This window comes from Hirundo rustica, chromosome 11, assembly GCF_015227805.2.
Source record: "Hirundo rustica isolate bHirRus1 chromosome 11, bHirRus1.pri.v3, whole genome shotgun sequence".
NCBI lineage: Eukaryota > Metazoa > Chordata > Aves > Passeriformes > Hirundinidae > Hirundo > Hirundo rustica.
In genome coordinates, this window is record NC_053460.1 from 127,047 (window position 1) to 251,542 (window position 124,496).

Genomic DNA, 124,496 nt, shown 5'->3' on the forward strand with positions numbered 1-124,496 from the left:
TAATAAATAGCCACAAATGCAGTGAAAACAATTAAGCTAAATGCTCAGCACCAGAAATGGACCCTGATTCAGCCATTTCCTGAAAAACTGCCTGTTTTGCAATTCTTCTAGCTAAGCACAGGATATATCTCACCGCTGATAGGCAAGGCATGACCCTACCACAACCCAAAGGTAATTTTGAAGAAATCATACGTTGTTTTCCTAAATTTTATAACGCTACACTGATGCCAGTTCCAGGAGAAAAAAAGCTCTTTGCTAATCCAAAGGCCCAAACCAGTTCAACCGGTAAGGCAGCAAAAATACCCTTCAAGAGAAGATAAATTTACTCCACTACAAATGGACCAGCACTTAAATCAGTGACAGTCCTACATTATATTGTTTAATGCAGTTAAGACCAGACCGGACCGAACAACCCTAGTGGCCTCCTGCTCCCAGTTCAAGGGCAGAACAGGCCTTCAGTTTTCCCTAAGTACACTGTGGATCACTCTTGCAATATTTTTGGCAAGTTCTGGAGTCTAGTGTTAGCACTTCTGTGGACACAAGCTATGTCTAAGCTTGCCCTCAGAGCACTCAATGATCTAGAAAGTCCTAGAACAAAACTGAAGCAGAAATGTCCACCCTTCAGCTTAACAGCACACTCACAAATGAAGATCTAAGACATACCCTAAAGACCACTGAACATCTGAAGTTTGTCACACTGTGCTTTTATCTGTCTTACACATCACCTCCAAGACACCACCCGGAACTGCACCACCTCCCAGGAGTTTCTGCAGGGACATCCCCGAACACAGCTTTCTGTGAGCTCAGAGGGGTACCAACCAGACCTTGCATCTTTGGATCCAAATACTCAAATGACTGGCTTCTGTTCAGAACAGTTTAGTTATGTTCAGTCTGAACCTGAACTGGCACGTAATTCTGAAAGGGGAGCAAGGATCAACTAAGTAAAAAAATGGGAAAAGGTCTCTTTAAACTGCATGGTCTTTATTTCAGTGCCAATATTACAGATACAACACAAATATCCCAGTCAGAAGTAACTCAAATGGAACCCAGGGGGTCTACAATAGGCTCTGGAAATAAAACTGGGGGGAAGTTCTGGAACAATCAGGAAGAGCAACTTTGCAGCATAGTCTCCAACGAGTCTCCCACCAGGAGCAAAGCCCTTGCCCAAGAACTGATCTACAAAATTGAATGTGTCTTTTCTACCCATAAACCACAACTAACAAGTTGAAAGACTTTGAAACCGTATGTGGTAGAAAACCAGCTGCTCCTTTTATCTCTACATCTCTCATAACTCACTTCACTTTCTGGGGAAGCTACAGAAGACTGAATCTGCATGGCTGTGGCTACTGATGGAAGGAAAGAAAATTCAGAGGGAAGGGCTTCATTTCCAAGTACAGCACCAAAGCAATTTTACCAGCTCTTACCAGCACCACTTCTCCTGCACTGTTTCCCAGGTTTGCAGATGAACTCCAAAGGCCTCACTTACTCTTAGTATGCAGCACATAACTAAGAAGTGGGTGTATACAATAATGCACTGAGTAGGTCATAAGAAGCCTCCAGCCCCTTAAGATCCAGGGGATACAAGAAGAAAGAGGCAGGGCAGCCTGACATTCCCCAAGACCCCATCTGAGTCCCAGATGAAAATGCCTGAAAGAATCCAGCTAGAAATGAATGACGCCTTACCCACCCCAGGGAAAAAAAAGACAGCAGAAAGAAGGAGCAACTGCTCACTTGCTGCAGAGAGAAGAAAGTTTCCCTGCTAGAAATTCCAGACTTCTCTTCCAACCAGGATGTGTTCCTTTTTGAGGGGGAAGGAGGGTGGGGAAGGGGAGGAAGGGAATGTTGCTTCTGGCTGTGAATGCATGTGTGAGGGAGTGCACAGTAGCCTCCACAAGCCGCCAGCCTCATCAGCAGAGGAGAGGAGATTAGTCTTAACAGATATGCTTCAAAGTCAGCAATCACTTCAGGAAAATTCCTCCTCATCAGCAGGTCTCATTTGTTCCCCAAGCCCATGGTGCAGTTTCGGGGATTGCCAAGGATCACAACCATCTTCCCAGAGTTCTTTTGATTGGGTGGGATGAGAGTAAGAATGGTGCCAGAGCCTCATTGCCAAGACTGAGGGGGGAAGTTGTTGACTTCTGCTAGATCCTGCATTGCTGAGCCCTTGTGATTATATGTCAACTTGATCCGCATACGCAGTTGTTGCTACAAGAGAAAAGGGGGAATAAAACAAACACAAACAAAACAAATTCAGGTCTTCATTAAAGGTCAGAGACTCGCATCTCATCCAGTTCCCCTTCCCACCCCATAAACACTCAACACAGACTTTTCCCAACCACAAGAGCCTGCTGGGAGTATGTCCAGGGTGAGCTATGACACATCAGATAAATGCTCACTCTGGTAGGACATCGATTGGTCACTGTAGTTCTCAGATCAGGTACAAGCTCCTAGAAAAGTTACAGCACAGCTTCTACCCACATCTGTGTCTGCACTGGCCCTGCTCTTGCAAGCACTGAAGTCCTTAAATACAAAATTAACCACTTTCAAATTCCAGTTAACAACAGAAGAAAGCAGGTGGCAGATTTGTACTCTGCTGCACTGCACCTGGGCTTGCAGGGAGAGATGGGGAGTCCATTCAATGCAGCAGTCTAGAAATTTCAAGTACTGCACAGCTCAGCAGCACTGTGAAGAAAATAGCCTATGAAAGGCTGGAAACAGAATCTCCAAGAACATTCCCTTCTGCTGTAATGAAATTATGGAATAGCTCAGAAGTTGCTTCACACTGTCATTTGGCTGTCACCCAGATACTAAATAGCCCTTAAAAACAGCCAGAGTACAGCATGCTCCAGTCACGTTCCCTATTCTCCTCTCAAAAAATCCAAAAATGAAAAGCCAAAAGCTGACCATTTCTGTTTCTTTTCTCCATACCTACAGGCAAATACACAAAAGGGATAGCAGAGGGAAGAAAGGAAGACAATGACTGCTTCAACCAGGCTCAGAATGAAGAAGTTATGCTGTATCACTAATAGATAACATCCTCACTGTCACTTTTTGGTTTATTTGGTGTTTTGGAAAACTAGCCATTAGTTTCAATCCAGCATAATGGCTCTATTTTGCATCTCTGTAATATGAAGTGTTCGTAGGAGTTGTGGCATTCCTGCAAGAAAGCATACCACTACACTAGGTGTGTTTCACCCTGTGGGTCCTGAATTTCCTCAATTTATGAAAACATCTATATCCTCCAAAGTTCAGAAAACAACTTTCAAGGTCATCTCTGAAAGGTGCTCTACAGCACCACAGAGGAACTGGTGTCAGATGTATATAAGACACAGAATAATTAGTCTTGTGGCTTAATATAGGCAGAGGTGAGCAGACTACATGGAAGTAAAGGGAGATGCATGGAAACCACAAAAACTATGCACTAGAAGACTGCCATTCAGTGATACTTGGGCTGAAATTTGTGAATTTTTTTTCTCCCTTGCACATCAATCTGGCAGAAAAACTTTATATCTAGAGCAGTACATAAGTTTTAACCCATGAAAAGCTTCAGATATTTTAAGTTCCTAGAGTCATTTAAGATTGTAAGGCTGTCTCAAAGAAAGAAATGTGATCTCAATTTTATTTTTCTTTCTAATGCCGTCTGAGCACTTGCAAACCCTCTTAAGGAGGAAACGTGGGCCACATCCCTCCCTCCCTCCCCTCAAGTCTGCTGTATCCCAGTCTTGAAGCCTGTCTGAAGGCTGCAAAACAAATGGAATTACAATAACATAACATCTAAATATTCCTTCCATCAACTCATCACATTAAAAACAAATGAGACCACTTGACAGACAATTTTAAGAATATGGATCAAGCTACTTTTTTGTGTAAAAATATTCTAACAATGCTGCAGATAGCAAGAACAAATATTGAGTATCTTTATGTGTCAAGATGCTTGCCTTCCAAACATCACTTTTACAACCCACAGAAATACTAGGTGAAGCTCCTCTGGCGATTTGAAAATTTAATAACCACTGCAATGCAAGACGTGAATGTATTCAAGGTAGCAAAGCTGTTACCCTGTTTAAACAGTGTAACCAAATAGAAGACCAAACCCATGTCCAGAACCTCCTGTGTTTTTTCATAACTTTTTTCCTAACTCTAACCAAAGTGACTGCCATGAAAAAACATATAATTCACTACCATCACTCCCTACCTCTCATCAGAGATGCATCCCTGACTGCCACTAAATGAATGATTACAAGACAATATCTTCAACAATTCTTCTTGGAATCACTCACCTTCTGTGGATTCAGGACTTTAATGACCTGTGTGATGGTCCCAGAGTTAAATGCAGGGATGACACTGCTGCTGGGAGACAGAAGCTGCAGCTGAAATGTCTGAAAATAGGACAAAAAGAAAACAATTTGATGCATAGTCGAGTAAGAAGCGACTTGTTTGCACTGAAAGAAAGCAAGGAAAATGAAAAGTTTGGTTTCTGGTCCTGAATAATCAGTTCTTGAATTCCCTATCTTGTTGCTCCCTAAGAACAACACATGCACTGGCCCACCCTGCTTTCTATGCAAGTAGGATCCAGGTAACACAAATAATAGGAGATGAGGGCTTACTGCAGTGTAGCAAGATGAGCGGCAATGCTTTCTTCCATGTCTTGCACTCAGAGGAACGGTCAGCATACCTGTACGTTCAGGAGGCCTGTTCTTTCCCTGATTCCTTCCTATGGTAGGTGTAAAACCTACCTGAATCCAAGTTAGAGGAATAAAGTTCCTAGAAGTGAATGTACTTTCCCAGATTTGGAGAGCATTCCAGTTACATGCTGCTTCAATAGTCTGCTCTGCTATAAACTGGGCAATATCTGTTTCTCACATTTTGTGCTGCAGCTGAGTGCAAGGGGAAACAATTCACTTCTTTAAATGAGGACTGCCATTAATCACCATATTGTGACTCATTTAAATTTTTATAAGCAACTAATAGCTTCAAAAGATTTTTTCTTTCATGTACTCATAGCTCCAAAGAACATAGTATATTCCTTAGAAATTAAAAATAAAGGGTATGATTAATGTCTCCAAAATACGCGTTTTGACACAATTTTCTTTTTTTTTTTGCCCGAGGTTTAGCCATTGTTCTAGAAAGTGGTGATTTCAAAACACTATTTTATCCAAGCAGAAGTGGTCCAATTTCATTGGAATCTGTGTTCTATTGCATTTACAACACATACCTTCAGACTGGAAAGAGATTACTTAACTGGGCACTAAGAGAAACTTGGAACAGTTCTCAGCCTTGTTTACTTTGCAAGTTTCTATCTACATGAAAGCACCAATCAGAAAGTGTTTGCAACTGGCCCTCAACTTCTCACTGTAGCTGCACTAAGTGGCTCTACCTTTGGTACTGCAGCTTGGAAAACAAAATCTGTCATATCCAGTTCTGTGCTGTTGGAAGCCTGTATTGTGATTACGGTGACACTAGGGTTGGTGTTCGACCTCTCAAAGGTGAAGTCTATCTTCAGCCCATTCTTGTTGTATGCAGTAATGGGGGGGATTCCTGTAGGAAACAAAAAAGCAGCAGACCTACATAATCTGGAGATCATTCTCAACATCACAGTATGCATTTACTTTACCCCACACTCTTCTGAAAATTAAACACACTCCCCACCTTGTGCTCCAGTATCTACACCACATTTTCAAATTGGCTTCCCCCTTCCCCCCACCCAGTATTCTTTGTTTTCTTTTCTAGTTGCGTGTTGGGGCACTTTAGGCAAAAGATTTACATGTCCCTAACCTGCAGCAATATCATTGAAGAGAGGCTGAGTTGTAAGTCCATCGAGGAGGAATGGAGGCTGTGCTATCTGGGGTGCAGGGGCAGATACTGGAGAATCTACAAGAAATGTCGAAGGATTAATACTTTATTGTCAGGAAATGAAGAGTAATTACTCCTTTGCCGAAGACTGACTGCTGCATATTGTATTTCTTTACATGAAGCTCTATAAATCACCTGTGTTATCATTGTCCCCTTCTTTCCTTTGAAGAACTGGCTCCTCTGGCACTAGCAAGCATTCAAATGAAATTAATTCCTCACATCTCAGTCCTCTCTGGAAAGGCTCACAGAATTCCCCGACTCAGGTGTGAAAACGCTCAAGTTTCATCAGCTAATCATGCAAAATCAACCTGTGACTTCATTCCCTGACTCCCATCGGTACGCTAATATGGATCTTGGTAATAGTAAGTGTAAACATTAGGACTCAAAAGACAATGAAGAAGTAGCCCACCCTCATCCCATCCCAGGGATGAGAATGTAGACTTCTAAGAAATGCAGCTTGCTCACCTGTTAGGTTGAGGTCTCCCAGGAGGTCAAGCAGCTCCCCACCAGCATAGGCTGGCTTGCTTGTAGGTGCAGTGGGAATTACAGGTATTATATCACTTTCCCCCAACAAGTCCAATAAATCATTTGCCTAATGAGAAAGTGGATGTAATACTTACATATATTCATCATTCTGCTACTTTCCCTTGCAAATGCAGTGTATTCTATTTGTTCTCAAACTGACGACCACCAGAGCTAATGGCCAGTTAGAGGGGTTCTTAGTTTCACTGTGATCCCATGCCCCACCAAAAATCTCGTTTCCATGCTTGAGGGACCGAAGAACAGGGAAGGACTGGGTGCATGCACACTAAGACAGGTTGGGGAATCACAAAATATTCTGAGTTGGAAGGGATCCACAAGAATCACTGAGTCCAACTCTAAAGTGAATAGCCCATAAGGGGATCGAACGCACAACCTTGGCATTATTAGCACTATAACAAACTGAGATAATCCCACCCTGCTCCTGAGCAGCCTACAATGACCTGCCCCACACACTTGTTCTGGACACTAGAGCCATCAGAGCAGAGCAATGGTACAACTATCACCAGTCAGAAACAACAATGAAGCAGAGAGGGTGAAGGAGATGGTCTTAGCCTGATGTTGGCACTAGCTAGAACATGGTCTTACATGCAGTGGTAGTTTATCAGGTCAGTTTCTGTTACCTGGTTAGCAGGCTGCAATCCAGAGGGTGGAGGTTTGGTTTCCAGTACTGGCTGTCTCTGTCTCTCCATTGGTCTGTACAATCTCAGCAGGGCCATTTGTGGTGACTTTCTCCATTACTGGCATTCTCTCAAGCAGTGCTGCCTGAAAAAAGCTGACATAGTTACAACTGTGCCATCTTTCTGGATTCCCAATCCAAATACCTATCAAGAACTAATATATATGAGACAACCTGCCTTTTCACTTGAGCTCCAATGCAGGGGAACTGCAAGACTGAATGACAGTTTGAGGCGGTCAGAAGCAATCCCTGGCATTCTGTGCCAGTGTAAATACACTAGCTGATAGCTAAAAGACAAACAAGGCCTTCTGTCTCCTGGTTCTCCTCAGTACATGACAAGCTCAGGCTCAAGCAGACAAATGCTTTGGCAGAGAGATTACCTGATCACAGAACAATAAAACAGTCCTTAAAACACTCCCTAACTCTCTAGAAGGGGAGGGATTCTAGTTCCTCTGTAACCCTAACAAAAATCACCAAAGTTCTCACAGCACACTGTCATCTACAGGAGATCAGAGCAGATATGATCAAAACCCAAATCTCTATGAACACTTACCTCATGTGATCATATTTCTTGAAAAGTGCATTATATTCCACAGCTCTCTGCTGTAGCTCCACATCAATGCTGCTGCCGTAGATGGAAACTACCTTCTTAATGCGACTGTTGGGGGCAAGGGAAAACAAACACACCATGGATTTAGCAGCAATAAGCAAGGGGTTAGCATGTGTCATCCTGAAGATGCTACCTAGTCTGTTCAACAGGAGTCCATGTAACTCATGTAAAACAGCAGTATCCAAGTAAACATTCATATATGAACTGTCCCTTCACAAAAGCATCAGCAGGTGATTAATACACCACCTTAGGGTATAGCATAAAAAAGCTCAACTACCCACACTGAAAAGTGTCCAACAGGAAACAGGCTATTTTTCTTTCCATCATCCAAAAAAGGAAAGCAGGAAGTACTGAAAGTACAGACTTCTCTTCCCCATAAGGTTTTCAAGAAACAGCGACATGGATTAAATCCCCACACAGCAGAGGGCATCCCTAGAGAAGAGAGTACCCACAGCAGACATCTTCCACCCTGTGAGCAAAGGACGACCGTAAATGCCAACAAATAACATCATGACTCTTGTAAATCATGGAAGCAGAATGTGTTCGAGGAATACTCCTACTGAAGACAACTGATGCTGGTATATTTGCAACAAAGCCCTGTGCAGTAAAACCACCAATGGGAACTCACTTGACAGTGCAGGTGAACCTTGTGGAAAGCTTCATGATGGCAGTGAGAGCATAGCCTCGTGTCACAGATGCAGACATATTAGATATCAGGACGCTTTCTAAAATATCAAGAACTTCATCCTCTGTTACCTGAAAAGATACAGCAAGGTCAGGCTAAGACAGAGAGGAGCTTACAGCAAGCCTTCCAGACCATACTGTAAAAACCTGTCTCTTGCCTAATGGCCATGCCACACCTCTTCTGCAACTCTGAGCCTGTATCATTACATTCAGAGTGTGAGAGATACACACCCAGGTGGAGATCTTACGGTATGAGTTTTAAGACACAGTTCCTGTTTCACACATTGAAGAGCAGGTTTATCACTGAAATACAGTGCTGAGACCCTAGCAGATTTTTTCCCAATCAGTTAACACTGAAACCACACCACTCTACCAGTTGTAGCAGCACTCCACACACTCAGTGTTTACACAGTGGAAGGAGATTGCTGTCCAGGGTCCATTAACATCACCAACATCAGTGCTAGGGAACTGCTGAAAGCACTCCCTTCACCTAGCCAGCACCAAGTGGGTCCAGCCTCAGCCATGTGTCCAGTTGCAGTTCTTTCCCAAGCTATACCTGTATTGGTTCCTCCTCTTCACACTGACCGGACACCAGAAGATCTCCATACTCTCCTATGCACCAGGAGGCAACTTGTACCAGGGGTTGCTGTTGGAAGAAAAACCAGAGAAGGCTCAGAGATAAATGGCTGCCTGCATGATAAACTAAACCATCTGCATTTCCAGAAGCAAGCTTAGCCTTCCACAGCAGAAGAAAGAGGAATATCTGGTTCAATCAAGAACTCCATGAGAGAACCGGAGAAACTAAAAAGAACATGAACTTATAGAAGACATGCCTGCTCAGCAGTCTCTCCCTTGGAGCCAGACAATGTCATGTTGGCTTTCCCAGAGATGCTTAGTGAACATACATAGTTACTGCAGTACAACAAAGAAACTGAAGCTGGCTGCATTTGGTTTTACCTGGGAGTAATCTCCAAGGATGGCTTTGTAGAGTCTCTGCACAGTGTAGGCATGCATCTCCACACTATTAGTTATTAACTGGATCAGATTGGGAACAGCATCATCACGAACATAACTTCCTGCCTGCAAGAACAATTGTTAGGTTTCACTATGGACCTTCTTAAGTAACACTCAGCAGCTGTGACACCCTTTGCAAAACTACCTGATGCATCTGGAAATAAAAATCAACCCTCTCATCCATGAGCACTTTATGGTTGACTTTGAGCAATCTCAGGGAGGCAGAAGTACAGGACAACACATTTACCAACAAATAAAACTATACTCAGAAAAATCCACACTAAAAATACCCTGAAGCTGCAAGAGGATAGAGTGCAAAAATGAATACAACTCTGTGAATGGTTTATCTAGCCAACAAGAAAAGGAAATTACTTTACTGAATAAAGTCATCTGAGAACAATTCTCACAGCCAATCTTCCAATGGAAATTAATTTTCACTTCAGACAAATCTACTTCTCTCTGTTTCAGGGTGACAAAAGAGCACCCCGGCCAGACTTCCTTCTTGATGAACTTCTCAAACTTGAACACTCATACTGACAAATCTCTTCCTACTCTTTTGCCTGACAGAACACACTACCTACCCAAGTTACCAAGATCTCTTCCCTTGGCTGCCAAAGCACTACCCCAGTTCCACCTCAGCTGTGATGCTTAGAGATAAATTCAAGTAGATAAAGAGTAATAATTAAACCCAAAGTGAAATAGAAGGCTGTTGATAGTTTCAATAAAAAGTTTTGATAAATTCAACTTGGAGTAATTCCAAGAAACTCCTTCACCCCTTTTCTCTTTCTAAGTCACTTAAGGCTGCATTCACTCTCCTCTGAAAGGACTATACATTGGAATCAGACAGAACAAGAGTTGTCCTTAGAAACTAATGTAACTATTGCAGTAGAAACACTGTTACACACTGTTACTCTTGTGTGTTTCTGAAATAGTACTGTTCTAAGAAAATCACTCAGTGATCCAAGGCAGCCAGTCAGAAATATGTAAACTCAGTAAATGTGACTATCATAAGTACAATTCCTCTATGTATTTCAGCATTTGTTATCTGTCTGCCTTTAGAACCATCTCCAACTTGATGGTGAGCAATTTCCTCCAGAATTAAAATTTATGTAGTCACACACAAGAGAGGCAATTTCACTTACCGTTGTTAAGACTCTCATAATTGTGTCTATGTGCCAGCGCTTGGAAGGAGCATATCTGACAAAATTAAGAAAACGAGTTAGAGCGATAACTGTCACCAGCAAGAAACCCACCATCATCAGAACCTCCCCTTTCAATGACTTCCTGGCCCACTGCTTCATGAGGAAGGACACCCATACTGAGGGATGGCTAAAACTGACAAGCCACACAGAAATCAGCAAACAGAGAAGAAATGAATCAACAACAATTGCGAGGATGCACCAAAAATTATTAGCAAGTAAAACAACTCCATACTTTTCAGCTGCAAGAAATATTCCAGATGCACAGTCTGCCTTGAACTCTGGTTCACAAGAATCTAGGAAATACAATAACTCCTTCATCATTCCACGGACATTGTTCCCATTAACAAGAGCGAAACTCAGTTCCATTGCACGCCTAGGACAAAAGACAGAAAACTAGTCAAGTAACTTCACTTAGTGAGGGAAGTAAAAAGCGCCCAAATCTAGCTACAAAAGTGCAGTTACCTTTTAACTTAGAAGAGCTCAATACTTACTAATCCTATGAGAACAGCCCTCCACATTTAATGTGCAGTATTTTTTTTGTTCATAGGCAGACAAACATCCATCCTCCAAAAACTTAAGGAGGAGTGGGGCAATGGGGTGTTCTGGAAACATCTATCCATATGTTAAACATAGCTTAAGGCTAGCAATATCTTTTAGCAGCCAGAGTTCATCAGGATTCAAGTCTGACTGTCCAAGCGTAACTGAATGCTGGTCATTTCTGACGCACAATTTTAACAATTAAGGCATGCCACAATCAGGTTCAGGGACCCAGAACAGACCTGTTTCCAATTCCATATATTAGAGATTCGAACACAGTAGAGATTTAAAATATTACCTGAGAAGCTTTACTGTATCCAGTTGGATAAACTACGTAAGATTTCTAGAACCCAAAGTTACCCTGGTGCTGTTCATTCCTCCTCACCAACAAACATGCTGACACCACAACTTGCTAGCATACCAGATCCTTGCTATTCCTTTCTGTGCACGTTAAGAAGCTCAGAGGCTACTCTCAGGCCCTTCTACTTGAAGCTTCTTGTAGTTGAGTCTAGAACAAGTCTCTCGTTCCTCTGTAATTTTTTGGATAAAGACTACTAACTTCAAGTGTGATTGACTTCTGCACAACTTTGCAGCAGCTGTATTAAAAAAAAAAAAACAGGGTCACTAAATAACCCTGAGTTTTAAAATGGTATTGGGGCACATGCTACTTGCTCTCAAGAATCTGAGAACGTCTAGACAGCACTACTTCTCTACATTTTCCCAGTTATTATTGTAATAAGGTTTTTTACAGAATGGTGAATTGTAAATGTGTTACTTTGCTTTTTACCCAGCTAGTATCCAGGGATTGAAAAAAAACAGAGCCATTCACAATTAGGTTGGTAAACACCAAACTAAATTGCACCTTTAATAATATAAATATGTGTTTAACTGATGAGCTACACCATTATTAGAACTGTTTCCATCTCTCCAATCTAGTTCCCCAACTCCTTACACCTGACCCTACCTGGGTTACAAGTTTTCCGTGTTATCGTTTAAAATTTCAGTCACTTTATAGCAGATATATCAATAATGGCAGCCTGTGCAGGAGTACAGTGTGGTCTTCATACCAGGCATTTATCTTGGTGCATATTGCTTACCTTCAGTCATATTACATGTTTCATTTCTGTCCAATGCTCTTTATTCATGTAGTTTAATCAAATCAAGCAGACAAAAAGTCATTAAGTAAATGGCAAACCCATTCTGAATTACACTACATGGACCAAAGATGAACTGCGCCAGTTACACAGATGATGAGCAGAGGCCATGCTTCAGATAACCAAAACAAGGTATCATTCTTTCCCTCAAGCTTGCAGCCTGGGGACTCTGACATATATCCGGTCAATATATGCTTCAATGAAGACAGTGCATTGTCAGCAGCACGAGTGTCAGCATGGCAACATTGTGCTCTGCTGGATGGATCACTCAAAGGCTTCATCCTCCAACAGCACTCAGACATGAAGCTCAGTTGTTTGTAGCATACCTGTGTTTCCCTAGCAGGTGCCAATAAAATGTTTTCATTGCCTTCTACACAAACCCAGGTAAGGCTTTGCTGTTCCACAACCGAGCCCCATGCTGGCTCTAACAGCAAACAGCAATAGCAACCTGACTCATTCAGTATTTAAGATAGAAATTTGTGGTTTGGGATAAATTACAACTGTAAAAAATGATTACATGATACCCATTACATAGCAGTTAAAAGTAAGTTTCAGAAGCAAGACAAATTTCTTCCTGTTTTAACACATATTAGTCTGACCAGTACTGTTAAAAAACATCTGGAGCTGATTAAAAGATGGCCATAAGTTTGAAGAATGACTATCAGAACGAGGATCTATAGTGTATCTAATCAGTTTGAGTAGATGGAAAAGAAGAGGTTGAACAATTATAAAGGTATATTCATGTGATGAGTGCTCAAATGAAATTCTGGCCTGTAGCAGAGAGATTCTAAGAATGCAACCGGAAAAATGCTACTGTCCCCAACACTGCATGCTGTATAGTGCACTGAGCCCAGGCTTTTCTCTGTAACTCAGTTACAGAAAGAAAAATGAGGAGGAGGAGAATTCTAAAATAAAGAAGAAGGAATCAACAGGGTGAAAGAGTCAATTAGAAGAGGAGCAGCCTTCCATACAGGCTGGGCAAAAGTGAGACCGAACAGTTCAAGATTTCCATGAGTGACAGAAACAGGAGAAAAGTTACTATCATGAGAAAAAGGAACATAACTGATAACTGAAGTAATGAGAATAAACTGGAAGAAATTAAGACACAGTACAACACAAAAAGTGCTTCCCTAGTGACAAGTAAGGTTGCAACCTTTCCCATTGCCCAGAGAAGCAGCAACACACCACTATTTAAATGAAAAATGAACACCAAGAATGATAAAAGGATGTGGTTTGTACACAATTGAGCAATCAAGTTAAGTCTGAATTCTACCATTCCCTAAACATATCTAAGAAAACATTATTTGGATGACTTAACACTGCTTCAAGACAATATGGCACTACCTGTTCATCTGGGAAAGGAAACCAATGTGGAGCACACCAGAGCAGGTTTGATCATAATCACAGGGCACAGAGGCTTTCCATCTTGCTGAGAGCTCACAAATCTAATCTCCCACTGATACAGCATTTTGGGAAAAATTCAGGCAAACAGAATTTATTTTTCCCCCATGAAATGTAACAGCAGATTTCCAGAGAAGGTGGGTGTACATCTTCATTTCTTGTTTGAATTATGGAAACATATTATACCTTCACAGTAGTCTCACTTACAGTTCCCCAGGATTATTGTCATTTTCCCCTATGCTCTGCTCACTTTCCACAGATTGTCAATCTCTGGAGTCTGTTTCACTGATAATATGATTACCTTTTAATGGAGACGTCCAGATCCTTCAGGCAGTCCACAATGGTGCTTCGGTGCCGCTGTACTGCATTATGGTCTGTCTGCACAGTTTTCAACAATGACGTCAAAGCTACATATCTGCAATAAGGACATATGGTTATCAGTAGCTGACAGTAGCCATTTAATTTCTATGCACAGACATTGTCCCCTTGCCCCAGACCTAGTCTTATTTTGCAACAGAATAGGATTCTCTTGTACTCAGTAGTGAACAGAAATCCTGTAGAGGACTTCCTGGTCTATCTTCACTGGTGAGTTACCACACTAAATTGTAACATGCCTAACAACACTGCTGCCCAGACAAGCAACCACCCGTCCCAAGCATCTCTGCAGATCTTACACTCAAACTAGCATCAGCAAAAACTCCCAGGGCTAGAGTCTGAAACGCATATAATGATTTGTTATCCAACTGCTTAGAGATGGTATTCAGTGCTAGCATTTTCAGCAATTCCACATCCTGATTAATAGTGACCAGAGCAGAACTAAACTCCTTTGTTGCCACCAGCACACAATCAGAAAAATCCGCCTTTGCCTAAATTGTCAGATCCCCAATGCCAACTCTGATTTGAATACCACCACAGACCACTTGGGGCAAGATAGGAAAAAATGTGGTCCTGACTAAGAAATCACATGTTGAGAAACAGATCATACATTCCAACTTATCAACTAAGAAGGACAGGGCCACAGTTAAGATTTCCACCGAGAAAAGAATGCACCAAGAAAGAAGCAAGCTCAATAGCCACATTAACCCCAAGAGCACTGATCCCAACATGGTCTCCTGGAAAGCTTTACTTCAGCATCATCTCTGTGCAATTGCTTCTCATACATTTTAAATTGGGTGCTGTTAAAACACACTTTGTACAACTTACCTAATATTTTTGTCGTTGTTTAGTAAGAAACGGCCTAGGATGTTAATGGCTAAGACCTGCAGAAAAAGTTAGGGAAGATCAATGATCTAAAAGGGCTGCTGGTCATCTTCATCATTTCATGATGACTTCAAAAGCAACATGTCAAAACTAGCATTGCGGTTCTTAGCCAAAAAGAACCCTAGAAGCTGCCTAAGCAGAGGATATGCTAAAAGATGCATCACAGGCTCTCATTTGTACTCAGGACATGCACTCTGCAGGAGATTTTGCTTTTTACTTTTTGTTATTTTAAAAAAACCCGAACACCCTCCCTCCCCCAAAATGAGCACCCTTTCTGCAAAGGCTACAGAGTTATCTAGAGTCAGATGAAGAGATGTGTTATGGTGAAAAAACCTTGCTTCATGTCCTCTACACAAATTACTCTAAAACAATCCTAGGAAAAAAAACAAAGGCCATAGCAAAAGCAACTTACTCTCAGGCCACTCTCAGATTTTATATCCATAATAGTCAGCACAGTTTCATAGAGAATGGCATTTCCCACATTTTTACTTGTTTCTGTATTAGTGGCAACCTGGAGAAAGTAAACAAAATAACTTCAACGAATTTAAAGCAGATCCCCTTTGAGCTGTTCTGCAGAACAGGCAGTGAAAGTAACCAACCCTCACAAAACAACATCACACTTGTGAACCTGCATCTCTTTCAACAAAATTTCACTCAGCATGGCAAACAGCTGTATCCTCACCAGTGCTGCTGAACCCAAATTACTATGAAACCAAGAGAAAGTTTAAACCAATCATTAACTTTGCAGGCCTTACCTGTGCAAGTATATCATTCATTGCTTCACTAGAATCATCATCATTTCTCCCTAAAATTCTTAGTAACCGCAGGATTCGTACCTATTTGATAAAACAAAGCAAAGCAAAGCTTGGACAGCAGTGTTTGACATGGGGTCATAGTGGGAAAATAGCAAAACAAGCTGCTGATTGCCACTCTTAAGCAAAATGCTTATCCCAGGTAAGAGCTTTACCAACAAAAACAGGTTTCTGCTTTGCTTCTTTTCTTCCCCCTAGCCAGAACTTGTTACTTTGGTTTTTCTGAGTTTTTTAAAGCCTTTTGAATTTTCATAAAATGGAGTCAGATCTTTAGTTACTGTACAATATTATGAGCAGTTACTACCTTTTTCTCACAGATGTAACATAAACAAATCCTTTGTTTTTCATTCTCTGTCCTTTGTTTGCGTATTTCTAACCTGAAAACAATTGTAACTGACAGTTGGTCTAGCCACTGAGGCTGAGGGGTGTTTAACCCCAGAAGCCAATCTTTAGCCAGACCCACAAATGTATAAGAAGTAAGAAATAAACAAGGAGGCTCTCTCTCCGCCCTGACTCAGCCTTGAGCTGGCACGGAGGAACCTCTCTGCCCTGCGAAATTTCTCGTCTACGTGTGATTGCTTTGCGTGTCCAGGTAACAAGAACTGTTCAGAGTCCCCTTGCTACCAGGCACAGCCTTCCAAAACCAGTATGTGCTGCTGCTCTCTTTTGTCACATAACATGATAAAGCACTACAACTGCTAGTTAAACTAAGGCAGGTGTCTTTCACTAGGGCAGATGAACAGCATTTGCACAGTCAGCTCAAAGGAAGACCAAAAAAGCATTAAAATCAACACAGGTGTGGCAGGAACCACCTCATCACACCTAAGGCTCAAAATACGGTCCTAGAATTAAAGCTATCAGTCACTGTTTGCATCAGTTCTTACCTGCAAAAAGGGGTCACTGATCCCAGACACATCATGCTCTGGTGAATACCCAGACATGATAAGGTTCTTCAGAATACGAACTAATTGGGGAACAAGCTGTGAAGAAGAAAGTTGTCCTGTTAGGGTATTGTTGTTTCCCTGACCCCAGCTTTGAAGCTCAGGTCCAAGAACAAATCCTGTATTTGAAGCAAGTCAGTCCCTGGATTCTTCCACAAAGTTCAAACCTGCCACACCTATAGCTGATGCTGTATGAATACCTACAGCTTAGCCAAGACACAACTAGAAACAGTTAAGCTGGGACCAGAGCACCATATTGTATCTCTAAAGTAGTAAAGCTACATTTCGGGTATAGTGCAAGAAGAGAGCTAGCCTAGTTTCCTGGTCATCTCCTTTTGTTCCTATCTTTGCTCTTCAGAACTACAAACTCCTCTGAAAACATGCATTTCATAAAACACACAAACAAAATGAACCCTGAACTTTCTAATCTGCCTTAAAGAGGAAACCAAAGGGTGCTGCAGTATCTTCCTTACAGACACAGTAACAGACAAGCAGAGCATTCCTGGAACCCTTATTCATGTTTGCTTGCCTTCCACATGCATGTATTATCAGGACTGAGGGCAGAACAAAGGGAAACATTACAGCCATGGAGACCGGTTGAGAGCCACCGCCTCATCCTCTGGAGTACAAATTACACCCATGAAGACTATCAGCATTGCAGTTGGACTGGGTAGCTCTCTGCAACACAGAAAGCCTTTACAGCCTCTTACAGGCAGTTAACTAACTGTCCTGCTACCTTCTGGGAATCACCCAAAGTTGCCCCATGATTCAGACAAAACACAAAGCCCAGTTTGCAGTAAGAAGGCGGGCCCAGGTCCTACAACTTGCACAGGCACAAGAACAAAATAATCTGTAAAGTATTCCTCAAATGAGGGAAAGCTTGAGGAAAGCAGGCTGAAAGAAGGCCACACCCTGAGATTCAGGGTTGCCATGGATGTAGAGGTTTAGTGACAAGACCAGCACACAAAAAGCATTAGACAAGTACAGATGATCTAAGCATGTGGCATCAATCACAACTGTGTCATTCAGAGGCTCTGCCTCACATGGGACCAACATCTACAGATTCAAGGCAAACATGCATCATCTAGAAAAATTAACTCTTACCTTTTCATTCTAACTCAGCAGGATTCCAAACAGACAAAAGGGACAAAACAGACGAAGCAAGCATTAGGGACAGTTCAATGTTATACCATCCACAGCATAACAACAAGAAATAGCTAGAAAGAATGCACCAAGTAACAAAATTTTGTGGACTCAACGCTTCTCTCTTTTCCCACAGCTATCACGTTAACTGAGCAATTATTAGCAGTACCTGCAAAATGAACTTAATTTTTCCTGCTTTAACATTTACAATCAAGGCAAGGGAAGATGCACACCAAAATGCCAAGATGCACCAAAGGATGTACAGTTTTAAATCCCTAATGATACAGAAAAAAAATCAAGGAAGAAAGTAAACTGGGCATGCAAATAAACAAACACTTTTAAGACTTTTCAGAGCAGTAAATGGCCTGCTCTGTTCTGCCAGCTTTATTCAATTTCTCCTTCTTTGACCAAGAATTTAAAACGAAAATCAAGGCAAATTTCAGATGCCCTTCTAGCAGTAATCTTTCACATGGCAATAATACAGCAAATTATAGCAAACAACAAAGAAAGTCAGGAGGGTGATGGGAAGCAAACATTCCTAACCAGAGGAGGAAGAGTGACATTGACTCTCAAACCCTTAAGTTAAAATGGAAAATTGTGTAGCACAGCATGCACCAGGCATGAGGCATCTATACAAATAGAATTTAGATTGGTGTTTTTTAACTGAGTGTATGTAACCGTGTGGCTGTGGTTAAGGCATTCAGGTGTTGGTATAAGCTTCAGTTTTCCATCTTTGTCTCTATGTTAACTTCATTTGTGATTCCAGTGTGATTCTATGCAATTAGATACAAGGAGTGGGGGAAAACCTAAGGGACCATTAAAGACAACTTTAAATCTAACTCTAGGATGAGTTTTATAATGCATAATCTTAAGACCAATGTTTTGTAACTTAACCACTTGCTGAAGGGAATTAGGCCTAGATACACACAAAATTCCCACATTTAATGATTTAGAAAAAAAAATTAGCGAACAGACAGCATCGTTACATTCTTCACCCAAACAAATGTAATGACTTTACTAGAAGGCCATGAATATTAACTTTGCAATATTAGCAGTTCACACTTACCTTTCTAAAGTGTGCAAGCATGTCTGGGCTTCTCTCACACATCTCTGTGAGGAGGACAACTGATGTATGAAGAACACCTAAAGGAGAGGAAGGGGGGAAAGAAAAACATATCTTCATTTAACACCATTCCAGTGGCTCCAGACATTTGATAAAGGTCACAAGAAAACCACAGGTAATCATTAAAAAAATATTCTTGAATTCAACATATCATATCTACCACTACAGATATTTGTGCTTGCAGCTGTGTCCAAGGGAAAGCAGACAGCGATGTGCTCATGCCTTAAAGCTGCAATTTAGGGCCAAAGCAGGACATAAATTTGATTTGGTCTGCAGAAACTTGCATATTAAAGATAAAGTAATGGTCGTAGTTGGGCTACTGACCTCTAAGGTCTCTTCTAAATCCCATCATTCTATGATTCTATACAAACATAAGACTCCGGAAGGACAGTACGTGTTGACTGCACCTGTCAATGTCAAGTTCCTCACATTTCCTGATTTTCTCCTCTGATTTGGACTGCCTAGCTAACCTTATGTCACCTTCCTCAGGAGGCCTCAGAAATCCATTTAGAGACAGACTACACGACAAAATAAATCCAAAACTAAGAAGTCACTGCCTTAGAGCCACTTTTAGCAGTGTACAGGATAAAAACCAAACTTTCCCCATTTCACCCCTCTAAAGTGTATCAAAACACAGTGAAAGAGTTCCTTTTATCACATGTTCTCTTGACATGTCAAAGTCCTGTTGATTAGCAGTCATACACATCTCTCCTTCTAAATGACATTTGCATTCACTGTGTAGAAGTGGAAAAAAACAAATCATACAAATACACCTCTGAAGTTCCCTCCAAATGAAAGGCTTAGGTAGCAAATGCATTATCCTCTAGAAAAAGGCCTAGCCCTGCTATGTACAGTCTCAGCTATTACCGTGGTTCTTCTCATTCAGCAAGTTTTTGGTGGCTGGCAGGAACATCTCCATAAGTTCAGGCACCTTTCTGATGACATGAACAGCACACAGTGCTGCCTGGATAGGAAAAATGCTTCTGTTAGTACACACTGCAATGACAACAATACCTGTTTTGGGAATATCTAGTGTAGTGGGAGCTATAGCAATCTTCATGATAAACAAAAGTCTGCAAAGTTTATGGCACATTTTTCCACCTCTTTATTACAAGTGTTACTAAACAGCATTCCAGAAGAGAGTTCAATAAAGGGGAAGCACAAACTAATACTCCCCCTAGCAACAGTTCATTTTTACATTATTCACATTAATAAGTGCTATTATCTGCAAAGCAACTCTGTAACAGGGCTACTTCAGCCTGTCTTCCTCTTACTGGGAAGGAGATAACACATTGGAAACAAATAATTAAACTTACTGTCAAATTATGGCTTATTTACTTTCCCTCCTTTCCAAAAAATCAACTTCCTCCTCTAGGTGATGGGTGCTATGAGAAACAAAACTACACTTCCAGGGTTTTTTGAAAAAACACATGCCTATTTCTTCTAGGATGGAGAAGCAACAGGAGACACTTTTCCTTGCACCTGACTGAAAATCTAGCGCCTTTCCAGAACACAAGACCTCTTAGCCTTGTTTGCTCTCCAAACTCTCTCCAGATCCAGCACTAGACAAAGAAGTAACAATGCATCTCTACCTAAATCTTATTGCTTCACACTCTGACTAACACTTATCAATAAATAAATCTAAAAGAATGGGGGTGATCACCCTTTGGTGATGCTATGGCACACAATTATAAGTGTTTGTCCATTTCAGGACCTTAACCCCTTCTAGCTCTCATACTACTGTCACCATCATCAACAGAAGATATCAAATTGGTTCAAATTCTTCTGATACCACTTGCACCGTTCATAACCAGAGATTCTCTGGACTTATCTGAGAAGGTAAGTAAAACTGGTGACCAGAATTTTGAGGCTAAACATCCATGAGGGGGCAAGTGGTTTACACTACCACCAATAACATGAAGGGGGAAAGTACCAAAATAAAAGCAACTGCCTCGCCAATTGGAGCTTATCTTTTAGGAGGCTTATATACATTACTGCTATCAGACAGGGAGTTTTGAGCTATGTCTTGCACACTGGGAAATATGCCCTCAGTGTGACCTTAGCCATGTAGTATTCCAGATATCAGCAAGGTATTCAGTCTTGCCTTTTAATCCATAACAAAGTATTCAAAAGTTTCCTGAAGTACCTTCTTCCTAAGATAGGAATTGGAAGTTTTGAGGAGCTTTTCCACCTCTCCTGCAAGGTCTCTGCACATTTCTGAGGAGCCCATGCAGCCAAGAGTACAAAGTGCCAGCCCCTGCACATACTGCGTGCTGTGATTAAGGTCACTGTAAAGGAGAACAAAAAAAAAGTCAATCAGCATGCACACAGAGAAACTGAGCACACAAAAAAGGGCATCTATAGCTAGAGTCATATAACCAGCAACACATGGCCCAAAAGACCTTTCTGGATTCACAACTGTGTGGGAGCACGACTTGGGAGCACTAGAATCTTTGAGTGCATGCAACACAGAGTTTGCTACTAATCTACTTAGAATCCTCAATTAAACAGATAAAATACTTAGTTCAGCTATCAGGCTGACCTGTCAGGGTATCCAGGGATTGAGCTGAGAAGAGGGAAGACTATACAGAATTCCATTTAAATGGTTTATAGCTTTGGAACTTGCATGCAAAGTACAGACCTGCAGTGAACAACTATAGGCTGTCCCAGTTTAAAAGATGTCCTATAACAGGCTTAGCTTCTGCATTTACAAACCAAACAGTATAGAAAAATCTGTGTAAAAGTATCCTCTAGCCTGACCAAAAATTACAAATCCCACCACTCACACACCTTGAAAATAATCCACACAAGAATTCTGTTTAGCAATTTTTCCTATTCATATGTCTAAGGAAGCTGTGAAAAGTAGTCACTAAACTACCTCCCAATAGGAGATGCTATTCATGAGGCTAGCTACCAATATCACACTAAGCACAGGACGACATAGCTTCTACATGGCAATCCCAACAGCCTTCAAAATTGACTTCTACACCAGTTTTCCATCTGTGTTTGGTACTACGGTTGCCACAGCACCCAGGAATCAATGCTGAAAAAAGTAAAAATATAGCTCTAGTTTGGGAGGCAAGGGGAGCTAGGGAATGCAAAATGGAAGAGCCAGGGAAAGAAGTGGTTCCTAACCAAACACGCAAGAGGTGCAGAATGGAAAGACAGTATTCTGGTTGTAATATGAAGCAGTTATGGCAACGTGCAGATGAATGAGCAGGTAGCACATGCTACTAAATAGGTTGTTTTTTTGTTTTCTTCCTTCAACATTTTTAGGCAAGTATATAAAGCTGTGTGTATCACAAGGACATGCTTCAAGAGGTTGCTTTCCTTTTTGTCGCAAAAATCTGGATCTTGCTACGAAACAGTGAAAAAAAAAAAGCCATAAATAAATCCCTTAACGTCTAGATAAAAGCAAGATACAATGGCAGATATAGAAGCCAAAGAAGAAAGCAATATATAACCCAGGAGATGGTGGGAAGCTCTCCACCATTTCTGCTCAGTTTCCATCTGACCCATTTCCAGTTCAAACTCACTACACCCTTACCAAATTCATTATAACATAAAAAAATCAAAATATGTGTTAACCTGCAGCCAGGTTCTAATGGAAGCACCTCACAGCTACGGCATTTCAATGAAAGATCTTTAAACAAAAATCTCATCTCTTAGATCCAAATCTCATCTCTAGGTCCAAAGTTAGCAGATTCTCAGGCCCACAGTTTTTTTCAAGTTTCTTTCAAAGCACTTTGAGGCCACAGTCTAATTCAAGATCAATACTTTACTTGCTAATATCTGAAAAGCTTATGTGCTAACAGTACATAATAATAAAAACAGGTACACCACACACAACCTTTGGGTAGGTCAATCAGAACCCAGCTGTTCCATACCTGCTCCAATCTATCTTGAAAAGAAAGCACACACATTGTCACCCACTAAACAATGATGTAAAAAAGTCCCACTTTAACATCGCTTTGCTGAGAGAAGTATTAAAAAATTAGTAATTCCCATCTCTTCTTGTCTGATTTCAGCAAAATGACAGCACATCCCAAGCTGCTGCTTTACTTCCAATAAAAAACATTCACCAGGACCATTAGATCTTAAAAAGAAAGCAAGATACACAGCCTTGTTCCTTGGCAACTCCAGAGCTTGTCAGCAAAAGCCAACAAACACATACAGGACATGTGCTGCTTGCTACGTATGCTTCTTCAAAACCAATGCAATTTTATATTCTCTTCCCACTAAAGAAGCTAGACAGGATGGCTCAGTACAGAGCACTACTACAACAGTCTTATTATGGTCAACAGCATACGACAATTTCAAGATACCAGTGTTCTAACACAAGGGAAAACCCTAAAGTACTTTAAGTATCACTGTCAGAAGGATACTTTCTGATACTGAAACCTCAAAGCATGGTTTGATGGAGAGGTGGTACCCTTACTTCTTGATGCAATTGGTCATAAGAAGATGAACATCCTGTCTCTCATCCAGCAGCAACATGGCACCTAAATACCCAATGCGCTTGTCTGTGAATTTCTGAGATGCAATAAGCTTGAGGCACTCCAACTGGAAAAAAAAAAAAAAAAAAAAGGAAAAAAAGGAAAAAAAAGAAGAAAAAAAGGACATAATTAGCTTGAAACTACTTCTTAGCTAGAGAAGAAACAGTTTGAATTTTGATGCGTAGTAATGTATGTATCTCAGAATGCACTTTCAAAGGTGTATTTGGTTCCCATTTTGGTGATGTGGAAAACCAAGAACGGTTAAATGACCTGCCCAAAGTTCCAACAAAGCTAGCAGGAAGGTCATTAGCAGCTCTGGCGCCTTGAATTGGCCAGACACTGTTGTTGGTCTTCCATGACCTCAGATATACCAGATATGTGGGGTAATGTCAGATCACAAAAGTAAATGATAACACATTGATAGAGATGAAAGATACATCACTATACACAAAATAGTAAAGATCTGGAAATCTAGATGATGTGTCATGTTTGATACTCACATGAAATTTTTAACTAGATGTAAAAGGTTCCATTTATCTACTAGGAAGAGGATCAGTGCTCTGTAAGCTGATGAAACAAGGACATGTAGTGATAGGACAAGGGGTAATGATTCCAAATGGTAAAAGGGGCAGGTTTAGGTCAGATATTAGGAGGAAATTCTTGCCTGTGAGCATGGTGAGGCTCTGGCAGAGGTTGCCCAGTGAAGTTCTGGCTGCCCCATCCCCAAAAGTATTGAAGGCCAGGCTGGACTGGGCTTGGAGCAACCTGGACTAGCAGGTGTCCTTGCCCATGGCAGCTGGAACTAGATGACCTTTCAACTCAAATCATTCTAGGATTCTATAACTCTAGCCCCAGGTTTTGTTTATTATTATGATCATCTTTAACTAACTTGCTAGCTAGGTAAAATGTAGATTGTCAGAGGTAGTTACGTTTCTGCACTTCTCTGTAATCTCTGGAACACCTGAAGTTTACTAAAATAATTTGCATTCCAGCCACTATAAGTTTCCCTTTTCCCCTGTAGAAATGCCAACTGTGATCAACATCACAGAAGAGATTTCCAAGACAACATACATAGCTTCCACCGGCACTATGCTAATTTAAAATTTAATTGCTATCTCATATTTACATCCGACACTTTTAAAATGAAAAACAAAAACCACAGAGATATTCTGACATTCCTATACACCAAAATAGTTTTCTGTAACAGACAACTAAACAACTATAATCTATGTCTATTTTCCTGACAGGAAAGTAGAGATCTATCCCTCACAATTTCTGTAAGTCTGCTTTACAAACTAGCTGGGGCAGCAAGTAACCATACACAATAGGTTTGAGGAGGGGTCAGACAGAGTTGGCAAAAGATCCATGGCAAAGGGGGCGTGCACATGCAAAGACACGAGGTGTCAGGAAAAGGGATTCATGGCCCCAGCTAGACAGAAGCCTGAACAGGGCAACAGACACATGTGAGATGCAAGAAACACACACATCATGAGACTGAAGTTGCACAGTGCATCGGTAAGAAAATTAAAGTTGAAGTGCCAGAGACAGAAAGTGCTAGGACCTAGTCCCAGTCCTGCAAGCTCTCATGACTACATGGCATTAGAACACACACTCAACTGTTCGCGTTGATGTCACATGTGAAAGCCCAGCTAGGGCAAGGATTACAAATTGGGAAGAAAAGGCTTGAAAGAAATTGATTTCAGTCTGCAAGGTTAGAAAGGGATGAAAACTTTGAATAAACACCTCTGAACAATAAGACCAGTCCTCTGCAAAGAGGAATTTGCACAAATGCCCAAGATCAGCCAAAGATGATGTACAGAGCACTAGATATCAAGCTCTCATGTTTCCAGTGCTTTTCCAGGAAGAGGAAAACACCTCTGAAACAACCTTCTTTCCTGGGCTTACAAGATACTTACACAATCCTCTGCAAAAATGCAACTTAAAATTGACGACATCTAAGCTACAGGGTAAGAGCCAACGAAGACAGAAGATGAATGACTGAGGAAGAGCATAAGGAAACTGATGACTGCAACAGACACTTTAAGATACATTTCTAGTACTTTTGAATTTAAAAGGAATTAGTGAAATTTACCCCATGAAAGGCTGATGAGTTCTTGTTTCACTTGCCTATAAATACACGCAAAACTAGATTCATGCATAGCAGTACTAAGAAACATGATCAGCTGAAGCTGTTACTAGGTGTAATTAGTGGGAAAAAATCTTGATCCTGTTAAATCCATTTCATTCAAAGGAACAATTAAAATCTGCTACATCACTACTGTAACAGATACTACTGGCATGTAGCCAGACTACAACTGACCCAACTTTTATTGACATTGCCACTCTTCCAACTGGAATTTTTTTCAAATAGAAACAATGACAGTAATAAAGTTATTTTAACATTTGTCCAGGCTGTCTGACGACTTCTGAACTTGCACAAACGGCCTTTTGCACGTGCTCAGCAGACAGCATGCCATCCAGTGCATATCAGCTAAATATGGCGCTCATTCTTATACTTGTGTACAAGATATCCCAGGTCAAAGCTGAGGAGCCCTGGTTTGGACAGAAGTAGATCAACCACTCACTCCTGATTACCCACACTGTTAGCTGCAGTCTGCTTACAGCTTTAAGAGAGACTGTAACAGCACTCGTGGCTCTTCTGTTTTTCAGCAAAACATCTTCTCTGCATATCTATCCTGCCACTCCCAGAAGCTTACTGTCTACAATGCAGGACTACCTCTGCAAGACTGCACTGCTGGAACAGCCTGTGTCCTCAACAGGTCCCGCTTACACAAACTATAGTCCTATAGAACAGCAGCATCTTGAAAGGTTCCTTCCAGAGGTAACTGTGAAGGACATGCAAAGGTCTCCACTCACTTGGAGAATACTTTTCAGCATTGGGCCCTACGCCCTCCTGACAATGCCCTGATAAATTACAAGAGAATCAAGGACATTGAATGAAGTACACCCTGCTCCCCAAGTAGTCAGAATAGATTCTGCTTTTTGAGATGTAGCAAGCCTGGCAAATAATGGATACTGAACAATCTGCTTTAGCCTTCTTTCACTAACAGTGAATTTACAATTAGTAACCAAACCAGAAACTGGAAACTTCGGCTTTAGTTAGTAATGGTAAAATAGTAAATTTAGTTAGTAATGGAAAATTAAAATATTAAATTAAATTGTAAATTACAATCTTCCTTATATGGTATTAAATACTTGAGTAACAAGGTATAATGAAATTTAAATAAAGATCTTAACACAGGCCAAACACTGAATCTCTAGATGACACCTATCTGTAACGCTTTTCATTATTCTTAAGGCTCCAAGATCCTTAGCCTTAATTTTTGTGACAGGAAGTTTCTTTCCTGGACCAGGAAGCCAGGCTATGAAAAGTGTTAAGAACAGAGTAATACACAAATTCACCTGCTCTTCTTCAAAAACTCCTTACCCTGAGAGAAGAATTCAGTAATATGGAAGTACGATGAGGCACTCCATGTGCTATAGCAGAGCCTGAACTCAGTAATCCTAACCCTATCTGCAACTTGATTTCATTGGTTTGAGCTCTTCGTTTCAGTGAAGACACACTAAGATTGGTAAATCCAACCACAAATAGATAGACACACAAGACATGAAGCTACTTGAAGGGATACAACAAATTGACTAATTTAAGCTTTACTGAAGACCTAGATTAGATTACTATTAACAGGGCACTTACTGACTTCTAAGGAAAACTGACTATGGCCCAAAGACTAAGCAAGGTTCACTTGAGGGACACCTTGTAGATCAAGAGCTTCCATCTTCCTGTCTCCCTTTCCTAAAATTTCTGTCAAAAACAGCACATCAAAAATAAGCCAAGAGATGGCAAACTCACACCTCTATTCTGCATGTCACCTCACTAAGATGGGGATAAAGAATACCACTTCTGATTGCCAGGAACAGACCAGATCTTTTCTGTCTCAAATACATTGTTTTATAAGAAAAAGGGTATAGAACCGCCTTTGAAGTATGTGGTATTTTTCAGAGACAGAACTCCAAAGTGCTATTTTGATCCAACCTAAAAATATCCCTATGTCTTGGACTGTGGTTTAAGCACTACTGCTCTACAGAAACATGGATGGTGAGGAGGAGACAGTATGGGAAAAGCAGACTAACACTGAGTTTCAAAATAAAATACGTAAGCCCCCAAACAGCGAATCTCACTAAGTCTAAACTAACTAACATAGGTTCAGAACATATGTGAAAAGAGACCTCAAAACATCCTGAAGGACAGCAGAACTGCACCTAGGAATGCTCTGAACAAGTCAAAGTGCCCAAAACACAGAAGACACTAAATTTTAACCTACCTGTCCAAAATGTGCAGGATATCCCAGCATGTGCATATACAGCAGTTTTGCCACATTTCTGCATCGGTATGTGTTATCTTCCTCTCGGAAGGATGACCGGATAGCAGCACATTCTTTTTGGATCATCTCACGCTCCTCTGCCTGGGTTCTTGCTGTCCGGATGGTCCGGATCAACTCCCGCAGTCTGATGGGGGCTGGCATCCTCTGAGAGAAGAAAGAAGTCTGTAAAACGTCTACTGTCTCTAAAGGTTTCATAATGGTCTCACACTTCTGCGTATTTTTTTCTTTCTTACCGTACAATTATGCAAGTAAAAGAATGAAGAAAAGGTAGGCTACTTCAGTAGAATGGTTAAGAGTTAAACTGAGAACCCGAGGACTTCACTGTACCTCATACCTGCTCTTCTAAAACATTAGAAATGGGATTACTCCAATTTGAGCCAGCTGTCAAATGAACGTAACATGACTCCCCACCTGAAACAGGCAGAAAGAGCACTTTGCAAGGTACTCTCATATCATCTGCCTCTCTCCAGAAAAGCCAGGCTCCAAAGAGAACTGACGCCAGAATCATGACGACTTGGGACAGAAATCCTCTACAAAACTCAACTCTGTTTAATAACTTGCAAAAGATTTCATCTGAGTGCTTCGGATGGCCATGCTTCAAAAATCCTGCTAACTTGTGCTCTACACACTTCCTTCTTTCCTCTACAGTCTATAGGCAATAATTTCATAACCACTAAGATCATTCATGTGCAGGCTCACACTGAAAAAGGCGAGTCCAGTCCTTCCACTGCATTCACACTAGCATTCCAGGGACAGTGCACCACCCACCTGCACATGCAAAAAACAGCTTGCCCCCTTCTTCCCAAAAGCAGTCCCCAGACACATCAGTCTGGTTTGTGCAAAGACAGGCAGCAGTGAGAACCTGCAGCTTTGAGAGACCTCAGATGGAGTGGAAAAGAGGTGAAAGGTTCACTACAGCAGGAATCCACACTTACGCTATGGCTCTGCACCCTAGTTAAGCTCATTACAATGCTGCAGTTCCTGAGAAGACAGTAGCTATTACAATCATGACAAACTCATTTATTTTAAAGGAAGTGCTCTTTACAAAGTTTTTGAAACACTAATACATAACCTACAAACAGAGGTTTGCCAAAAAATTGTTTTGATACCACATGTTGTTTTGTTCCCATGCTATATCTGAAGGTTTATAAATTGCTGAACATGGTATCTGCAGCCTGTGACTTGTACAAGCTCATTCCTTTCCTTGCCAGTGGACCAAAAACTTTCTGTAGGTATGCCCATGGAAGGCTTCAGCATCTTAAGCTTGGTCTTGGACAACAGAAAATAAAAGGAAAGACTGCCTAAACAGATCTATTCAATGGAAAAACAGAATTCAACGACATTATTATATATGTGAAGTACAGCTTTTTATGAATACTTTTTTCTCATCCTTCTCTGGTGTTTAGGCAGGACTTCCCATCTCACCGAGAAGGCAGGTACAATGACAACAAACTGAAGATCTAGCTGGAATTCACCTGAACATCATTCAGATACTGAATAAAGTTAATAGTCAGTATTTACAAATGCCCTTGCATAAAAAAAGAATTAGCAAGGCACACTGTAAAAGATACTTTTTCCTTCTCACTTCACAACCACAGGAAAGCAAGCAGAGCCAATATTTTGGAAAGCAAAGAATTGATGAAAAAGACTCAAGAACCAATTTTTGAGGCTTCCTGCTGTTCTCGCTTGTGTAACAACTAACACAGTTACACAGGGTCTAACCTGAAGGACTGACTAAAAGCAACTGTACTTCACACACGCTTCCTACCTGATGAGAACAGAACAATTCAGAACTGCTCTGACGGTGGACAACATCACGGACAAAAGACAGAGCTGTGATTTATTTTCCAATATTTAGAACTTCTATCCTTCTGCTGCAAATACATACTTTTTTTTAGTCAGTATCAAATAATTCACCTTTTCTTTTAATATACCTTTGAATCCATCCCATAAAAAAGGTTTTGCACCCATCCATGTAAAATAATGTTTTCCCCTCACAAATCACTTCACACGTTTATCCTTGAACCTTGAGCTCTTCTTGTGTACACTCTTTCAGTATTTCAATACGATTCCTATGCAATGTAGCACATTGTGTTTTCTTCCCCTCCTTCAGAAAGTGTTCTCTTAATATGAAAAATTCTTGCATCGAGTACCTGTTCCTTGCCTTCAGGGACTTTAGAATTCTTCTGCATGCTAATACATTGGAAATCCCATCACAGTTTTGAGTTTTAGACATGTAAGCATAAGCAGGAGTTACTGAAGATGAGAAGAAACTCTGGACATGAGAACACTTAAATTCAGAAACATTACAGAAGAGTTAACATTTACCTAGTCTCAGCAATTCCAAAGCCTATGATAATGACAACAGACCTTTAATGCAGCAATGGGGGGGACAACTATATCATCCAGCAACAGGAGACAGTGGAGCGTCACTTTATCTGGTGCCCAAGTGCTACTTAGAACTTCCTCCAAAGTAGCAAATCTTGTTCAGGATTAGTTAACATTTTTCACCAGTACAGACACATCCTTTTATTCTTTGCACATCAACATAAACGACAAAGCAGTCCGTAGAAGTTGCTACTGATTTGCACCTTGTGTTTAAAACAGGAGTTTCCTTCAGCCATTCCTTCAGCTAACTACAAGCTCCAGAAATCGAGAATGATCTCTGAAGACTTGAAGAGCCTACTAGTTAAGAGTTACAACACCTGGTAGGGTTGCACACAGAATTCTTCAACCTTATCAGATCTGTTTCCCTCCTCATTTCAAAAGCCTTGCTCCTTAGAAGAACTTACTATCAAGATCAAAACTTCTCAGAGAGTCAGAGACCTAATTCAGATTAGCTCAAGTTGTATAGGTGGCTAGTGCTCAAGTTCCTTAGAAAACAATTCCAGCTTCTCTACTGCAATACAGAGACTAGGAAAGGTGTCGCCTCAGTGATTCTCCTCCCTCTGCTATTCAGGAATCCTACTCCTGAACTAATAAAAAGGCATTATCTCTCTTTGTGTAACTCATTCCTACTACCCAAAAGTGAAAAAAAAAAAAAAACAACAAAACAACACACACACACACAAAAAAAAAAAAAAAAAAAAAACCAACAACAACAACAAAAAAAAACACCAACCCCCCCCCCCCCCCGCAAAAAAAAAACCCACCAAAAATCTTCATGTATTAGAACAATTAGTTTTCATTTAAATTGTACTGATAAATCACTATTTTCTCCTCTTTTATGGTCTGTTACTAGTCAAGCTTGTCACTTTGAAAGTTAAAGATTTTGTTCAACAGGCCATTGCACCAAAACAATATGTGAGTATAGAACTTTACCAGAAGTCTCTCTTAGAATACAGTCACATTCAAATATGATGGGTCACCTTTTATATTTAAACACACACCTAATATTACCAAAACCCACCTTGAAAATGCTCAAGTGCTTCAGTCAAGCTCTATTCCTCTATCAGGAATTGCAGAGTAAAGAAAAAGGATAGTTCTTAAATGCTGAGTTGAGAACATATCCTCTGGAAACTATTCAGAAATGTTAGCATATGCCCAAAATATCTAATGTGTCTCTAAGACAATAAAACTTTAAAAATTAACCGTTGTTTTACAACTTTTTTAGGACAAGTTATCAGACATTTAACATTTTAACATTCCATTATTATTTAGCCTTGAATTCTGGAAACATTAAGACATAAAGACCATCAAAATTAAGGAAATTAATCACAGAAGAGGTCTACTGTTTGGGGAAATGATCTGAATTTTCAGTTGTGGTGATATACACACCAAGTTACAGATTTCCGGTAAATAGCATTTCTGAACTTAGTTCTGTCTAGAAAACACCCAAGCCTGAAGCAGCATACATTTCAAACACATCTAAAATACGTAACTCCAGTTGCTCCACCCTAACATGTGTAAGCAATCACACTCCTCAATTTTTGGGAAGTTACACAACTAAAGCCAGATCCAGCTCCCAGCTGAAATCAATAGTAGAACTTCCCTCCTTGCCTAGGCAAAACTGAATCCAACCTAGTACACACAAGAGCTGAGGATCTATCCAGACTCCATTAAAGGAATAATTGCAGTGTTGAGACCCAACACTCATGGTCTCACTAGACTATCAGTAGGCTTCCCACTTCCATCAGGCACTTAAAAAGAAAAATATATCAGCAGTAAAACCAGAAACATACTCTCCAAGTAGAGATGAGGGTATCAACAAATGCAGAGATGTTGCCATATGGTCTAGTATTATCAATATTTATACAGATAACAGTAAATATTAAATTACTGTAACTATTCATACAATAAACACCAAAGCAAGGAGCACCATCATCATCAAGAAGGGGTAAGGCAACACAAGGTGAGAGAAAGAGCAACCTACCATGTAACACGCTAAGTAGGACAATCTCCCATGAGGAAAAAGCTATTGAATGCAATAGAGAAACTAGAAAGTAATATTGGAAAATCAGAAAGCAATTTAAGTCAGCAGGGGGCTTCAAAATGCATTCTCATAAAAAAAGGCATCAGAGTAACACTTTGCTTTATGCAGAGACAGCTGGAGGAGAGCGGGGAAGGTCAAATAAGGAAAAGAGCACCCCAAAACAAGAGCTAAAAAATAGTCTTGGAAGAAGAGATGGTCCCACTTCCAGTTACATTGAAAAAAACCCCTACCAACAAGAAATGCAGCACAACAGTATTCAAGAAGCAGGCTCAGTGCTGCTAAGAGCTGAGAGGAAGAGAAGAGGCAGGACAGAGACTGAGGACATTGCACAGATCCCACCCAATCCCACTGCCAAACAACTGCAGATCCCTTCCCACTCCCTGCTGACTGAGGCACGGTCCCACAGCACAAGTCAGCACATCAGATGATGTATCCCATTCCTGCACAACTATGCACATACACCAAACCCAGCAACTCCTGAACTGCCTTCAAAAGACACACCGAGCTCCCAATTAGTGAAAACATTAACCTCAACAACTGCTGAAAAAGAAAGTAAATATTTCCTTTTTTTTTTAAGCTAAAAAATGTAGGAAGAAGAATTAGCATAGTTATATAGCTGATCACCAAGACGGATACAAGCAGAATTCCAGATTTTCTCGCCTCTGTTTCAATACTTCAATCACAACTGACCTACATTATCTTTGTACTTATTACCTGCTTCTAATTTCCTCACTAATCTATGAGGTAATCTGGCTATTTTACTTCCTGTTCAACTTTCCTGCAGAGTTAAACTTTAAATTAAAAAAAAAAAAGCCACTACTTTGTCACAAAAAACCCCCACACCCTTCTTTGTACTACCTAATGCCAGATGAAACATTTTTACATCCACATTTTTACATCCATTAATATGAACTTTAGAATAGGCCATGTAACTTCAGCTATGGCCTAGGAAGCTCTAATCTTTGATTTTACCTGTAGCATTTCTGCCAAACAGTAGATACAGGTTGCACTAATACCTGTGGTAGGTATCAGCAGATTCACTTATACTCACATTACTATAGCTCTGTTTTGTTGAGTTACAGCCTCATCATATATTTACTTATTAACTCCAAAACTCTCCTCCAGTAAGGTAATGCTCCTACCAAGGCAGAACAGACCCTTTTCCCCAGAGAACAGATGAGTATCATTTAGAACAAATTAGCATCACCTGCATTCAGAAGAAGCTAAAAATGCAGTAAGATCAAACAACCCATCCCCTGAAGTTATACAGGGCCAGCTCACAAAAATATTTACACTGGAGAGGCACAAGCAGCTTTACTGAGTGCCATCACATTTAGCAGCAGTAAAGATTTGCGCGAGCCCTCACACTTGGAAAGATGACATTCCAAACCTGAACTGCAATAACGAGGGTGGGCTGTGTGTGCGTGAGAACAGCCAGCTTGGACTCCTGTGCCACTGTCCACAAACTTCTCACACCATGGCCTGACACTCACTAATCTCATTGTACAGTGATGTCACTGCAAAATGCTGTACACAAAAGAGCTACCAAGAATCAGAACATTTCTGTTATCCCTTAACCTTTCACAGGACACTACAAAGGTAGTACAGGATCTTTCCATCTCAACCATGCCACCTTCAGGAGAGAAGAGGAGTGAATCTTACACACCGGAAACACAAAAGCTGGATCCCTTCACAAAACAATTACCCAAGACTTACTTTTCTCTTCTCAAGAAACAGGAATTTAAATACCTTTCCTCTCCTTCTCCCAGCATAGAAGAATGGAAGGGTTCCACACCAAACTCCTCAGAAAAAAACCCACAAAATCTCCTACCTTCATTCAGCTCTCAAGTGCCCAAAAAGTTTTCAAATCCTGTTCCAAACACCAGAAAGCACACAAGCAAACAAAAGAAAGAATTTGGCAACAGAATGTGATATGCAAACAAAGGAAAAAATACAAAGTGTAGTTTGAAAGAGTGGTAGCAGGGAAACAGGTACGAACAGCTGTTATGCTCTATCACACAGAAATGAATCACAAAACAAAAAAACCAAAACAAAACAAAAAAAAAACCCCAAAACAAACAAACAAACAAAAGGAAAATTAAAAAGCACAAATTTCTCTGCTATTTTAAATGTAGGATACTAGGAGCATCCCTAAAGGATTTACAGGGGAAAACACACATATATTTTACTCTTTAAACCACTATGGACCAAACACCTTTTGGCCACACATGTGACATTGTTATCCTTTCAAAGATGTTCCACTAGGTTTCTATGCTGTCCCGTTAATATTTCAAGCATCAGAAACTGAAATCTGTTACTCAGCATTTTTACACATCACTTTCAATTTAATAAAACACACACCTGTTCCATTTGTTACCTATGAAATCAAGGTCTACTACAAAATTAATTACAATTTCTCTTATAGCTCGTGCGAGAACTCAACCAGCCTTGATGAAGGGACTCGAAGCGCCCTTACAGACCAGCCGTCAGACAGCAGCTAACTGCAAATACTTTAGCTAGACCGCACATCTGTTTCCATTAAAACTCATGAACAGTAAGTACTGCAGACGCTGTAATACTCGAGCGCTTGTGCCGCCTAGGCAATAATACACCGAAGAAAGAATGGGCACAAGTCTCGGCTGCTCCCAAGACACAGCACGAACCAGCTCCTGAGGTACGCGCTCCCGCTTCAGCCGCGTGCTGCCCCCGAGCTCCGGGTACGAGGGCCAAGGCAGAACCCGCACCGCCGTCTTCCCAGCAGAGAACAGTCAGGGCAGGTACGGTCCGCTCCGGGCGCCCAAGCAGGAGGCCCCAGGGCGCAAGGCAGAGTTCGAAGCGGGCCGGAACGCCGGGCACAGAGAGAGGCGCTAGCAGAAAGCGGCAAGAGGGGCACGGGGCAGCCTTGCGGACAGAGCGGGCCGAAGCTCAGCCCCGAGTTCGGGACGGACACAGGCCTCAGGGCTCGCGGGGGGTCCCAGGTGACGGGGGCCTGGAGGTTAGGGGAGGCTCGGCCCGGGCACCGGAGGCCCGAATCGATCCCACTCACCAGGCCGGTCCCTGCAGCAGCAGCGGCGGACAGAGCCGGCATTCAAAATGGCGCGGGCCCGACCGCAGCACCGATACCGCAGGCGGAGGGATCCGCGCGACGGCTAGCTCCCCGCGACCCCCCGCAGGCTCTCCCGATGGCGCGTGGGGAGCGCGACCGCGCCGAGTTCGGTTGGGAACGGGGCGGGGATGGCGAGAGGACGGTGCAGCACCGCGGGTGGCGGGAGGGAAAATGCCACTCGCACTACTTTTCTTGGCGGAAGCACCCGTGAAGTTAGTCTTAGAAGTAGGTGCGTCTGCACCGTGGCAGTCCCTGATGACGTCACGGGCGGGGCGGGTCCCGGCGGCGAGAGCTGCCACGGCGGGGCCGGGCGGGACCCGCCGCCCGTATCTGCGGTTCCGGGATCGAGGGGTTCCGAAGCCGGAGGGGCCAAGCCGCTCCCAGCCCGGCGAATCTCGCACTGTTTTAAAATGTCCACCGGCGATGGGGGGAGCGCAGTGCGCGGCAGTAAACGAGGCGTCTCTGGAAGGGTACCCCCTCCCCACGCAGCTCTTCTGTCCCGACTTCCAGGAACTTATGTCACATTAGCGATCACCGAATGACGAGGAACTGTCCCCCGCGGAGCCCGGTTAGCAGCACGGGGCAGGCCGGACTGCGGGGGTGCGAGAGAAGGCACGGGCACGTTCAGACCGAAGGCTTCCGCAAGGGAGCCGAGCCACGCTGCCGCGGCGCCCGCGCTGCCGGCCCGGAGAGAGCCGAGAGAGCCCGTCTGGGGCGCGAGACAGCACGGCGCTGCCGCCAGGTGCCTGGCGCTGTGCGGCCGGGCCCCGGGCACGTCCCGCAGGCCGCGCCGGACTGAGCCCCGAGCGGACGCAGCTGGTTGCCACAGCAACGGCGCTGGGGCGCCCCGTGACGCCATCCGGGCGCGGCGGAGTCACGACCCCCGCCGACGGGCAGGCAGTTCCGGCGGTCTGTGCACGCGTCATTGATACGCGACGCGTCATCGCCGTGCGCCACGGGTGGGGAGGAGCCGGTCCGGGCGCCGGGCGGGCCCGTGGGGCCGGTCCGGGCCATGGCGGGTGAGCCGCGGGCACCGGGCGGGCCCGCGGGACGGGAAGGGGCGGGGTGCGCGGCAGCGCGGACGGGGTTCTGGGGCCGGGTTGGTGGCGGCGACCGGGCTCGGGCATCTTCCGTCCCCGGCGTTCCGACCCTATGCCAGGGGCCGTCGCCGTGCCCGTTCCCGGAGCCGGGGTTTGGGCTGCGTCCCGTTCCCGAGACTAGGACTCATGGCTTCCTCTGTTCCTGGCACAGGTGAGGCGGCGGCCGGCGGCGCGGATCCAGTAGCCCGCGCGTGGCAGCCCCAGTGGGTGCCCCCAATGAACGAGCGTCGCGGCCGGGGCTGCCGGGACACCGCGGGGCGCCATGAGAGCGGGCCACGAGCGGAGCCAGGAGTGTCTCCCGCCAAAGAAGCGGGAACTTGCCGCCGCCAACACTGGCACCGAGGCGGGACGGGCGGGGGGAGCCCAGGTCTCGGGCGAGGGACCCGAGTTGGCGCGCACGGGTCGGCCGGCTCCCGCCGCACCGCGCTACGGTCCTGGTGAGGCCCCCGAGGCAGCGGCGCAGCGGGGCTGTCGGTGGACCAGTACGGGATGCTCTACAAAGTGGCAGTGCCACCTGCCACCTTCTCCCCTACGGGCCTGCACCCCGTGGTGAACGTGAGCCCCTGCCCCTGCCTTCAACGTGACCTCGCCCATCATCCAGCACCCGGCGGTGCCCTTCCCCTCCATCCACTATGCACAGATCCTTCGGCTTCCTTGCAGCTCATCGGTTTCCCACTACACAGTGCCCTATGCCGTCCCTCCTGCCTTCCTGCCCTAGTCCTCCTCTTGTCTCCTTCCACCAACCTCACTGCTCCCCATGTCCCCCACTTTGTGCCATATGCCTCCCTCTTCACAGAAGAAGCTGCTCCTTCCCCCCCAGGACTACCTCTCCCACCCACAGCTTCAACAAATCTGCCTCTGCAGCCTCTCCTGGGCAAGATGCAGCACCACACTGCACCCCAACAACTGGACATGGCACCGGGGAGAGAGAATTCCTGTTTATTATCAGATGTCCCGCCTCCCACCAGGGTATTCAGCCTATGAGGCACCTGTGGCAGGTGGAAGCCCAGAATCTCCTCAGCAAGACAGTCATCTGAGCTCAGAAGTGGCTGCAGCCAACGGTGGGCAGAGGCCCCTGGAGCAAAGTGTGGATGGAAGGCCCAGCGAGGCTGTGGACTCTGCCAGCAGTGCAGCTGAGGACTGTCTGCCCCCAGGGGCTGCAGCAGGATGCATGGGTGATGGACAGTTCCTTCCAAGTTGTCAGATGCTGGGAAGAGAGATCTCTGTGCCTACTCACAGGAGCACCCCAGATTGCTGATCTGGAGGTTCAGAGGGTGGTAGGGGTGTTGGCATCTCAGGATTATCATGTTCTGGCAGCCCAGAGGAAAGATGACCCAAGCCCTTTGAAACTTTGCCATAAAACCCCTGATGGGCAGGGAGACATGCTGAGGAACACCACTGACAGGGCTGCAGCTGGGAACAGCCAGTCCCGGAGCCCATGCGGAATGTCCCCCCGAAGAGACTGTTAGACAGAGACAGTTAGCCAAAGGAATGGTGATAGCCAATGGCAAGCCAGTACTTGTTCCCGTTGGATCTGAGCCTGTCAGGTCTTCCACTTCAGAAGCCCTGGTGAGGGAGAGCCCAGATGCTCAGGCTCGAGGAAATGTGCTTGAAAAGGAGCTGACCCAGTTACAGCCACCCAGCTCCTCACAACTGCCCTCTCACTTCATGAAAGGAGCCATCATCCAGCTGGCGACGGGAGAGCTGAAGCGGGTGGAGGACCTGCAGACTCAAGACTTTGTTCGCAGTGCGGAGGTGAGTGGAGGCCTGAAGATTGACTCCAGCACTGTGGTGGATATTCAGGAAAGCCAGTGGCCTGGGCTTGTCACACTGCATTTTTGTGGTTGGGGGAGCAACAAAGTAAAGTTAGCATTGATGTGCCCCCGGAGCATCCCTTCTTTGTGTATGGCCAGGGCTGGTCCTCCTGCAGCCCTGGGAGGGACTGCTCAGCTCTTTGCTTTGCCCTGTCACAGGCTACAAGTGGGGGGATGTCTGCATATCAATCAGTTTACAGAGCCATGAATGGCAACTCTGCTTCTCAGGCCAACTCCCCTCTCATGGATCAGCTGGTATCTGCTGGGGAGGAGAGATTGGAACGAACAGCTCAGGGGCCCAGAGAGCCACCTGACAGAGCTGCTGAAAGGAAGAGCCACACAGATAGAATCAGCACGGCCCAGAGCTCTTGTGCAGAATCTTCTCAGCCTGAGGCTAGCAGTCTGTACACTTTGGCCCCAGGCTTCCAAAGATACAGCATGCAGGCAGAGGAGCCTCGGCCCTCTCTGCTCCGTCCCTCTTTCATTCCCCAGGAGGTCAAACTGTCTATTGAAGGGCGTTCGAATGCAGGGGAAATGATCCCTTGGAAGTATGAGCTAGGGCGGCCCACAGCAGGGGAGCCTCACCATCAGGTGGAGAATTGCATAGACTCTGTCATAGGCTCACCAGCAAAGGCTGCTCTCTGCCTTGCAGGAATGGCTCCATTCCAGTTCCATGGCTGACCAGTTCCTCCTGGGAAGTCAGGAGGGCTCCAGTGCCTCAGGGAGCAGCGACAGGCTAGCTGGGGTGAGGAGCAGGGATGTGCTCATGAGTGTGATGAGAGCATTCCAGAGGCTGGAGGCTGGGGCTTTCTCCCACCTCCTGGGATAACTGACTCCCTGCGGGGCAGGGCCAAGCATTGGGGGCAGGTAGGGAGATGAGGGGGGCAGACTTGGCTTAAGGTAGCAGATAAAATTGCTGAAGATTTTATTCCTCCTTTCTCATGATGGAGAGAGATGGGTCCCCACTGGAGTTTGGGGGCTTTACTCCCAGCATCCCCTTTCTTCACAAATGCACTTTAAAAGGACCGTTCACCGATGGAGCTCTCAAGGGCAGGATGGAGGTGCTTCTCTGGTGGTTCTGATTAATGTCTCTTCCACTGAATCCAACTGCTCTTTCTTCTTGCAAAGAATGTACAGATTTGAATGAATCACAGAAATTCAAGAGGAAGGACCAAAAGGATGGGCTTAGGTGCAGGTGAATAGGGAACTTGAGCACTTGAGATGGGACACAAGTTTGGATGGGAGATGTTTGTTTCCTGCTATGAAGTCTACTTAATTGTTTTGCCACCAATTCAAATCTTTCTTCCTATGTTAATAACTTTCAAAAAAACCCTCCTGGGTTTATAGCTTTTGCAGAGGCTTAACCTAGGGATGAATGGGGTTGGATTTTGTTCGGTTGAATTTTGATTTGGGGTATTTTATTGGTTTTAGTGTTTCGTTTTGTTTTGTTTTAATCTGGAGCAAAATACATTCAGCATTCTCTAGGGAAGGGTGAAAACATCCTTCTTCTATGAGAAGACCGATGCTATTTTTTAATTAAGTCAGAAAAATGTTCCAGGTGGCTAATCCTTCCCTGCAGGCAGTTTCCTGAATAAGCTCTAGACAAGAGACAAATGTTTGTGCATGTGCAGGCAAGGTACAAAGTTTGTGCTAAGTACAATTCTGTGATTAATGTATGGACTCTAAAAATATCATAGTGTCACAGAGCATTTTGGGATGTGTTAGTTTTTCTGATGCTTCACTTTGGAGCTCCTCTGTAGAACAATGTGGTAAAATCAAGAGTAGTCTTTTTCATGGTGAGATTTAATACAATTGTGTATGAATATCTGATTGTGTCATAACACTCTACTGAGTGAAGGCTCTGGTAGTTACACTAATCTGCCCTCTGATGGTGTGTTATGACACCATTGCTTATCTAGGATAAGGCATAGTCACTGTTCTGGTGAGAAAGCAGTTTTCACTGACTTAACCTTGGTTGTGTATTCCTTGTGTTCAGATGCCCATCTCTGTTCTAGGACCAGGCTTTGGAGGGGGCCTTTCTTAGTGTGCAGAGTCCTGATGTTCAGCATGCTGTTCCTGTCTCCCTGTTCTCATCTGCTTGAAATTTGTCATGTGTGCCCTGACTCTTCAGGCACCACTCCTCCCTATCACAGAATGGTGTGTGTCAGCACCTCTTCTTGCGGTGGTGTTGTCTCAGGGCTGTTCTGCACTCCCCAGGAGTGTGTCCTGTAACTGGTTGGCTTCTGTTGATTGTGCAATGGATGCATGCTCTGCCTGTATATTAGGCAAGTTAATCTCCAGAATGTCCCTTCCATCCTGGCCTCAGTCCTGTTTTCCTAGCACATTGCTAGCCATTTCTGTTGCCTTTAAAATGCCCACACCAGGACAGGCCTTAGGTGAGATGTTGTGCTAATCATGCCTAGGTTTTTTGTGCCCCATGGGGTTCTCCAGAATGAGGATGCTGTCTGTATCACGGTAGCTGCTCCCAAATGACACACTACTTCTGGTTTCATCAGCTGCATTTGGGATGTGTGAAGTCAGTGATGCTGTCGTGTGAAGATTCTGCCTCCTCAGGTGCAGCAGCTGTGGGAATAGATGCTGTTTTCACAGCCCCATTTGTCACTGGTTGTCCACCTGGGCCCCTTGGTCACTGGGGATGTCACAGCTCCTGCTGACTGGACTCTTCTACATAAAACTCCCATTAATATTGGTAATTAGTACTTAATGCTCAGGATATCTGAGGTGTCTGTGGCCAAAGGCAGGAGGCAGGGGAGCCCAGGTTCTCATGCCTGTTTCTATGCACACTGCATGCAAAAGAATTCAGGGCTGCAACAGGCACTTGAGAAAGGGATCTTGTGTACATAGGGCATGTTGTAGAGGGGCTGGTTACACCACAGAGGCAATGTCTGAGCAACTGAAGGTACAGAGCCCTCTTGAGTGTCTCTGAACACCAGAATCTCTTAGAGTGAGGGTTTTGGAGAGCTTACCTTACACCGTGTGTGTTACTGTCACTCCTCGGTATCAGCTGCACTGTGCAGTGGTCTGAATGGGCAGTACTGACAAATGAGGCAAGATGCTGTGTGGCTTAAATAGCTTTGTACTGTAGGCAGGTGAAAGGGTGTGGTGATGTGTTTACCCTGTTGTTTACCTGTCTGCTTGACCTGGACTTTGGCTTGCTGCACCTCTGGGTGCAGTCCTGAGCTCTGAGGTGGAACAGACCAGGGTGAACTAGACCTTGGTGCTTTTACCCAGACTCCTATCAGTCCACTGTTGTATATATCAGCAGCCAGCTCTTCCCTGGAAGCGGTGGTTTGAAGCACAGCTCATGATGGGGGACTGACATGAGGAATCTGTGTGTCTGGCTGTTTGCCCAAAGGGTGGGCAGGAGGAGCCACTGGCAACTCTCCATCCCAGCTCAGCAGTACTGTATCACGGGAACCTGTCCTTACTGGGCAGGGCTGTATGGCCTTAGCACCATAGTGGTGGTTGTGCTGAGCACTGAGGCTCTTCTGGACAGGTATTGCCTGAGACAGGCTCTGCTGCAGGGAGGAAAAGCTATGAATGAGCCCATGGAGGAGGCTTTATTTCTTGGGTTTACAGGGAAGGGAGGAGATAAAGCCAGAAGAGACATTGCAGAGTGGGATGGTACCTGGGCTTTTCTGCTGGCAGAGATGTGACAGGCTTCTCAGAGAAAAAATACCATGTTCCTGCTGCTGTTGTGAAGGGCAGGAGAGCTGTGGTCTGTCCTGCCTGGAGGAGGAGGCCCTAATCTTATCCAGCTCACACTCTGTGGCAGGAGTCCGTGGGATGCAATAATGGGTGTCTGCAGCCGTCTGTCCCATCCCATGGAACATGCCTCGGGTTAAGCTGCACAGCGGAGCCCAGCCTGTCTCTGGGCTGTGCATTCACAGCAATGAACGCTCATCACTACCAGACTATGCAGAGGAAGCTCCGTCTGGAAGGGAAGGAAGCTGCAGAGGCCCCTCTGCCTTCCCCTTCCAGCTGCTGACAGCTTTTTATATTGCACTTTTCACATTAAGTGTCCCTGTCCCCACCTCACATTTCAAGTCACTTTGTCGTGTAGAAAACTAACAATTCTTGTTACTCAAAAAATATTGTAAAAGAAACTACAGCAGCTGGAGTAGCCCAAATGATAGTTCCTGCCCACAGCAGCACATGTGCCTTTCCCCATCACTCACAACTGCTCCTTGTCTTTCAAGGTGTGCTAGAGCCTGACACTTGTCACAAGCTGTTAAGACAGCTATAAATACACATTCTGTACAGTTTGGCCCAGGGTGTTCCACATACAATTTAAAATGCTGATGGTCCAGGCCCTTCCACAGCCTTCACACGTGTCCATCAAGGACAGAATTGCCCCTGAAGTCCTAGGCTGCTGCTGCCCACCCTGCCAACACGCCCCTGGCACACTCAAGTTGTTTTTGGCTTTCATGGCACCTTAGCACCAGGGAGGGTCTGCTCAGAGAGAGAGACATGGGGGAGCTGGCTGGGCTGCCCTGAGGCAGAGATATTTGTAGATAAGTGCTGACCCCACACTATAACCCCCAGTATATGGCTGTATTAACATGTAACCGATGCAGTGTATCTAAAGCCTTAGAAATAGTCAGGTGCTCCCCTCCAACTTTGTCCCTGCCCCTTTCCTCCTACCTGATCTTTAACAAAGCATTAATAATTCTAAGGATAATCTCTATTTTGTTGTGCTTTTTTTGTAACTGTTTTAAATAAATCAATTTGTACTGTATATTTGTACTTTGGTGAGATCCTTTTTCCTGTTTTACCATTTTAAGTCTGTACTTGCCTACAAACAGATTGTATTTTTATTGTTAATGCTTTTATGAATATTGCATTTAACTTGTTGACTCTGTAAACACAGTATATATCTATATACATATATATATATATATCTATATAAACCAATAGCTTTTCCTTTGGTGTTTGAGACTTTTTGCTTGTCTGCAGTATCAGTGGTCATTAGCTTGTGGTTTCTCTGGATTTACACAGTGATCTGGAGACTCATGTCAAGGGCAAGATACAGGGTGACAGATGGATTATGAGCCATAATTCTGTGTTTTCAGATACTTATGTGGTCTCTTCTGAACCCCTTGGAATAAAGATAAGGTGTCAGTAACGCTACAGGTAAAGTTCCACCTGCAGGTTGCAGAGCAAAGATACCTCTCTGCTGGGCAAGCAAAACACAAGGCAGAGCAAAAGCAGATACTGCCAGAAGCAAAGTGGGGGTTTAAGTATGAAAACGAACAGAAGTAAGGATAAAAGTGAGAGATCAGAGAGCAAAGGAGGATATGAACAAAGGAACTTGGAACTTAACAGCTCCTTTACAGTACCTTTTCCTAAAGAGAGAGAAGCAGGGGTGGCTCCTGGGTGTCAGTTCTACATGATGAATGTCTTGTTAACACAGCTTCTGTACAGGAAGGAAACTAGATGTTGCAGGGGGAGAAAACTCGCACTGAAAAGTTTCAATGCTGTTTCCTAGCAGCATCCCCAGAGCTGGCTGTGAGAGTGGTTTGTTATTGCCAGAAAAATGTATAATGCATTTTGAAGGTAACTATTTTAAGTAGGGCTTTAAGGGACTGCAATCAAACGTTTTTCAAACTGAAAAAATAGGAGGAAATTAGGATTTTAAGTAGTTTGATCAAAAGGTTTTGCTTCTTGTTTTAACTTTACTCTTCTGATCCAAGTAGCATTCTTGTGGTCACCATTTCTGACCTGAAGGAGAGAAACACCCATCAGGAAGAAGACTACTTCCCAAGGTGTGTGAACCACTGTATTACTCTAGACTTTAAATGGAGATGCTATGGCGATAATAGGGGGTTTTAGGCTACAAAACACAGAAGTGTGACACACTGGCTTTTGGTGGGCTGATATCTAAAAACCACGAAGCTACACCATGCATTTTAAGGTGCTCATTCTTAAAGAAGCCAAATAATGAAGAGTGCACTTCGCCCTGCCATGAGTCCTTCTGTGCCACTGCTTTGCCTTCTGTAGTTTAAAGATGCCTAGATATAATTTCCATAGTTGCACAGTTTTAATAGTGATTTCTATTAGCAATAGAGTATTAGCTACTCTATTATTTATCATTCAATTGACTCTTTCACTTGCATACCTTAAATGCCGTTTAAGTGAAAATTAACTTTTGAGTAAACAGCAAACTTGTTTGCTATTTGTTTACCTTGGCCAGTCTGCCTTTCACTGTTTTTATGGGGTATCTTAAAACAGGACCTCAGGTTCCTTAATTTTTCTATGGATGCTACTGCAACTAAATAGCTAATAATGATGTTTAAAAAAACGGTGTGCACAGGCATTTCCAGAAGGACATCCTCCTTTGTTTCCTTTTTACGGGCACAAACTTCAAAGAATTTACTCCTGGAGGACTTGTGGACTGTCTGTCTTCAGCTCTGTAATTCAAGCTGCAGTAAACAAGATCCTTTTTTATTGAGGTGGGTTTCACCTACAGAACTGCAGCAGCCTAAACCCATTTATGGGGCAAGGGCTCAAAAACAGGACGAAGCACAAAAGGAAAGGAAGGGGATTAATACATGGGAGCATTAATTAATGTTAATTAATACATTAATTTATTTTCATTCTGTCACAGGCTGTGACTTGGCCCCCCAGAGCAGACTGTATCCTCAGAATCTGCTCACACCAGAGCTGCTTTGGCAAGCATCTCCAGCTCTGTTCTCCTGGGTTCAGAGGAAAACCAGAACCACCTGTCAGGGAGAGTTGGGCAGGGACCCAGAGCAGCATCCTGAGTGCAGAAGCCTGCTAGTGCACATGTGGCAGGTGCAGCAAAGGCAGCACAGTTCTTGGCTGTGGTTTAGTGCAACGCACTGTTGCTCTGTTCATCAAAGGTCATTTTGCCCAGTAGCTGGCTCTCCAGCTCCACATTGCTCACTGGCAATTGAAAAAAGTTCATCTCAGCTGCCAAAGCGGCCATGGCAGAGGGGTCCTGGCCAAACTGTGCCCGGAGCATCATATCCATTTTCTCCAGGCGCCGCTTGAGCCTCTTGGCCTCACGCTCCCGGATGAGGCGGGCTTGTCGCTTCTCAGGGGTCTCGTTGGCGCGTTTCAGGCGCATGGCTTCCCGGTCCCTCTGCAGCCGCCGTGCCCGCTGCTCATCTGTCTCCTGCATGCGCTGCAGCCGCTTGGCTTCCCGATCCCGCATGCGCCTCACTTCCCGTTCCTCAGGTGTCTCGTTGTCCCGCCGGCTCTTCTTGGCTGTGCGCTCGCGCTCCAGGCGCTGCAACCGCACTTCCAGGGGCTCATTCTGGCGCCGCAGGGCCCACTTGCGTATGCCGGGGGTCTGTGCCTCAAGCAGCTTACGGTATGCTGCGCAGTTGTTGCACACCAGGAGGATGCCAGCAGGATACACAGGGGTGCAAAAGGCAACATCCTTGCCCTCAGCGCTGGAGGGGCCCTGGCTCTGTGGTGCTGGCAGCCGATCCACACTGAGCACCTCTGGCAGCTTCTCACTGCAAAGCAGGAGGAACAGAGTCAGAGGCTTGGCGCTGTGGGCAGAGTCCCCATTTCTGAGTGCCCATGGATTGCCATGAACAATGCTCCCACTACAGCCCACGGCAGAGGCCACTGCTAAATCATTTGCCCACAGATATGTCTGAGTGTCTAAAATAAAGCATTATCCTATCCAGGGTAAGGAAGTGGATTAGCCCAGAGCAGTATCTGGGTTGGAAGAGTGCAAGAGTGGGAATAAATCAGCAAGATGCTCCTCCCCATCATCTCTGAATTTCTCCTTTTAGCCCTGTTCCACTGGTCAGTGGATAATCTCTCACTAGGCAGGACACAAAGAAAGAACATTTTGGTCTCTGCCTGTAGTCCTGCTCTGGACATAATGAACACGTCTGTATAGTGCAGCCTTACACCAGTGGATTGCTGGCAAGGGAAGGGGTGGACTGTTCTCCACTGACTACAGCCCACACTGCTTTCTGCACTTCTCTAGCTCTGCTAAGTGCTAAGAAAGATTATTTTACCAGCACAGCCCGCAGATGTCTTGGCAGAGCTGCAGACAGGAAGCGATCAAGAGAATCTCACTCACTGGGGGTGTTATGCACTGTCCTACAGGCCTCAGTGGGTCCAGAGCCACAACTTCTGAGTCATCCAATGCAACCCACCTAATTTTTAATGTGCTGCCCTAGCCCACTCACTGGCCAGGGTGACCCTGACCTGTTGAAGGTGGCATGGCTGGTGAAGCGTGCTCCACAAACTGCACAGTTGGACAGCTGGTCCTCTGAGTGGATCAGGAGATGTCTCCCAAGGGATCCTGGGGAGCTGAGGGCTCTGCCACACACAGGACACAGGTAGCTCTTGGCACTCACCACCGCTCCAGTGTGCTGCAAAACAACCACTCCAGTGGTAGTTACACATTGCTCAGCTCCCTGCCCAGTCTAAGGCATGCTCAAACCATTCTGTTTGGCCTCTTGGGATAGGAAGCCTTTACCAGGCAAATCTCTGTCTGCCAGCTTTTAGACCAAGCTCAAGACAAGTAATTTGGTGTGACAGGTCAAACAAGGAGGAAACCACTTTACGGCTCAACTTCAGTGCAGGAGAAAAAATTAAGGCCAAAACACCTGGATTGTAAGACCTGACCCTTATTTTCAGGAATGCATTTGAGGAGCTGCTGGTGCAGGACAAAGCATGACTCAACAGCAAGGCAGGATGCTGGTGAGGAAACACTAAGATGGAGACAACTAGTACAGGTAAGTGGCCAATTCAGTTCTGCTTCATACCTTCTGCGATAGACTTTGATGTGCTGTGAAGAAAGCGCTGACAACAAAACCTATGATTTCTCCACAGATTTCTTGCAAAACTGAAATAATTTTGAAAAAGAACAGCTATTGTCATGGGTAATTACAGGAACTGCAATGAATATAAAATAAATGATCAGGAGGAAGGTTTCTTTTCTCACTGAATGATGTAAAAATTGCTTCCATGTTTAGTTTGAAGAAACTGCCTGGTTTCAGCGTGAATTACCTACAGAGACTGCATTGGCATGGAGTTATACTTTCCAGATCTGTAGACCAGGGCCTTGATAATTCTTTCTCCTGGACACCCTCTGGATACAGTTTACAGCTGTAAACTTCAGTCACATCCTAGCTAGAAACTCAGTTCTGTGGTTGCAAAGACCAGAACAAAGTTACCCTGTGCTTTGAGTTGTTTCTGGATTTGAGGCTTCAAGCCAGAGACACTCCACAGTTTGGAACTATCCCTACCTGGTACACGTGTGCAATGAGTTGATCTCTGCTTCCACACTCCAGCTGGCAGAGGGGGCATTGTGACAGTCCCAGCATGGGCTCAGGGTTCAAACTCTCAGGCACCTAGGGGTAGGAACAGCCACGCTGTGTAAGGTGTAAGGCACACAGATGCCCCGCAGGCACACCACCCTTCCTTAGCTCCTCCCAATGCTGCCAGATCCAGTGCTGTGTGCCCAGTCCTGCCAGGGCTGGTTTGAGTGCTTGACATCTGAAAGAAACCTCCTTCATGTAGCCTCTGAGCAAAACTCCTGCATCTCACTAAGAGGAGGCAGAGGCCTCACAGCCTCACTTGCACCCAGGTTCTTGCCAGCACAGTGACGCTAGAAGGCAGGGCCTGTTCTGTGGCAAGGGAAAACCAATCGGAGAATGGCACCAGAACCAAGGGAAGGGGATGCACTCTGCAAACATCTTGCCCAGTTTGTGCCTGTTGTCTCCGGTTCCAGGCAGCCAAAAGGCTCTTCATACCTTTCCTCCTGCCAGGAGACATGGTTTGGAGGAAGTGGGAGGGAGAGAAATATAAAGAAACATGATGGGGGGAGGAAGTGTTTAGACAGTACCCTCATCTCTCCCTGGAGGCTATGGTGAGTGCAGAGCCAGTACACACTTGCCTCATTTTCTCTCATCAATGGGGTTCCAGCCACAGGTCGTTCTGCATTTTCCAATTCCTTCTTCACTTTCACCATTGAGCCATCTTCCTCAGACGTATGGGAAGAAACTTCATCCTGAGTGGTTTCCTCATCATCGCTGCCACCTGAAATGGTCAGAACAGTTATACCAAGTGTCAGGACCCTGAGGGCACTCATAGGCCTTAACTGTCCTGACCAGCATTACAAGGGGGCCTCTACCCACCCACCTCCAACTAGGGGTTCCATTTAAATTCAGTCTAGGGCACTTGAGTCCCTGAGCATGGCCTCTTATACTGCCTTGCTTTACGACTGCCAGACCTTCAGCCAGAGCTACCACTGTTCCCACCCTGCTCTGGTGAAATAGGACAGGGTCCCATGGCATTGCTCAGTCTGAGCTGTGTTGGTCCGGTCCTTGGGACAAAGTCCTGCACTGGAGCAAAGGGCTAACCCAGAGGAGGAGCGGGGTAAGATGGTCCTCAGAGGAGCCACATACGCTGTGCAACCCTCAGCCTCACCCCTTTCCAGAGTCTCCCCAGTCTACTACCTTTGTGCTACTGGAAGGGGCAGAACTCACTGCTGCTGGAGTCAGGCTCTTGCAGTGGACGGATCGTTGGTCTTTGGTCCCCAAGAGTTCCAGGAAAGTTGTTTTTCATCATGGCTTGGCGGGCTTGCTCTTCCAGTCCTGCAAAGACTTGCTCCCCTAGCAGCCACAAAGACAGAGTCAGGCTGGTGCTGTTCCACTGTTTCCACCACCAAGGCTTGCCAAAAATACAACAGGTGTGGGGCTGCTCACCTGCACTGTGCAGAACCTCTGGAGTCACCTCTCGGAAAGCATTTAGTTCACTTCTCTGCTTGCCTACCCTGCCACACCAGCCTCTGGCACCGGCTGATCTGAGTCCAGTGCCTGGATGTAGAAGCGTCTCACTAGTGGCAATGTGCAGCACTGGGCTGCCCTCCACACACTATGTATATGCCATTCCAGCCACAAAACACCTGTGACACCATATATCTGCTGTAAATAGTCAGGTGAGACTTGTTGCTGCCAAGGTATCCACCAATATCCTACAGCACAGTTCAGGGTGAGGGGAAGCCACTGGGGACTATGACAGTATCCCAGATCAGGGATAGTGCTGTATAGTTCTTCTAAATTATTAAGTCATATTCCCAGCTATAACAGGCATTTTGCACAAAAATAGCACCACCCTAAGTGCCTGGTACCTCACCTACCCTCCACAATGATATGAAAACTAGGGGTTGTCCTTGGCATGCTCTGTCACCTTCTTCTATCCCAGGAGGGATGAGGACAAGCTGCCTTTACAGAAGGTGTCTATGCTCAGAGCTGGTGTTCTCCTGTGTATATGATGGACAGAAAACTACCTTGCCTTGCCCAGGAATGGCTCTTGCTAAAATAAACCTCATTGGCACTTCATGTACTCAAAACAGAAACCAAAGGGAATGAATCCAGAGAACTGAGATGCATATATAGGACAATACAGTTTGTTTTGTTGAAAGCAGTGACCACTAGTACCTCAGTCCAATAGGAGATGTCAAACTCCTTGAAAGAGTTATTTGTGCTCTGAATGATAACTCCTTACAGCAATCCCTGCTCAAAGAAGTATTGGTTCCAGAGAATAACAAAAGGGAACCATTAATTTTCATATTAAACCAAACCAATTATATTATTCCAGGTGTAGTCATGATTTACTTTTTCCAGTAATGAAAAAATCCTTTTCCAGGATGAGCTGGGAGGCTTGGGAAATGTGCTGAACTTCCCAGCAGGCTGGCTTTTGGGTTGTATTTATCAACTGGTTTGTAAGGGCTCAAGAACCATTCAAAGCACAAAGGTGAAAACAGTGCATTTTTCACATAAAATCAAAACCTAGCTTTCAGAAGACAATGTTACCTTTTAGGAAAGGGCCACAGCTGGCACCAGTTTAACCAGGAAATTGAAATCCTGAGAGAGCACCAGTCCTGTTACAAGGACAGGTACATTCCCATGTGCTGAACATTTTCAGCCAGTGTTGCTCCATGTTCCCACTCACATTGCCTTCCTTGGGGCTCACCTGGCAATTTTAGCAGGGCTTTAAAAAACATAACTTATGGAAGATTTCAAAGACGTTCAGAAGTTTCACTGAGACTGTGGGAGAAGAGTTTTAGTTCCCAATGTGCCCATGTTAACACACTGTAACACATGTAGGTTTCCAAAAGCATTTGAAGGCTTTTATCATTCTCAAAGAAATGTGAGAAGGGTGCTGTAGAGAAGATTTGAGCAGCAGGGACCATCATGATTGCTGTGACCCACCCCTTCAGAAGCCATTCCAGCCACCGAATATTTTTCATGACCTGCCTGGAGTGCTGTTTTCATGTCTGGACCACAGCCTCACATTGATGGGACTGCACAAACAGCAGACATCACAGAATTCCAGTGCCTCTCCAAGAAGCAGAAACCCACAAACCACCAGGATAAAAGTCCATAGACCAAAAAAGCATTGCAAGAAAAACCATGCGGACAGGCTGAAGGATTTAAGAGCTGGGATCTTTAGCTGAGGTGACAGAAGGAGGAACTCCTCACATAAGGAACACTGGCATCAATCACAGTAACAGAGCAATTGTGTGTGCCTTTAGCCTCTGTACAACTGCCCCAGAGCCCAGTGATCATTGACTCAGCACAGTGCAGAGAACAACCAGCTTACCACCAGCAATGCAAGCTGTTAACCACACCCGTGCTGTGCGATGTCCTGTGCATCCTTCCCAGCCTGTATCTAAAAACATCATGGGACTGGGAAAGGCAAACACGGAAAAACACTGTCTTCCACTTGTACAAAATTTCTTATGTATTATAATAGTGTACAAAGAACTTAGGAAGAGTGTCCTGTTCATCTACTGACAAAGTCCTACTTTGATGAAGCTTTACAGCTGGAATGTTTGATAGGTCCAGGGTTATGCTTTTGATGTTTCTGCACACACATGCTCACAAACAGACACACCCACACCTCCACCCGACTTTAGGTATGCTTCCATTCATTTGGAAGAGGAAGAGGAGTCAGACAGGCAACAGCTTTAGGATCACTGCCGTAAGTAAAAGATGTTATGCTCAATAGTGAATTCACAGACTCTTCTCCAGAAGTTTCTTTATTAAATACAAGAAGGGCTGCAGGCTGACCATAACACCAAAACAAATCACTGTAGTTGTTTACAAACAGCTATTGACGTAGGACAAGAGAGATCATACAAATGCCTCTGCTTTGTATTCCATTCTCCTCTCCATACTGCTGTGAATGAGTGGGATGCCAAGTGAGCAGTGGTGGGGGTAGGGGACAGCCCTGTGGTACTGTGTAACATGGACATGGCATGACTGCTAGGGTCTGCTGGGGTATCAGCCCTGAGTACTTCCCTTCTTGAACTGTATGAATGCAGGGTAACTCTCAGGTGTTCTGGAAAATAAACACAGAAACAAACAACTCCCACCCCCAAATCCACAAAATAAAATCCAAAGGGATCATTCTCCTGCCTTCCTTCCTAAACAGAAAGTTATCTCAGAGATAAGTCAGTTTATTCCCTCCTTGTACATCAATTAAAAGTCCCTGTTCATGTAGGTCTTCTCTGTATTCCTGGACCTGAAATTTGCAAGTCTTTCCACCACTGTGGATCTATTCCACCTGCCCAATGGCTATTCTGGGTTGTCCACACTGCTGTAGTGGTTACTGAAATGAAAAACAACACAATTGAAAGGGTTAACAATGGCAGTCCACAGAGCCCTTTAGAACCAAGGGATTTGATGCAAGTAACATTTCTGCTCGGTTGTGAATGCTGGATGCTATTTTTTGCAAGATAGTTTCCCTTCAAAATGGGAATATTATAGACAGGAGAATCCAAGGAACACTGAAGAGAACAGAACATGTGTGTGTTAGAGAGAGGGGGAAGGAAATAGAGGATTAATGCGATGTTGGAACCATGATAAATAGAGCTCAGAAGCAGGAATTAATCTGACTAACAAAAGCTCTTCTCCAGAGTCCTAAAAGAAGCATCAGCTGCAGAGGGCACAAGCAATAGAAAGGAAAGCAGCTTGTGGACAGGAGGGAGAGAGAAGTGCATGCTCATACCTGCAACAAATTTTGGCAAGCACAAAGACAGCAAGTGGTCCATGACTGATGGGGTGACAGCGCAGTAACAGATGAATGCAAGAACAGATGAACTGCTTAGAGTTTTTATACTTTTCTACTGCATACTCTGGGAGGAAATAAAGACCAAATTGAATCAATTAAGTTATCATCACACCTAACTGCATTTTATTTTTCAACCAGTATATTCCACTATTACTGCTCTGTTTGTTAGCACTTTGTCAGGTGTGTTTTTCATGCACCATGTGGCAAATATAAAATTTTATTCTTAAGAGCTATTTATGTTCTGCAGGGGAAAGGTCTACAATTAAAACTGTGGGACTGGCCATCATGCACAGAAAGACTTTTGTGATAAATTTTACCACAATTTTTATCATCGTTTCAGTATTATTTTGAATTTCCTTACATATCAACTTCTGTTTAAAACTGTTTTGATTTGTAACCATACAATCTCCTAGCTGGTTGCTCTGCTTGCCAAGCAAAGTGATTCTGTCCTAAGGGAGGATAGCAAACCATGTTGCCGTGAGAGCAAGGTGAAATGAGGGCCATGCCAAGCCTGGAAAGTAATCCTGGAAAGAAGAGACACCAAGCAAGCCAAGGAAAGGAGATCAGCAGCTGTCACTCGCCCTAGTCAGTCCAAGAAGAAAGAAAAGACGGAGTGGCCATGCAAGGAAGAAGGCACCATCCTCCCATCAAATCTGTCCAGTCATATATGCACAGTCGTATTTATGCAAATCCAAAAGACAGTTCCCCAGCCCCATAGCCTGCCAAATCAGACCCCAGCTGCAGGCAACTGCGTAAAAAGCTGCATACCTGCTGTCCCTTTCATTCCTCTCCTCCCAACCACTGCAGTCCCTGTGAAGAAGTCCCAGTAACGTGTCTGCTATGTCTCAGCCTGACTCCTCATTCTGCTGGCTCACCCCGTTCTTGGAGCCGGTGTTTTCTCCGATTATCCTCGTCAGGGCACTGCACGGCATTTCTGGGCCCTCCAGACACACAGCAGGCTAGGTAGACAGAGAAGTCCCAACGATTTCGTGGTGTTCATCATAAGATAGACAAGATTTTCCATCCCAAGGTGAAGACATCACCACTGACAAGTTTCTGGTATCTCTCGGTCCCCTTATTTTCTTGTGGTCCTACTTGCTGCTCTCGATGGCTCCTGCTGAAAAGTTGCTCTGTAGCAACATACTGCATGTAAAGGAGATGAACAGGTCCCAGAATTCCACTCCATGGCATACCTGATGCTATAACCTCCTGCCCCCTGGTAGCGTGTTTGTCAGACAGCTTCCTCCGAAACCAAGACTGGAGATACAATCATTTGTATTGCAGAGAAGAAAGCAATGTTCACTGTGAAAACAGTGCACAGCTTAATTTTATGATATGCAGAGTTTTGTGTACGACAGTACAAGCTTCTGGAGAATGTAACCCTTATGCAGTGAAGTGGGGAAAAGCACCCATCTAAACACCACGGAAACTCTATCTGCACCATCAGATCTGCTGTAGTGCTTGGTTTCCATTCTCAAGAGATCCTGATTCTGGCCCAGGGGAGACAGCTTAAGTGCATACATGACATAAACCCGAGCTCAGTGGCAGCAGTTATACCTGGCCACTTTCAGAAAAAAAAGTGTGTGGACACGAGGCCCATTACTGGCATGACAGGACAAAATACCAGACATACCAAATTTCTCTATGAATGACAACTCCAAAGTCATTAATGTACTATTAGACAAATTACACCTATACTCTGCGCACTATAGAACCCAGCAACCAGAAGCAGGAATCGGAGAGCACAAGTCAATGCAGGTGCCACAAGCCACACTCCTTGAGAACCTTACTCTGGCCAATATGGACAGCTCAATTGGCTTTGCCAAGCTGCCCAGCCAGTGAGGCTGCAAGTCACAAAAAGAGGCAGCTCCTCCCAGTGCACTCACCACATGTACAAGGTGTCAGCTCCAGCCCAGTGTTCCCCTTTGCACAGAGAGCAGCATGCACAAATGCCTGTTGCATACCTGTGCACAGAGGCAGCACACAAACACACAGACATGCAAGCCAGCAGCACTAGCAATGAGGCAGTGTTAGGGCCGCAGCACTCAGCTCTGTCTCATACTCCAGACAGCTACTGCAGCCAAAAAAACCACAGGGCCCTCTCGGCAGCCTTGCTCTCACAGATCTACAGAAATAGAAACTTCTTTTCCTAACTGCAGCCCAAATTCCAAGCATGTTTCCAGCCACAAACCTGGGTATGAACAAGAGCATAGTTTTAGGCCCCTCAAATTCCCTCTGCTACTAAACAAAAGCTATGTATGTGCAGTTTCCCCTCTGCAGCCAAACCTCCATCTGTGTCTCTCAGTTCCACTGGTGTCTGCCGAGAAGTGCTGATACACAGTCAGCCCTTCCACTGTCAAACAAATGCTAAGGTCTTGGCAACGATGGAGAAACAGAGATCCGTCTTACTACGTCAGTTCAAGAATGATCTGGCAGACAGCATTTATTTGTCTGTAAATTACTTGGCCCTCAACCATTCCTTGACAGGAAAGAGCAAATGGCTTTATTTCATTATTTGGTAGGAAACTGAGGTACAGTGAGCTTAAGTAACATGCCCATGGCCAGTCAGCTGAGTCTGTGGTAGGTTGAAAATTAAAACCCAGGACTTGCTGGCTTTTAGCCAGCATGCTCCAACCACCTTGCCTAGAACTTCCTTTGCTACCCAAGAGAGGCCAGAGCCGCAAGCCACATTCTCTAGTATTCTAACTTGTACTTTTGACAGTGTGAATGCAAAGCCCAGCTACAGGCCCAGCACATACACACCTACCTTTACAGCATTAGCTGTTTGTTCAAGCCTAACCCTGTCATGCTATGCCAGGACACAGACAGCTTCCCTGACACACGGAGCTCAGTTCTTCTCCTTATACATCCTAAGACAAAACATGAAAAACCACCATCCCCCACAAGCTGTCCCTGCCCATCACTCCCATCATTCTATTGTTCCACAACCCAGCCAGAACAAGGGTCCCACAATGCTGCATAACATCATACTCACAGTGAACTTTGTTAGGAGTGGTCTGTTTCCGACGGGACATGTTTCCCTGACCTGGGAGCACAGAGTGTTCCTCCCCTCTGCACAGGGCTCATCTGAGAAGAGAAAAGTCTGTCATACACTTCACTGAAACCCTCCAAGTCCCTGGCCAAGCTCCACTGGCTGTCCCAGGGTCATTCCCCACCATTCTGCCTATGGGGCTTGCTTAGCATCACCACAGTTATATTCCAGGCCAGCATTCAACACAATCCACAAAGCACTGTGCATGGGCAGTCTTACCCAGTTCTCAGGTAAAGGTTTAAGCAATTGTGCCCTCCCCCCCAAAAGATGAGTGTCCCCTTCAAAAATTACTTCAAACTCAGTCCCAACACCCTTCTCCTTCCTGCCCATTCCTGCAGCCTAATAATCATTCTTGTTGTTGAACTGACATAGGAAGGTGGCATTTCCAGCAGTCCTCTCAGAGACAGACAAAAAGAGGAACCAAACCCATTTCCCACAAGACACATGGACACCCATGAGATCCCATCAGCCTCCTCAGAGGGACAAACACACGGATTTCATCAGCCTTTCGCTGACAGACACAGACATCCCATCAGCTTTCTCAGACAGACAGACAAAAGGATCCTGTCAGCCTCGCACTGCCAGGCGGACACAGCGATCCCATCAGTCTTCTCATATGGATGAACATGAAGATCTCGGCAACCTCCCAAGACAGCGGGATCCAGCCAGCAGTCCCAGCACACGGGAGACGGCAGGAAGGACCGGACCCGCAAGCCGCCAGACATACAAAGAGATGCGGCTCCTCTGGCAACAGGCCGGACGCGGGAACCCAGCCCGGGCCCCCGAGGTCCCGACCGAGCAGCCCTGACAAACCGGCCCCGGTTGCGGAGGTCCCGCCGCGGGGCCCGTTTCGCCCCTTTCGGGCGGCAACCCTAGCCCGGTCAGGCTTACCCGGTCCTGCCGCAGGCGCCGGGAGCCGCGGACAGACAAAGGGCAGCGGACAGACAGACGGGCAAGATGGCGGAGGGCGCCGCCGGGGTGCGCGACGCGAGCACGGGCACGGGGGGCACGGCTCGGCACCGGCTCGTCCGCAGACCTCAGGTGCCGGCTTCTCACTACCTGAAGTGTCTCACCTGTTTGCCATGGATCCAGCCCAGCGCGTGACTCCCGACCGCCCGAGGGAGCTCATCCGTGCCTGCCACGAGGCTCGCTTGTCCCCGGCCCCTCTGCCGGCAGCTCACCGGGAGCCCTCGTGCCGCCCCGGCTCACCAGAATCTCGCGTACCCTGCAAGGCCAAAATGCACGGGTTTAGTTTTAACTTAAACCCACCGCGTTATGAACTCGCGCACCTGCTAAGAGGAGAACCGCCCCGCCCCGGGGGCTCGGGGCCGCCTCCCCTCGCGGGCCACCGAGCGCCGCCGCGAGATCAGCGGGCCCGCTAGGAAGGGCCGCTGGGCCTGCTTACCCGGGGGCTGCGGTAACCAGGCCCAGGCCCGGGCTGGACCTTGGTCTGACTCTCCTTCGCGGTGGCACCAGCGCCGTGCAGCCCTTAGAGAGCCGAAGACCCCGCGGTCAGGTCACAGCACCCGACGGAACGCCGCGTTAACGGAACCACCGCGCCGAGGGCGGGTACCGGCGGGCGCCTATCAGACGTGGCACCAGTTGCGAGCGCATAGGATCCATCCGCCGGGCCATGTAGTCCCTCTGCGACGCTCTCCCAGACCGTACCCGTCTCTCCCCGGCCGCCCTTGCGACAGGGTCGCATTTGCGGAAGCGGGCTGGGACAGCGCCCGCCGCGCCTGCTCGACTGTGCCCCGGACTGGGTGCGGGGAGTGCCAGAGACTGGGTGCGGGGAGTGCCGGCTGTGAGGATCACTCCGCGCGTGATGAAGTCTTGCGGTTGTCGCGCGCCATTTTGGGTGGCTGAGACCTGCGGAGCGGCGGGTGGTGAGCCGGGCCGTGGGACTGGTGAGCGGGGCCGTGGGGAGTGCTCGGCGTCTGAGGAGGTGACCGGGAGCCCTGCCCCAGCGTCTCTCGCAGCCCAGGGGCCCGCCCCTGGGACCTGCTCCGCTTGTGCTGTGTGGGATGTTCCCTCGGTGCGACCTAGCTGGGGAGGGAGAGGGAGAGGGATTTCTCCCCTCAGCCCTCGGGTGCAGCTGCGCCGGTGGAGCTCATGTAGGGCCTCCTGCATACTGTCCGAACTGTCCCTGGGCAACTGGGCCAGGCGCGGCGAGTCTCGCTGAGCGGCTGGTGCGGCTGGCGGCCGTCCTGGCAGCCTGATCAGGTGATGGCTCGCTCCGCGCTGGGCAGTGCAGTCGCCGACAAGCAGGGATGGGGAGGTGAGATGCAAACCGGGGTCTTTCTATGTGATATCTTTTAAAGAAGCTTTTGTTTGATGAATGGTTCTTGGTGAACAGAGTGCTATAATTAAATGTTGTTAGAGTTTACTTTCTGTAGGTTAATAAGTTGACTGTGGGCAGGAAGAGTCTGGCGAATGTGGAACGACTTTTTCTTTCTGGTGGCAAGATTGTTACAACCTTAGTTTCCACAGTTCTCGAGCTAATTACGTAGTTGGTTTATAACTTGTGTTTTGTTAGTACAGAGGTGGGCTTGACTCTTCAGTTGACTTACCAGTTTTTGAAAAAAAATGTCCAGGAAGTTTCCTCAAAAGTTCTAAGGCTAGTCCTGTTGGTCTTGGTTAGGTGCAGGGTTGTGAAATGGGAAAGGTAATAATGAGTGCTTGACGTTCAGTCACTTGTAAATAACTAGATTCAGGATTGGCCGAGCAGGGCTTGTCTGTTTGGGGAATTTCTTTGCTTCACCCCCAGTAAAACAGCATCTGGTGTGCTGACTGACATTTCTTGGTTCCAGTGACTGTCTCTCTTCTCCACAGAAAGTGTTTATCATGTTGGGCTCTGGGTTCAAGGCAGAGCGCTTGCGAGTTAACCTGCGCCTTGTCATCAATCGCCTCAAACTACTGGAGAAAAAAAAGAGTGAGTATTGAAGGGGGAGGTGGGACCCAGGATGCTTTTGGGACTCAGGAGACTTGAGAAGGTATTTCTCAAGTTGGGATACTTTCAGGGGCCAAATATGGAGTAGCTTTTTGCTCTTCCTTGCTGGACCCAGGCCTTACGACCTGCCTCAATGCACAAGGAACTGGAAGAGAAGGCTTGGCCACAGCCAGTCTGGCCTCTGTCCACCTTCCTGGCAGCTGTTGGAGTGCAGTTTGTGGGGTGGTAACTGTGGGCTTTGTGTTCTAACAGCACAGAGGAGAACTCCCCGGGTGCTGTGGGAGATTCTCCCCATCTACCCTGACACAGGTAAGGTTTGTGGTCCAGTGAACTCTGCAGGGAAGTTGTAGGTATGGGAGTGTTTCCAGCAGCCTAGGGTTCACTTTCCTTTCTCCCAAGAGTTAAATGTGCTCGAACCTGGACATGAGGGCTCTGCCAAACCATGGCTGAGTGTCTCATGCTGCAGAGATTTGAAAGGGAAGAGAAGCTGGTGGTAGCTTTATGTGTGATGGGGACTGTGGGCGGTCTGGAGGCAGCAGCCTAGGCCAGCACAGTGACTGGGCTTGGGATGTGTGCTACAGCTGAGTTGGCCCAGAAGGCAAGGAAGGAGATTGCAGATTACCTGGCAGCTGGAAAAGATGAGCGTGCCAGGATTCGTGTGGAGCACATCATCCGTGAAGATTACCTTGTGGAGGCCATGGAGATCCTGGAGCTGTACTGTGATCTGCTGCTCGCCCGCTTTGGCTTGATCCAGTCCATGAAGTAAGCTCTGGGGGATAGGGTCCTGGATTTAGGAAGGGCCACTGTTGGGGGCAGGTCTGCAGTACAGGAGGGCACCTGTGTTTATCTCTCCACAGACCTTTGCTTCCCCATATAGGGACTGTGGAGCCCAGTGTACAGGATGGAAGCTAAAAGGCTAAGCAGATGGAGGGCAGCAGTGGCTGGCTGCATGGAGTGGAGAGAGAATTGTTTTCTTTGGTTGTAGGGAGCTGGACTCTGGCCTGGCAGAGGCGGTATCGACTCTGATTTGGGCTGCGCCACGCCTTCAGTCAGAAGTGGCCGAGTTGAAGATTGTGAGTAGGCTTTCTTGAGGGATGTTGCACATGCAGGGTGGGGGTGATGCTGCCAGATGCTGATGGAAGCCCTTGTCTGGGACTTCATATCATTAAAACAAAGGACTTTATTGGCTCTGCAGATGGAAACCAGATGTTGTTGGAGCATGTGGGGTGGCTGCAGCTGCTGAACTGGGGTGCTCAGTGGGAGAATTGAGGGAGTGGGAGGTGGGTGAGTGGATGTGTGGTTTGAGGCGGGGGAAAGCAGAGGTATGCATGTTCTAGAGTTTCTCTCCTGCTGCAGGTTGCTGATCAACTGTGTGCTAAGTACAGCAAAGAGTATGGGAAGCTGTGCCGGACAAACCAGATTGGGACAGTCAACGACAGGGTAATGAACTGGTAGAACAGGTAGAGCTGGCAGGGCAGCCACGCCTGCTGAGGCTTACTGCCCCTTGGGCCTGTGGCTAGTGGCTGATGCTTGCGGTCAGTCTGGAGCACGGCAGGTGCTGTGCAGCCAGGTCCCACCTGCATTGGAGCATGGTGCTAAGGCCCCAGGCAGGGATGCCCTGCTCTGCTGGCTGTGGATGGGGAAGGGTAGAGCAAATAGAGCCCTGGCTGCCTGCAGCATGCTGTACTGGGTGGAGAGGCCTCCCCAGGGCTGTGTGCTGCTCCTAGCAGCTGGTCACCCTGGCTGGGATGGCACTGGTACAGAGCTGTTGGATGCTGCATTGCCCTGGCCCTACTAAGTCTCTCCAGCCATGTGTTCCAGCTGATGCACAAGCTGAGTGTGGAAGCACCACCCAAGATCTTGGTGGAGAGATACCTCATCGAGATTGCGAAAAACTACAATGTGCCCTATGAGCCTGACTCAGTGGTGATGGTGAGTGAGCCCCAGGATGTGGCATTGCAGTGAACTGGGTGGTCCTTGTGCTTTGGTGTCTTCTACACAGCCCCAGCATAGCATGATCCTTTTTCCTTCATTCACCACTACTGCATGTGGCAGTAGTTACACATGTTACAGCCTGGTTCCCATTCTGTTTCCCGTTAATACCACTGTATAGTTGCTCTCTGTTCTGTTCCTGTTGCGTATTCCCATCTTGGCCATTGATAAATGCTGTATCTAATGCTGTAACAGAGAGCTGTGATCATAACAGAGATGTGTTGGTGAGCATAATTCTTCCACTCTTTCCAGGCTGAAGCCCCAGCAGGTGGAGAGGCAGATCTAATTGATGTGGGGTTCACGGATGATGTGAAGAAGGGTGGCCATGGAGGGGGCGGAGGTGGTGGATTTACAGCCCCAATGATAGCTCAGGATGGGTTAGTACCCATGCCGGTGATGATGCCTATGCCCATGCCAGCAACAAATCCAGCCTTCTCCTATCCACCTCCAAAGGGACCGGTGAGTTCCTGAGCTTGGTGTGTTTCCTTTTCGTGTAAAGGATTCCTATTGTGGTGCTTAGCCCTGTTCCTGCTGACTGTACCTGATAGCTCAGTGTGTCAGAAGGCCATCTTCTTGGTGTGAGACTGCATGGGATGGAGGCTGTTGGCAGTGCAGCTGAAGCTTAATGTTGCTTCTTGACTGTGGAGGTTCCTACCCCTGTTCTCCAGCCAGCCCTCTTTGCCTTCAGGGAACTGAGGAGTCCAGACTTGACTCCTGAGGCAGTTTTCTGACTGCCAGACTTTTGTCCAGGAGTTGGAGCTGCACTTTCAAGTTGGTAGGCTGGTAGTGTGCCAGGATTCAGTCAAGGAAATCAGGTGAGTGTTGTGGTGTGGGAATAGCACAGAGAAATGCAGAAGAGCCCTGCCTTCAGACCTGCAAGGGGAGAAGACAGAGCCAATGGCTCTTGCAGGTGGTTTGTTGTAAGGGTGGAAGGTGGGAGCTAAAAAGAACTCCTTCATTCTCTGAATTAAGTAATTTACAGGATATCTGTGTAGACTGAAGAGCAGAATAGTGGGATGGCTTGGAGTCTTAATATGGTCCCAGAAGTGCTTTTTTGTGGAAAATCTGGGCCAAGTATCATCAGCTGGCTGTTGGCCCAGGCATAAACATGCTGAGGGCTTGTGCAAGGTCTGGGTCCTTGAGGCACTATTGTGTGACAAATCAGGCCAATTCAAAGCCTTGTGTGAGCCAGACACCTCTTTCCTATTCTGCAGTACTGCACACAGGGCCAGAAATGGCAGAGTAATTCCTTTCTTGGCTTGGTACTTCTTGTGCTTTGAAAGATGAAATGTTTACTTATGCTGGTTCTTTAGAATAACCCACAGTCCAGTTAGCTGGGTCTGCCTGCTCCAGGTGACTGCATCTGACTTAGTACTTGTGAATCTTCCTTGTAAGCATAAACTCTTTCCCACTTGGGTATTTGCCTGCATTTATCTAACACTCTGCTTCCTGTGACTCCCATGGCAGCTGTAGGCATGTGGTGTCTCAGATGAGTAGTCTGGTGCATGACTGATCTCTCTGTACAGGAGAACTTCAGTGGCCTGCCAGTGGGGACCTACCAGCCTTTCACTAACATCCACCCACCACCAATTCCGGCAAACCCACCCACATACGAGTCCGTAAGTGCCTGAGATGAATGGCAGTTGTAGGCACCTGAAGGATCCTCAGGGTGCAGTAGTAGCCACAGAGAAAGAAGATGTTTGTAAAGGATACTGCTGCCAGCTTTTGGGGTGGTGCTGGTGTTGGCTTGCTGGTGTAGTGAATCACCCAAGTGCACATGATGGAAGGATGACTTGTGAGGAGAAGTTCATCATTCACTTCTGTGCTATGGCTGCAAAGGAAAGCTGAGATTTCTCTTGCTGCATTTTTAAAGTTTTGATAAACAGTTAACCAAGCAGAATCCACAAGTTCTGGGTTTTGCAGTGTGGATGTCTTGAGTCTGTTTTATTACAGCTTTTGAACTAGTTAACAGCCTGGATGACAATTTTGGCTGACCCAGATGCTGTATGTTTAAAGACTTCCTTTCACAGACTTTCCTCAGTCCTTAGGGACTACAAAGCAGAGGCTGGAGACATCCCTTTCTATGTTTGTCTGTGGTGTTGTTGCTGCAGTTTGTCATCATGCCTCCCACTCTGCTCTTGGTGAAATGCTGTTTGTTTTTGCATTATTCTGAGTAGGGAGGAGCCCAGTTCATCATCGTGGGTGCCAACACTTTGAGTTCTCACAGGTGCAGCAGTGCAGGTGAACTGGATAGGAATGGGTGTTGAGGGCTGCAGTATAGAGGGAATAAGAAATTTTACTAGCACAGCTGAGTATGCCATGAGCCTTTTTCCCAGACAGATCAAGACTTGACGTGGCCCATTTCATACTCTGCTGCTAGTCACAAGGGCCTGTCAGTGGTTTATGAAGAAAGACAGCAAGGAGCTGTGATGACATGGATGAAGGGGGCAATGTTTTCTCACAGTGGCCTTGATAAATATTTCAGACCTGATACTGGATATGCTCGATTGATCCAGTTCCAGAATATGGTCAGTGAAGCAGCTTTCATTGACCAGGAGGGAGAGAAGAGCAGAAGAAACCTCTGTTTCTTGGGAAGAGAGTCAGGTTGTTGCAAAGCGGTGGCTGCCTGCTATGGTTGGGGAGGAGTGTGCACTGCTCTGCTGGAGCTGTGCCTCTGAGCTCTGCCTGTGTGCTGGTGTGACCATGCCTGGTGGGACAGAGCTGTAGTAACTAAGAGTCTTTTTCAGATTGATGAGCCTAACACAGACAAGGACACTGCTGCACTCATCCCTGGTGAGTATGTTCAGTTTTGGAAAAACTTGGGTATTAAGGGCTGTTCAGAAAAAAACAGTGGTATTGCCTGTTGCTGGAATGACCATACCTCTGTGGGGCTCCACTTGGCCTGGTGAGTGTGTGCAGGTGGTGAAATACAGTGATACTTCTCTTAAAAACAGGGCCTGAGCCCAAGCCAGAAGCTTCTCCTAAACCAAGAGCTGGCGCTCCTAATACCTTTGATAACTTTGTGCTGCCTGAATTGCCATCTGTGCCAGACACACTGCCGACAGCATCCGCTGGTGCCAACTCTTCTGCCTCAGAAGACATTGACTTCGATGATCTTTCACGGAGATTTGAGGAGCTGAAGAAGAAAACGTAAAACTTCCTGGGCTGCAGAAGGAGGAGAAGGAGCTGTGACATCTTTTCTCTGAAACAGACTCCCTTTGAAATTGGTTTCCTGTATTTAACCTCCAATGAACATACTCTTCTTTTTGAACTCTCTTCATGCTGTACTTAACACTAAGTGCTGCCGCTTTCCTGATCTTTGCTGCTCCAGGAGGTGAACTGTGGAGAATGTTGTGAGAGTGAGGCAGGGAAGCACCCCTCTCAGTCTGGGTAGCTGTATGGGGAGGGCTGTGCATGATGTTCTGGGCACTGTTCCTGGCTGCTTCTGTGATGGCTCCATGCCTGCCAGTGGAGGCTCTTTTGGGGAGCCCTTGCTTGCCTTCATGGTATTCTTGATGGGGTCTGTTTGCAGAAGGGTGGCACTGTCTGCCTGGGCCTATTGGGTGTGCCACTCTCCCCACAGAGGGCAGAGCTAGGCAGGCTCTGCTGCTGCCTCGGGGTTTTGGTGTATTAGCTTTCCTCCCGGGTGCTGAGCAGCTCTGGACCGCCGAGGTCTTGTGGGCGAGGTATGGAGCGCAGTCTGACGGGATATGCAGCAGCAGCTTGTTCACCCTACCCGAGCCCGAGGCATCCCGAGACTGTAACGTACCTGTTTGTGACACTGTCTGCAGCTCTACCGTACGTGTCCGTGACGCTGCCCACGGCTGTAGACCACCTGTCCGCTTCCCTGGGCGCTCGGGCCGTTTGTACCTCGTTCAATAAAGCGCGGCCAGGGGTTCACCGTGTGCGCGCGTCGCCCGGGGTTGCGCGGCGCGCACCCGGGGCTTCTTGTCGCGACGTCTGCTGTGTGGCTATTGGCTGGAAGGGTACGGCCTCCGCCAATCACAGAGGAGGCCCCCGGAAGTCCTCTGAGGTAGTGGGCTGAGCATGATGGCGGCGCCGCTGCGTGTGAGCAGCCGGGGGGCCCCGGGGACGTCGGGGGGGACACGGAGCCGTCCTGGCGGGGCCGTTCATGGGACCCTGGGGACAGCCGGGCTTGGCCGGTTGCGTCTGGAGCGGGACGGGATGGGTGGTGTGGGATCGGGGCCGGGGTGCTGTGAGGGGAAGGGATGGGATGGGTGTGGTTGGTGGGGGGGTCGCTGCTGGTCCGCTGCTGACGACCTGGCGCAGGGCCGGCTGCTGGCGCTGGGAGGCTGCGGGCTGCTCGTAGGATCGGTGCTGGCGGCAGGCGATGAGCGGCTTTACGCGGCGGTGATGCCCGCGCTCCGGGTGCTTCCCCCTGAGGCCGCCCACGGCCTGGCTTTGCGCGCCGCCGCCCTCGGATTGCTGCCCTCCACCCGTCCCGACGGCCCCGCGCTGGTGCGTTTCTCGAGGGCGGAGGAGGAGGGGGAACCGCGGCGGAGCGCGGGGACCAAGGCGGGGAGTGGGGAGGTCGGATGGGCGGCCAGAATAGACGGGGAGGGGGAGGGTCGCCTGGCCCGGCGGGGTGCGTATGCGGCCGGATCCCGTCGCAGTCCGTGGCGGGTGACGAGGGGCCCTCGGGCAGGCACCCCATAAGGACACTTCACAGGGCAGGGGAGGCGGCCGGGTCTGTCAGGAGGGTTGTTGGAGCGAGGCATTGGCAATAGTTCCTGGAGTCTCTGGGCTCTGACCCAGCCCCAGCCCCTCAGGAGGTGCGAGTCCTCGGGCATCGATTCTGCAACCCATTGGGCCTGGCTGCTGGCTTCGACAAGCAGGGTGAGGCTGTGGACGGGCTGTACAAGATGGGCTTTGGTTTTGTGGAAGTGGGGACTGTCACGCCCAAATCCCAGGAAGGGAACCCCAAGCCCAGGGTCTTCCGTCTGGCAGAGGACGAGGCAGTCATCAACAGGTGAGATCTGAGAGCAGCTGCTCTGCCATGTCCCACAGTCTGCCCACTGTGAAGGAGGGTGCATATTTGGGTGGTCCCAGGTCTTTGGTTGGCACTGTGGTGGCTTTTGTTTGGATGTCCTGAGCAAAGCTACAGAGACCTCATACTGGCCTTGGGTTGCTCATGTGTCCTATTGGAGACTTGCAGACATAACCCAGCCTTGAACCCCCTCTGTCCTGGTGCAGGTATGGATTCAACAGCCATGGCCACGTTGCGGTGGAGCGCAGGCTGCGAGCCCGCCAGGAGACACAGATCAGGCTCACTAGGGGTGAGACAAGCTTGTAAGCCTTTGCTCTTGGGGTCTGCAGGGTAGGTTTGGGCATCTCCTGGGTACCTGTAGGCCAGGATTGGTGCGTAATGCCCGTATCCAGGCACAGGAGCACCCCAGCTGGAGCGGAGAACAGTTGGACAGCAAGACTCTCTTGGGGCTGTAGTCTCACCCTTGGCATTGTGACTAGGCATATTTCTCCTGCTATTTTCTCTGGGATCAAGCTACATTTGCTGCTTTGGGTAGGATGTGTCCGCTAACATAGACAAAGCCAAGAGGACCTTAGCTGGACGCATCCTGAGGGCAGCCCTTGCTCGCCTGTGGTGCTGGGAGGTGCTGATGGGTGGTTGTGACAATACTCCTGTGGTTGCAGGACAGTCCCAGGCCTATCCTCATGAAATACATAGGCTGCATGTCATCATCTTAAATTTAGCTGGTCCTGGGGCCTCCTTTTTCAGGTGCTCTGGCCATTGGGTGGTGGTTGGTCGTGCTGCCCTGGTTCAGCTGTGTCTGTGTTCCAGCTGGGATGCCTCTTGGAGTCAACCTGGGCAAGAACAAGAGTTCTACCGATGCTGTAGCTGACTATGTGGCTGGGGTCCGGACACTGGGCCCCTTGGCTGACTACCTTGTTGTGAACGTGTCCAGCCCGAACACCCCAGGGCTGCGGGACCTGCAGGGCAAGGCTGAGCTGCGGGACCTGCTGAGCAAGGTGGGTGCCTCCCCCAGCTAGTCCAAACCACAGCTACAGCACTGAGTGCATCCCATCTCCTGGCAGCATCTGCAATGCTGCAGCCAGTGGATTTGCCCTAGCACAGGGAGGAATGGGGGTGGCTTTCCCACGGGGCAGGCAGGACCACTGAGATGTCCCTGTTAGCTGCTGCCAGGGGGTGTGCTAGGGCACTGTATCCCAGCAAAGGGCTCAGGACCAGTGAGGCATTGCCCTCCGCTTACTCCTACATGAGGCAGTGAGCCGTCCACCCCATAACTTCAGGCATCACTGGGGTCCTGTGCCTGCCGTGTGCTCCAGGCTGCGTGCCAAGGGTGCCTTTCCTGTTCTTGGTGCCATGTAGAAGAGCAGGGCGTGTCTCTGTACTGCCTGTGGTGGTGGGTGCCTGTAGCTCCTAGCTGGCACAGGAGGCATCTCCCTGCCATGCACTGCCATGTGCACCAACAGGTGCTGGCGGAGAGGGACCTGCTGCCCTGCGAGCGTAAGCCAGCCGTGCTGGTGAAGATTGCCCCTGACCTCACTGCACAGGACAAGCAGGACATCGCCAGCGTTGTCTGTGAGGTGAGGAGTCAGGAAGGTGAGGCCACTGGAGGCAGGACCATGGTGGTTCTGGCAAGTCACCTGTCTGAAAGATACGTACACTTGCAACTCTCTGGATGCTGTAGGGATGGTGTCCCGGGTAGGTCAGACTCTGCGAGGGCCCATGTGTGTCACCCAGGCAGTCCAGACAGTGAGGGGCAGCTTTAACCTGAGGCACACTTCTGGGTTTTGTGCTGGATGGTCCTGACCTGGCAGGGGAGGAGGGGAAGGGCTGGGCTGTTTGTGGAAGCTGTGTCCTCACACTACTGCTTCTGCAGGTAGGTGTGGATGGGCTGATAGTCAGCAACACCACTGTGAGCCGCCCCAGCAGCCTCCGGAGCAGGCAGCGCCTGGAGCATGGGGGCCTCAGTGGGAAGCCTCTGCGGGAGCTCTCCACACAGACCATCAGGGAGATGTATGCTCTCACTCAAGGTAATGGCAGAACAGGGCTTGGGAGCGCATGCCAGCATTGCCTGTGCCCTCCTGACCCTGCGCCCCACCCACAGGCCGGGTTCCCATTATTGGCGTGGGTGGGGTGAGCAGTGGGCAGGATGCTCTAGAGAAGATCCGTGCCGGAGCCTCGCTTGTGCAGCTGTACACAGCACTTGTGTACCACGGGCCACCAGTGGTGGGGGCAGTGAAGCGGGAACTGGAGGAGCTGCTGAGGTGAGTGGAGGCCAAGCACAACCGCAGACAGCCCCTGGTCCTAGGACAGCTCTGGACAGCTGTCTGCTGGTGCCCAAGCAGTGGCACTGCAGGGCTGAGCCATAGTGCCAGCCCAGTCCCACCACACGTAGTCACTGATTAGGGAGCAGGGCTTCAAGAACGTCATGGAGGCAGTTGGAGCAGATCACCGCTGCTGACGCACTGCAGAATGAAGGTCTAGCTGGGAAGAGCCATGGTGGAGCAGGGATGGATGTGACAGTTCCAGTGCTGGGCAGACTGGGACTAAGACGAGGTCCTGGTTCTAGCTGCTGGGAAGGGTCTGATGGATGGAGCAGAGGCTGCACTGGTGGAGAGCAGGGGACAGGGCTTTCACAACAGTGCTGCTTTTCAGGGCTGTGTTTTGGCTTCCCTGTGGACAGCAGAACTGATTGTCAATAAACATTTGGCTCACCTGGTCCTCTGTGGTGCTCTGCGGATACCCCATGGGCTGAAGGGATGCAGCTTAGCTCTTCTTGGCTGAGCAGGATCAGCTCTCCATGTTGCTCCCACTTTTCCTGGTGGGAGAAGCCACCACGGTAGCCAAGCTCTGGGATGGACTGATAAGTGCACCAAGCCCCCCCTGGCAGAGACTTCTGCTTGAGACCAGGCCCTTGGGGTGGGAAGGCAGTGATGGTGCTGGGCACCAGTACACAGCTGTTTGGAGATGGCTGCAGTCATGCCTTGTTAGTTATGGAAAGGGCCTGATCAAAGGTGCTTCTGTCTGTTGTTTCTGTCCTTGGGACCTCTGGTGCTGACTTTTCCTTCACTCCAAACTCACTGCAGTCATCTTGGGCTTTTCCTGAGCAGCAGCTCACCCTGCACAAAGCATTCCCTCAGCAGCCTCTCACAAGTCACCTTGCAGAGCAGGATTGCCCAATAGCACTTTACCAAAATTGTTCACAACTGCTGCCCTCACTCTGGGGTTGCCCATGGATCATGTCAGGGTCATTGCCTGCTGGCTCCCTGCTTTTGCAGCCCCCTGCACTATCCTCTTCATTTCCTGGACTCTCCTGGATGGATGGATTCTCTCTGTTCTAACAGGGATGTGACCTGGTCCATTGGCCAAGGTGTTGATGTGCCTTGGAGTGGGCCTGGGAAACTCTTGCTTTCCCAGTCTGAGGGTGGCACAGCACCTTCCTAATGTGCTGGCAAGGCTCACAGATGAGAGCTGCGGAGCCCTGATGCATCCTGTGCTGGACTCCAACCTTCTGTGTGCTGGCACAAGTATGGCTGCTGCTGGGCCGGGAATCTCAAGCCCAGCATTGTTCAGGGATGCAGATGCCCCATGAGATAAAAAGAAGTTCACAGAGGATGGAAAAGCCACATTCTGGGTGTCTGTGACTGGGCAGAGATGTCCCTCTTAAGGCTAGAGGACTGGAATATCTGAGTGGAAGGGGGGCACTGTCAAGATCCCCAGCAGGCCAAGCTTCGATGGCTCAGAGCTGGGGCTGGATCCACATGCTCTGAATGGTTTTGGGGCGGCTTCCCTGCAGCACTACTCTCTCCTGCTGCTCCTCAGCTGTGCTCCTGTGGGAGGCAGACTCTGCAAACAGGCTGATGCGCTTTGCACTGCACCCCTGCAACTGGCCGGACAGATCCAGCCAGCTGCTAGCTGACAGTTAACTGCTGTGAGTTGCTGCATGGACTGCACCAGGGTGAAGGAGGTGGTAATAAAAGGGGTGAGGAGGAAGGCCCAAGCAGTAATGACCTGCAGGAGGAGGCTGGAGGCTGCTATGAGCATGGGGTGTGACACCAATGTGCTCAGTGCTAGATGTGCTCAGTGCCGTGTCTCTCCTTGCTTGGCTGAAGATCTGGCCCTAGAGAGGACCAGTGTTGGGGCCTGGAAGCTCCCAGGTCCCAACACTGCAGCCTTGACCTCTGTAGCAGCAGAGTTCAGGTCTGACTCATGGTTCGTTGATGGGCTGCCCTGGGGCATGAAGTTGCCCCTTTTTCATACCCAGACAGGGATGAGCCTGGCCAGGCCCCGGGTCCTGGTGGAGCCCACACCTGAGAGCAAAGAGTAGGAGTTTTCTCCTGATGCTGCCCTCTCTGCCCTGCAGTCCTGTTGATTGCTGGCCTGGCATGTGCTGGGGACTGCAGCTACCACCAGTACCTTCCAGGGCAAGGGGGGAGCACTGGGGTTTGGACAGAGCTGGGAGGGGGCTTGGTAGGGAGCAGGCATGGGGCAGGAAGACAAAACTAGGAAGGGACCTGGTGGAGGTGGGAGCATATCCTGGACTGGGTACTGTGGGTCAGCTGAGCATTCTCTGCCTGCAGAGTGGAGCTGTGCAAAGCACATGGAGCACCTGGTTGCTCCTGCTGCCACCTGTACTACTGGCTGCGCAGCTCTGATGATGGTGAGGTACACTGCATGGGCACAGCACCCGGGGATGGGGCTTTTGCCCAGTTCCAGGGAATGTGTGGGGCTGCCCCAATACTAGGTAATTCAGCCTGACACTCCATCCCACTTCACTGGGGTATGAATAGCTACTTCTGTTCATCCAAGCCCCATGGATGTACAAGCACCTCTGTGCCTCCCTGGCTGCAGGGCAGTGGTGCTGACTCTGGTTTTCCTCGAAAGGGACTTAAAAATGTGATGAGAATCAGGTATGGGTGAGCTGATGCTGCTAAGGATGTGCCTGTCTTTGAGCCACGTGAGAGCAGACTGCAGTGGCTGGGGGCTGTGAGCAATCTGGGAAGCTGAAGAGCTGCGGGGACTGCTCAGAGTCTCCATCTTTAGTGCTGCTCCCTGGAGCTGCTGAGCACCAGGACGTATCTGGCACCCACTGCATTCAGAGGTCTCACCTGTGCCTTGCTCTGCCCTATGTAGTGTGTGGGAAGCCAAAGAACCCCACCCCTGGCAGATACAGTGCTGGCGGGGATGTGTTGGCTCAGAAGGGCAGCTTCCCTTGGCAGGGCCGGATGGTGACCCGCTACAACCTCACTGTGGGGGCCACACTCATGAGTGACCAGTGGCTGCTGGCCACAGGCAGGAACGTTTACCTGAACATCCACACTGAGAAAACCATGCAGGAGGAGATTGCCCCTGCACTGCAGCTGTTCCTGGGCAGCTGGGAGCAGCCCGCCTTGAGCATCGAGCGCATTGTTGCTGCACCCTGGCTACCCACAGCCTGTGGACCTGGCCTTGCTGAAGCAGCAGGTGCTGCATGGAGAGGTGATGCCCATCTACCTGGCCAAGAAGGACTATGTGCACCCAGGGTAGGTGGGCTCCATCTCAGTCTGGGGCTGCAGTGCCACCTTTGGCTTTCCTGACATGCATGATGCGGCCAGTGCGCTGCTAGGAATACTACAGTGCACAGAATGTGTCCTACTGGGTCCAGCCTGCCCTTGGCAATGGCACCTTCTGCGTGGGCATGAGTGAGCCGCGGCAGGACAACTGCTGTGGGGATGCAGGCAGAGCCTTTGCCATACAGCATTCTGACGACGACACCTGGTACACAGCTGGCATCTTCAGCTAAGACCTGCACAGCTGCAAAGTATGGCATGGACGTGGGCGTGAAGCATGTCCTGGCCTCGGTGAAGGAGACAGTGGCAGATGGCTGAGGCAAGACCATGAGGGAATAAAACTATTGCGCGCCAGGCCGCAAGCTCTATGTGCGTCTGTCTGTCCGTCCGGGGTCTCTGTGCCCGGCGCTGCACGGACCTATCCGCCGCGGGTTAGCGTGTGCCTGCCGTCGCTGCCGGTGGGGTCCTGCAGGGCTTCCGCGGGCGTTGGCTGAAAGGTCCGGAGCTGCAGGGGCTCCGAGGGATTTTCGCCCCTGCACGGTGTGAGGTGAGCGTGGCGCTATCCCCTCGGCTGTCCCCCCGTGTGGCGCTATCCCCTCGGCTGCCCTCTCGTGTGGCGCTATCCCCTCGGCTGTCCCCCCGTGTGGCGCTGTCCCCCCGAGTGGCGCTGTCCCCTCGGCTGTCCCCCCCCTGCGGCGCTGTCCCCTCGGCTCCCGTCCCCCCGGGCCTCCGCCCCGCGCCCGCGTGACCCTGCGGAGGTTGCGTACACCGGAAGTCCGCCGCGGCGGGGAGCGTGGCTTGTTTAGCGACGTTGGGAACTCTATGGTGGCAGCTCTCCCATAGGCTCTGGCCACCGTGTCTATGGTGCACTTGGCTAGAGGGGCTCCTCCCGCCGAGCACTGTGGGTCGGGTATGGCGGCGCTCCGGGAGCCGGGTTACGGTCGTTGAGGGACCTGGGGGGACCGCGCGGCGCTGCGGCCACGATGGCTGCGGCGAGCGAGGAGTCACTGCATCGGCTGTCGGGGACAAGCCCGAGCGGCGAGGCGGGCGGACTGGTCCTGCGGGCGCGGGGCGCCGAGCAGCACGTCTTTAAGGCACCGGCCCCGCGCGTCTCCCTGCTGGGACTGGACGTGCTGGCGGCGCAGAAGCGGCGGGAGCGCCAGGAGGAGGTGGCCGGGGGGAAGCGATCCCGTGTCGCATCCTATAAGGACTGGGAAGAAGCTCGTGACGAGGCGGGCAGCGACGAGGAAGAGGAAGAGGACGAGGCCGACCGGAACAACCGCAGAGCTCGCAGGAACAGGTGGCGTTTGCGGGGGGGTTCCTGGTGCCGGCGCTGGCCACGTCCGGCCGGGTGCGGAGCGCAGGGTATGCCCTGGTGTGGAGAGAGGGAGGCTGCGGGAGACTGCTGGGCATTATGGCAGTCGGCAACTGGGGCAGTACGAGACCAGCAGAAGGGCAGCTGTTGCTCAGCACTTCTGAGTATTTCTTCTCTCTGCTCTGCCTGCCCAGACATTACCGCTCTGTCCACGTGGAGACACCTTCCTACACAGGGGGTGTCAGCGAGGAGTTCTTGGAACGCAGCCGGCAGCGGGAGAGGGAGCGCCGGGAACATGGAGTCTTTGCCTCCTCTAAGGAGGAGAAGGACCGGAAAAGGGAACGCAGTAGGGATCGGGACCACGATCGTAAACGAGACCGTGGTAATTGCTCAGAGATCTTTGTGGTGCTTCTTGGTTTGGGTCTGGGCTTGTCCTTTGCCCTGTTTCTAGTCTTTACTAATGTTTGTGGTGATTTTTGCAGCAGACTTGGGAAGACAGTTGTGTAATAGGCAGTTGATCCTATTTTGTTTTCTGCAGAGGAGCGGGACAGAAGTCATCACAGCAGATCAGAGAGGGATGGTTCGTCAGAGCGGAGTGGAAGGAGGAGTGAACCTGAGAGTCCCCGACATCGGCCCAAAGGTGGGAGTGGGACCCAGGAGACCTGACGGGGAGGGATGTGGAGTTTTTTATGCTTCCTGCTATTTTTGCAGGATAGGGGTGGTAGAAAAGCTTGTACCTTGTAATGTTTGTGGTTAAGGCAAGCATAAAACTCCCAGCTCAACTTGGGTCTGGGAGCAACATGCCAGCTGTGTGTGTTTGAAACTCTCTCAAATCTCTGCATGGCGGGGTCTGTTCTGGGTCTGTGTGATGGAAATATGATCCTTTGGAAATTTCTTGGCTTCACTGGGTCATCCCCTTCTCTTAGAGAGAGGGCCAGGGGGTACCCTCTCTCCATGCTTCTTTCCCAGAAAATGTTAGGTGGCTCCAGGTGCCCAGGGCCGCTGTTTCAACAAGTGTCAAACCCCATCTCTTCTGCCAGATGCAGCCACACCATCTCGCTCCAGCTGGGAGGAGGATGATGGTGGCTACAGCAGTGCCCATCGCTCGCAGTGGGAATCTCCATCTCCCACACCTTCCTATCGAGACTCGGAGCGTAGCCACAGACTGTCATCGCTGAGAGACACGGACCGGCGGGAGCGGGACAGGTACCAGTGCCTGAGGCTGTGCTGTGAGCTGTGGAGCTGCAGAAAGAGGACTCCGTATGTATGAGAAGGGTCTGGCTGTGGGCACCAGTTCCTCCCATCGGCTGTGTTTTCAGGTCTGTGAGGAGCCGTTACTCCGATAAGACACCATTGCCAACCCCATCATACAAGTACAATGAATGGGCTGATGACCGGAGGCACCTGGGCTCCACGCCACGCCTATCCCGAGGGAAAGGTGAGGAATCTGGGCAGTGTGGAATCCCCTTTCCTATGGCACAGAGTTGGGGTTTCCTTGGGAACATTCTGGACCATCTGGCTCACCCCAGGGCGGCGCACGGAAGGGGAGGAGGGCATCGCCTTTGAGACAGAAGAAGAGCGGCAGCAGTGGGAGGATGACCAGCGGGTGAGAGTCTGGGATGGGCCAGGGGCTTGGGGCCACCAGGCTGTGGGAGATGGGCAGAACTCAGTGCTGCACCTCTCCCTTTCCAGCAAGCTGACCGTGACTGGTACATGATGGATGAGGGCTACGATGAGTTTCACAACCCTTTGGCTTACTCCTCTGAGGAGTATGTGAAGAAACGTGAGCAGCACTTGCACAAACAGAGGCAGAAGCGGATCTCAGCACAGCGGCGGCAGATCAATGAGGTAAGGCTAAGACTCTAAGGTTGGCTACTCTGAACATGTGGGGTTTGCTGCCTCTTGAAAGATCCATTTGTTGAGCCCTTGCTCTCAGGTGGAGAAGGACACTCTCAGGCCAGGCTGAAGGAGTGCTCACAGAGAAACTGTTCAAGTTTCCCTGGAAAATCCAGCCTTGCAACTCCTGCATGGGCAGAATTCCCATGCTGGAGTGGCTGGTTGATTGTAGTGTCCAGGGCAGCAGGATTGCAGAGGACCATGCTCCTGCTGTTCTGAGTGCAAGGTACATTACTGGAGCTGTCCACTGTTGTCCTAGTGGATGCTGGGGGCAGCTGCTCTCTTTACATAAGCAGGAGTGTGTCCAGGCTTCCTGATGTATTCTGAGTGCCTTGCAGGCAATGTCCATCCTGCATTTCCTTTGAGGCAGCCCTGTTGCTCATGTGCTTCACATGGGCAGTTTCTTGTACTCTCTTGCTTCCAATTACTGTCCTTTCCCTTGTGCTTGTTTTCAGGCTCACTAGTTTGGAACCATCCTGTTGCCAGTGCAGAGTCCAGGCGCAGGCTTGGTGTTCTGATGTGATCTCTGTGACTTTTCTGTGGGGCTTCATTGTGTTTCTGATATGTTGTTTCCTGTAGGATAATGAGCGCTGGGAGACAAATCGCATGCTGACGAGTGGTGTGGTCCATCGGATTGAAGTTGACGAAGATTTTGAGGAGGATAATTCTGCTAAAGTGCATTTGTTGGTGCACAATCTAGTGCCTCCTTTCCTAGATGGAAGGATTGTCTTCACTAAGCAGGTAGATACTGTGGCTGAAGACACTTATGGCAGGGAGTCCCATACATGTGAGGCCTTTTTAGTGAAGCCTTTTCCCTCCAGCCAGAGCCAGTCATCCCTGTGAAGGATGCCACCTCGGATTTGGCCATCATAGCTCGGAAAGGCAGCCAGCTGGTGCGCAAGCACAGAGAGCAAAAGGAGCGTAAGAGGGTATGTTGCAACCCTTTAGCTTACTGCCCACCATACACATTTTGTTGTTCCTTACAGCCTTGTTTGGACTCTGCAGCATTTGGGCTTTGGCAGCAGTGATGATAAGGAGTTCATATTTTTGTGACCTGGGACATCCTGGCAGCCTAGCTTAATGCATTGCCTCAGAGCAGCTGCTGTGGTGCGATTTTCTTGGGTGCTGCCTAGGGACATGAATCACTGTGCATTTCGACCTTTGGATTATGGGAGAAGGAAGCAGGTGGAAGAATGCCAGGTAGCTTAGGGACTGTCAGTAGGCAGTATGGCAGCAGGATGTACCTTGTCATGTCTCAGCAGAAAAGTTGTGTGGAGGGGGAATATGGGGTAAGGTAGCAGATTAGTTTTTGGAGATGTTTTCTAGGGATTTTCTCTAAAACTCACATAACAGCTGTGAGGAAAGTACAGATGTGTTCCTTGTACATTGAAACTGGGCTGGATTTGACCTACTTACACTATGAGTGCAATGGTGGTGGTAGGTAAACTGATAGCAGAGGTGGGAGGAAAGCCTGTCAGCGTTTGGCAAGGGCAAGAAGATTATCTCTGCTTCACATCTGTGTAGGTTTAAGTTCAAATATAATGGGTCAGCAGCTGGAAATATTTTCTTTGGAGGCAGTTGGTAATCCTTTGCCTGAAGTCTCTGTATCCATCCCAGTGTCTTAAAACCACTTCAGTTCATTTGGAAGAGGGGAATCTCATGTAGGAGTGGAATGTGCATGCTGTGTTGGGGAACTGTGGTACTGATACCCTTTTCCTAGTCTTAGGAGTAGGATTGGGGAAGAATTTTGTCTGTGCTTGCTGTGCCAAAGTTATGCTGTTCTCTCTCCTTCCAGGCTCAGCACAAGCACTGGGAGCTGGCAGGCACCAAACTGGGAGACATTATGGGGATCAAGAAAGAGGAGGAGAAGGATGAGATGGTGACAGAAGATGGCAAAGTGGATTACAAGTAGGGGCTTGCTCTGAATTACTCGGCTCAGCTGGTAACGGGCTATGGGCATAGAAAAGTGTGTGGAGAGACAGTTTCAGGACTTGCGCTATTTCCTTAGAACGGAGCAGAAGTTTGCTGAACACATGAAAGAAAAAAGCGAAGCCAGCAGTGAGTTTGCCAAGAAGAAATCGATCCTGGAGCAGAGACAATACCTTCCTATCTTTGCTGTACAGCAGGAACTGCTCTCCATCCTCAGGTATGGCTGCCAGGGCATCCCCAGGGCATTGGCCCATGTTTGGGAATTCAGCTGCGGAGTTGTTTAATCATGACTATTGGGAAGCTGTACTCTCCGGAAACAAACCTGTTGCTTTGTGTTTGCTCAGCTGTCCCGCCTGAGTTAGGATCATGCTTAGCTAGAGAACACAAAAGCCTTTCTTTGAAGGTGTATGAAGAAAAACCTTTTCCTTTTCCTCAGAGACAACAGCATTGTGATTGTGGTAGGGGAGACAGGGAGTGGGAAGACAACTCAGCTGACACAGTACCTCCATGAGGATGGCTACACTGATTATGGCATGATTGGCTGCACACAGCCCCGCAGAGTGGCTGCCATGTCGGTGGCCAAGCGGGTCAGTGAGGAGATGGGAGTGCGTCTGGGGGAAGAGGTGAGTCTGCTAGGGAGTGCAGGGGTGCCACCCAATGACAGTGAGTGCATGGGACTGTGGGACGACTTCTGGTATCTCCACCCTCCCAGGTAGGCTATGCCATCCGCTTTGAGGACTGCACGTCTGAGAAGACGGTGATCAAGTACATGACAGATGGGATCCTGCTCCGTGAGTCGCTGCGGGAGGCTGACCTGGACAACTACAGTGCTATCATCATGGACGAGGCACATGAGCGCTCGCTCAACACTGATGTGCTATTCGGGCTGCTTCGGGAGGTGTGTGTGATCCTGGGCTAGAGGACAGCAGCGTGGGGCATGTGATCTGGGACAGCCCTTCTCTGCCAGGACTAGGAGAGGGAAGCAGAGCTGCCACATCTGTCTGCGCTTGACTGCTCCAGCATCCTGGTCCTTGGTTCTGGGGGGGTTAAGTCTCCTGTAATGCTACCGGAGTCTTGCTGGCTGAATGTCGGAACTGCTGACACAGAGGTCTTTGCTGGATTAAGTTTTCCTGGGCCAAGGCTGGCGGGTCTTTTTAACTGCACTGACCATAGAGCATCAGTGTTCCCTGGCATGCACAGCCACTGCCTCTGGAGTACAACAGAAGCTCTGTCCTATGCCATTGTCTCAGTAAGAATGAAAACAGCCCACAGCCATGCATGACTGCGCCTTCCATATTGTTTCTTTCATCTGCTTCGTAGGTGGTCGCCCGACGCTCAGATCTGAAGCTTGTTGTCACTTCGGCCACCATGGATGCAGATAAGTTTGCCTCCTTCTTTGGGAACGTTCCCATTTTCCACATTCCTGGGCGCACTTTCCCTGTGGATATTCTTTTCAGCAAGGTATAGTTAAGCTTGTGGATGGAAATCCTGTTGGTGGGGTGGGGGAGTTGTGACCTCGGTGTGCTGTACCCTGAGGGGGACACACAGGACAGAAGTAGGAGTGGCGAGTGGCTGTGGTGTGCTACACCAGTCTTGCACATAGGACAGGGCAGTAAGGATATTGGTCCAGATTAACCTGGACTGTGCTATTCAGACCCCACAGGAGGATTATGTGGAGGCTGCAGTGAAACAAGCCTTGCAGGTCCACTTGTCTGGTGCTCCTGGAGACATCCTCGTCTTCATGCCTGGCCAGGAAGATATCGAGGTGAGTTGGAAGGACAGGCACTATCCTACCCCCTTGTTTCAGTCTGATGTTTTCATCCGTCTTTGTTTCTAGGTGACCTCAGAGCAAATTGTGGAGCACCTTGAGGAGCTGGAGAAGGCACCTGCTCTTGCTGTACTGCCAATCTACTCTCAGCTGCCCTCAGACTTGCAGGCCAAGATCTTCCAGAAGGTGCTGATCCATGCTTTGTGATTAGGGTGGGGACAGGGAAAACTGGAGCAGGAGACAGTACAGAGCAGGAGTGAGAGGTGTAGATATACCTCAGTATTGCGTATGGAGGGTGAGAGAAAGCATGTACCCCACATCCAGAATTACCCCTGTCTCTCTGCTCTGCACTCCTCCTCAGTGGAGCAGAGCCATGCCCAGGGGCATGACTGATGGGTAGTGTGCTTGCAGGCTCCTGATGGGGTCAGGAAATGCATCGTTGCCACTAACATTGCAGAGACCTCACTGACAGTGGATGGTATCATGTTTGTGATTGACTCTGGCTACTGCAAATTGAAGGTAAGCCGGGGTTTTCTGTACTGTCTGTCTTCCAATTTCTAGGGTAGGTTAAGGGAGTTCTGAGGTCACAATCCAGTCTTCCTCTTACTTCTATTTGATCTTTTTGTGCCCTGAAGGTTTTCAACCCCCGTATAGGCATGGATGCGTTGCAGATCTACCCCATCAGTCAGGCCAATGCCAATCAAAGGGCTGGCCGAGCTGGACGGACAGGTCCAGGCCACTGTTTCAGGTAGGCATGTCAGTGGTGTTCCTGTTGTGTTGTATCCTCAGCTTGGCATCAGGTTATGTATATTTTTTCTCACTGGAGCTGTTCATTATCTTGAACTTTGGGGGGATGTGGGCAGTAGGCAGGCCTGAAGGCCTTCTTTGGACCCAGTGCTTCCACAGAGAAAGGGATGTGCTCCACTTTGTTCCTGTACCCGTCTTCAATTGTGGCTGGTCTGCCCTGGATGCCATCAGGATAAGAGCCAAGCCAAAGGCCTTTTCCAAGCTATGCTGTAAGACCAGGGAAGGGCTGTGCTTGGTCATGTGCTGTGCTGCAGCCCAAACACCCCAATTTGCTGGGGAGACCACACTTTGGCTGGGCTGTAAGTGCCTCCCCAGGGTCGTGCTGCTGGGTGCCGGGTTGCTGCCCTGTGCCACGCTGGGCTGGGCAGAGTCTGGCAAGTCTGTAAGGAACGCAGTGGCTGGAACAGGAGGAGCATGCTCTTGGCATCTCTTCCCAGGCTCTACACGCAGAGTGCCTACAAGAATGAGCTGCTGACAACCACGGTGCCTGAGATCCAGCGCACCAACCTTGCCAATGTAGTACTCTTGCTCAAGTCCCTGGGCGTGCAGGACCTGCTGCAGTTCCACTTCATGGATCCGCCCCCTGAGGACAATATGCTGAACTCCATGTACCAGCTGTGGATCCTGGGGGCCCTGGATAACACAGGTATTGGCTGCTGGGGTAAGCTGCCAGCCACTGGAACTGGGGCCTGCCCAGCTGCTGATCACTGATCCCTGTTCTGTTCCAACAGGTGGTCTGACCTCTACAGGACGTCTTATGGTGGAATTCCCACTGGACCCTGCACTCTCCAAAATGCTCATTGTCTCCTGTGACATGGGTTGCAGCTCCGAGATCTTGCTCGTTGTCTCCATGTTGTCTGTGCCTGCCATCTTTTACCGGCCTAAGGTACAAGATGTTGCTGTTCCAGTAGCTCAGGGCCCTTCCCTGCCCTTTGACTAACCCATGTTCTTTGCTTACCCTTCAGGGCCGAGAGGAGGAGAGTGACCAAGTGCGGGAGAAATTTGCTGTTCCAGAGAGCGATCACTTGACTTACCTGAATGTTTACCTGCAGTGGAAAAACAACAGCTATTCTACCCTGTGGTGCAATCAGCACTTCATCCATGCCAAGGCCATGCGGAAGGTGAGGCTGTGGCCATAAAGCTGGGGGAGACAGCCTTATGCAGAAGAGGGATGTGACCAGCACACACCTTTGCAGGTGCGGGAGGTGCGTGCCCAGCTCAAGGACATTATGGTGCAGCAGCGAATGAGCCTGGCATCCTGTGGTACGGACTGGGACGTTGTCAGGAAGTGCATCTGTGCAGCATATTTCCATCAGGCTGCAAAGCTGAAGGTGAGAGGTGACTGAGCTGCCTGGGGGCTGCAAGGCCCTGCCTGGGAACAGGTGGACTAAGCTCAGTTGTCTTTGCAGGGCATTGGGGAGTACGTGAACATTCGCACAGGCATGCCCTGCCACCTGCACCCCACGAGCTCTCTGTTTGGCATGGGCTACACGCCAGACTACATTGTGTACCATGAATTGGTGATGACTACCAAGGTGAGCTTGAGCTGAGGGCTAGCAGGAAGGGTGATGAGTGCTCCAAGGGAGACAGGAGGATTTGGCTCTGAGACTGAGATCGTCTGAGTGGCAGATACCAGCCTTTCCCATCTATACCAACTAGGCATGTCTGTGTCATCTGTTTGTCCCTTCCCTCATTATTTTTCTCTGGCTTCTGTGGGATATGTTTGATCCTTCTTGTGGTCTCATCAAATCCAACCCATAGCAGCTTCTGAGGCCAGGAGGAATTGTTTGGAAGGGGTATAGTCCCAGTCTGAGAAGTGCCATCAACAACTAGGGGAGGAAGAGAGTTGTTAGGGCTCTGGGAATGGTGCCCAGGCCCCATGGATGCCATCCTGCTATCCTGGTTTTTCTGTCCCCGCAGGAGTACATGCAGTGTGTCACTGCTGTGGATGGAGAGTGGCTGGCAGAGCTGGGCCCCATGTTCTACAGTATCAAACATGCTGGCAAGTCACGCCAGGTAAGTATTCTGTCCTGGATGAGCTGGCAAACTGCAGAGCCTCTGTATTCTGCTGCTGTATGTGTATTTTGACATAAAGGGAGCAAGCTTGTGGGCATGCAGGGAGTCTGTTGTCTCTGACCTGCTGCTGCCTTGCTCCAGGAGAACCGCCGCCGTGCCAAGGAGGAGGTGTCTGCCATGGAGGAGGAAATGGCTTTGGCAGAGGAGCAGCTGCGTGCCCGCCAGGAGGAGCAGGAGCGCCGTAACCCACTGGGCAGTGCAAGGTGGGTGATAGCCCTGCCTGCCCACAGCTTGCCTGTGTGGAGGATCCCAGATTCCCTGTGGGAGTTCTGGTCCAGGAAAAGGTTGCATTTTCCATTAATTGCCCTTGTCCTCTTTTACAGATCTACTAAAATCTATACTCCTGGGCGAAAGGAGCAGGGGGAGCCCCTGACGCCACGACGTACTCCAGCCCGCTTTGGTCTCTAAGGCACGACCTGTTGCTTTGAGGCTTAAGGTAGTGCCCAGCTACCCTGATCAGTGTATTCTGTGGTCTCTACAGCTTGTGACCCTGGAAGGCTTTGGTGCTTGGCACTATTTTGCTACAGAACAGAAAGAATTTTATTTGTTTAAAGGTTGTCAGTCTAATCCTTGCTTTATTTTGCACTTCTTGTCCTGGATGAGGAGGGTGGAGAGTCATGCAGGGCTGGTGCTGGTAAGTTGTCGCCCTGTAGAACCTAGAACAGAGCACAAAATTAAAGTGACCTGGAGGATGAATACAGCCTGTTTGGAACCTGGCCCACACTCCTGCAAAGGCAGTTCTCCCATAGCCCATGCCCTGGGACAGGTAGCTGGTGCCCAGCTGTCCCTGCACACCTGGGACCATCAGCCCAGCCGTGTTTCAGGCCAGGATGTGCCAAGAATTCTGCTCACTTTTTCAGCTGCTCACACTTGTGGGGATGTTGAGGTGTTCTGAACATTAGGTATGGATTCTTCTCCTGCATCCTGCCTGGTGTGTCTTGAATGCCTGTTTGTGTCCTGCACATGGTCTGTCACCTTGCTGAGCTCTTCCTTGAGGAAAGCCAGCTCCACCTTGCAGACAACCAGCTCCTCTTCTCGCAGAGCCAGAGCTCGCTCACTCTCCAGGTGTAGCTGCTGCCAGTGTTGGACTAGGCTGCTCAGCTCCTGCAGCCTCTCCTGGAGGGAGTAGGTCTGCCCATGGCACAGAGTGAGACACAGGCTGAGCACAGACTCTTGGTTTTTCACAGGAATACCTAAGACCTCCTTACCTCCTGTTTGCTCTGCTCCTTAAAGCTCTCCATCTTCCTCAGCTCCCGATGAAGCTGCTGCCTGTGTATTCTGTAGGCTGCAATCTTATCCGCCTGCTTGCTGCTCTCTTGCCGGGCTTGGGCCAGCTCTGCTTGGAGGTTCTCCACATCCTGCACCTGCCAGGAAAGCTGTGGGGCAGGGAGGGTGGTTGGCCATGGCTGAGCTTCTGGAGGAGAAGGGTCTGGGACTGAGGCTACATACATGTCCTGTCCTACTTTGCCCTCACCTGTTGCTGCAGCTCTGCCACTTTTTGGTGTAGGCCTTGGATGGCCTCTTTGGCTCTGCTCAGCTGATGCACACACTGCTGCTCCTGGGCCTGGGTGGCTCCCAGTTGCTCCTGCAGCTGGGCTGGGCTGTGCTGCAGGCCCCTACTCTGCTTCTGTGCAGAGAAGGCAGTGGTTGGTGGGTTGGCCTTGTGCTGCGTGCCCTTCCCTGAGCACAGGGACAGCTGCCCTCTGTGTGCCGCGGGACACTCAGGGCTGGCCAGTACCTGGCTATGTGAGGTGGTGGGGGCAGGCTGGTATTATTGCCTCCCACCATGTTCCAGGGCTTCTGGGGGAAGTGGAGCAGGGGTCAGCCCTGCAGCATGGTTGTTAAGGCTCCTGTGCCCCCCTGGCTGCTTGCCCCTAGGCTTGGTGTAGTGTTTGGGGGGTTGCTGGCACTGACCTGCTCTTTGCTGTCCTGTGGGATATCATGGCTGGTGTCAACATCACTGGGGCCAGCAAAGTAGGAGGTGACCTCTGTCTGCACTGCCTGGTCCTTCAGGTGGAGGGGTGTATCACTGACCTGTGGGTACCCAGCAGGGTGTGGGATCACCCTGTGCCCCTGCTGTGTAGAGCTGAGGCTGCAGAAGGAGCCTTTTTGGGACAACCCCTGGACAATGGGCTGTTGGGCAGGGCCTGTGACACGAATGTGGCCTGCACCAGGTGGGAGGCAGGAAGGCTGCTGGCTTCTGCCCCTCTCATCTCTGTGCAGTCCCTGTTGTGGCAGTATCTGTTGGACACCCAGCAGCCCTGGAAAGACATCCCTGTGGTGCCTGACCAGTGACAGAGCATGGGCACAGGGAGAATGGTGATCCCAGCTCATTGGCAAGGTTGTGGGCTGCAGCAGTGCCACCAGCCCTGGGACGGTGCCCAGGGTGTCAGTGGAGTTATTAGGATCTGCATTCTTGCAGCTCTGCTCAGCTGGGTGGACTGGACTGTGCCAGCCAGGCTTGCCTTGTGGCTAGGCTGCTCTGTACAGGTGGAGCCATGTGTGGCTGGCAGGATGTTTTCTACCTTCCCCTGGGGGTGTTACCAGATGTTTGCACAGGCTGTGGGGCAGGCATGGTGCCTAGCCTGTGGTGGAGTGGCAGTGGGGGACACATGCAGCTTGGTCTGTGGCCGCTGTGCCCAGCACAGGTACCTTGCCCATCAGTGCCTGGAACTGCTGCATCAGAATGACCAAGTCCTGGTGCTCCTGCTCCACTGCACGCTCCTGCTCCAGCAGCTGGACCAGTTGTTTGTGGTTTGTGTCCCTGCAGAAGTCCAGGTCCAGCTGCAATGCCTGTATTGTGGCCAGCATCTGAGCTGGGTCCAGATCTTCCTGCTGTGTGTCCTGGCATGCTCTGGGCTCCCCATGCTGCGGCTCCAGCACCAATGCTTGTCTTTGGCCCTAGGACATGGCATGAGCAGAATCTGTCCAGCTTGCCACCACAGCCAGCCCATCTTGCAGCTCCTGTCTGAGCAGGCACTGGGGCTGGACAATGCTGGCAGTCCTAGTTTTGTGCAGAGCAGCAATGGACTGTGTTGCCAATGGGTGGGCACAGCCCTTCCACCCTGGCAGCACTGCCCCATGCGTGTGCATGTTCAGACAGTTCCTTTGGGTTCACAAATAGCCAAACCCCTGACACCATTGCCCCTCCACATGGAAGTGAACTGTAGCCACTGTGGGAAACGGTGGCAGTGGGACCAGCGCAGCCACGGCAGGACTGGATACGCCCAAGATCTCATGCTCTCCCCAGTCCTGAGGAAGAGGTGGCTGGTGGTGCAGACGAGGGCTGGCCAGGGCCTCCTGTACCACCTGGCCGCTAATCTGTGGCTATGCGACCAGTGCCTGGGTTGAGCATACCATTGGCACTGCTCACCTTAGGCTGCCAGGCCTCTGTCTCCTGCTGAAGCTGCTGAATGGAGCTGGTCAGCTCTGGTGTTGTCTCCTTCGCCTCTGGCAGACCTCTACAAGAGCCTTCAGGCTGATCCTGAGGTGCAGGAACCTCCCCGGATGTGCCAGATTTTGGCCACCCTCTCACTGTTGGAAGGACCATAACCTTTCCTGTGGCCCCAGACAACCCTTAGTCCCATAGATGTCACTCAGCATGGGCCAGCCCCACCATCCCATGGTATTGGCACTGTCACTCCCTGTCTGAGGAGCACCTGATGCCAGCAGGAGAGGCCTAGCCTGGGGCTCCTATAAAAGCAGGGCAGACCTCAGCAGCACCTGGCCCTACTGCTGCCCACAGTCCTCACCGCAGTCCTCCTGTGCCATGTTCTTCACCATCTTGTGTCCCTGGCATGCTGTGTGACACCACCCCATATGCCACTGTGAGGTCACCAGGTCCTGGGCATCATCCTCAGAACTGGCCCAGGACGTGGCAGAACCTCTGTGTCACGGCAGGGCCTTGCCACCCTCATGCTGCCCCTGCACTGTGCTCAGGCTGTGCTCAGGCTGTGGCCAGTCGCAGAACACACCGCTGGGCTGTGGCTAGGACCAGGTGACAGTGGGGATGGCAGCAGTGCTGTGCTCAGGGCTGTGCCTTGAGGTCCACCACCCACACAAGGGACAGGGCTGGGAGGGGACTCGCTGCAGGGGCACATTCTGACAGGGCCACGGGCCCCTGGGGAGGCTGAGCATGTCCAGGGGAGGCTGAGAGTGCGTGTGTCCTGTTGTCCCATCCTGCCTGGGGCCACCCTGCAGTGCCCAGGTACTCGGATCACTGATGTGGGTCTCTGGGTGCCAGTGGTGCCTTGACTTTGGATTCACAGTGATGGTGTGAGCACAGACCTGCCGCTAGCCTGTGCTGGTGACAGGGGACTCCCTGGGCTGTGTGTGATCCCTTGCCAATGCTCAATGCAGTTTCACAGGTAAGTGTTTTAACTGGAAATTTCCAAGGCTGAATTGGGCCCAAAGGTGAACACAGATGTACCATAGGAGAAATCATCAGTTGCCATGACAACCTGTTCCACCAGCGGGTCACAGTCACGGGTGATGGGAGCAGGCACAGCACCAACAGTCCTGTGAGCAGGGCTGCTGACCCTCCTGCTTCCAGAACACGACTGAATCTGGCCACAGTTTCTGCCACTGCGAGGAAATTAAATTTCCCTGCAGACTTCAGTGTCATTCAGGCAGAGACAGCCAAGACACAGAGCATCCACAGCACACAGAGCTTGTGTGGGACAAAGCCCCATATCATGTGTGCTGTGCCATGCCATTGTTGCATGGTGCCACAGGCAATGCTGCTCTGTACAACAGGTATGTCACACTGTGCTGAGCTGCAGGCAGTGCCTGCCTTGAAGGGCAACACTGCTTCAGCTCCTTGTAAATGTGTGGGGCAGCCCCACAGCCCTGACCCACAATTGCCTGTCCATACTCAGCCAGTCCTGGGAGGATGGGGGGGGTCAAACTGGCCCGTCTGCTGTGTGAGCACAGTCCTGGGGGTAGGAGTTGTCTCACTTTAATTACTGCCGTAATGTTACTCTTTTCAGTGCCACCTTAATTGAAATTAAACAGCTGCCATGTTCAGGCTAGGACAAAAGTGAATCCTTTTTCATTCTCCTCCAGTTTAATGAAGACTGACATGCTGGGAGAAAACAAAGGCGATCCAGCTGCTGCCTCTTGCTGGCACATGCATCAGCAGTTACCAGTGACTCTGCGGGCCAGCAGAGACACCCCAGAGCACCCCGCAGACAGCCCCAGGCAGCCTGCATCATGGAGAGCTCCTGCCCAAAAGGTCTGGCTGGGGGTGTGCAGGGAATGGGGTGCCCACAACATGGGGCAGGCCAGCACAGGGGTCTCAGTGCCCAGGTTCTGTGTCCAGGCTTTCATTCCCATCTGTTAAGAAGTGCCTGACCACCAACCATGACCCAGTGTGGCCCCTCGAACCCCCATGCTGCCAGGGTCCTGCCATCCCTGTGGGCTCAACCAACTTCAGCCTCACAATGTTCACAGTCACCAACTAGCCCATGCAGTGCCTCAGCCTCAAGGCAGGGCAGCAATGTCAGCCCAGGAATCCTCTTCAGTCTTAAGGGTTTTTTCTGCTTTAGGACCAGGAGTTTGCTTCATGCCATTCAGTACTTTAAAATATGCAAAATGAGGTGCTGCTACAAACCTCATTAACACCCGCCTCCAACATCATTAAGATGTTTCCAAGAAAATTAATTGAGAGACTCATTAAAAATAAATTAAGAAAAATGTGTTGCAGAGCGCCTGCTCCAAGCTCGTAAATCACGGCTCAGAGCTCCAGGCCGCTGCACAGGCAATTAACGCCAGCCAATTTGTTTTATCCTGGCTGCGAAAATTAGAAAGCAGACATGGAGATTAGATTAGGCATGTCTGTCAAGCGGAACTTGGAGTGAATATTTTAGGATACAAAATGAAAATCAGAAAAACAAAGCTGGGACTTCATTCAGGAGAGCTGGCAGGCAGAGGGGGTGGGGAGGAAGGAGGTTTGCATGTTCTCTGTGCCATGATTGTGTGTCTATGACACCCATCTCGTGATCCTGCCACCACCAGCTCTGTCCTCCCCTGCACATTGCCCTACCTTGATGGCTGCACAGACACCAACCACCCCTCTTGGGGAGCATGAGCTCACAGTGAGAGTGTTCTGAGCTGATGTGTGTGCCAAAGCCCAAGCCAGCACGTTGCCTGTGTGTGCTGATTACACACTTGATTAGCAAACACAGTGCAACTGGGTGAGACCACTGCTTGGGCCTCCATCAGCTTTAGCCCGTTCATGCCCCTTTTGTCTGTCTCCAGCACCTTCCACCACAGGAGTTCAAACCACTTGATATTCATGAACCAAACTGAAGGGCCCCTCTGCAAAACAAATGGTGTGATCCCTGTTTCACACAGACAAGCCAAAAAAGAGATGACTTAAGGTCTTGCTTGTACTTACATGAATGTACGAGCAGCTCATGCAGCAGTTGCTGCACTGGCACATCCGGTAGTGGCCCCCCGTGGCAGTGGGAACCTGTGTGCTACCAGGGCACATGGTGAAGGGGGACCATGGAGCGCTAGGACAGACTCCAGAAGGAGCACTGTGTCAGCCTGCACAACTCAAGTGGTGTTATGTGAGGGATTTAGTGCAGAGCAAGCAGTAATTTGGTCACACATCAGAACACAAGAGGAAAGTGGGAACAGAGCAGAGGGAGGCTCTTGCATCAGCACACAGAAGTGCACCCCGGTCTGATGTCTGTGACATGACAAACCAAACTGAAACTGGAGTTCAGCACACAGAGGAATGGTTATCTCTTGGCAGAGCAAATTGAACACTGCGGATGGGCCATCCATGGCCGCTTGGAACCAAGTTTGGAGGGCTCATTTCCAGCTCTGGCTATCAGTCCCTGATCCCAAAGCAGACACTGATGCTGGTCCTGTGGTCGGAGACAATCAGGTCTTCACTGCCCCACTGATGACCTGCGCCAGGATTCCCCATCTGCTCATGTCGTTCCACCCCCTGCCATAGGTGGAACACCTTCCAGGCTGCTCCAAGCCCCGTCCAGCCTGGCCTTCGACACTGCCGGGATCCAGGGGCAGCCACAACATTCCTTGGGCGCCCTGTGGTAGTGATGGTCGAGGGCTGAGAGGGAGCGGGGGTGCCAGGAGCGGGGCTCGGGGGGTGCCCGGGGCTCGAGGGTGCCAGGAGCGGGGCTCGGGGGGTGCCCGGGGCTCGAGGGTGCCAGGAGCGGGGCTCGGGGGGTGCCCGGGGCTCGGGGGTACGGGGGGGGCTGCGGGCGGAGCTTCGCGCATGCGCGCTGACAGTCTCCTCTCCGCCTGGTTCCCGCCCGGCAGGGGTCGCTCTCGGCCCGCGCGGCGCTGCCCGTGAGGGCGGCTCCGCCCCGAGCAGCCCCGGACACCCCTCGAGCATCCCTGGGCCCGCCCCCGGACACCCCTCGAGCATCCCCGGGCCCCCCCCCGGACACCCCTCGAGCATCCCCGGGCCCCCCCCGGACACCCCTCGAGCATTCCCAGGCAATCCCCCGGACACCCCTCGAGCATCCCCGGCCCCCCCCCCCCGGCCACCCCTCGAGCATCCCCAGGCACTCCCCCGGCCATCCCCAGAACAACCTCTCCTGGGAGCCCCTCGAGCATCCCCGAGCACCGCCCGGGCACCCGCCGAGCACTACCGAGCACCCCTCGGGCATGCCCCAAGCACCCCCCAGCACCTTTGTTCTGCCGCGGTGCCGGTGGGGGTTGGGCCGGGGGTGCCCGGAGCGGGGGTGCCCGGAGCGGGGGTGCCCGGAGCGGGGGTGCCCGATGCTGGGAGTGCCCGTGCCGGGTGTGCCCGTGCTGGGTGTGCTCGGTGCTGTCGCCGCAGCTCAGCCTCAACCCGAGGAAGGCGGGGAGGGGGCTGGCAGGTCTTGAACTGGGAATGGGATTCATGAAATGGGAAAACGGAATCAACGTCTCCGTCGGTAGAATCTTAATAAGCCTTAAAGGTTATTTCTGAGTGGTTCCAGTGACAGTTCTCGGCCCTTCGTGTTGGCAGGGAGCCGTACTCCTGCCTGATCCCATCCGGTACTTCCCGGGGCACGCTGTTGTGTTTGGGATGAGGAGCAGCGACAGAAATACAGGCAGTGTGGGCATAATCCACCATAGTCCACCGGGAGCGACGATAATCGGGACTTGCAGGGTTTTGCATTCTGCGGTGCGAATGATCTCATTATCCTCGCGGGGGCCCCGGCCAGCTACTTGAAAAATACTTATTAAAAACCACAACAGCTTTAGGGAGAGGGCCCCCGCCAGGGAAGGGAGAGAGAACAAACTGGATGTCTAAAAACAGAAGGGGGAAACAGTCACAGTAGCAATAATGGGTCGGTACCTGCTCTGCCCTGCTGTCTTCCTGGTGGAGGCTGAAAAACCATGACACATCCCAGAGTGCACAAGGGGTTTGCTTCTGCTTCTGCTCTATTCCTCTAGCTACCACATGTTCCCATGAAACCTCGTAGTGGGGAGTGTTGGTGCATGAGGAGGCCCACCCAGCCCAGTTAGACAGGAGCCAACCTCTGACATTCCCATTGCTCAAACACTGGGCCACCTGGCTCATCCCCTTGTCCTGCTCAGAGCAGGCCACCCAGGGCTAGCCTGGTTTGGTTTAAACACCTCCCCCCAGGCTCAGGGAAAAGGTGCAGATGGGCATGGGCATGACCCCACAGGTGTGCAGCAGTCCCTGGGGCATTCCTCTGCGCTGCTGGTGCTGCTGTGTATTCACACCATCATGGCACCATTTCCACTGCTGCTTCTGCCAACTGCATCTCAGTTTTTTGAATCTGTGGGTTAAGGACATACACAAACTCTGTAGGAGCTGTCATGTGTTCCTCTAAGGAATCAAGAAATGGTAATCAGCAGGAAGTAGAAATTCAGCTGGAGAATGGAAAGAACAAATGAAGGGAAAGCAGTGCTGTTCGGGTCTGGTCACAGGACATGAAGTATTGGTGGTTCTTGCAGTTATTAAGTTGCTGGAAGAGGGATAGTGTCCCTGGACAGCCACATCAGCAGCTCTGGGGTCTAATTCCAAGCCAGCAGTGACGGCAGTACTGTATGGGAGGTTAAAAAAAAGCAAAGGGGATGAGGGGAAACGAAAACCAGAGGGACCTAGGCAAATGGAAAAAGGCTCTGGTGGTGGGGAGCACAGGAAGAACCTCAAAAGGGCAGAGGACAGGAGGATACAGAAGTAGATGAAGAGGCAGAGAGGATCTTCCCTTCCCTTCCCTTCCCTTCCCTTCCCTTCCCTTCCCTTCCCTTCCCTTCCCTTCCCTTCCCTTCCCTTCCCTTCCCTTCCCTTCCCTTCCCTTCCCTTCCCTTCCCTTCCCTTCCCTTCCCTTCCCTTCCCTTCCCTTCCCTTCCCTTCCCTTCCCTCCATGGTCAACCTTAAGTCTCTGGCCAAAAAGAAAGGAGTATTCTGAGACAAAGGATGAAACCCAAGGGAAACAAAGTTGAGACCATATTGCTGCTGCATAGAAGGCTTCATTAGCCCTGTTGGCATAGCAGTCATGAGAGGGAAAAAAAAAAAAAAAAAAAAAAAAAAAAAAAAAAAAAAAAAAAAAAAGCAGGAGTGATGTGAAGGGACTGACTGCCAGGGGAGAATGTCATGCATTTGCCATCTCTCGATGTCTTCAAGCCCAGTCAAATGCTTGTCTGAAGCTATCTTAGTCAGACAAGTTACTGATTTCAGAGTAACGGGTGAAATTTTCATGATCACAGGTACAGGAGGTCAGGCAGCCCAATCCCTTCCTGCTCACCCCAGGAATCTGCAGGATATGCAGGAAGGAAATGCAAAGGAAGAGCACAAGATCATGATGCTATTTGTGGTCTTGGACAGGACTTCACACCAGCACTGATTCATCTGGCTACATCGGCATTCCACAGCATTACTCAGCCCCTCAGGTGGGCAGACACTAGAGGTATATCTTTCTGGAAGAAGTCAGGTCTACTGACCTTATATAATTTCTTCCTTTTTTCAGATGTTTAGCAGCTGTCCTCAGTCTCTAAGGTATGACACAGACAGGTGGTCTTAACCTTGCTGAAGGTCTGGAGCATTTGCACCATCTTTCTCACAAGATTTCACCGCAGTCTCAGGTGCTGTAGCTCTTTTCCTCCTCAGGAATTAGGGCTTAGGGCTGTACTAGAATAAAATTAGATTAAGATGAAGAGATGGAAACATTGGTTTAGTGCCCAGGAGCAGCCCAAAAGGCAAACTGATGGTTAACAATTATCAGCAAGATAATGGAAAGCAGAACACCGTTCAGTCAATGAAAAGATTCATAGTGAAAGCTGCACTGTGATTTCTACATACAGCTCTGTCTGCCTCTCTCAAGAAAAAGATTTGGAAGTGTTTCAGAGAAGACCAACAAGGAAGATCAAATACAAAGAGTATTTTCCATGTGAGGAAAAAGTGGATGGTCTCTTCAGGCTGGAAAAGAATAGACTGAAGAGGATTGTAGTATCAAGTTTAGCAAAGTTTAGTATCAAGTTTAGAGATTGCCTGCAGTATGATTTTTTGTCATCCCTTCAATATAAGAATGGGCAGCACCCCATAAATTATCAGGTAATAACAAAAAACCAAAAACCAGATCTTATTTTGAATGTCATGTGCTGTGTTGGGCTGCTTCACTCAGAGTGTGGTGCACCCCCAAAGCTCATATGCATTCAAAAATAAATTAAAGATTTTAATGGGAGAAAAATATCCACTCACACTGATGGAATGCAAGACCCCATTTCTGCTTCCGGAGCCCATGATCTGCGGGTGGCTGAGGCTGGCAGAGTGCTTCGGGAAGCACTGTGGGATCTGTGGCCTCTATACCCCAGCATGGATGCGCCAACCAGACTCCAGGAATCAATCACCAAATTGCACTGTCTTCTCCTGGAACAAGCTACCAGTGGAGAAATAGAAAACGGGGGTTTTGTAGCTATACTGAAACTTCACAGTTGATTTTAAGCCTCTTAGACAGTATAATACTGACTGCAATTTCCTGCTGAGGGCTATCGACTCCAGCCTGTGCCAAGCTGCAGGGAACACCCTGTGCCATGCCTGCGTGTGATGGAGCGTGTCTCTGCACCAACAGCATGACTGACTCAGATCAGAAACCAGCTTCCTGGGATTTCCCACCAGCATCCTTTCAGATTGCCATCCAGCAGCAGAGATCTGTGCATCCACGAGGTCACAGGCAACAGAAGTCAGCATCATCTTCAAACCACATGAAGGGATTAGTGCAGGCTGGAAGGAGCTCCCTGCTGTCCTCTGTCCAAGGTGGGACACACTGCCTGGTGGGCGCTGGGGAAGGAGGAGGCTTGCACTTCAGAGGCGGCTTTCCCGGGTCGTGTGCTTGTAAGCAGACACCGTGGCAAACATTCCATGTTCTTGTGGTGTAAATCCTAATCTGGTTCTTTTGAAGCACCTGCCGTTGTGCAGCTGCGGTGCTAAGGAATGTCTGCATGACGGAATGCAAGGCTATACCTTAAGTATGTAAAATTAATTGAGAGCGGTAGTGTTTTGTGCTGTGGGGCCACATTGAGGCCGCTGACTATTTTCAGTCCTGTAGGTTAGAGCTGCAGGCAGCATGGATTGTGTGGGCAGGATGGGCAGGATGGGACAGGATGGCCAATATAGGCCATGCAGACAGGGCACCAGAGCAGCAGCTGACAAAGGTCAACTGTGGGACGCTGTTCTGTTATTTCTTCAGGTAGTGTCTCTGCTTTGTCACACACTTCCTATTCTGTGACACACTGCTCTCAGCAGTGATCCAGCAGTCGCAGATCTTCCATCTTTTTATCAAGGTATTTCCCCATCACCATTATTTTTGTATGCCTTCTACCACAAGAAAGAAGAGGCCAATATTGAGCTGCAGTGAAAGCTCAGCCAGCATGGTAACCAGCCAAATTCCATATTAGCGGCATAGTTTAAATACCCAGCCTGCTTCTACATAGTCACCAAGAACACAGGGAGCGGAAGGGGGCCCTGCTCCAGTTCAGTAATGCTCCCCTATTTCTGGAGTTTGTTAGCACAATATCAAAATTACAAACCACAATGCTCTCCATTTCTTACTTTCATTTTGAATTAAAGACCTTCTATTGAAGACTCTCACTTCAAAAACCAACCAGGCACTTGCTAATATCAAGCAAAATGCCCGAAGAATAAATTGCTCCTATCAGAAATAAAGGATTTTAGTTCTGCCAGAAGCAGAGAGATCTGTGTTTGTAAGTCCCTCCAAAGGCAACTCCATCTTTCCTGTTTTCCTCTCATTTTCTTTTGATGCACAAAGCCTGCACATTGCAGTGCTATGATTGGATTCAGCTTTGGAGCAGTGTGATTGTAAATATTCATTGGAATCCAAGCTAGTTTTCCCAAGTCTCTCTTAAAAGCTTTGCAGTTATACAAACAGCCATGGCTCTGCATTAGCCTCACAGCCTGGAGGCTGCCTATTTCTCCCCAGCCCCAAAGTCTGCTCCATCGGAGGCTTCATGGAGAGAAATCAGCCTTGCCAACCATTTTAATCAATGCTCTATTATTTTCTTTATTCCCTCTTTAACGACTGTGCTGTAGAACTGGCTCTCAGATACAGGTACCCAGTGGGGCTCCCCACTGATGTCTACACAAATAACGTGGCTCACCTTGGCTCACAGTTCTCCTGATTGTCCTGGCCATGTGTTTCAGTCCCTGTCTCTCTGCTGACGTAGACAGGGTGTCTGAACAGCTCTGAGTCCTGGTATATGGTATACAGTACGTGGTATATGATATAGGGTATTATGCCTGTGACCATTCCTCCCTCCTCTGTGAACACTCCGTGGCTGCTCTCATACAGTGGGGCAAGGCAAAGAGCAGCAGACTCCTACAGCCCCTGAGGAGCTGAGGCAAGCTCTGTCCATCAGCCAGACCCTGCTGCTTCCTGTGCCAGTCCTGCACAGCCGAACTGCATGCCCCCAGCGGATCGTGCTCTCCAGGTGGTCTCTGACTGCCGCCATGTCCTGCACAACTCATATGCAGAGCAGCACATGTAAGAAACTGCACACAGCTATTCTGCTGAGAAGGGAAATTGAATCCAAAAGTTCTGAGAGTATATCTACACTCCCATCTCTGCCTCATCCACTCATGTGTTCGCCACCGTGGACGGGACTCTGGCCAAAGCCTGTGGCACAGAAGCACATGTAATGCAGATGGTGGTATTGGAGTCTTCATCACCCACTGCTGACCTCCTCCAGCCACTGTTCAGCATGTATTGCAGCCTCCGAGGGAGCCTGGGACCAGGCAGGTTGGCAGTAAAAGGGGAAACACTGAAGGAGACTGCAGTGGGGCTCTGGGAATGGCAGAGCTGCATTAAAGGTAGGAGCAGGGATAGATTTAGGAAATGAGCAATGCTGGTGTGAACATTGAGAGGCTGATTGTCTTCCCATTCTGGGACGGGGGAATTTAGAAGCTCCCTGCATATTGTGTATCTGTACTTAAAGCTCTCCTGTGATGCAGGATCCTTGGGCTCTGGCAGTCTGCCCACCTGCTCTGTTCTCTTTCCCTTTAGAAAACTGTTCCTAACACAAACCTTTCCTCATGGAGGCTCTGACCAGTAGTTCTTGAGTGTTCCTTCATAGACATGGAAAGCAGATGGCTTTTTTCCTCTTTCCAGGAGTTTCTTACATACAGCTGGTGTTGTGATCTCCCTCAGTCATGCAGAAGGAAAAACCAAAAACCCAAGCACCAGCAAAGCAGCCAGATCATAAATCACAGAAGAAACCCTGTCTAGTAGAACTCCCTGCCACACAGAGCAGTAGCTATGAGAGCAGATGCCCTGTAAAAGCAGATGAAGTAATGAGGCCTTTATAAAGATAACAGATCCCAGAGTCAAAACAGCTCATGGAGGGAAATTATCTGCTCCTGTAGATCCATATCTCCTGGTGGCAGCCACCAAAGTGTCCTCTTCATCTCTCTTCCCAGCTTAAGGCTAACTGCCTTTAGAATGTGGTGAAGGAGACATCCCTGGAGAAGGTCCAGCCCCCATCTGAAGGGAAGGAACGTGGAAAACCACACGGTCACAAAGAAGGGCTGGACGTTGAAACATGCCCGATGGCAGGAGCGGAAGAAACCTGTCCCTGGGGTCCTGTTACCCTGGTTTTTCTGAGTTTTTTTAAAGCCTTTTTGAATTTCATAAATGGAGTCAGATCTTTTAGTTACTGCAGAATATTAGAGCAGTTTTCTACCCTTTCCCACAGATGTAACATAAACAAATCCCTTGTTTTTCATTCTCTGTCCTTTGTTTGCATATTTCTAACCTGAAAACAATTGTAACTGACAACTGGTCTGGCCACTGAGGCTGAGGGGTGGAAACCCCAAAAAGCCAATCTTCTGCTAGACCCACAAATGTATAAAAAGTAAGAAATAAACAAAGGGGTCTCTTCTCTCCTCTCTCTCAGCTGGGAGCTGGTTCAGAAAGACCTCTGCCTTGCGAAAATCTCTTGTCTGCGTGTGACTGCTTTGTGTGTCTCGGTGACAGGGTCCCTGTTGGAATCCATCCTCTCTTCTCCTGATACAGCACGTCACCTTTTCCCACCTGTAGTGTGACACTGTGACCCCTCAGCAGCTGCCAGGGGAGGGGATGTACCAGTGGACACACAGCCTGGAGCCCCATCGGGGTCTCTGGTGTAAGAACACACCGGTCTTTTTGCTGCACAGCCCTGGTGTAGAGGAGTCTTCATGGCATGAGCTGGAAGCACAGTCCTTTCCTTCCAACTCCATTTTGCAAAACAGCCAGAGCACTGTTCTTCTATGCTCCTGCTTGGATGATTTATCCAGGTCACGGTGAGGACAACTGGCTAACTGAGGTTAACAGCTTTCTCGGTTTAATTTCAAAAGGACATTAGCATGGGGCTGTATTAAAGGATGACATGCCAAATCCTAATTCATTCACTAGGAGAGCTCATGATCAGGTGGAGGACTAAGCTGACAAACAGGGCTGTCCTGTCAGTCTTTCTGTAAAGGGCAGGACCATAACTCACACTCTCAGTGCTAAATTACACCTGGCACTCCTTGCACAGGAATCCTGCTGCCTGCTGCAGGGACCCAGGACCACCAGCCTTGGGAGGCCCAGGGCCCCACAACAGGAAACGTATCAGCAACTGGGGCTGGCTTAGAAAAATAGATTGGAGTCCTTCTATCTGGAAGAACAATGCTGGGAAGAAAATATGACAAAGATCTATAAAATCAGAAGTGTTACAGGAAGGTGATTAAGGAGTGACTGTAATGGCCTTTTCCAGTCAAACAGTGGAATTCGTCAGGGGACAGGTTCAAAACAAACCAAAGGAGGTGGCGTCTTATCCAAGCATGGTCAAGCAGGGGAAGTCACTGCTACAGGACTTTGCAGAAGCTGGATAAGCCTGAGTTACAGAATTAGTTTGATAAGTTATGGATGAAAATTCCTCAAGGGCTGTTAAACACAAAGGCTTGCCCTCGGGCTCAGGAAGCCCCTTCACCACAGAAAGTTCATGAGCATCTTGGTGAATTTCACAAGCTTCCCCTGTTCTTCCCAGGGGAAAAGAGCTCTTTCCTAGACAGGGCCATAAGCTGCTGCCATACACAGAGCCAGGTGGAACACTGTTCTGCCACAGAATAGTGTTATATTTTTATATAACAAGTCTTGATGCTCAGTACTTTAATTGGGAGGATTGTAAGAGAAAGTTGAGAGCTAGGATGTTTTATTTGTCACTTTCACACTGAAACCAACAGCAAGGCTCAGCTGAATTTGGTATCAATGGGTGGAGAGATGGGAAGGGGAAGGGGAAGGGGAAGGGAAGTAGGAAGAAGCAGAGCATCATTCCCACCCTGCCATGCTGTCCTTGCACCAATCAACACACGGTCATCCATATGCATATGCAGAACAAAACAAAGGCACATGCTGACCCTCTCCTGCATTCATCCATCTGCCACCATCCACAAATACAGACAAAGGCACATACATGCTGCTCCCACCTTCACTGTGGGCAGTTGGAATGCAGGCTTGCCACATGCAGCTCAGCCCACATGCTGGGCTGGCTCCTCACACACAGAACAATGGATGATGTGGGAGGAAATAGAACAACATCTTATGACTTTCCTTCAAATGCAATAAATGTAAAAAGTGCAATGTGTTCATATATATTGCGATGTATGTATCATTAGATATATGAATATATTAATAGGAATAAATTTATCATCACCACATTAAATGAAACAAAATGCATCCACTTTGACTAATACGAGGGACACCTCCCAAACCTATTTTAAATGCTGCCCCCTGAGCTGCTGCTTAGACAAACCAGTGGTGCTGACCTCATCCTGTCATCCACTATGCTGGTACCTGGTGCTCCAGTGTCAAAGCACCTGGTTTATTCTACCAGAACCCCAAGCATATTTCACTAGCAAGTTGTTAAAATAGACACATTTTTTCAATGGCTTATGTGGTACTGAAAGGGATGACAAGTAGATACAAGGTTAAGCAAGTAATGCTGCAGTGTGCAGCAGCAGGAGTCCCCAGGTTTCCAGGATCAGCTCTCCCACCCCTGTTTGCCATGTGGATCCGAATGAGACCTTGTGGTTGGAGTCCACTGAGGAATGCTGGTGCATGAGCAGACGTCAGGCAGACAGCCTGATGGCTGCAGAGGTAGGAGCGATGTGCTTTCCCAAGCCAGGCTCACACGCAGGGGAACACGCTGAACAAAGGGTCTCACTTATACAGCTTCTGAAACACAGAAGGCGTCGGTGGCAAGGCAGGGGCAAACAGATCCAGCATAAGGTAGACTGTCATAGGCTGCCCAGCAGGCCTCCAGCAGGCAACAAGAGTGCTTCCACTCTGATGTCCAGGAGCAAGCTGAGGGTTTTGTCCACAGCAGCATGGCTGAACAGGTTTAAGCAATCCTAATCTCATGGCTCACAGCATGTAAATGTCACCACTAGCCCGGACAGCTCTGTCCTGAGGCAGTGTCTTTGTGGCCATCCTCTTCTTGTCTCTCCAAGGTCAGCAGCAGGAGCAACACCCACAACATCTGTGCATGACAGCCATCACACCCCCACAGCAACTGCAATCCCACCACCCACTTATAGCCAGCAGAGCTGTAGCCATCTCTCTGCTGCCTCCGACCTTCCCCTCCTCATTGGGAGGTGACAGACTCTGCTCTCACATCTTCAGCCCTTCCTTATGCTGCCATCTAAACAAGAGTAGCAGATTATCATTATTGCTGTGAATGCATCAAATAGAGTTCCCTTCTCAGCCTGGGCTGCTGAGCTAGAGTGGACTGGTATCTTCTCCTACCTGCTCCAAGCTCCCTTCCGTAGCTGGTGGCTGGCCCCCACATCCTGGCTGAGCTGCTGCTCTGGCTGCATTTCTGCTCCAGGTCTGTCTGCTTGGTCTGCAGTTGATAGATCCTCTGCTCTTGAGCATCCAGCTATTGACCCGCCCAGGGAAAGAAAGAAAAAATGGAAAAAAAAATCAATTAATACTAAACAGCTTAACAAAACCCTGAACAGCACAGACCTGATGCTGTTGGGGGTGGGGATTGGCAGGAGGAGACACCTCCCGCACATTAGCTGCAAAAATCTGATGTTCTGGGGACAGGAAGCCAATATGGTAGGTGTGATTTGACATGCTTGCCTGCAGCAGGCAGACATGTCCAGCTCGGGAAAGCAGAGACTCTGCTGACTGGGGCACCAGCCTCTGCTCACAGAAGGGGAGTCAGACTCTCTCGGTGAGGGAAGCAAAGAGCAGCTGAGCAAGACCAAAATGATTCTAACCAGTAACCAAACACCCAGCTCCTGTTGCAGCTGCGTGTTGAGCTCTGCAGGTATTTGCCCTGTGTCTGCTGTCCTCGGAGCAGAGCAGAAGGGGCTCAGGTACCCCACAGCCCATCCATGTCCCTCACACTCTGCCTGAACAGAAGCGGCTCTAAGGGTTCAGCGTATTCTCTTCCTGGTGTCCCAGCTCTAAGGTATTTGCATAAGGCAGAAGCAGAGAAGAATCATAAATGTCAACCAGGGAGCATTAGCATGACAAGACTCAAGTATCGACCCCAGCGCAGAGCCACTCTCTGCATTGGCCATTTACTCCTCAGGGATGCTGTTCACCTTCTCGTCATGGGCGAGAGAAGCCACAGCCAGCAGGCACTATATGGGTCCTGCCCTGCTAAGGATGGGGAGGCAAGAGAAAATGCTGGCCACGCAGCTTAGGAGTTAGTCTGCTTGGTGGTTTAAATTCAGCATAAGAATTCCTCTTCATTGCTGGCTGGGCATTGTGCCATGCCCTGCCATAACCACGGGTCCTGCATGCAGTGACATGGTCACTGCAGGTGAGAACAGCATCCTGCTTCTGCTGCTCAGATATACCTGGAAGCAGCCCTGTGTCCTGGAGGAAGGGGGGTCTCTAGAGCTTCTCGCAAGCACTGCCTGGTCACCACCACCTTGGTTCAAGCTGGCAGCCCGCCTGCCTTCAGGTGGGCCCTGATGCATGGAGGGCTTCTCCCTCTGGGCATGTGTCCATCTGTCCATCCAGCACTGCCACTGCCCTTGAATTGCCTGGGCCCACTTGTGCTCTGCACTGCTGCCAGGAACAGCTGACTGCTGCCAGCAACACCGCCAACATCCAGCAACACTGGCAGCAACAGAGGGGCCTCATCAATGTTCACTGACTTGCTAAACCTAGAGAGGATTTTGATATTAATTAATGCTAACTGATTAGTAAAACATATTTATTGAAGACTCACCTGCTGTCAACATTCAATAAATATACTAACAATCAATTTGCATATAGTTAACACAAAATCATGTTAATGTCTACATTAAAGCTGTATTTCAGCACATGCAGGCAGTGCACAGCCCATGGTGAAAGGTCCTGGCTTCCACTGATGGGGGGGTTGAGTAGCGTGCCAGGTCACAGAGGAGGCTCTGGGAGGTCCTTGGCAGAAGGGTGAGTATCCAGCAGCAGCAGCAGACTGGATAGTTTCCAAAACCATTGGCTCACAAAGCTTCGTCGACAGGGATAATGAGAGATACCTTAGAGATGGAGAGGAGCTGATGTCCCCTCATCATCCCCCTCCCCCCAGCTGCCAGGCAGGTTGAGGGCGTTTGGGAGGCAGAGTGATTCTAGGATTTTCAGTGCAATGAAGCTCCCTGCCAGCTCTGGGGCACCAGGGGTGCCTGTGACTACAGGGCATGCCACATAGTTCCATGGAGCAGCATCTTTCTGTGGGTCCAAGGGTGCCAAGGGGTGCATCCTGCCCAAAGCAGCACTGCCTGCCCTAGCTTCCCTCCTTCCCATGCCATTCAGGCAAGCCCATGACACCACCCTTCTTCTCTCCCAGCGCAGCCCCATGGAGTGATGTGCTTGCAGCAGGAAAGAAGGTGGCATGTTTAGGGTGAGCATCCCCCACCCCCACCCCTTCTCCTCTCATTTAAGTGGAATCAATTGTGCCATTTCTGCTTTGCTTTTCAAAAGCAATTACTTTCATGTCATTTTTACAGACATGCACGGAGAGCGAGAGAGTGAGGGCTTGATTATGCCCCCTCCCATCCCCATCGTATGGCTTCCGCAGTGGTGGTGAAGTATTAAATTAAATGAGGTATCTATGGAGCAGCGATGGTTTCAGGTCAGAGGCGCTATGGAAAGCTGTATGCTGCACTGCTCCTGTATATGTAAATGGATATATTAAAACCACTGATGTCAACTTGCAGCACTCATCTCTTCTGCTCTCGGGTGATCAAAGCTGATTGCAGAGGCAATTACGGCGAAGGAAAAGAAAATCACGGCCTCCTGCTCATCCCTGAGCTACTGGAGTTTAATTGCTTAGTGTAGCTGAAGCTGCCTCTCCATCTCCCTGCTATGCACACACACATGTGGGAGCATTGCACGCCTAGAGACAAACAGGAATGGGCATTTTTGGGGATGGGGGGGAGAAGCACCCGGAGCAGGGGAAGACCACAACATGAAAAATAATGATGCTTAAAAATGAATTAGACCACTACAGCAGGCAGGGCTGTATCTTAGCAAGCCGCCGGATCGATAGCGCAGGGAAACATAGCACCATAAATACATGCCTGTGAGACAGCCTCTCCTGTTCTGTGGTCTCTGGGCCAGGATTTACAGTAAGGCTGCTTCAGTCTTCTACAGGATGTGGCTAATCAGACTCCCAAATTCTGGTGACACAGGTAGGAATCATGACCCCTGTTTTACAGCTGAAATCACTTGATGCGAAGGTGTCCGTTCTGTCGTGAGGAGTCCCAGCTCCTCACCCTGGTCTTACCTTTGTGTTTCACGTGGGTTTCCGCAGGTGCACCGTGAAGGCAGTGGACAGTTTCTAGGCAGGGAACACTAATGCAAACACAAGACTTCGCCAGGTTGCTATCAACCCCGTGCCACACATCTGCCCAGGCTGCCCAGCTGTACCACGGGATCACCTCAGTGCTGGTCAGGCTTTGGCTGTGGAGTCTGACCTCTTCTGAAGCAGGGCTGAGCACGTGCTCTTTGTACACACACCTGCACCTGGCTTGAAGCAGGGCTGAGCAAAGGGTAAGGCATCAGATCTGCCACTAACATGTGACAAAGGGAGCAGAGGGGCAATAAAGAAGGTGGGGAGGGGGCCAAAAAAAAGACCTGCCTTCCCACCTGAAGGAGGCCATAGCCTCCCCTGTGGTACTGCAGGGGCATTGGCACCTCGCTCACACGAGGCAGGAGAGACCCCAAGGATGTACTGTCTGCTGTAAGTTCTCTCTGATGGCTGTCGCTCTCATCCCAGCCTTGGCCAGGATGAGCGCTCCTGTGAAACCATCCTCACCTGACACCTGGGGGAATAGGACAGATCCAGAGAAATCCAGATGCTGCAGTGCATAGCCAGAGCACCCACCAGCAACAATTCCCTCAAAGGCAGAGGAACAAAAATGCCTAATGGTGAGAACAGTTCTACTATCCCACAGCTTTATTTCAGAGCAAAGAGTCTGTCCCCCAACATAAAGTGCTTACAAAATTATAAAGTGTTAAATAACTTGTTCTTCTGAATTTTTGACCCTTAAGAGTTTTGCTTTTGTGATTTTCTCCTGAATCACTGGAAAGTGAAGGATAGGGTTTTTTTGGGATTTTTTTTTTTAATTGGAACCAAAGCCTGGGACTCTGTTCTTCCTGCTTGATTTTACAACAGGAGCTTCAAAACATCAACAGAAAATCAGGAAACCCAGAAATGAGCCTTGTGATCTGTGCTGGCTGCAGGAGTGCCAGAAGCCCTCAGCAGTGCTCCCTGGCCTCAGCCCATGGGTGGGCTCTGCCACGCAGCCTCCTCCCTGCCCTGTGAATCCAGATTTTCAACTCAAGGATGCAATTCCTTTTTTATGAGCTCCCTGTCTCTTTTTGTTTAGCTGAGAGTGCTTGGAGCCCTTCCCCCACTTCTTTTTCCACCGCTGCTCTGATTTTATTCAATTCAACACTTGAGGGAACTGCAGATGAAATGTCTCTGAATCTAAATTGCCAGCAATAGATCTAACAGCCTTTTTCCCTCCCCGAACTCCCCTCAGACAGAATGCTCCAGCACATTGTCTCTGCTGTGCTCGGCTCCAGCTGCAGAACAGCAGCTCCGGGATGGGAGCAGGGCAGGGAGGGTGCACAGCCCTCTCCTGCCTCACGGGCAGGGCAGGTGAAGGGAGAGAAGGCTGGAGAACCTCAGCTGGTCGTGCCTGTGTGCCAAGCACCGCCAGGCTTGGCGTGGGGCTTGTGGTGCCCGCTGGGCAAATGGTGTAGGAAAGGCTGGGAAAGGAAAACGTTTTCTTTCTGTAGGGAAAACTCTTGACTTCAGAGCATAGAAAAGTAGTCAAAAGGAAAAATAAGGCAAAGAGAAGGGAGGAGTCAAAGCTGGGAGACACAGAGGAATTAAGAGCCCGAAGGAGTCTGTACATAGGGAAAAGGCTCTTGAGCAGTTCTGAGGAGCAGCTCCCTCCATGGAGCTGAGATTCATGGCATTATCTTCATGCTGGGGGAATAAAATTATTTTGGTCCTTTGCCTGCAAAGGAAAATAATAAAATATTGTCAGAATATTACTGAAACAATAAATATTTTTGCTGAGTGTAGACACAGAAAGTGAAGCATTAAGTGTAATGAGAAATTAATTACTTCACTAGACCCTAAAGCCTGTTAATACTGAAACCTAAACTGCTTAAAAATATCAACTTTGTAATGTCAATATTATTCTTACAGAAAAGACCAGTTAGTGTGTTAGTCCACAACTGCAAATGGTGCCCATTTCCACTCAGATAATAAAAACCACAGCTGACCTCTGTCTTGCTCCCATAGTCCTTCAGTTCCATTCACTCCTCATACACAGATGGTACGGAAAATTCCCTCCCAATGGAAGGAGATGTTGAGAACAAAACAAATAAATGGAGTATAAAAATAAACATGCCAAGCGGCATCATGCTGACTGCATTATAGATTTTCATATTTAATTAAAAGAAAATCTGCCTTTGCGTATCTGTTAGGAAAACAGAATCCTGCTGTAGAATCTGTGGCCTGTCCAGGGTCTGGAACAGTGCAGGTTTCCAGGGAAATCTGGCTCATTATTTGCAGTGAGAGCTTCCTTATCACAAGAGGTTTTCTGCTGTGGATCCAGGATTTTTACACCTGTCATGAGGAATAATCAGACAACCTGGCTTGGTTTGAGGCACTGGAAAGGAGACTGGGAAAATGTGTGTTTTCACACATGGTGAGTGTGAAAAAGAGTGGAAAAGGGATCTGATGGCAACATCTGAACACCACCTAGACACAGTCCCTCTGGCAGAGCTCTGGATTGCATCAGTGGAAAAGCTGGGGTTTTCTGATGAAACAAGAAATCTGCAACTAGGCAGCTCACGTAATATAAATCGTCCCTGCCTGACATTCCTGTGTCCTGATTCACTGGGTGAAAGGTGCAAACATGTTCCTCCCCCCACTCATTTCCCCTCCCTGCAGCATCCCTGGCTGGAGTATTGGGTGATGACACATGAAAACACCGGTGACTGGGCACTCCCTGAAGTGACAAGCACAGGGTCTGGTTTTCAGGAGCAATGAATCTGAGCATCACGTGGATGCTGGATGCTGAGGAAGGGGAAGCAGAAGCTGTAAAATGACTACACTCATCATTGACAGGCACATGCTCTCATGAGAGTGACGGGAAGCCCAGAAAAAAAGATGAATGCTGGACTGAATACACAGAGGAGCACAGACAAACACTGGAATAAGCGAAGACCTTAAAAATTTAGCAGCTTTTTCTGAGGTCCTGATGGCTATAGTGATGTTACTGCCAAGTTGCAAACCAAAGCAGTTTCTGGTGGAAGACCATTGACACAGAAATCAACGCAGTTGCTCAGTGTCTGGGTGAAGAACAGCACCAAAAAGGGCCTCCACATACCAGCTGGTTTTCACCTCTTTACCACTGCCATGAGACAGTCCCGATGCTCACAACTGCTGCAGCTTTGAGCCCCTACCTGCTTCCACTGACTGACCATGGCTGCAGGCAAGTGTGGAAATACTGAATAACAACCAAAACTTCACTGGAAAAACCCTCAAGGAAATTCTTGAGATTTCTTGGAGACACACATTCTCCAAGGAAACACCTGAGATGCAAGTATGAGAACTTGATGCACATGACTATATCACCCTGCTGTTCACCTTAAAGTCAGTCAATATATGTTCACTGGAGACCAAGAACATGCAAAAAAACCCCAGCAGGTTAAGGCTGTGGCCTTTGTGAAGCTGCTGCCAATGACTCCGTGTCTTGCTTTAGGGACAGCTGAGGCACATCTGTCAATACTGAGAACCCCATCATCTCTGGATAATTAAATACACAGTACTTATAAACAGTGTAAGAGAAACCTTTTCTTGAAACCTTTGCTGACAGGTTTCAAGGTGAGATGGATAAGTATCGCACACCTAAAAGGAAAAGATAGGACGAAGAATTTAACCTCACTCTACAATCATACTAGCTTTGTCAGAATAAAAGTCAGAGCTAAATCTTGCTGCCTCACAACTTCCCACTCCAGAAAGTGCTCAGGCACAGACATTTTCCATTGACAGCCCACTGCAGGCACAGGGCAGAGACTCCAGCATCAGGCCAGCACAGCAGCACCACCAACAAATCCTGCAGCAGTAATGGAAGACCGTCGTGATGCAAAGCAACAAGGTCACATGTTATGCCCAAGAGCCCTCAGAAAGGCAAAGGCTCTCAAGATATTGCAGAGGGAAGCTCAGAATTGCTCTCAATTCATTAGGCTTTGCCTGAGGGGTTTTCTTCCAATATTAACTACAAACAAGCTTAAGGTTTCGTGCATGCAATGCAGAAAGGTGAAGGGGAAGGTTTGCCAAAAGCCATTTGTATATATGCTAAGGCAATTCATATCTGTTTTTAAAACTCATCAAATACCCTGTGTACTAAGTCACCTTAAACAAGAACATTGAAAAAGATCTGTCAATACAACAGCATCTTTTTCTGCATAGAGATTTTACATCAATGCTGGCAAAGAGTCTGTGCATAAATTACACATCGCATAACACACAGTGCAATTTCCTTCCCTCCAGGCACCGACACTGTGTTCCCCTGCAGCCTGCCTGCTCCTCCGAGCTTTATGACCCCGGTGAGATGAGCTCTCGCTGTTTTTTTCCTCGTTACATTCTGATATTTCAAAGCATGGCCTGCTTCTCACTCCCATCTCCCTGCTTCACATTATTAATGAATTGGAAAGCAGACATCATTAGTTTTTGGAGACCATTTCTTTTAAAATTTACAGAACCCTTCATCTGAATCCCCAGAGCCAGTCTGCTGTTCTCATCTTGGAATCTTATTAGCATCATATCTCCTGGTTCCTGCCATGCAAACTGCATTGCTATGCACTTTCCAGCACTTGACCCTTTTGCGGACGGAATTAATTTTCTCTTTGAAGCCGGAGCAGCATGCTGTTGTGCTTGTTAAAGGAATAAAACTCATGGTGGAAGAGAGGAAATAAGCAGAGGTTATTCTCAGTTAAATATAGGCCACAATGAGTTTTATATAGGCAGGCTGAGAGAGATTGGCCAAAAGAAATAATAGATTGATGACGCTTTATTACCAGAAACATTTCCCAAAATAGCAGGCAAATAAACTGATGGATAATACTCACTGGGAATTTCTGGGTTTTTAGCTTCTCCTGTTCAGCAGCATCACCCTTCTTCGCAACAATCTGAATCTGCCACCTGCTTCTGTATTCAAAATACCCCCAGACTTCTGGTGAATTAATGGTGACTTTTGGCGGAATTAATGTGAAAAATGCAAAGAACCAGAATTTGCTCCCTGCTCTGGGCATTGGAAAGGTGCCCAAGCTTCCTAGGAAGTGCCTTAATTAAAGCCCTGATAGAAAGAGGTCTTTCTCTAAAAGAGTGTAATATTTAGCACCCCAGGAACATCCATGTCATTGCTACCATCCCCTTAAAAGGCACAACATCCCTAACACATGAAGTAAAGCGGTACTAGAAAATGTAAAGTGTTTGTTGCTCAGTCTGGGCTATTTCTTATTGCACAGGACCTCTGGAACTGAAAAACGTCCCTCCCTCATCTGCAGTGTTTTTACAATTTTGCTTCTGCTGTCTGGTTTTAGCAGCAATCTTTACTATGACTGCTATAGAGGAAATTCCTTAGATGAAGGCTTCATCCTTTCCAAAAACTCATCAGGAATATGTTAATAAAAACTGCAGAAGTTTATTTAAGTAACTTCTTGCAGGAAATACAAAGCCAAAGAGCCCAGAATAGCAGAGCAAGGCGTACACCTTCACTGTCAGTAAAGCGACCAGGCTGGACTCAGGAGCTGGAACGGGTCTTGCACGGTTCACACAACTGGCAGGGGGATGGGCCACCAGTTTAAATCGATAGCTGACTGGATTGCACTTTTCCCATGGCTGGGCAGTGGTCCAAGTGAAAGGAGGAGAGAGGAATCCAGCTCATCCCAACCTGACAAGGAAGCCACGACCCTGGAGTCCTATTTGTGTCATGGAGTCTAAAAGAAGAGCTCCTGAGCCAGGCAGGACTGGAAGCAATTCATTCCTCTCTGCACACACCTGCCCTGTCCATCCAGAGATCAGCCCTGGAGATGGTCTTTGCTGCGAAGGTCGGTTCTACCTCAATTAGCTCACAAACACACAAATCTTGACAGCACCATCCAGGCACTTCTTCCAGAGGCTGTGTCAGAGGTGTACCCAGCACCCCAATCACCTATCCCTCCCCCTCCTATCTTGCCATGGTCTGCCTGGGAAAGAAAACATCTCAGGCACAGGTATCCCAGGCAGTGGTAGGTCAGTGCCTCATGGTGTGCAGCAAGCCTGAATGCATTTTCCAGGCTACTGTGCTAGTAACACTGGGTGAGTGAGTATCATGTTCATTACCTTATCCTTTAACCTGTCCTCCAAAGAGCAAGAGAATTGGAAAACGGGTACTCACTCTTTTCTCCTCATTTACTCTTCACCTTCTGAAAACATGGCAGCTGGTGCAGAGTTCGTCAGGCAAATGGTGTTACAGCGGCAGCACGAGTGCCAGAGACAGACTGGCAAGAGCTTATGAATAGCACAGTGGATGATCTATAGCCAAAGCCATGGGCAAGTGTTAGCCATTAGTCTGGGCGCTGGTAATGCACTCCCTGAGTCCATTACTCACCAATCCATCAGGCAGCCTGCTACAGACGGAGAGATTCCAGCACTTCTAAATCTGTAAAGCGATGGCTGGCAGCCTGCACTACATGCCCTAGGTTACAAGGGCATGAAGGAAGACAATTCATTTTATGTCATAGCCAGTATTTCTTCTTCTCCTTTTCTGTGTGTACTTAAGAAATGGACCTTCTATTATCTGCAGATTGATAGCCAAGAGAATGCTCTGGTGTCTCTGATCACATTTACTACTGAGAAAGCTTTCAAAGGATGATGAACCTCACAGTTCTTGTAAGGTGGACTAGGTACGGAAACATGCAGAAGTGCAGATGGAATTTCTTAATTTATGAACAGTGTTTACAGTAGAACTATTTTAGAAAAACACTACAATTGCAAGACACTATTGGAACACTGGATATGACAGATTTAAGATTGCCAGCATAATCTGGGATTTTCTGCATAAGCATTTGTTATGGGCTCTGATGCACATCTCACAGTATCCTGTACTTATTAATTCATACATGCACAGAAAAGGCATCAATCAGTGCTTCCTACCACAGCTCAGTGTGTGGCTCCAGCTCCAACTTGCATTTAGTGCCTGCTTTTGAAACCTCTCACAGAACTTTGCTATTAATCTGCTTGTGGAATTTCTATGACATTCATCACTCTCCATTCTCCAGGGGTAGTCCCTAATCTCAACAGCCCTGCAAGAAAAAAGTTTTATCATCGGCTCTTTCCAAGTGCCGTATAGAGACAGAGAGAGACTCAAGCTCAAGACTTGTCCTCTAATTTTAGGAGCTCGGTTCAAGGTGTCTAGTTCTAATTTGTGAAGCACTTAGCAACTTTATAGCACTACAAATGTTTCAAGCAAAACTGCCCCTGCTCAGCAGCTCTGCAAAGAAACATATTCCTGTTCCAGCTGTGGAAGACAAGGACTTATCTCCGAGGATCCTGGCTTGTCCACTGCCTCCAGTAACATAACAAACATAACAACCCTATGGCTGTATCTGTCACTAAAGGCAACTCCCACCAAGGCAGCTCTGAAGACACTGCTTGCCATCCACCAACACTTTCAAGTTCCACCACAGCGGGATGAGGAATCCCTCGCATGGCAACCACGTTTGCCACATGCTGATCCATTTCCAGTGCAGGATCTTTGCACACAGCAGGTCACAGGCACTCACACCTGAGGCTGGGCTGAATCACACCACCATGGCAGCTTCCGTAGTTTGGGAATGTAGGTCAAGAAATGGCAAGCAACCAAAACGAGGATCTTTCCATAGAAAATAACAATATTACTTTTATGTAACAATATGAGTCAATATTTACAGGTAAATTAAACACAGGAACTTCACACATTACTATATAAATAGGAAATTAATTTTTAATACCTGGTTCTAGGCATTTTTTAAACTTTCCCTTGCCACAACCAAAGTCTGTAATGATGAACACACCAAACCCTCCCTCTTCTCCAGCCTGACCCTGTTTTCCCCATCCACAGTCGCCTCAATGTCTGTTTTAACTTTGTATTCAGGAGTCTGAGCGTAAATAGGAAATGCCACTTATGTCCAACACAGGTGGATTCATGTTGCAGTAAGCGCCTGAAATTTCTCATTTCATGCATTTTGAACACCCAGATTTGTAATTCAAAACCACTGACATGTTTTGGTTTGTTTTCCTTTTTGGGAGCCAGTCTAGCCATAGAAGAAAACAGGCAGCCTGAAGCATGAGGCATGGCCAACACAACCCATTGGAACTCCCATTCCCTGCCCTGGCCAGAATGAGGACTAGGAGGCAGGGAAACGGAGAACTAACGACAAATGGAAAAACCATGCAAAGAAAAGCACATGAGCCTGGCAGAACTAAAATCAAAGCTTTGTCGCCCCAAGAAACGTCACCACCCCAAAGAAGGAGGACAAGGCACACAGGGATAAAATGGGAGCAATAGGAATTCATTTGCCTTGGAGGCATCCCCACACATGAACTCACACAGGCACAGAGGAAACCTCACTCTGCTATTCCTGCAGGGAACCCTCACCCTCAGGCTAACCCTAAAGCAAGCATTAACCTACTTATTGTGCCCTGGGGCAGTTTGCAGGGTGAGGAGGCTGCCTGTTTGGGAGGAAGGGGAGCAGATCTCAGTACAATGTCTGAGTACAATATCCTGTGGTCACCTGAGAGCAGCAACATGAACCTCTTGTCATTTCAGCAGAGCTGGGCTTAGGCAGGCCACTCCCCCTCCTTGTTTTGAGCCATCTCCTTCTATGACTAGACAAAGCGTAACTTCATTAGAACAGAAGCGTCATCAGTTTAGGAGCCCTTCTCTGTGGCAGCTTTGGAACCTTCAGCTTCTCCCTTCTGCCATTAAAGCTCTCTGGCCGAGCCACCTGTGCCAGGTCTGTGCTGCTCATCTCACAGGATGGGAGAGGGACAAGGGACGTGACCACCCACCCTGCTTGCAAAACCCTCCCAAGTCTCAGCTGCTCTCAAAGAGCCAAACACCACCTGCCAAAGCAGGGGAGTGCCAAGACCTCCCTTCTCTGGGCATATGCACATGAGGTTTGAGCAGCCTTTGTCCCTTCAGAAGATTTATCCTGCATCACCTGTTTCACTGGCTCACCACCAAACCCCAAAAACCTGCTATACTCCTGGATCCTCAGGATCAAACGCCAGAGCTTGCATTCAAGTATATGATCGCAGCAGCAGGAGACACTGCTGCAATTTTTAGCAAGGGTCATCATGGTGCTACCTTTGAGCCACACATACGTGTGCACTGGAGCAGAAAAGTCCCAGTCCTGGGTCAGGGGACAGCACAGTGACAGTGGCAAAAACAAAGTGAACAGAATCACTGAGCTGGCACAGTGAGTGGGCACCACCAGGACGGGCAAAACACGAGAACGGGTGGCAGAGTGTCTGGGGCAGCAGGAGCCACGGGCACTGTGTGAGCAGGCAAACAGAGGGGAGGCACCAGCTGGCAGTGGATGCTGAGTGACTATGGTGATGATCTGTAGGAGTACTGCTGGCCTTTGCTGGAGGGCTTTCACCTGTGCTGTGACAGCTACAGCCAGTGATGTTCCTCTACCTCGGAATACACACTTAAGAAAGGAACACACGGTTCTAAGGAAGAGAAACACCAGATCTCTCCATCTAGGACCCTAATCCTACAAAATCTGCTCCTTCAGTTACCGAAGAAAAGTCTAAGTGGCTGAATTCCACTGTGCCAAGATATTTAATGATGTAATTTCCAATCAGAGCTATCTTTACAAACACAGATCAGCTGCAGTGACCACTGTGGAGAGAGTACCACAGCCACAAACACGCCCATCTGATGCTCAGAACCTTAACATCAGGAGGAATCTTAACAAGGATCCTGATTCCCACCTGGGAATTCAGCAGCTTGTCCAGTTCTGCTGAAGATGCTGTCCACACAGCACCACTTTGCTCCCCAAGTCTGAAGTACCCTGGCAAAATCTGCCTGTAGCATATTTGATGCTTTTGAGTAATTCTTTTGATATACAATTGTCTGTATTGCCTCATCTCACTTAATCTTTGCCTCCATCAAACCCAGGACCAGTGGTTTGGCTGCCATCCTGCCACCCTAATTTTATCTACAACAGGAACAAGGGAGCTGCACATTTACACTGTGATTGCTTTAATTTCATTTATTTTCTCCGTCCTGCGAGTGATCATCTTGCTTCTTTTTAAAGCCTGCAGTCAGCTTTATTCTACTGTGCTGGGACTAATGAGAGATTTGTTAAAGATTTAAAGATTTTATACACTTTGCTTACAACTGTTTTTGTCTATAACCATCAGGCAAAAAGCCCCATGCAGGTGAGCTGTTCCGTCAGGCCTGCCAAGGCTGGTGATGTGATGCTAATGGCTGATGCTTTATGCTGGCACACTGGTGCCCTCATGGACCTGCTCAGTCAGTGCTTAGAGCCTGTCTGTACATCACCCTTCTTCTGCAAGACTGAGTAAAGGAGGGAAAGAGCTGCCAGCTCAGAATGTGGGTCATTGCACTGGCAGCAGCAGCTGCCACTGCCACAGAGTTTGGCATCAATAGGAGTGGAAAATTGGGATTATCCATCCAGCTGAGGCTGGCATTGCCTGATGGTGCATCCCTTACCCAGGAGAGGTGGGAAGGAAACTGCAGATCAGAGGGGTTATCTGTAACTGTATCCTACTGCTCAAAACAGCACTGGCACTGAAAGAATGGAAGCAGGCAGTGGAGTGACTCTAAGTTGAATGGGAACCCCTCTTGGAAAAGATAACAACAGGTAATTCCAGTGCCTATGTGGCTAACCTGTGCCCTGCTGGGGAGCCCCAGGCACAGAGAAGCCACAGGTCACAAGTCCCTGGATCTGTGTTTCAGACAATTTATCTCATTGAGGGACAGAGAGCAAGTCCCGCAGGAAAAGGCCCCAGGAAGTCCCAAGGATGGAGCTACATGGAATTCTTCTAATGCCACAAGTGAGGAACCACAGGAGAACACTGGAAAAGAGCAACAGGAATCTGTTAGGTATGCTCTGTTCAGCTGGCAAAAGCCACCATCTCAATAGAAACCCAGACCATGAATAAGCAGCAGCGTGAGAGATTCCCCATGCACTGTCCCTTGTTACTGACCTACAGAGACCAGACAATCTTGTCTGGCAGATATGGAGGGTTTGGTGCCTGTTCTGGATGATCTTTCCTTCTCCCACCCCAAGAAAGCTGTTTCATCCCTAAACATTCACCAGCCCTCAGTGCAGCATCAGAACCACAACAGAGCATTCAGATGTTTTGGTGGTTCCATAAAAATACCAGAAAGCAGCACAGAGTGCAAGAGTGCAAGCTGGAGGACCAGAACTAGGACACTGAACAGCCCAGAGCAGGATGGGCACTGGGACCAGCTCCCCATGTAGCCCTTGGCACAAGGAGTGGGAAAAGCGCCTGCAGAGCCCACAACACGGTGAGGTGGCTCCAGACACAGCAGTGGGCTCTCCCCAAACAGAGAGTGAGTACCCAGGACACCTGCAAATTGCCCCACAGGAAGAGCTCCTCCTCCCAGACATGGCCCAGCCTCGGTGCTTGTCAGCCCTGACAGCCTGCCCATCCCTGGTTCCATCTGGAGATCTACACCAGTCCCGGTGTACGATCTGCTGGTGCTACAGCCGAAGACCCCAACAAGGGAAGCAGACATCCTTCTCTCCTTTCCAGCCTGCAGGAGCCTTTGTGACAAGTGAAGCAGGGTGGTTTGCTTTCAGGTTAAAAAGATCCCTGTCTCCTGACATTGCAGGGCCACTGATCATGGAGCTGTGGGAAATTCCCCAGGGCCACCATCCCACTAACTCCCGCTGCTCTCAGCCCATCCTGCTCTCCACAAAGCCCCCGACCTCCAGAGGTTCAGTTGTTTGGAACACCAGCTGCTCTCCAGTGGCCCTGGTCTTGCACCTTCTCCAGGACAGACCCAGCTACTTTTCTGTGCCAGTAAGGACCAGCATGGGGACAGTCACCCCTTGGTGCTGGGGTGACAGTCACCCCGTGGTGCGAGGGCAGGCACCAACCCTGAGCAGCAACAAGCCTAAGATGCTTCAGAGTCTGGCTGTGCTGCTGCCTCTCACTGGCGTGTCACGCAGACTACGTGCTGGCTTGCCTTGCCCTGCTGTGCAGGGTCTCTTCATATTCCCCCACCAGAAATCTCCAGTCACAGGTAAAAGCACAGTCTGTGAACTCACTGCTTTGTTCTGGGGATGTTCAGTGTGACTCTCACTGTCACAGCCTGTACCTGCATCCACTAAATAAACCACACACACAGCCACAGTATTTTGAAACTGATGGAAAGTGTAAGATTCTTCACTTTTGAGGCATCTAACACCGAAAGTGATTTGGAACCAGGGAGATAAACATTTTGGTTTTACAACTGAAACGCAGACTCTCAAGCACAGCAAATCACACGTTCTTGCCCAAAAGCCCTTTTGGGGACTTCACAGAGCTGAGGAAGGCTGACGCTGAGCTGCCCTGACCCCTGAGCTCTCCCATCCCAGTGCTCCTTGTTAGATGCTGCCCAGACTGCCAGGCTGTGACCCACACAGCTTTCCACAGGCCTGCACATTATTTCTCCTCCCCCTGTGCAGACAGCTCAAAACAGTGGCTTGCCCAGTTTCGAGAGCCCAAATGCACTCTCTTGGTGCTCCCCAGATCACCAGACATGCAAAGAGGAGGGAGAAAAGGAAAGGTCATAATACCTGTTCTGATTGTCCGGATATTCCAGAGGCCTTTCCAGTGCTGATACCAAACGCTACGGCGTTGGACGGGACACTCAGGGTCCCTCCACTGGCAATGCCAGTCCCGCGCTGAGCTTGCAGCTCTCCCCAAGGTCCCGGGGCTCATATCCGAGCAGGGACTGGACCTGGCGCAGAGCAGAGCAGCAGGAATCCCGCTGTGCAGTTCAGGAGAGGCGGCGTCATGCCTACGAGCTTGCTGACCTGAAGAGTGCAGGGGCTCTGTGGCAGGAGAGAGCCTCAAGAGACACGAGAAAGCCTTGGCTGAACCACCTGTGGGACTGCCTGGCCATCCAGCCCGGTGCCCTGGCCCTAGCCCTGCATCCTCAGAGAAGTTCGAGGGGAGCAGGTGGGAGCTTGCTAGAGGGAGAAATGGGAAATAAATAAAGCAAAAGGTCGGGCTGGGAAGGGGGGCTCAGTTCTCATTCCCAGACGTTCGCACTCCCAGACTCAAGGAGACCTTGCAAAGTGAGTGTGGACCCTCCTGGCAGGGCAGCCGGCAGCTCCCTCCCCACGCTGCAGATTTTATAAATTCTGGGAAACACTTTTAGAAAGACACTGGCACTCATAAATTATACAACTCATTTGCATATTCCAGTCATGAGACATTATGCAAATGTGACCTGATTTGCATAATGGATTCCTCTTGTCGCTTCACTTGCTTCATGCTTTTAAAAAACAAAATGAAATAAAATGAAAGCACGGGAAGGTGAAAGCAGCAAGTTCCCAGCACTGCTGCGCCTCCTCCTGCCACACTGTCACCCTCACCAGCGGCACACTGGGGCAAGGGAGAGTGAAAAACCAAAGCCCTCATGGGTTACTTCTTTCGTAATTACCACAGACTAACTTTCCCTCGGTTTTGATGCTTCATTGCAAGCAACACATCGGAGCCGATTAGGGGGACTGAATTCTGGCGGGCAGGACAGCACCGTGACGGCCGGGGGCCTCTGACGCTCCGCGCTGCCAGGCAGGGTGCTCGGGCTGGGGAGCCTTGTGGCGTCAGACGTCCGTGGGCTGCCGTGGGGCTTTGGGGCACAGCCTCCGTGCGGAAACTTCAGCCGCACCCGTTCTGAAAGACAGGTGTATGGGAGAGGCGAGGGGAGGGGTGGTGCCGATTGTTCAGAGCAGAATCCAGCGGTGATCTGTGGGAAGGACGAGGCAGGAGTTGCCAGCCGCCCCGGCACGCTCCAACAGGCGACGGCCGCCGTCCATCCCCTGGCAGGGGCCGGTGCAGCTGCGGGCGCTCCCGGCCCCCCTGCACCCGAGGCAGGCACAGCCGTGCCAGGCGGCTGGCGGCCGGACCCTGTGGGAAAACTTAACTGTAATTCTTCAGCTTTTAAAATCAATTAACCCGTGTGTTAATTAACATCAAGTCGACGGGAGGAGGAGGAGGAGGGGAGAGCGAGAGGGAGGAGGGAGGAAAAGAGCTGCAAGGGCGGATGGCAGCGGAGTTGGCACAGTGCCATCCATTCAGTGGCAACGCCACAGCTCCCTGCGATCGCGGCAGCGGGTATATGTTACGGGGGCCCTGAGCGCGGGCCAGACAGTGCCGTAGAGCCAGGGGAGATTATCCAGACCCCCAGGAGCAAACGGCAGGCAGCGACCGCAGGCGCGAGTGCCAGGATTACAGACCAGGCTCCTCCGCCGCCAGCCCTTCCTCGGACGCACACCATGGGGCTCCCCCGCCAGCGCCGCACAACTCGGACTTCCAGCACTTTTTCCCCCTTTAGACATCATTCTGCCGCAGTGGAGCCAGCACAACGGATGCTTTCACACCCTGCGAGACAAAGGCCGTCGTCTCCGCCATGACACCGCTCCGTTCCAAGCCGAGGCCGGCATCTTGGAGTCTTTAAAAATAAATGGAAAAGGGAAATGCGAACAATAAACACAGCAATCGAAAAAAACCTCATCAACAAACCCCTTGTGCCCGCTCTCCATGCCAGGGGCAACATGGGCATCTGTCGCAGCAGAAGGCGTTTGCGTGGGGCTTGCTCTTTTTTTTTTTTTCTTTTTTTTTTTTTTTTTTTTTTTGGGCTTTTTTTTTTCTTCCCCGCAAGCTGTTGGCGTGTTTTGCCATTCAGGTTCGTTTACAATTAATGCCAAAAAAATCCCAACCACACCCAGCCCAGTCAACAACAAACAAAAGGGAGTAGTCGACATGGAGGGAGAAATGCCCAGAGAAGCTGCAAGAATGCGAGCTCCGGCCGGTGCCATTTGCCATTTGGACAACCTCAGGGAAAGGTGCCAAATCTGCAGCTCGGGAGGGACCCGAGGAGGGAACGCGAAGGTCTCCAAACAGCCGAGGGAAGGAAAGGAGGAAGGAATACCGCTCTTACAGGGCAGGATCAGACTGCACACAGCCTCTGCTGGGAGGAGAGGGAATGTTTGACGGTGTAGCGAGATGCCTGTGTATGCACACGTACACGGAACAGTGCGTACAGACACACAGACACACATGCACGCACCGCCTCGGGTCGGTGCAGAGGAGCTGTGTGAGTGAGGGGTGAGGAGATGTGTGTGTGCCTCTGTGTACACACGCGTGCGTCCGTGTGGGGGTATTTATTTGTGTGCACGCGTGTAACACACGCAGGGAGATGTATGTTTGTGTGCCTCAGTGAGAGAGAACGACAGGGAGTGAGGAAGAGACAGACAGACAGACAGACAGACACACACACACACACACACTCACCCACCGTCAGTATACATCCCACTTTTTGACCTAGGTGTACACGGAAGACAAAATAAAAATCATGCTGGAGCAGCAAGCAGGCAGCAGAGATTTATCTACATTCACTGCTATCACCAGGGAGATGAATGGGGCCGATCTGAAGCCCTTCACGAGATCCACTATGGGAGTGAAGGAGGAGGAGGGATGCCACACAGACATGCACAAACTTGAAGACAGAGAGATTTGGAAGGTGCTACTTGTGAAACCCAGGTGGCACTCGGAGGGCGAGCAAGGGAAGGAGCCGCGCGGGCGCTCCACGGGGTCCGGAGGGCGCAGGGGCTTCTGGACAAGGGCGTCAAGGGACAGCTGGCTACTTACGTTGTCTGCGCTGCTGAGGATCCTGCAAGGTGTTCTGTTGGCACTGGGCGCTGAGCCAGGGAAGGGCACTGGAGACAAAAAGGAGAGACAAAAAATAAAGTCATACAATGGGATTATTAATTGCCTCTCTTGCGGATTTTACAAAACTCACAAAATGTTTTCTTTTTGCCTGGTGTTTTTTTTTTTTTTTTTTTTTTTTCTGGATTGGTGCACTTCCCTTGTGCAAGGAAAATACTACCATGGGATCTACAGCCCAGCTACAGGGCTCGGGATTAACAGTGCTGGCATCTTTTGGGCATATTTTTTCTTTTAATGAATGAGCTTTCGCTGTTAATGAGGAATAATCGTTTGGCTAATGAGCTTTGAAACATTAAGAGAAAAGAGGGTTTTTTTCCCGTTAATTGCCCTGGTGCAACCGCATGGATGGATTACAAAAGACAGCAGTAGGAACGCAGTACAAAGAGGGGAAATGTCTCCTGGAGTGGGATAAATGCAGGGATGGGTGATACATCCCTGCTCCTCTCCTTCCTTCACTCTCTCCTACTCCCTCTCTGCGAACTGCTATGGGTTTCCATAACTCCGCAATCAAAGTGGATGCTCGGGGAAGATTATTATAGTCAAACAGTGAAGCGTCGGCGGCTAATGTCTCCAGTGTTTAATCATCATACAGTAGAATGGTTTTATGCATATTTCATTTGCATATCATTAAACCACGCTAGCGCGGGACATTCAGAGCTGGAGAGGTACAAAGTTGGGGGGAGAGAGTGGGAAAGCGAGAACGAGACAGAGGGAGGAAGGTCCCTGTGATGTCTATCTTCAAAAGCCAGGGACTTGTTCCATGATCTGTCTTCTACTTTTACTAAAATCATGATGACTTGGAAACCTTTGAAGTTGGATATAACCTTGGATTCTTCTAATTCCAGCAGAGTGATGTATTAGAAAGGGGGAAATGATGCTGCGCTAGACATTTAAAGGAATATAAGCTCCAGTGGAATGGAAATAGGAGCTCTTTGGGGAACGAACTAGCAGAGCCAGCCACAGCTTCAACATCACACTACTGTGTTCATACTGGTGAAGGATACCAAAGTAATACAAAAGAAATGACGACAGCATATACATTAAGCTGGGGATTATATTTGCTTTTTCCCTTTTCTTTTCCCTTTTAAAGGCACAAAGAAGGATGGGACCAGCGGTAATTTACACGCTAATTAGCAAACTGTTGCCTCTTTTTGTGTTTGTTTTTCTTCTCTGTTTTGGAGAGGGGCGTTTTCACCGCTGAAGTGATTAATCAATTATTTGGTAGCACAGATCCTTCTCCACTGGCATTGATCAGGAAGAGAAGGTGGTGGTTGCGGGGGGAGGAACACAGTGGGCTCTTTGTAGATCTTATACATGCACAACATATTAATTGGGGTCTTTATAAAGCTCCCTCAATAGACTATTTCTTTCCTGGAGACCAGCAGCTGGTTAGCCACCGTTGGCGACTCTTCAAACATCCCTTTGGCTGGGGGCAGTTCTGCCGCTGTTTGTTGCTGTGCTTTATTTTCTTTCTCCACAGCAGGGGCTGCGGGTGCGACGCTCCCACTTGCCCACGCTGCTGTATAGGAGATGGACGGACAGAATCAGTACCAAGACAATCTCTTGAGCTGGATGGGGAACACTGCTTCCAAACGAAATGCTGTTTTATATTTAAATTACCTTCCTTTTCCTCCCCACTTCTCTTCTCCTCCAAGTCTTTGTGTCGGTTATGAATATTCGGATGAGCCGTGATGTGATTACACTGTACAATTACTTGTGTCCATGATAGAGGCAAAGGCACCGAGGAAAGAGAGATCCAGATGAGCTTGGAGCTCATTTGGGGTTTGTTTTCCGTATTTTCCCCCCATCTCCGTGGCACTGCGGCACATGCAGATGTCGCTGTTGTTCTTCATAAAGCCTTAATGATATGCAAAAGCATAACGACTCCATTTGGGTTGAGAGCATCGACGAAATATTATTGGGGGGGGGGAATCCTAACTGAAGGAATGTCCACATAAATTATTTTTATTTAAATCAAGAGGTGGCAGTGAGGCAGAGGAAGTCACATGAATACATGCATAATGTGAGCACACAGAAAGGTTATCGCCAAGGAGAAGAGGGTTTTGCACCGTGCCTGGGACAAACAGGCTCATTTGGGGAAATCGTTCAGCTCACCATGTGATTTACTTATTTATCATCAGTCGTCCCTCAGCCAGGGCATCGGGCGTGCTTGCTGCTGGAGACCTGGAGTGCTGGGAGCTGCCTGGATGATTCCTAGTTATCATTCAGGAATACTATGAAGTGCGCAGTGGAAGGGGGACAGGAGAAAAGGAACCAGAGGGAGAATGTTTTGCCGCAGCTCAGTGACAAAGGAGGGGCCTGATGAGAGCTCAACGAGGGAGTGACAACAGGCCATCCAGGCGCTGGCTGATGCCAGGCTGGCATGCACGCTTCCCAAGGGACAGAGCGCCGACACAGTGGCTGGTGGGTCCCCACCACAGGTCAGTGGGATATGGGGTCTTGGGGCCTAGAGAGCTCTAGCCGCTCTGCCACTGGGAAGCCTGCTGGGGACAGGGAGTCCAGAGCTGGTCAGATCCACCCTTACCCATTTTCCTCAGAGCAGTGGATGGTACCTGGATATAATAAGTACAAAAACATCTGTGGGGAACAGGACCCCTCAGCTGCTCTGTCTAGCTGCTGTTCTGGGTTGGGATCTGCACCCATATCCATTAGCAAGGGGTGAAAAAAGAGAGGCAGAGTGAGCCAGCAGTCAACAGCAACGCTGTTGTGACATCAGCTGTGTGACATGAGCTCAGGGATCTGTGCTTCATATGTTTGCTCTGCACTGATTCTGGACAGCTCTACAGCCTCCTCACACCCTTGGTGGTGGGCAGGACTTGGGCTGCAGAAAGACGCGGTCCCAGGGAGAGAGTACTGTTTTCCTCTCCACTCAGAAAGGGAGAGGCAGGTGGAGGGGAAGGTCAGTTGCAGATGGGATCCACTGTGACAGAATCCTCCTCTGCTCCCATGCTCTGGGCATGCACAGACCGTACCTGTGGCTCCAGAGAGGCTCCTGAGCAGTCCCATGGTGGTCAGAGCAGGGCAGCCCCAGTGTTTCTGAGGGTGTTCTGCTTGTCACAGGCACAGGAGTGGTGAGAACCTGCCCAAAGGAGGCTGTGACCCCCAGGCACACAGTAACCAGGGGGCCGTGGCAGGCCAGCCTCAAAGGAACACTGAGACCCCAGAAGGGAGGGTTACACTCTAGTCTGTGTCTGAGGACCAAAGTGCAGGGTGTGCTGCTGCTCCATGCTGTTTGGACTCCTGACCACAGGTCCATCCAGCTGTCACCTCCCTCCATTCCCTTCCCACATCTCAACAGATGTGTCCCTTCTGCACTCCCTCTTCTGGAAGGGCACCCAGGTGACTGAGAAAAGGCAACAGGCTGCCAGGCCTGATCAAAACCAGGACACCAGGATGGCCTCTGGGCAATTCCAAACCTGGGCTTGCCACTACAAACTGCCTGCAAAAATGTTGGACATCGAGGATAACCCAACAGACAACCTGACCCAGCAGCTGTGTGTGAATGTCCTGCCCATGCCAACGCAGCCTCTCAGGGGCTCAGCTAAGGCTTGTTGCCACCCTGGATACAAGGAACCTGCAGTCAAACCAGCCTGGACCCAAGTGAGCAGCCCAAAGCCATCTATGAGGAACAGAGCAGCTACGATGGGATGGAATGATCTGCTCAGATCAAAGGATCACATCATGGAACGGTTTGGGTCAGAAGGGATCCTTAATGGAAATCTAGTTCCACCCCATCAACCACCCAGCCAATGGCTTCCTGACCCCAGCAGTGTGACCCTGCTGGTCGGGCGCTGCAGAACGCCAGCCCCGAGGGTGCTGCCTGGCTCTGCCTCATCTTTCTGGTCTTCAGCCTCAAAGCAGCTAATTACCAAGGTGTCCAGACCAAACAGAGCTTGGGAATCTGGAAGAACTGAAACCAACAGAAAGCGACTCTACAGAAAGGCCGTGCCCCCACCATGCCCTTGTTGTCATTCCAGGTGCTGAACCCTTCCCCCACCTGGTTTTTGCAGGGCAGGGTGCCCAATCCTGAACGGTGCCTTGGCATGCCACGAGCCTTAGGGGAGGAACTAACAGGGCAAAGCACACAAGGTGCAGGGTAAGACAAGGACTCACAGACAGGCTAAGAGGCACAAACGTGGTGGTGCAGTGTCACCATCCCTTCCTGCGTCCATGCTGATGGACAGCCCTCCCTGCCAGCTCTACAGTCCTGTCCACTCTGTCCATAGATCCTGGTGTAGCCAGGTGCAGCCCAGTACAGCCCATCACCCTAAAAATGGCTGGTTGACAGCCTCAGAGGGTTTTCTGACCCAGACATGGAGCGGGCTGCAGAGCAGATCGATGGCTGTAGCCATGGCCTCACTTGGCTGACACTTCTGCAGTCCTCAAGGTTCCTGCTCCCATTGCATGTTGGACGGGATCTGGCAGAGCAAGAGGAGCCCAAAGGCTGGGGACTGGACAAAGGAATCCAGCAGCCTGCTGCCTGCTCCTCAGGTAGAGAACCCCCCAGGGAAGATGGAACAAAGCTTAGGTCCAAACCCAACCAGAGTCATTCTTTCCACAAGTGCTGCCAAAGAGGAGCAGTAAGGAGACTGTGCTCTGTGCTGGGAAAATGAGCATAGAGCATATAGTAGGTGAGGCAGAAGTGGGAGTGCAGCACCCTGTGAGAGTCAGGATGCTAACCCATGACACCCCATGGAGCGGCCGGTGCCCTGCTCTGCACAGTGCCCAACCTGCTCAAATGGTTCCTGCCACTTCCCGGCATGCTGCCGGGAATATCACCCCCAGGGTACAAGACACACTCAGATTGCAGCCATTTGGAATGGCCAGTTGACCATTTGGAAGTCTCCCCACGGAGACTTTAGGAAAGGGCAGCTCCCAGAGCACTGAAGGAGCCATTGTGTCGTTCGTCAACTCACCAAACACCCTGAAGAAATTGCTAGTTAGGAAAAGGAAATTCAAGCATTTATAGAATATATCGCTATTCAAAACACCAAAAGAATTGTTTTGCAAATAGTAGCACTGCTGAAGAGGGGAGAGAAGTACATCAGTCATTTGATATTACATATAAGCAGTTTATTAAAGAATTAAATATTTATAGACTATAAAGCAAGCAGGGCGATGAGTTGCAAACAGCTTGCTGAGAAGTATGTTATAAACATTGAGTCTGTCAGGGACTAATAAAGTATGGAGAACACAAATGTTTTATAAAATCACCAGGCCAGTGATGAATCTTCGCAGCTGAGATGCTACGGAACCCATGAGGGTTCTTGCTGCACCATGACCCCAGAGCCAGCACAGGAGGGGTGGGGTCAGATGGGGCCGTGTGACTGCAGACACGCCAAGCACTCATGGGAATGCACATGATCCAGTGCTTGGAGAAACTTGATGTTTCACGTTATTCTAAACACAGATCTATTAATAGGAAGTTCAGGAATTTTCAGAGAGTTCAAGACACTCCCCTTTTTAGCTTTTTATTTAGCTAATCTTCCATTTCCAACAAAATTAAAGTTTGTGATCCAGATAAAGGTCCCCTCCCTGCAAAGCCCTAGTCTCCCCTCCCCTTCCCTAAAGAGACAGCCCCAGGCACCAGCTTCCCTGTCCCCAGCAGTCCTGTGGAGCATCCAGACTTATATTTGGAGATCAGCAGCTCTCTTCAACACAGACACAGCACACTTGCAAGGAACAACTAAGATTTTCAGAGACTGTACGAGAGGAACAAATAGGTCGTGGCAGACCCCAAGGACAGGAATACCTTTTTGTTGGCAACACTGGGGGAAACAGCAGCTGATGGTAGTAATGGGCATTTTTCCTGCATGAAATTGGTTTCATTTTCCAGCAGACATCTGTCACAGCAATCGTGGGGAGACTGCTGTTCTGTTACTAGTGGAGATGAAGGACTTTCCAGACTACTTTATATTTTTGTGCAGTCAAGCCCAGGCCCAGAAGTGATCTTTAATACAGGGTGAACTAACTCCTTTGGTCACATCCAGGCAGATTCCTAATAGCTGTCCCCACAATTTCAAGCCTGGTGGGGTGGATGAGACTCCCAAGGGGTCCAGGCATTCGGTCCAGCATTCAGGACTCAAAGAGAGTTTGGAATTCACTCTCTTTGCAAGCCATCAGGACTCAGAGCCACCTGAAATTACCAGTCACCGCTGATGCCGTTCCTCAGGCCGGCACTGCAGCAACCACAACCCTCCCGAGGCAGCAGCCAGCGCGGGGTCTGACACACAGAGCTGGGGAAGGAGCATGGCTGCTGCCTCCTCCCTGGCTCAGGTAAGTCCTTTCGAGATGCCAATGTTAATTAACACAAGAATAAGCCGACTAAGAACTGTCTGGGGTTGGTGAAGACAGATTCCATTTAGTAGATAGAAACCTCCATTTGCCAGCTGCTCTTTCTGCACTCAGACAAGGTGGGAGATTTTCATCCTCTGAGATGTAATTAAGTGAGATTTTTTTATTTTCAATAATTTGCAGTAATTATTCACGCTTATTTGCCAGGGAGGGTATATCAGACTAAATTTTGGGTTAAATAGCAACCTTTGTTGTCCTGTGTGGAAATGATTATAGCAAGGTTCAGGTCTCACCAGACTCAAAGGCTGCAGAAGGTGTATTGAAAAGCACAGCCCTATCAAAGGCACAAACCCCATTAGTTCCAGATGGATTGCTTCAGTGGTTTCTCTCTCTTGAGCCTAGAGCCTGTTAGCTTCAGGGGTTTCTACAGGAAAGTGTGGTACCTCCCAGAGAGCATCATAACCAAATTCTGCTGTTTCTGTGTTGCTAGAGCTGCTGCTGTCAGCGCAAGCTCCACCACTAACTAAGCCCTGCAAGGATCCCTAAGCACGACCCCAAACCAAAACAATATCTGCTGAGCTTCACTGTTCCTTTCTCCCTATTCTCCCTTTCTCCAGCCCAGCTCACACCCCTCCACTTCAGCACACCACAACATTTTGCACACTCAAATATGTTTCTATACCCCAATGTTTTTACCAAATATTATTCCATCCCTCTCCTTCCCTACAATCCTAAAATCATGGAACAACACAGTGCCATATACTGGGACGTACCAGTGGTCAGGGTCGTGCCTCCATGGCATTGATGAGCTCTCTGCAGGACACACAGCTCAGCTCTTGGCCTGCCCCCATCACTGCTGTTGCAGATTTTGGTGCTGTGCCCATCTTCTTTCAGCTGAACCCCTCAGGGCCATCAGGACACATCAGTTCATGGCACAATTCACTGACCTCACATTTGACATGTTTCAAGTTACTATTTACCCTATGGTCCTTTGCTCCTTCAGAGTTTTCCCTTTTCTCCAGTCATTCTCCAGCACTCACACCTCCTCACATCCCTCTCCATGACCGATTCCCTTTCTTCCACCTAGGTGTTTCAGTGGGTTTTTTTTGTTGCTGGAACCTGAAATTCCTTCTCCCTTGTCTGTCACAGAGCCAGTTCAACACTGCCATCCATTTCTAATGTTGATATCTTAGCCAACCTCATTCCTAGACCCACTTTGGACACAGCTGTGGCTCTCTCTGCTCCCCAGGTGTTGATGCAAGGACCACACCTACTTTCAGACCAGGACAGACATGTTACTAACATGTTGTTTGTACTCTCTCCTCCCAGTGCCATTCCACTGGAGCCTCCGCTGGCACCCGCTTGAACACTCACCAGACTGACTCTGCTTTGGCTCTGATGCCAGCACAAGGGAGGTGCAGGA

General features: G+C 48.8%; 6 protein-coding genes, 1 long non-coding RNA gene, 1 other non-coding gene and 1 pseudogene across 22 annotated transcripts; 6 read left to right on the forward strand and 3 right to left on the reverse strand.

The window, feature by feature from the left end:
* Window positions 1–960: 960 nt before the first annotated feature.
* Window positions 961–35,650, reverse strand: AP1G1 (adaptor related protein complex 1 subunit gamma 1). The gene is given in 24 exon segments (XM_058422148.1): window positions 961–2,205; window positions 4,281–4,379; window positions 5,378–5,538; window positions 5,776–5,871; window positions 6,319–6,445; window positions 7,017–7,061; window positions 7,063–7,158; window positions 7,622–7,730; window positions 8,311–8,438; window positions 8,923–9,012; window positions 9,324–9,446; window positions 10,523–10,577; window positions 10,815–10,955; window positions 13,976–14,089; window positions 14,878–14,933; window positions 15,347–15,445; window positions 15,690–15,770; window positions 16,631–16,726; window positions 18,897–18,973; window positions 19,821–19,917; window positions 21,100–21,241; window positions 23,392–23,516; window positions 27,793–27,996; window positions 35,331–35,650. Coding segments are annotated over 24 exon segments (2,505 nt in total). The 5' UTR covers window positions 35,373–35,650; the 3' UTR covers window positions 961–2,103.
* On the reverse strand, window positions 12,481–12,568 carry LOC120758033 (small nucleolar RNA SNORD71). The gene has a single exon (XR_005702754.1). It is a non-coding gene; the product is annotated as a small nucleolar RNA SNORD71 (small nucleolar RNA).
* On the forward strand, window positions 34,906–43,178 carry ATXN1L (ataxin 1 like). Its single transcript, XM_040075365.2, is given in 14 exon segments — window positions 34,906–34,958; window positions 36,642–36,944; window positions 36,947–37,053; window positions 37,055–37,205; window positions 37,208–37,303; window positions 37,306–37,368; window positions 37,370–37,414; window positions 37,416–37,742; window positions 37,744–37,941; window positions 37,943–38,332; window positions 38,335–38,430; window positions 38,432–38,473; window positions 38,475–38,507; window positions 38,509–43,178. Coding segments are annotated over 13 exon segments (2,217 nt in total). The 5' UTR covers window positions 34,906–34,958; window positions 36,642–36,752; the 3' UTR covers window positions 38,986–43,178.
* LOC120757774 (uncharacterized) lies at window positions 36,511–47,218 on the forward strand. Its single transcript, XR_005702659.1, has 3 exons — window positions 36,511–36,641; window positions 46,954–47,051; window positions 47,149–47,218. It is a non-coding gene; the product is annotated as an uncharacterized LOC120757774 (long non-coding RNA).
* ZNF821 (zinc finger protein 821) lies at window positions 44,890–57,196 on the reverse strand. Of its 8 annotated transcripts, none has more exons than XM_040075378.2 (10): window positions 56,856–57,193; window positions 56,524–56,675; window positions 55,394–55,485; window positions 53,592–53,700; window positions 53,167–53,512; window positions 48,807–48,932; window positions 48,215–48,357; window positions 47,565–47,669; window positions 46,519–46,685; window positions 44,890–45,809 (listed from the first exon to the last, which is right to left on the reverse strand). In XM_040075378.2, the coding sequence occupies exons 5-10, from the start codon at window positions 53,180–53,182 to the stop codon at window positions 45,155–45,157; spliced, it is 1,212 nt and encodes a 403-aa protein (XP_039931312.1). In that variant the 5' UTR covers window positions 53,183–53,512; window positions 53,592–53,700; window positions 55,394–55,485; window positions 56,524–56,675; window positions 56,856–57,193; the 3' UTR covers window positions 44,890–45,154. The 8 variants fall into 8 exon arrangements, 5 of the variants coding, with proteins under 5 accessions (XP_039931312.1, XP_039931313.1, XP_039931311.1 ...); XM_040075379.2 differs by having other exon boundaries at window positions 53,167–53,515; XM_040075377.2 differs by lacking the exon at window positions 53,592–53,700 and having other exon boundaries at window positions 53,167–53,357.
* IST1 (IST1 factor associated with ESCRT-III) lies at window positions 57,071–64,292 on the forward strand. Of its 4 annotated transcripts, none has more exons than XM_040075382.2 (10): window positions 57,071–57,395; window positions 58,283–58,382; window positions 58,982–59,162; window positions 59,386–59,473; window positions 59,757–59,840; window positions 60,222–60,332; window positions 60,645–60,851; window positions 61,919–62,011; window positions 63,140–63,185; window positions 63,347–64,292. In XM_040075382.2, exons 1-10 carry the CDS (start codon window positions 57,276–57,278, stop codon window positions 63,544–63,546), a joined length of 1,230 nt encoding a protein of 409 aa, XP_039931316.1. In that variant the 5' UTR covers window positions 57,071–57,275; the 3' UTR covers window positions 63,547–64,292. The 4 variants fall into 4 exon arrangements, with proteins under 4 accessions (XP_039931316.1, XP_039931318.1, XP_039931317.1 ...); XM_040075384.2 differs by having other exon boundaries at window positions 57,186–57,336; XM_040075383.2 differs by having other exon boundaries at window positions 57,200–57,357.
* Window positions 64,293–64,722: 430 nt separating this feature from the next.
* Window positions 64,723–68,116, forward strand: DHODH (dihydroorotate dehydrogenase (quinone)). 5 transcript variants are annotated; one of them, XM_040075370.2, is made up of 8 exons: window positions 64,723–64,871; window positions 65,183–65,382; window positions 65,607–65,689; window positions 66,211–66,398; window positions 66,864–66,977; window positions 67,274–67,427; window positions 67,502–67,661; window positions 67,811–68,116. In XM_040075370.2, exons 1-8 carry the CDS (start codon window positions 64,767–64,769, stop codon window positions 68,097–68,099), a joined length of 1,293 nt encoding a protein of 430 aa, XP_039931304.1. In that variant the 5' UTR covers window positions 64,723–64,766; the 3' UTR covers window positions 68,100–68,116. The 5 variants fall into 5 exon arrangements, with proteins under 5 accessions (XP_039931304.1, XP_039931309.1, XP_039931305.1 ...); XM_040075375.2 differs by having other exon boundaries at window positions 64,725–64,871; window positions 67,804–68,001; XM_040075371.1 differs by having other exon boundaries at window positions 64,741–64,871; window positions 65,083–65,382; window positions 66,148–66,398.
* A 1,881-nt stretch (window positions 68,117–69,997) lies between these two features.
* On the forward strand, window positions 69,998–71,314 carry LOC120757773 (haptoglobin-like; annotated as a pseudogene).
* A 404-nt stretch (window positions 71,315–71,718) lies between these two features.
* On the forward strand, window positions 71,719–81,290 carry DHX38 (DEAH-box helicase 38). The gene is made up of 26 exons (XM_040075294.1): window positions 71,719–72,246; window positions 72,456–72,643; window positions 72,800–72,901; window positions 73,302–73,467; window positions 73,581–73,699; window positions 73,791–73,867; window positions 73,954–74,109; window positions 74,737–74,898; window positions 74,979–75,086; window positions 75,953–76,065; window positions 76,166–76,303; window positions 76,523–76,709; window positions 76,799–76,984; window positions 77,407–77,547; window positions 77,741–77,851; window positions 77,924–78,040; window positions 78,266–78,373; window positions 78,490–78,602; window positions 79,099–79,307; window positions 79,393–79,547; window positions 79,627–79,782; window positions 79,858–79,992; window positions 80,071–80,196; window positions 80,582–80,677; window positions 80,819–80,940; window positions 81,061–81,290. The coding sequence occupies exons 1-26, from the start codon at window positions 71,930–71,932 to the stop codon at window positions 81,143–81,145; spliced, it is 3,693 nt and encodes a 1,230-aa protein (XP_039931228.1). The 5' UTR covers window positions 71,719–71,929; the 3' UTR covers window positions 81,146–81,290.
* The last annotated feature ends 43,206 nt before the right edge of the window (window positions 81,291–124,496 follow it).

Bases quoted from the DNA above. Each gene is read 5' to 3' on its own strand.
- ZNF821 (XM_040075376.2), bottom strand. From the start codon at position 55,433: ATGTCCCGTCGGAAACAGACCACTCCTAACAAAGTTCACT. The intron at 48,933-55,393 runs GTGAGTATGATG...TGTGGCTGCTAG, and splicing joins CACTCCTAACAAAGTTCACT to GGGAGCAAGTCTTTGCAGGA. The intron at 48,358-48,806 runs GTGAGTTCTGCC...TGACCATTTCAG, and splicing joins AGAGCCTGACTCCAGCAGCA to GTGGCAGCGATGATGAGGAA.
- IST1 (XM_040075382.2), top strand. From the start codon at position 57,276: ATGAAGTCTTGCGGTTGTCGCGCGCCATTTTGGGTGGCTGAGACCTGC. The intron at 57,396-58,282 runs GTGACCGGGAGC...TCTTCTCCACAG, and splicing joins AGTGCTCGGCGTCTGAGGAG to AAAGTGTTTATCATGTTGGG. The intron at 63,186-63,346 runs GTGAGTATGTTC...TCTTAAAAACAG, and splicing joins CACTGCTGCACTCATCCCTG to GGCCTGAGCCCAAGCCAGAA.
- DHODH (XM_040075370.2), top strand. From the start codon at position 64,767: ATGCCCGCGCTCCGGGTGCTTCCCCCTGAGGCCGCCCACGGCCTGGCT. The intron at 65,690-66,210 runs GTGAGACAAGCT...TCTGTGTTCCAG, and splicing joins ACAGATCAGGCTCACTAGGG to CTGGGATGCCTCTTGGAGTC. The intron at 67,662-67,810 runs GTGAGTGGAGGC...ATTAGGGAGCAG, and splicing joins GAACTGGAGGAGCTGCTGAG to GGCTTCAAGAACGTCATGGA.
- DHX38 (XM_040075294.1), top strand. From the start codon at position 71,930: ATGGCTGCGGCGAGCGAGGAGTCACTGCATCGGCTGTCGGGGACAAGC. The intron at 76,710-76,798 runs GTGAGTCTGCTA...CCACCCTCCCAG, and splicing joins GAGTGCGTCTGGGGGAAGAG to GTAGGCTATGCCATCCGCTT. The intron at 80,941-81,060 runs GTGGGTGATAGC...CCTCTTTTACAG, and splicing joins AACCCACTGGGCAGTGCAAG to ATCTACTAAAATCTATACTC.